Source organism: Panthera leo, chromosome D1 (genome assembly GCF_018350215.1).
Source record: "Panthera leo isolate Ple1 chromosome D1, P.leo_Ple1_pat1.1, whole genome shotgun sequence".
Lineage (NCBI taxonomy): Eukaryota > Metazoa > Chordata > Mammalia > Carnivora > Felidae > Panthera > Panthera leo.
The window spans coordinates 101,246,427-101,361,710 of NC_056688.1; the positions used below are offsets into that span (position 1 = coordinate 101,246,427).

The 115,284-nt window shown below is 36.6% G+C and overlaps 8 protein-coding genes and 3 pseudogenes across 9 annotated transcripts; 10 read left to right on the forward strand and 1 right to left on the reverse strand.

The window, feature by feature from the left end:
* Positions 1-13,940: 13,940 nt before the first annotated feature.
* On the forward strand, positions 13,941-14,888 carry LOC122200016 (olfactory receptor 8J2-like). Its single transcript, XM_042905424.1, has one exon. The coding sequence runs from the start codon at positions 13,941-13,943 to the stop codon at positions 14,886-14,888; it is 948 nt and encodes a 315-aa protein (XP_042761358.1).
* A 54-nt stretch (positions 14,889-14,942) lies between these two features.
* On the forward strand, positions 14,943-16,105 carry LOC122201322 (annotated as a pseudogene).
* A 5,265-nt stretch (positions 16,106-21,370) lies between these two features.
* On the forward strand, positions 21,371-22,532 carry LOC122201323 (annotated as a pseudogene).
* Positions 22,533-26,131: 3,599 nt separating this feature from the next.
* LOC122199983 (olfactory receptor 8J2) lies at positions 26,132-29,749 on the forward strand. 2 transcript variants are annotated; one of them, XM_042905383.1, is made up of 2 exons: positions 26,132-26,141; positions 28,812-29,749. In XM_042905383.1, exons 1-2 carry the CDS (start codon positions 26,132-26,134, stop codon positions 29,747-29,749), a joined length of 948 nt encoding a protein of 315 aa, XP_042761317.1. The 2 variants fall into 2 exon arrangements, with proteins under 2 accessions (XP_042761317.1, XP_042761316.1); XM_042905382.1 differs by lacking the exon at positions 26,132-26,141 and having other exon boundaries at positions 28,802-29,749.
* Positions 29,750-38,630: 8,881 nt separating this feature from the next.
* On the forward strand, positions 38,631-39,615 carry LOC122200060 (olfactory receptor 8K3-like). Its single transcript, XM_042905480.1, has one exon. The coding sequence runs from the start codon at positions 38,665-38,667 to the stop codon at positions 39,613-39,615; it is 951 nt and encodes a 316-aa protein (XP_042761414.1). The 5' UTR covers positions 38,631-38,664.
* A 6,472-nt stretch (positions 39,616-46,087) lies between these two features.
* Positions 46,088-46,963, forward strand: LOC122200629 (annotated as a pseudogene).
* Positions 46,964-50,047: 3,084 nt separating this feature from the next.
* Positions 50,048-50,989, forward strand: LOC122200260 (olfactory receptor 8K3-like). The gene has a single exon (XM_042905739.1). It carries the CDS (start codon positions 50,048-50,050, stop codon positions 50,987-50,989), a length of 942 nt encoding a protein of 313 aa, XP_042761673.1.
* A 10,214-nt stretch (positions 50,990-61,203) lies between these two features.
* Positions 61,204-62,130, forward strand: LOC122200182 (olfactory receptor 8K3-like). Its single transcript, XM_042905660.1, has one exon. The coding sequence runs from the start codon at positions 61,204-61,206 to the stop codon at positions 62,128-62,130; it is 927 nt and encodes a 308-aa protein (XP_042761594.1).
* A 7,229-nt stretch (positions 62,131-69,359) lies between these two features.
* Positions 69,360-70,301, forward strand: LOC122199990 (olfactory receptor 8K3-like). The gene has a single exon (XM_042905398.1). The coding sequence runs from the start codon at positions 69,360-69,362 to the stop codon at positions 70,299-70,301; it is 942 nt and encodes a 313-aa protein (XP_042761332.1).
* Positions 70,302-89,256: 18,955 nt separating this feature from the next.
* On the forward strand, positions 89,257-90,213 carry LOC122201325 (olfactory receptor 8K3-like). The gene has a single exon (XM_042907203.1). The coding sequence runs from the start codon at positions 89,257-89,259 to the stop codon at positions 90,211-90,213; it is 957 nt and encodes a 318-aa protein (XP_042763137.1).
* A 10,060-nt stretch (positions 90,214-100,273) lies between these two features.
* Positions 100,274-101,218, reverse strand: LOC122200769 (olfactory receptor 1052). Its single transcript, XM_042906498.1, has one exon. The coding sequence runs from the start codon at positions 101,210-101,212 to the stop codon at positions 100,274-100,276; it is 939 nt and encodes a 312-aa protein (XP_042762432.1). The 5' UTR covers positions 101,213-101,218.
* Positions 101,219-115,284: the final 14,066 nt, after the last annotated feature.

The following is a 115,284-nucleotide window of genomic DNA, read 5'->3' on the forward strand; positions in this document are numbered from 1 at the left end:
GTCTCTTATGCTTTGGCTCTCTCCCACTCTAACCTCTTTTTTTTTTTTTCCTTCCCCTCCCCCATGGGTTTCTGTTAAGTTTCTCAGGATCCACATAAGAGTGAAAACATATGGTACCTGTCTCTCAGTATGGCTTATTTCACTTAGCATAACACTCTCCAGTTGCATCCACGTTGCTACAAAGGGCCATATTTCATTCTTTCTCATTGCCACATAGTACTCCATTGTGTATATAAACCACCATTTCTTTATCCATTCATCAGTTGATGGACATTTAGGCTCTTTCCATAATTTGGCTATTGTTGAGAGTGCTGCTTAAAAATAAAATTTTAAACTATCAATTACACCTGAAAAAATTTGTCTCATAGTTAGGAGAAAATCTAATAAACAATTTACATGATTTTGTGGTTAGAAATTACAAAAGCCTTGCTCAGTTATTAAAGAAAACATAGATGTAGGAGTACATCATGTCCATTGTTTGGAAGAAGTAAATGCTGTGATGAGGTCAGTTCTCCTTAAGCTATCCTATAGATTTAACACAGTAACAGTACAATCCCAATAGTACTTTTAAATATTTCAGTTGATACCAAAATTTATATGGCAAGCCAAGAGATTTAAAATAGCCAGTCAATGTCCCACAAGATGAATCTAATGACAGGTACAACTTCCTTTAATAAAGCTAGATTATTTTTTAAATGTTTATTTACTTACTTTGAGAGAAAGAGATCATATGTGTGAAGGGGAGAGAGGCAGAGAGAGAGGGAGAAAGAATCCCAAGCAGGCTCCCGGCTGTCAGTGCAGAGATGGACACAGGGCTTCTTCTCACCAGCAGAACCATGAGATTATGACCTGAGCTGAAATAAGGAGTCAGCTGTTTAACAGACTGAGCCACCCAGGTGCCCCAAAACCACATTTCTTGAACAAAAGGGAAATATCTTCACGACTCGGAATAAGCGAAGAAGGCCAGGGAGGGGAAGAATGAATGGATATAATATTAAATGAAAGACACCAGGCTCTCGCGAAATCACACTGGCTTATGAAAATATAAATGAGATTCAGCTGTACTCACTTGGCACTTTATACAAGTGACCCATTTTGGTTTAGAATGTTTGATACAGTTGAGGAGTACTGCATGTAGCCAAGAATGCAAGGCTGATTTCACACACGAAAACCCATTACATAAATCACATAATTCAACATCCTTAACAGGTTTATGGTGAAATTCAACGCTGATTTGTAATAAACTGCCTTGCTAAGCAGGATAGTAGAAACTGATGTTATAAATAATATCTAAAAAAATCCTGCATGTGGGGGAATAAATCGATTGAACACAGAGGTATTGAAGGTAGTGAAAATACTTGTATGATATCATAATCATGGGTACATATTATTACATTTTAAAAATCTACAGAAAACTTGTAATATAATACTGAAACATTAAAGATTTTCCTCTGAACACTCCTAAGACGAGGAGATCCAGACCCATCACTTATATTCAGTATATATTGGACATTGTAGCTGGTTCACCACATTAGGAAATAAAAAGTATAAAGATAGATGGGAAAGCACACACTACCATTAAAAACATTTGTTTTGATGTCTTAACTACATAGAAAAAACTATAAATAATTTATTTAAAATAATACATGTATTTATAAAATTTGCTGGATATGAAACAAATTACAAAAAATCAACTTTATTTCTATATCCCACCCATAATAATTAGAAAAAAATTGAAAAAGAGATAATGTTTATGTATTTATTCATTTCGTATGACTTCCTTTATGTGAGGAAGCTAGAATTGTAAAATCCATAGAAGCAGAAACAGTAGTTGCAACATGATGGAAGAAAAGAGAATGGGTATAGACGTTTCGTGGGTATAGAGTTTCAGTTTGGAATGACGAGAATGTTCTGGAGGTAGATAACCATGATGTTTGCAAAACAGTAGGTATGTATCTAATGACACAAATATATACTTACAAGTTAAAAGCTAAAATCATTAAAATGGTACATTTTATGCTATATGTCTTTTATGACAATAAGAAGAAAGTTCAACAAAATGCTTCAATTGAGGGTTTTACTCTTTTCAAGTTCTATGAATTGGGAAACGCAGTTACTTCCCAAGTCCCTTCCCTTCAAGACCAGCATACTTTCGGTAAGCTCAGAAATTTTATAAGTGCTAAGCTCCATTGGAAATACACATGTAAGTGATTTTAAAAAAGAATTTGTGCAGCGTGAGAAAAAAATCTGTTATTGTACGTATGGCTCAGATTAGAAGGCAAACTCTCCGTAGGAATGAATAAAGGTTTTAAAGGCTGCCCCTTGTACATCATTGCAGACAACAACAAATAACTATTGTGCAGATGCACAGACATGATACAAAGAAAAAGGGAAGCATGCTTTTAGATATTCCTGGATTTTTTTTCAGCAGAAAAAATGAATAGAATTATTTAGAACTACTTACAGTTGACATAAAGACCTTCTACTTGGAAGCCTGATCTTGGAACAAATGCCAAATGAGAAAAATCGCTTGGCAGACTAACAGTCACTCTTATACGAAATATGTTCTGAGTACAAAGAAATATGTCATTGTTCTGTGATTTTGCCGAATGTCTATGCGATAATTTTCACAAAGAAAATATATTTGAATTATGCAGTCCTAGAAAGTAGTGGCCGAGTGTAGACTGAAACACGTTGTCACAAAAGATGTTGAAGATGGTTGAGAAGTTTCGCATTATGGAAATATATGAAAAGTATACGTTTGGATAAGTAATTTAATGTTAAGAATAGTTCAATTCGCAATGAGGTGAAATAAGAGTGAATGGTTGACTTCCTTCTTGCTGATTTGGATGATTTTCTTTCTTTTTGCTGTCTGATTGCTGAGGTTAGGACTTCCAACACTATGTTGAATAACAGTGGTGAGACTGGAAATCCCTTCCTGTTCCTGACCTTAAGGGGGAGGCTCTCAGTTTTTCCCCATTGAGGATGATTTTAGCTGTGGGGTCTTTCATATATGGCCTTTATGATCTTGAGGTATGTTTCTTCTATCCTTTACTTTCTTGAGGATTTTTATCAAGAACGAGTGCTGTATTTTGTCAAATGCTTTCTCTGCATCTATTGAGAGAATCATGTGGTTCTTATCTTTTCTTTTACTAATATAATGTATCACATTGATTAATTTGCAGATATTGGACCAGCCTTGCATCACAGGAAGAAATCCCACTTGATCTTCGTGAATAATTCTTTTAATGTATTGTTGGATCTGGTTTGCTAGTATCTTATTGAGAAATTTTGCATTCATGTTCATCGGGGAAGTTGGTTTGTAGTTCTCCTTTTCAGTGGGATATTTGTCTGCTTTAGGGATCAAGGTAATGCTGGCCTCATGAAATGAGTTTGGAAGTTTTCCTTCCATTTCTATTTTTTGGAACAGCTTCAAAAGAATAGCTGTTAACTGTTCTCTGAATGGTTGGTAGAATTCCCCTGGAAAGCAGTTCAGCCCTGGACTCTTGATTTTTGATTACTGATTCAATTTCTTTACTGGTTATGGATCTGTTAAAATATTCTTTTTTAAAAAAATTTTAATGTTTATTTTTGAGAGAGACAGAGACAGAGCATGAGTCGGGGAGGGGCAGAGAGAGGGAGACACAGAATCCGAAGCAGGTTCCAGGCTCTGGAGCTGTCAGCACAGAGCCCGGCACGGGGCTCGAACCCACGGACCGTGGGATCATGACCTGAGCTGAAGCCGGATGCTTAACCAACTGAGCCACCCAGGCCCCCCCATTTAAATTTTCTATTTCTTCCAGTTTCAGTTTTGGTAGTGTATATGTTTCTGTGAATATGTCCATTTCTTCCCGATTGCCCAATTCGTTGGCATATAATTGCTCATAATATTCTCTTATTATTGTTTGCATTTCTGTGGCATTGGTTGTGATCTCCTTTCATTCGTGATTTGATTTATTTGGATCCTTTGCTTTTCCTTTTTGATCAGTCTGGACAGGGGTTTTATCAATTCTGTTAATTCTTTCAAAGAACCAGCTTCTGCTTTCATTGATTGATCCTACTGTTTTTTTTTTTTTTTTTTCAAACATTAACTCCTACTCTAAGCTTTATTAATTTCCCTTCTTCTGCTACTTTTGGGCTTTATTTGCTGTTCTTTTTTCCAGCTCTTTCAGGTGTAAGTTTAGGTTACGTATTTGAGAACGTTCCTCCTTCTTTATGAAGGCTGTTTTGCTATACACTTCCTTCTTATGACCACCTTTGCTGCATCACAGAGGTTTTGGAATGCCGTGTTTTCATTTTCATTGGCTTCCATGTACTTTTCAATCTCCTCTTTAATTTCTTGGTTAATCCATTCATTCTTTAGTAAGATGTGCTTTAATCCAAGTATTCATGGTCTTTCCAATTTTTTTCTTGTGGTTGATTTGGAGTTTCATAGTGTTGTGGTCTGAATATGCAAGGCATGATCTTGATCTTTTTGTGCTTGTTGGGAGCTGAATTTTTGACCCAGTATTTGATGTATTCTGCAAATGTCCATGTGCATTTGAGAAGAATGTGTATTCTGCTGCTTTAGGCTGAAATGTTCTGAATATATCTGTTAAGTCCATCCGAACCAGTGTGTCATTCAAAGCCATTGCTTCCTTATTGATTTTCTGCTTAGATAATCTCTCCATTGCTGTGAGTGGGTGGTTGAAATCCCCAACTATTATGGTATTATTATCAATGAGTTTCTTTATGTTTGTGAATAATTGACTTGTATATTTGGATTCTACCACATTAGGGGCATAAATCTTTACAATTGTTAGATATTCTTTGTGGACAGACCTTAATTATGATATAATGTCCTTCTTCACCTCCTGTTACAGTCTTTATTTTAAATCTAATTTGTCTAATATAAGTAAGGTTAGGCCAGCTTTCTTTTGGTGACCATTAGTATGATAGATGGTTCTCCATCCCCTTACTTTCAATCTGGAGGTGTGTTTAAGTCTAAAATGAGTCTCTTGTGAGCAGTATATAGATGGGTCTTGTTTTCTTATCCATTCTGTTACCCTATGTCTTTTGATTGGAACATTTAGTCCATTTACATTTAGAGTGAGTACTGAAAGGTATAAATTTAGTGCTATTGTGTTGCCTGTAGAATTGGGTTTTTTGGTGAAGTTCTCTGGTTCTTTCCAGTCTTGGTTGCTTTTGGTCTTTTTTGTTTTGTATTGTCTTTTCTCCACTCAAAGAATCCCCCTTAAAATTTCTTGCAGAGCTGGTCTAGTGGTCATGAACTCCTTTAATTTTGGTTTGTCTGGGAAACTATCTCTCCTTCTATTTGGAATGACAGACTTGCTGGATAAGGAATTCTTGGCTACATATTTTTCCAATTCAGCATGTTGAATATATCCTGCCACTCCTTTCCCACCTGCCAAGTTTCTGTGGATAGGTCTGCTGGGAGCCTAATATGTCTTGCCTGTTTGGTTAAGGACTTTTTTTTTTCCCTTGATGCTTTTAACACTCTTTCCTTGTCTGTGTCTGTTGTGATATGCCTTGGTGATGGTTGGTTTTTGTTAAATCTAATGGGAATTCTCTGGGCTTCTTGAATTTTGATGTCTGTGTCCTTCCCCATATTAGGAAAGCTATCCACTATGATTTGCTCACAAAAACCTTCTACCTCTTTTGTTCTTTCTTCATCTTCTGGGGCTTCCATATTGGGATTTTATTCCCTTATAAGTCACAGAGTTCTCTAAGTCTGATGTTGTGATCTTTTGCCTTTGTTTCCCTTTTTTTTCTGCTTCATTGGTTTCCATATTTTTATCTTCTATATTGCTGATTGACTGCTCTGTTTGGCCCATCCTTGCCATCATGGCCTCCATTTGAGACTGCATCTTGGTAATAACATTTTTAATTTCTGCCTGACTAGTTTTGTTTCTTTTATCTCCATAGAAAGGGATTCTTTGGTGTCTTATACACTTTTTTAAGTCCCAGTTAGTATTCTTATTACTGTGGCTTTAAATTCTAGTTCAGACATCTTACTTATATCTGTGTTGATTAAGTCCCTGGCTGTCATTCCTTCCTGTTCTGCCCTTTGTGGTGAATTCCTTCATTTTGTTATTCTGGAGGAAGAAAAAAACTGCCAAATTCTGTGGCTAAAGTTATACAGATTGTTGTGTTAATTCTCAGATCAACTTCCTAAGTTTTCTAAATGGACTAGTGCTGATCTAGCTGCATTTCAGAGATGAGACAAGCTCAGGGTTTCCATGCTGCTGTGCCATCTAACTCCATCAAGAGAGATATTTTAGAAAACCACTAACCTCCCCCATTTTATGAATAAATCTAATAAAAATTACCTAAAATTTCAGTATTATGTATAAAAATTTAAAAGCTATTTAATCAATGAAAATGAATACCAAATATGTCCATGGAATAGATTTACTACTGCTATAACGAGTCCAGTGTCTTTGGATTGATCTATAATTTCAGTATAATTCCAACATAAGTTTTTTTCTTCTTCCTTCTTTCACTTCCTGCTTCCTTCCTTCCTTCTATAGAATTCTGCGTCAATACCATTTTTTAAACCATTCATTCTTTTACTTCACCCTGCCATCCTCCTTCTATTCTGATATATTTTTTTAATTAGTAGTTTATTAGGGACAATTGTATCTATTTTGATTTCATTATACTTATGCTTGTGTGTTTTATGTTATTCTCATAGTATGTAGGAGTTCTTTGTAGCCTTACTGTGCAGAAAAAATTAAAATAACATCCCAGAATCTATAAACCTATATCTCTATATACATCTATGTATTTATAAAGTTGTCTATGTGCTTTCACTTGCCATTATTCTGTTTCTTCTTTAAAGTAGACATAAAGTACATAAAGTAGACATAAAATACATAAAGTATACATATTTCTTCTTTAAAGTAGAGGTTTCTTGTATCTAAAGGGAATATTTATAAAATTTTGGTATGTAAAAATCAATTCCAGTGACCCCACTTTCTCCCAATTTTCTCAATTTCCTCATATTTTCCTAGATTCCTAAAATACAATATATGCCTAACCTGTTACAAACCACTTGGCATATGTCAGTTATAATAAAAATGCACCTGGGATGGAGGAAATATTTTGGTTTCTGGTAAATGCTTATTACATATTTTACAAAAGGTAGAAATAGGTTATCTTATCCTCTGCGCTGTGAGCACAGAGCCTGAAGCAGGGTTTAAGCCAATGAACCATGAGATGATGACCTGAGCTGAAATAAAGGTCAGAAACTAAACCAAATGAGCTACCCAGGAGCCCCGATTTTCTGTTTTTAATTTGATTTTATTCCTTTTGATAGTTTTTGTATCTTACTTGTTGATCATGCTAGCCACAGTCAGGATGAGGGCAGACACAAGGCTTTTTTTTTTTTTTTTTCCCAAAGGCAAGTCCAAACTGAGAATGGACACAGTGTTCTACGGGAGTCTGATATTTATGTATGTTCAACCTGAGTCCAGTCACTCCTTTGACGCTGATAAAGTGGTGTCCAAATTTTACACCACTGTTATCCCCCTGCTGAATCCCTCGATCCATAGCTTGAGGAAAAAGATGTAAAATATGCAGGACAAAGGATGTGGAAAAATCTATGCACACCTTCGCTTAATTTATTGTACTGTGGGGTTCCTATGAATTAGATTATCAACATTAAACATTGTTATGTATTCTCTCAGAAGGAAAAACAAGGATAAATGAGTCAACTTATATTTAGAGATTGACTTCTATGCACCAGCATACTTCTAAGTGAACTTGCAGAAAGAGACATTCAGTGTATAATACAAATTAATTGAAATACCTGCAAAATTCTAGTGTTTTGTTAATAAGTACCTAAATATATAGTTAACCAGTAACAATGAATGGCAAAATTAAGATAAAATTTACCTGTGGCAAAGCAGATGACATGATATGATCAGGGCCAGGATTAATAGAAAAATGGAAATAAAAGGAGATTCAATTTTATAAGAAAAGTCATTTATGTGGTAAAAGTAAATGAAAAATTGACTAATGTGACTATGTAAAGTCAATTGTACTCCTATTTAATATTTATTATGAAACAAAAATATGTTTTAATTTAGAAAACACATAGTTACCTTGTTAATATTTTCAGAGCACTTAAAATTAGTAGAATCCCCAAAGTTAATTAATTTTGTGAAAGTTAGGCAATTTGCAAATATATACTAATGTGACTGCACCAAATTTAAAATGTTATAAAACAAAAGATGTCATAAAGAAATTGAAGTTATTATTTTATTACATATAAAAGGCAAAATTTATTATCAATAATACATATAAATTAAATTACACATGTATGTACCAATCACAGGATGAAGTAAATGTAACCAATCCACTTATATAAATTTTAAAGCCACATACCTGTGATAATATTATAATTTATGAATCTAAAAATATAATAAGTTCTAGAGATTTGTTTTAAAACATTGTGCCCATGATCACCAGGACTGTGGTGTGTACTTAAATATTGGTCAAGAGTGTAGATCTTATATTAAGTTTTAAGTTTTTTGATCACAATAAAAAGTAAGTAAAAATACTTGGAAAGAGAGAAAGAGGTCGTATAGAGTTAAGAGCTGTTGCCTCCACACGGGGTGGAGAGAATGGAAAGGGAGACAATGGATTAGTGCATATTCAAGGTATATGTAATTAAAGTATTACTTTAAAATAATGAGTTATAGGGACGCCTGGTTGGCTCAGTCAGCTAAGCATCTGACTCTCTATTTTGGCTCAGGTCATGATCTCATGTTTGGTAGGTTTGAGCCCCTACTTGGGCTCTACAGAGACAGCACAGAGCCTGCTTGATATTCTCTCTCTTTTTCTCTCTCTCTCTGCCCCTCCCCTGCCCATGTTCTCCTTCTCAAAATAAATAAAATAAAATAAAATAAAATAAAATAAAATAAAATAAAATAAATTAAAATAAAATAATGAATCATATAAGAAAAAAACTATCATTTAAGGTGAAGAATGGAACTATGGTGTCTATAATATAATTTCTTGCACATATATAAGTTTGTGTATGTATATGTATGTAGATGTGTGTATTTATGTTTCTTACAAATACTTTGAAAGGAAATTTTATGATTCAGAATGGTCCTGTCTTAGAATTTTATATGTTTGACCAAAGTATGTTTATATATTGTACTCACAACTTAGGAAATGGACAATACCTCATGTGTAATAAATACTAAGTGTGATTGACAGATCAAACTATAATATAATGCATTAGTAACAATGCCACATGTAAAAGTAAACAATTTTTATATCTTACAACAATGTGGGGATGCTAAATAGATGGGGAGGTTGGCAGAGCTGATGAGGGAGTGAAAGCACCGTTAACTGAGCAGGGTACAGACTCTCTGTGGTCACATGACAGACAATTGACAAATGTCATTAGAGAGGAATCACACAGCCCTCTTGTGGGTACTTGGAGTCTGGAAAGACCCTCAAAGGTTGAAATTCATTATCATGAATAACTTCAGATGTATAAAAATCTTTGTTGTTTCCTCTTTATGGTCCAGAATTTGTCTGTTACTTCAATAACTGTAAGCCTAGAATATGCCAGGGTGAAGAAGGATCAGTGCGTCCTGCCCTAAAGCAGCGAATATTCTAGAGAATGATCTGCAATTTGCAACCGTTTCTTCACCAAAGTGAAAATCACATTAGAGTATGCCACTAAAAGAAACAAACAAACAAACAAAACAAACAAAAAACAAAAAAAAAAAAACCCATACACCCTCATATTTTATTTCAGAATTCTAAGATTGATCTTATATTCACTCATTCACCTATTCATGATTCACTCCATCAGGAAGTCAGCAGCACCTACTCTTTCCTGGGTATTATTTTAGAAGCTATTAATACAAAGGCAAACTATTTAGATATACCCTTTTCACTTAAAAGCTTACAGACTAGAAAATCCCACACAAACAGTAAAATAAAAATGTTACCAATATTTGACTACAATATCTTACATGCATGAGGAGAGATCACAAGATTACATGAAAAATGAAGTTTCCATCAGTTATTTTTAATCAAAAACCAGCAGTAGGATCAGGTATATGATGGGGTGCCTTATGAAGTTCAATGAAACAATTGATATTCAGTCCTTGCAATGATGCACGTTTTGAATGCATGCTGTTTATCATCTGGTTTTATGGCAAATACATCAGGGTTGTTCCTGACACCAGAATGGAGGCTTTGCACTCTGTTCTACTCTAAAATTCACAGTAAAATGCAACACTGGGGCCAGAATCCTGTGCTTTCTGTTGGATTTTCTCCACCCCACAGCCAACAGCCATACTTCCAACCAATACAGGGGATATTTCAAAACAAATAAACACACCAAGGGTGGAATCATTGCATGTGATTGCTAATCAGTATGATAACCCACCTGTGTTCCTAGGCTAACCCCACATTTTCGCTCTGAGGGTACAATTGTTATGTGGAGCCTTGGGTACTTGGTCTTTCTTTCCCTGAGGAGTCACTTCACTTGGGAATTCCTGTGTTCAAGCGTGGGGACTGGAGCCATAAACAAGCTTATTTACTGTGCGGGCCTTCAGGGACTTCAGACACTTGTAACACTCTTCAAAGCACCTCCTGCGGAACCTTAGAAGTGGGTCTCAGCAGATCTCTGCACACAGGTAGGTTCAGCCTAACAATTTACGTAGTGCTCACTCTGGATGTGAAGACCAAGTATCTTGGGAGCTTTACTGATTCCAATCAGACTTGGGACTGAAGTGATACCTGCTCTACTCTCTTTTCCTGAAGACTCTAATCTCTGCCCACTGATGGCCAAGTGGAAGGGACAGGGAAATGACTCAAACAATGGTATCCAGAATCTCTGTTGATAAATTGGACCGTGTGAGCATTTGTACAGAATAAACAGTAGTCATTATGAGGACTGTATTTCACCTTAGGTTACAGAGGAGTGCTTTCTGCCTTACAACTGGTAGAATTAATGTACTAGAAGGAACTCTACACCGCTTAGGAAACTTCTTAAGTGTCTTTGAAAGATAATTTTTTTCCCCTCTGAGAAAGACCTCCTACATTGCTTAGCATCAAGAAACACAAGTTTGTCCCCTTCATGATTTTCACATCTCCCAGGGTGACAAACCCCATGAAGGAAAGATTCCCTAATGTCAACAGGCGTTTCTGATGTTGTTACTGATGTTTTTACTGAGCCCTGAGAGCTCATAAGAAGACATGGTGTATCCCTAACATGGTCAATGTTTAAATAATTTTAAGACAAATTTCTATAGTGAGAAAACAACAGAATATATTCCGAAATCACTTCAGTAGCTATTTAAAAACTAATATGGAATAATGTTTCTCAGCCCAATTGTACCATAAAGTGATGAAAATCAAGTATATTTATTTTTTCCCTGAGAATTTATTGTTTGGATAAAACTATAAAATATCTCTTTTCAGAAACATACTTGAAAAGAATTGTATGTAAAAATCAAAATAACTTTTATTGTGGCATGTACTTACCAAAATAAAAAGCAACCCTAGCTTTGCCGTTAGTGAATATTTCAGTAGAAAATAAAATTAATAGGTAAAGGTATATGCAAATAAATCCTTTTCAAAAGCTGACTGCACAGGTTCATAGTACCCAATCTGTAATTCCTGTTGTTGATTTTTTTTTACTTTTGTAAAATAAGGATATATTTATTGAGTATATTATATCTGAGACTGAAACATTAACTGAAATGCTTTATTCAGAAAATGATTTTTTCTAAAGTGAGACTTGCTACAATGATTTTTTTAATCATAAACTTACCTGTGAATTTCTTTTTGGATTCAATGGTAGGAGAAAAGAGATATGGGATATCTAGTGCAACAGAGTTGGATAAGCTCATCAGACATATATTTGATATATGATAAAATTAACACCACAGTATTAAAAGAGAATTAGTTTGTGGGAGAACGCAACCTGATTTGTTTGTTAAATATATAGCAGATAACACATGCCCCAGTTGTTTGGATATGCAAGAGTATAATTCATTTGCTATTCCTAATCCTATTTCAACTATGAACTCCTCAGTGAGGCTGAATGAGTTACTGGGATGCAAACACGAATCCACATCAGAAACTTGCTCAAAACGGGGATTCCTGGGTGGCTCAGTTGGTTGGACATCTAACTCTTGATTTCGACTCAGGTCATGATCTCAAGGTTCATGATTTCAAATTTTGCATCAGGCAGTGTGCTGATGGCATACGGCCTGCTTGGGATTCTCTCTCTCCTTCTCAGTGTCCCTGTCCTGATCGTGCTCTCTAAAAAAGAAAAAAAAAAAAACAAGAAAGAAAGAAAGAGAGAAAGAGAGAAAGAAAGAAAGAAAAAAAGGAAAGGAAAGGAAAAGAAAAGAAAAGAAAAGAAAAGAAAAGAAAAGAAAAGAAAAGAAAGATAATTGTTCAAAACATGCTGTTCAAACAATAAATGTGGTACCAATTACTTTGCATTCTTTGTTATCAGGCTCTGTACTATCTCATGTTCGTGTATTATCCCGTAGTTTCACACAACACAGGCTTATAAACACTTGATAAAAATCACACAGCTAGTAATCGGTGGGCTAATATCCAACCAATGAAGTAACCAAAAAAGCAAACAAAACACATAAAGCAAAACTCTAAAACCACAGCATTAATCAACACTCTACACAGACTCTTTGCATGACTTAATCTCATTGAGCTTCAAGTATCTCATCAGACATAGAATTAATTACATCCATCTGGTAGGACACTCCTGCAGAATAATGAGATCGTCATTTTGAAATGGGGACCATAGCTCTGGGCTCAGAGCGTACTACATATTGAATAATGTTAACACACCTCTCCACACATTTCTCTGTACAGGTAAAACAAAGTGATAAACGTTGAGCAAATAAAATCTATAAGTAATATTTTAAGACGTCAAAACAGGTTTTAAAAAATTCAGAGGAAAGTGGTATAAGCTAGAAAAAAAGAAATGGCAGTCAGAACACAATATATTAGAGAAGTGTCTGAGCAGATAGTAGTCAGAGTGATAGAAAGGACTGGTTTATTTGGCAGAAGAAAGAAAATGTGATTAAGTTCAAAAATCAGTTTCTGAATGACACCAAGAAGGAACACTACTGAGGTGCAGTGTGTTGGTGAGGTGCAGCGTGGTGTGGTAGAAACTGATAAGGAAAATCCCAGCAGACTCAAAATTTTTCCCACAGAAATATTGACATTCCTAAGAATGATGACCAGGAAGGGGCTGAAAAGAAAGCCAGTGGCAGCTAAGGAAAACATAACTGAAAGTCACTGAAAGTGATCCTGGCTCATCAACTTTTTTTGTTTGTGTATTTATGTACTTTGAGACAGAGAGAAAGGGAGGCAGGTAGAGAGAGTGAGAGAATCCCAAGCAGGGTCTGGGCTATCAGCGCAAAGCTCCATGCAGGACTGGATCTCACACACGGTAAGGTCATGACTTGAGCCGAAATCAAGAATTGGACACTTAACCGACTGAGCCACCCAGATGCCTAACTTCTTCTACGTACCTATCTTTTATCATTGAAAACATACAAAAAGGCATGTGTGTGCATGTTTAAATATTTATATGCATGCAATATGATAATTAATGTTTAAATATGCATATAAATATTCATACTTATGATATAGTAGATTAATGTATACTTCGCTAAATTAAATTATATCCAACATGGAATGGAAAAAAATGAATAGCCTGGTACAACAGTTTTAACAATCAGAAATTGGTTACTGGAGAGTTTGTATTTCTGAATTTTGTTCAAACATTGCAAGAAATACAATGAAAATTTCACACTTTTGATTACTAACAAAAATGATCTAATTTAAATGAAATAGTTTACAATCAATTTTACCATCTATTAATTTCCTTCCATTTTCTCCATTAAAAAATGAAAGCCACCGAATACATGGCCCCAGGGAATCTCACCCCGGTGACTGAGTTCATTCTCATGGGAGTCTCAGACCGCCCAGAGCTCCAGATTCCACTCTTCTTTGTTTTCCTGGTGATCTATGGGTTGACCGTGGCAGGGAACCTGGGCATCATCACCCTCACCAGTGTTGACTCTCAGCTTCAAACCCCCATGTACTTCTTCCTCAGGCACTTGGCTATCATCAATCTTGGTGATTCTACTGTCATTGCCCCAAAAATGCTGGTTAACTTCTTGGCTTCAAAGAAGACCATATCCTACTATGGATGTGCAGCCCAACTGGGTGGGTTCTTAGTCTTTATTGTGGCTGAGACGTTCATGCTAGCTGTAATGGCCTATGACCGCTACGTGGCTATTTGCAACCCCCTGCTCTACGGGGTGGTGGTATCTCCACAGATCTGTCTGCTGCTGGTATCCCTCACATACCTCTACAGTCTGACCACAGCACTGACTGTCGCCTCCTGTGTGTTCTCTGTGTCATACTGCTCTTCTAACGTAATCAACCATTTTTACTGTGATAATGTCCCTTTGTTGGCATTGTCCTGTTCCAATACCTATATTCCAGAAACAGTAGTGTTTACCTCTGCAGGGATCAATTTGCTTTTCTCTATGATTATTGTTCTAATATCCTACTTCAACATCGTCCTTGCCATTTTGAGGATACGTTCCTCAGAGGGTCGACAAAAAGCCTTTTCCACCTGTGCCTCCCACATGATGGCTGTCACTGTGTTCTACGGGACCCTTCTCTTCATGTATTTGCAACCAAGGAGCAACCACTCATTGGATACTGATAAAATGGCCTCTGTCTTCTACACCCTGGTGATACCCATGCTGAATCCCCTCATTTACAGCCTAAGGAACAAGGATGTGAAGGATACATTGAAGAGATTCCTAAATAAACCATACCAGTCTTTCAAATTCATGTAAATAAGAATTACAATTGTCTCTATTTGAGGGTTTTCATTTTCTCCTGAAAAGCTAATGTCTGCTAAGTGCCAAGGAAGTAATAGTTTAAAACTCCATAAATTTCGATGGGAAAATCGTAACCAATTTCTATTCCAACCTCAAATAACCAACTTTTCCTAATACAAATATGTATTAGTTACCAAAAAAGTACACATATTTAAGTTGTAAACAGTGATTTCAATATAAACACATTTTATAGTGCAACATAAGTTGGCTACTGGGTTTTTTATAATTTCTTTTCAAGACAACTCAAAACTCTATGAGCTACAGACTCCATTATTTGGACTACTCCTCACTGCTCATGTGATCTCAGTAGTGAATAACCTGGGTTTGATCATCCCCACCAAGATAGACTCTAGGCTACAAACACCCATGTACTTCTTCCTCAGACACCTGGCTTTCACTGATCTTGGTTATTCAACAGCTGTGGGACCCAAAATGCTGGTAAATTTTGCTATAGATCAACATACAATCTCCTTTAATGGGTGTGCCACCCAACTCACTTTTTTCAGTATTTTTATCATTAGTGAAATTTTCATTCTGTCGGCAATGGCCTATGACTGCTATGTGGCCATCTGTAACCCTCTGCTCTACACAGCTGTTATGTCACAAAGATTCTGTCAGGTGCTGGTGGCAATACCTTACCTCTATAGTGTCTCTTTGTCTTTGGTGACCATCATGAAAATGTTCCTTTCATCGTTTGGTGACTGTAATGTCATCAGGCATTTCCACTGTGACAGTCTGCCATTGATAGCTTTGTTCTGCTCAGGCACCCATGAAAGTAGATTGATAATTCTGATCTTTTCTGCTTTTAATCTGGTGTCATCTCTTCTCATAGTCCTTGTGTCTTACATTCTAATCTCTGTTGCCATCTTCAGGATGAACTCTGCAGAAGGCAGGCACAAGGCTTTCTCCACTTGTGGATCCCATCTGCAGTGATTGCCTTATTCTGTGGCACTCTATTCTTTACATATGTGCAGCTGAAATCTACTCATTCCTTTGACACTGATAATATGGCCTCCTTATTTTACACATTGGTTGTACCCATGCTGAATCTGATGATCTATAGCTTGAGGAACAAAAAGGTGAAAAATGCCCTACAAAGTACTTGGAGAAAGTGTGCAAACATAGGCATACCTCAGAGATATTGCGGGTTTGGTTCCAGTCCACCACAATGAAGCAAATTTCACAATAAACCAAATTAAATGAATTTTTGGTTGTCCAATACATATAAGTTATGTTGACACTGTATTATAGTCTGTTAAGTATTTTTAGCATTAGAGGTAATCATACAATGTGTATATTTTAATTAAAAAAACACTGCATTGCTTAAAAATGCTGTCATCTGAGCAGTCAGAGTCATAATATTTAGCTCACAGAGGGTCTTGCCTCCATCTTGATGGCTGCTTAGTGGTCAGGGTGGTGGTTTCCGAAGGTTAGGGTGACTGTGGTATTTTCTGTTTTTTTTATTAAAAAAATGTTAAATGTTTATTTATTTTTGAAAGAGAGAGAGACAGAGCACAAGCAGGGAGAGGCAGACTGAGAGGGAAAGAGGGAGACACAGAATCCAAAACAGGCTCCAGGCTCTGAGCTGTCAGCACAGAGCCTGACGCAGGGCTCGAACTCTGAACAGAAAGATCATGACTTGAGCTGAGGTTGGATGCCCAACCAACTAAGCTACCTAGGTGCCCAACTGTGGTAATTTCTTAAAATGAATCAACGATGAAATTTGTTGCATTTATTAACTCTTCCTTTCATGAATAATTTCTCTATAGCATGTGATGCTGTTTGATAGAACTTACCCACAGTGGAACTTCTTTTCAAAATGGAGTCAATCTTCTCGAACCCCGCTGCTGCTCTATCACCCATGTATATGTATTATTCTAAATCCACTGTTGCCAGTTCAATAACCTCACAACATCTTCACCAGGAGTAGATTCCATGTGAAGAAGTCACTTTCTTGGATCATGCATAAGAAGCAATTCTTCATCCATTAAAGTTTTATCATGATATTTAAGCCATTCATTCACATCTTTAGGCTCCACTTCTGATTCTAGTTCTCTTGCTGTTTCTACCACATCTGAAATTACTTACTTCTTCCACTGAGGAATTGAGCTTCCAATTTGTTTAAAACATACACAGACCCATACACACACACACACATAACAAATATATGACGCTAAGTATAATGAGGTGAAGCAGAATAGAAGAAGTATGCCTGTGTTTTATTTAAAATTCACAGTAAAATATGCTAACAATAAATGATGTATTATCCTATGTATACTATAACTAACATTCTGTAACCTGTACTATCGCTTGAAGGGATGGGCAGTTTTCTGTTAAATTATGATTTGTGAACATGTGCATGCTTAACAGAGTATAAATAAAAGCACGGTTATTTTTAAATTGCGTAATTGTGTACAATACGAATTCAAAAGAACTTCAAGGTGAAACATTAAAAATAACAACTAAATTTTGCAAGGTTGGTATATATAAGGTCTCCATATAAGAGATCAGTTTTTTTGCTAGAAACTAGCAAAAGACTTGTAAAAATGAAATTTTATACTATTAATTACACCTGAAAAGAAAATCTGTATCCAAGGAAAAATCTATAAACAATTTGCGTGATTTGTTGTCAGAAACTACAAAGACATTACTGAGTTATTAAAGAAAACATAGATGTCGGAGTATGTCATGTCCTTTGGTTGGAAGAAGTAAATGCTGTGATGAGATCAGTTCTCCCTAAATTATCCTATAGATGTAACACAGTAACAATCCAATCCCAGTCGGTATTTAAATATTTAAGTTAATATCAAAATGTATATGGAAATGCAAAAACTTTAATAACCAGGGTAATACCCAAGAAGAAGAATTTAATGATGGGTATAAATTCCTTTAACAAAACTAGACTATTTTTTAGTGTTTATTTATTTGTTTTGAAAGAGAGAGATAGGGAGAGGGGCAGAGATAGAGAGGATCCCAAGCAGGCTCCCTGCTGTTAGTGCAGAGGTGGACACAGGGCTTCTTCTCACCAGCAGAACCATGAGATTATGACCTGAGCTGAAATAAGGAGTCAGCTGTTTAACAGATTGAGCCACCCAGGTGCCCCAAAACCACAACGTTTCTTGAACAAAAGGAAAATATCTCCATGAGTTGGAATAAGCAAAGAAAGCCAGGGAGGTGAACAATGAATGGACATAATATCAGGTGAAAGACACTAGGCTCTCCCAAGATCACACTGGCATATGCAAATATAAATGAGATTGAACTGTACTCATTTGGCACTTTATATAAGTGACCCATTTTGGTTTAGAATGTTTGATACAGTTGAGGAGTACTGCATGTAGGCAAGAATGCAAGGCTGATTTCACACATGAAAGCCCATTACTTAAATCCATAAATCAACATTCTTATTAGTTAAAAGAAAACAAATAGGTTTCTGATAAAATTCAACAGCAACTTGTAATAAACTGACAAGCTGAGTAGAATAGAAGAAATCAGTGTTATAAATGATATCTATAAAAATCTTACATACGGTGGAATAAATAGATTGAACACAGAGGTATTGAAGTTAGCGAAAATACTTGTACAGTATTATAATCATGGACACATATTACTGCATTTAAAAACATACAGAAAACTTGTAAAACGGAAACATTGAACACTTACCTTCTGAAATTAACCCTAAGACTAAGAGACCCAGACTCATCATGTATATTCAATATGTATTAGACATTGTAGCTGGTTCACCATAATAGGAAATAAAAAGTATAAAGATAGGAAACCACATACTGTCATTAAAAACATTTTTGGGTAAATGTTATGATTAACTACATAGAAAAAAATCTATAAATAATTTATTAAAAAATAATAAGTGAATTTAGTAAATTTGCTGGATACAAAACAAATTTAGAAAAATAAACTTTATTTCTACATCCCACCCATAACAGTTAGAAAATAAAATTTAAGGAGCAGTAACGTTTATAAAACAAATAAAATAAATCCCTAATTTATTAAAATCTAATACAAATATATGAGTCTTCATTAATAATATGTATAAAAATTTAACTTGGAAGAATCAATGAAAATTTAAACCAAATATGTCCATAGAATAGAAGATTTACTATTGTAACAATGTCCAATATCTTTAGATTGATCTATAGTTTCAATATAATTCCAGCATACCTTATTTTCCTCCTCCTTCTTTCCCTTCCTGATTTCTTCCTTCTTCTGTAGAATTCTGCAATGATACAATTTTTTAAAACATTTATTCTTTTACTTTAGCCTGCCATCCTCAGTTTATTCTGATATTTTTAATTAGTAGTTTATCAGGGATATTTATATATATTTTTATTTCATTATACTTATGCTTGTGCATGTTATAGGCTATTCTAGGAGTATGTAGTTCTTTGTGGCCTTAATGTGAAGAAAAACTTAAAATATCATTCCAGAATCTATAAACCTGTATCTATATATACATCTATCTATCTATAAGCTTGTCTGCGTCATTTACCTTGACAGTAGTCTGTTGAATAATATAGTAAGCATAAGACACATTTTTTTCTTTAAAAGAATTTATCCCTTTATCCAAAGGGAATTTTTATAAAATTTTATTATATAAAACCAATTCCAGTAACCTCACTTTCTCCCAGTTTGCTCAATTTCCTCATATTTTTCCTAGATTCCTACAATCAATATATGTCTGATGTGTTACAAACAACTTGGTGTATGTCAGTTGTAACGAAAATGCACGTGGGGGGGGAGGAAATGTTTTGGTTTTAGGTAAATTTTTATTACATATTGTATGTAAAGTAGAAGCAACTTATCCGAAAGAACAGCACAGTGATGGTCCAATCTTAGTCATGGAGTTGGGATGTGACAGGGTGAGGGGACTGGGGACAATTAGCTGGATAACATACTACTTGACTTGATAACAAACTATTCATCATCATAACCCTGAAAAGAAGCTGCACAAAAAGAATTTATATGTGCATATTTAGAGATAAGCTGTTTCAGACAACATACTATCGCCTCTGAAAAAAAACACGTGAAAAACCCCACTATGTATATGATATTTGAAAGCTATTTCCAGGTACCATAAACACATTGAACCAATTCTCACTTCATTTGTCTTTCCCAGCAGTCTTGTAAAAAAAAGTGATTTTGCTAATATGGAAACAGGGAGTAAGATAATTTATATCATTTGCTCAAAGTATTCCTTTCCATATACCACCATTTTAGGTATAGCAGAGACCCCATCTACTTATGTATATTTCTTGGGATAATTCTCTAAATAAAGTCAAATAATCTCTAATGTGATTTGTTAAAGTTTCCTGCTTACATACTTCTGTCATATGTCAGTCAAGTGTATTAATTGTTTCATCCTGTACCATGTGTAGGCATAAGGGGTCTAACAGAACTATGCTTTACAACAGCGGTTTTAGATGTTTCCACAGATCATTGGCACTGAGGTTTTAAATTTTTTGTACATAACTAATATATTATATCATGTGAATTTAATTTGGTAAATGTAATTATGTAATCACCATTGTACAAACAACAAACAGAAAAATTTGATAACCACCTATACATCTATGGTTTTTACCATTTTTTAAAATGTTTGATGCCTTTATCTATCTATCTATCTATATATCTATCTATCTTTCTATCCACTTAATCATCTATCTACCTATCATCTATCCAATTATCTATCTGTCTATGCAGTTTTTCAGCCTTGGCCCCATTGGCATTTTGAGTTGTTTAATTCTTTGTCAGGTAGGAGACAGCCCTAATATAGTAGGATTATTAGCAGCATCACTGGACGCTGCCCATAATATGCCAGTAGTATGCTTCCTCAAGTTATGACAACCAAAATACCTCAAAACAGTGTCAACTGTTCTTTGGAAGACAAATATCCCAGTGTAATACTGCTGAAACACTGATCTATCTCTATCTCTGGCCCAATCTTCCATTCTTCCTTACTTTCTTCCTCTCTCTCTCTCTCTCTCTGTCTCTTTATAACAATATAAATTATTATATATGTTTTGTTGTGGGTTGGGGGTTTATTTTAAAATATTGTGAATTTGAAATTTGGATTTATCTTATTTATATTAGTTTTCTATGCTACAACACTAACACACGGATGATATAACAAGGAAGCTGTTTATTATGCAGATTATTCGGAATAGGTTTTCCGATAAACCTAGATTAAAAAAACATTGGGGTGCCTGGGTGGCTCAGTCGGTTAAGCGTCTGACTCTCGATTTTGGCTCAGGTCACGATCTCCCCGTCTGCGAGTTTGAGCCCTAGGTCGGGTTCTGTGCTGACAGCTCAGAGCCTGGAACCTGCTTAGGATTCTGTGTCTCCCTCTCTCTCTGCATCTCCCCTACTCAAATTTTGTTTCTCTCTGTCTCTCAAAATTGATAAGTAATAAAAACATTAAAAAAAAAACACAAACAGTGCTGAACAAATTCATTCTCATGGGAATCACAAACCATCCTGAGCTGCAGCCTCCATTGTTTGGGCTCTTCCTCATCTACCCAGTCTCAGTGATGGGCAATCGGGTATGATCATCCTCACAAAGATGGACTCTAGGCTGTAAACACTCATGTACTTCTTCCTCAAACACTTGGCTCTCACTGATCTGAGTTATTCAACAATTTTAGGACCAAAAGTGTTAATAAGTTTTATCATGGAAGCAAACACAATCTCTGATTATTTGTGCACCACACCGGTAGCTTTCTACATTATCCTCATTGTTAGTGAAATTTTCATTCTATTGGCTACGCCCTATGGTAGCTACATGGCCATGTGGCCATCTGTAACCCTCTGCCCTATCCAGTCCTCATGTCACAAAGGGTGTGTCAGGTCCTGGTGGCCATCCCCTATCTCTACAGCACATTTGTTTCTCTTCTATTTACTATAAACATTTTTAGTTTATCCTTTTGCGACTATAGTATCATCAATCATTTCTACTGTGACAGTCCTTTCTTCTTATCTTTCCTCTGCTCAAATAGGCATGATTGAGTTGATAATTTTGATTTTGTCGGGTCTTATTTATTTTTATTTTTTTAAATGTTTACTCAATTATTTTCAGAGAAAGAGCAAGCAAGGGAGGGGCGGAGAGAGAATCCCAAGCAGGCTCTGTGTGAACAACCTGATGCAGGGCTTGATCCCATGAACTGTGAGATCATGACGGCGAGATACCTCGGACCGGGAAATCAAGAGTTGATGCCTAAGCGACTGAGCCACCCCGGCACCTTGATTTTCTCCGTTTTTAATTTGATTTTAGTCCTTTTGATAGTTCTCGCATCTTACCTGTTGAGTCTGCTAGACATGGTCAGGACAGACTCAGCAGAGGGCAGGCACAAGACTTTTTGCATCTGTGGGTCCCACCTGACAGTGGGTACAGAGTCTTATGAGACTTTAATATTTATGTATGTGGAACCTAAGCCCAGTCATTCCTTTGACACTGATAAAGTGGCTCATATATTTTACACCTTCATTATCCCCATGCTGAATCCCTTGATCTATAGCTTGAGGAACAAAGATGTAAACTATGCAGGACAAAGGATGTGGAAAAAAACTATGCATACCTTCCCTTAATTTATTGCACTGTGTGGTTCCTATGAATAAGATTATAAACATTAAACATTGTTTTGTGTTGCTTCAGAGGGAAAAGCAAGGATAAATGAGTCAACGTATATTTAGAGATTGACCTCTATGTATAAGTCATACTTCTAAGTGCATTTGCAGAAAAAGACATTCAGTATACAATATCAATTAAATACCTTCGAAATTCTAGTGTTTTGTTAATAAGTACATAAGTATATAGTTAAACAATAACAAGCTACGTATGAATGACAAAGTGCAGATAAAATTTACCTGTGGCAAAGCAGATAATGTGATATGATCAGGGCCAAGATTAATAGAAAAATGAAGGGGTATCAAAGAAGATTCAATTTTATAAGAAAAGGCATTTTTGTGATAAAAGTAAATAAAATGACTGTGACTATGTAAAGTCAATTGTATTCTTATTTAATATTTATTATGAACAGCAAATATGTTTTAATTTAGGAAAACACATAGTTACATTGCTAATATTTTCAGAGCATTTAAAATTACTCCCCAGAATTAATTAATTTTGTTCAAGTTAGGTAATTTGCAAACACAACTAATGTGATTGCACCAAATTTAAAATGGTATAAAAGATGTCATAAAGAAATTGAAAAGGTATTATTTTACTTCATGTAATAGACAAAATTTATTATCAGTAATACATACAAATTAAATTACACATGTATGTACCAATCACAACGAGGGAAACATCTTGAATTCACTTACGTAAATTGTAAAACCACATAATTGGCGATACTATGTATAATTTATGTATTCAAAACTATAACAGAAAATACATTCTTTATTTTGCAAAAGACAATATGGATGAATCTTGAAGACATTATACTAAGTGAAATAAGCTAGTCACAGTACTGCATGAGGCCATCTGTGAGGTATAGAAATAATTAAATACATAGAATCAGAGAGTGGAATGGTGGCCATCAGAGACTGGAGGAAGGGAGAAATAGTTGATAAGCAACAGGTATCAAGTTTCAGTTATGCAAGATGATTAAGTTCTAGAGATTTGTTATAAAACATTGCGTCTATGATCACCATGACTGTGTTGTGCACTTAAATATTGGTCAAGAGTGTAGAGCTCCTATGAAGTTTTAAGTTTTCTGATCACGATAAAATATAAATAAAAAGATTTGGAAAAAAGAGAAAAAGGTTGTGTATAGTTACTAACTTTGTCTGTAGATGGGGCAGAGGGAATGTGAATGGGGATAATGGATTAGTGCATATTCAGCTTATATGTAATTAAAGCATTACCTTAAAATAATGAATAATAGAAACACATGCGTGGCTCAGGGTTAAGCGTCTCTGACTTTTGATTTTGGCTCAGGTCACGATTTCCTGGTTTGTGGGATTAAGCCCGGTGCCAGGCTCTGCGCTGACTGTAGGAGTCTGCCTGGGATTCTCTCTCTCCCTCTTTCTCTGCCCCTCTCCTGCTTATGCTCTCTCTCTCTCAAAATAAATAAACTTAATAAAATAAATAATGAATCGTATATGAGAAAACTATTCTTTAAGGTGAGGGATAGAAGTATGGTGTCTGTACTATAATTTCCTGAACATATATAGGTATGTGTATGTATATGTAGATGTGTGCAATGTTTCTTATAAATATGTTGAAAGGTGAAATGTTGTGATTCAGAATGGTCCTGTCTTATCCTAGAACTTGATTTGCTTGACCAAAGTAAGTTTATATATGGTACTCACAACTTAGGAAAGGGACAACACCTCCTATGCAACATTTTAAATAAGAGATCAAAGTGTAATATAAAGCATCAATAACAGTGAAAAATGCAAAAGTAACTATTTTTTTTTAATTTTACAACTTTGTGGGAATGCTAATTAGATGGGGGGGTTGGCAGAGCTGATGAGGGAGTGAAAGTACGGTTAACTGAGCGGGGTACTGACTCTCTGTGGTCACATGACAGACAATCGGCAAATGTCATCAGAGAGGAAGCAACAACACAACCGTCTTGTGGGTACTTGGACTCTGGAAAGAACCTCAAGGGTTTAAATTCATTGTCATGAGTAACTTGAGATTTGTAAAAATCTTTATTTCCTCTTTATGGTCTGCAAGTTGTCTGTTACTTCAGTGGTTCTGGAGCCACCAAAGTGAAAATCATATTAAAGATAGAGTATAAGCACTTAAAAATCCTTCCTATTTTATTTCAGAATTCTAAGATGGTTATTATATTCACTCATTCACTTTTTATCATTTATCAGTCAGTAGTCAGTAAAAATCTTTTGAACACCTACTCTTTCCTGGGCACTATTTTAGAAGCTATTAATACAAAGGCATTTAGATGTACTATTTTCGTTTGTAAAGCATACAGACTAGAAAGCCCCATACAAACAGGAAACTAAAAATGTTATCAATATTTACTTATAACATTTTAAATGCTTGATAAGAGATCACAAGGTTTTCTGAAAAATGCAATTTCCATCGAATAATTTTAATAAAACACCGGCAACAGGATCAGGCATATGATGGGTGCTTTCTGAATTTCAATAGAACAATTCATATTTAGTCTTCTTAGAGTGATGCACATTTCGAACACATGCTGTATATCGTCTGATTTTTATGGCAAATATATCAGGCTTGTTCCTCGCCCCCGAATGGAAGCTTTGCATTCAGTTTTGTCCCCAATGTTCAGAGTAAAATGGAGCATTGGGGCCAGAATCCTGGGCTTTCCAACTGTTGGATTTGCTTCACCCCAGGACCAGCAGCCACACCGCCCAACCAATACGAGGGACGAATCAAAACAAACACACACACAAACGGTGGACTCAATGCACGTGATGGTTACTCAGTATGATCGCCTGCCTGTGTCCCTAGGCTAACCCCACATCTTCACCCTGGGGTGCAGTTGTTGTGTGGAGACTTGAGTAATTGGTCTTCCCGTCCCCGGGGAATCAGAACTTTCCCTGGGAATTCCTGGGTGCACGTGTGGGAACTGGAGCCATAAACCAGCTTAGTTCAGTGTGCGGGTCTACAGGGACTTCAGACACTTGTAACACTCTTCAAAAGACCTCCTGCGGAACCTTAGAAGTGGGTCTCAGCAGACCTCTGTGCACAGGTAGGTTCAACCCAACGATTTACGAAGCGCTCATTCTGGGTGTGACGACCGAAGTACTTGGGGAGGTTTACCAATTCAAATCAGACTCAGGACTGAAATGTCTGCTCTATTCTCTTCCTCTGAGGACTCAAATCTCTGCCCCCTGATGGCCAGGTGGAAGGGACAGGGAAACGACTCAAACAAAGGTGTCCAGGCCCCCTACTGATAAATTCAAAAGTGTGAGCACTTCTACAGAATAACCAATAGACATTGCAAGGAGTCCATTTCAACTTAGGATGAGGAGGCATTCTTTCTGCCTCAGAGCTGGCAGAAGAGATGTTTTAGAAGGCATTTACACCAGATAGGAAGCTTCCTAAGTGTCTTTGAAATGTAAGATTTCTTCTCCAAGAAAGACCTACTAGATTGCCTAACATAAAACAAAACAAAAACAAACAAACAAACAAAAAACCTAGTTTCTCCTCTCCCTGTGTTCCCACATTGCCCAGGGTAATAAACCATATGATGGAAAGACGTGGACCCAACAGTCTGTACGTTGCTAGTGGATGCTGAGAATTCAGCAGAAGATGCAGTTTGCCCTTAACATAGCCCATGTATAAGTCACTTTCAGACAAATTGGGGAAGAATGGATTGTGCTCTTGAAATCATTTCGGAAGCTATTTAAAAACTAATATGCAATGTTATTTCTCAGCCACATTGTACCATCAAATGATTAATATTAAGTATATTTTCAAAGGGTTTTTTTGTTTGTTTTTTTACTGAGAATTCAATATTTTGGTAGAGCTATAAAATATTTCTTTTCAGAAACACACTTGAGAAACACGGCATGTACAAGTCAAAATACCTTTTATTTTGAGATATACTTACCAAAATAAAAAAACAACTTGCCATTAGTAATACTTTAAGCCATTAGTAATTCATTAAACATGAATTCAAAAGAGCTAAGAGTATATGCAAATATGTTATTTTCAAAAGATAATCGCATGAATTCATTGTAACCAGTCCACAATTACTGTTGTTGGTGCTTTTTTTTTTTTTTTTGTTAAATTAAGGATACACTTATTGAATACATGATAACCCAGAGTGAAACATGCACTGAGTTGTTTTTGTTCAGGAAACGCTTTGCCTAAAGCGAGTGTTGCCACAGTGATTTTCATCATAAACTTACCTGTGCATTTCTTTTCAGATGCAGTGGTAGGACAAGAGACATGGGATGTTTAGTGCAACACAGTTGTATAAGCTCATCAAACATATGTTTGATTTATGGAATGAAGTATCTTTTTTTTGTTAAAGATCTTATTTTTATGTAATCTCTATACCCAGCATGAGGTAGAATTCACAACCCTGACATCAAGGGTCCCATGCTCTACTGACTGAGCAAGCCTGGTGTCCCTAAAGTATCTTTGACTAAACAAACACACACCACACTTTTAATAGAGAAGCAAGTTGTGAGAGAACACAAGTTGTGAAACAACACAACTGATTTGTTTGTTAAATGTGTAGCTAGATATCACGTGCCCCAGTTGCTTGGATATGCAAAATTGCAATTCACTTGCTATTCCTATTTCTTTTAAGTTTATTTGTATTTCTTTGGAGAGAGAAATGGAGAGTCAGCGGGGGAGGGGCAGAGAACGAGGGAGACAGAATCCCAAGCAGTCTCCCTGCTGTCAGCACCAAGCCCAAGTGGGTCTCGAACTCACTAAACATGAGATCTTGACCTGAGCCAAAACCAAGAGTTGGACGCTTAACTGACTGAGCTACTGAGGCATCCGTTGCTATTCCTATTTTAACTAAAAAACTCCTCAGTGAGGTAGAATGGATTACAGGGACACAAGCAGGAAATCACATTGGAAAATCATTCAAAATACGCTAATAACAGTAACTGCTGGTACTATTTTTTTTTTTGCCTTCATTGTTATCAGGCTCTGTACTAACTTGCATACGTGTATTACCTCATGACATTCACACAACACAGGTATGAATACTTGGCAAAAACCACACAGCTAGAAATTGGTGGACTAACATCCAACCAATCAACCAAACAAACACGTAAAACAAAACCACAAAACCAAAGCGTTAATCAGTACTCAACACAGTCTCTTTGCGTGACTTAAGCTCAATGAGCCTCAACCGTCTCATCGGACATGGAAATAATTTCATCCATCTCCTAGGACACTCCTGCCGAATAATGAGATTATTATTTTGAAATGGCTAGCATAGCTCTGGGCCCATAGTACACTACATACTGAATAATGTTAGCATGCTTCTCCAATCATTTCTCTGTACAAGTAAAACAAAGTTATCAAACTTGAGCAAACCAAGCCTACAAATGATACTTTTTCCAAACATCAAAACAGGCTTTGAACAATGTAAAGGAAAGAGGTATGAGCTAGAAAACAAGAAAGGGCTGCCAGAAGACAATAATACAGAAGTGTCATCGCAGGTAGAGGTCGGAGTGATACAAAGGACTAGTTTATTTGGCAGAAGAAAGGAAATGTGATTAAACTTAAAAAATTCAGTTTCTGAATGACACGAAGAAAGAACACTACTGAGGTGTAGTCTGTCGGGGGACAGATGAAGCAGTGTGGTTAGATAGAAACTGATAAGGAAAAACCAACACAGTCAAAATATTTCCTGCAGAAATATTGAAATCCCAAAGATGATGACACATTACGAGCTGAAGAGAAAGCCAGTGGCAGGTAAGGAAAAAATAACTGTAAATCACTCTGGGTCATCAACTTCTTATAGGCAGTTATCTTTTATCATTGGAAACATACACATATACAGAGGCATATGCGTGTATATGTAAATATATATTTATGCATTGTTATAATTAATATTTTTAAATATGCCTATGAATATTAAGACATGTAATATAGTAGATTAATGTACATTCATCTAATATAAATTATATACAACACAGAACTGAAAAATTAATAGCTTGGTACAACAGTTCTAACAACTTGAAATTGGTCTTTAGAGAGTTTAAATATCTGAATTTTGTTAAAACATTAGGAGAAATAAAATTGAACTCTGACACCTTTCACTGTAAACAAAAAAGAAATTCAACTTAAATGAAACAGTTTACAATCTAGCATCTACCAGAAAACCTGATTTTACCATCTATTAATCTCCTTCCATTTTCTCCTTTAGAAGATGAAAGCCACTGAATACATGGCCCCAGGGAATCTCACCCCGGTGACTGAGTTCATTCTCATGGGAGTCTCAGGCCGCCCAGAGCTCCAGATTCCACTCTTCTTTGTTTTCCTGGTGATCTATGGGTTGACCGTGGCAGGGAACCTGGGCATCATCACCCTCACCAGTGTTGACCCTCAACTTCAAACCCCCATGTACTTCTTCCTCAGGCACTTGGCTATCATCAATCTTGGTGATTCTACTGTCATTGCCCCGAAAATGCTGGTTAACTTCTTGGCTTCAAAGAAGACCATATCCTACTATGGATGTGCAGCCCAACTGGGTGGGTTCTTAGTCTTTATTGTGGCTGAGATTTTCATGTTAGCTGTAATGGCCTATGACCGTTATGTGGCTATTTGCAATCCTCTGCTCTACATGGTTGTGGTATCTCCACAGATCTGTCTGCTGCTGGTATCCCTCACATACCTCTACAGTCTGACCACAGCACTGACTGTCACCTCCTGTGTGTTCTCTGTGTCATACTGCTCTTCTAACGTAATCAACCATTTTTACTGTGATAATGTCCCTTTGTTGGCATTGTCCTGTTCCAATACCTATATTCCAGAAACAGTAGTGTTTACCTTTTCAGGGACCAATTTGCTTTTCTCTATGATTATTGTTCTAATATCCTACTTCAACATCATCTTTGCCATTTTGAGGATACGTTCCTCAGAGGGTCGACAAAAAGCCTTTTCCACCTGTGCCTCCCACATGATGGCTGTCACTGTGTTCTACGGGACCCTTCTCTTCATGTATTTGCAACCAAGGAGCAACCACTCATTGGATACTGATAAAATGGCCTCTGTCTTCTACACCCTGGTGATACCCATGCTGAATCCCCTCATTTACAGCCTAAGGAACAAGGATGTGAAGGATGCATTGAAGAGTTTCCTAAATAAGGCATGTCAGTCTTTCAAATTCATGTAAATTTAAAATTACAGGTGTCTTCTTTTAAGGGTTTTTATTTGCTCCTGAAAAGCTAATCTCTGCTAAGTGCAGAGGCAATAAATAGTTAAAAATCCCATGGTTTTCCATGGGACAATCTTAAGCTTTTCTATTCCCAACCTCAAATACTGAGCTTTCCCTAATACAAAGATGTGTTAGTTAACACAAAAAAGTACACGTATTTAAGTAGTAAACAGTGATTTCAATATAAACACATTTTACAGTGTAACATAAGTTGGCTACTGGGTTTTTGTAATTTCTAATCAAAGAAGAGAAATTCTGGGAGCTGGAGAAGATGTGTGAGAACCATTTCTTAGAATATGGTAAAGAGTCGGGTCCTCTTCGTTGCTATATGTATGCTTTGTTCAACAATTAAAGTTTTATTTTTACTTTTTGCAGTATTTTGTCTTTCCACTTCTGAAAATTTTTGAATCCATTTGTATCTTGCACTTATGTAAATTTATATCACAGGAAAAAAACCTTTAGGATAAAATAAAAACTAAACAAAAAAATGCTTAGATATATGTGGAAATAGGACATGTGGCAAAACAAAAGAAAATGTATGAAAGGTGATTCCATTTTTTTATCCCTCTCATTTGGTGCATGTACATGAAACAAAATGTTGGTATTTATCTTGGTATGATATAAAATTAATAAAATTAAGTTTCTGCATGTCATATTCTCTTAGCAAACACTTGTGTAGAATTACTCATCAGTGTTACAAAATCATAACAACAGATAGCATTTCTTTGAGTATTATTGTTTAGTGTTTGGGGGTAAAATATTAGTAGACCACCAAAAAAAAAAAAAAAAGAAAAAAAGAAAAAGTCACTGTCTTTTTTTTTTTATTTTATTTTATTTTTAAGGTTTATTTATTTTTGAGAGAGAGAGACAGAAAGACAGAGTGCGAGTTGGGGAGGGACAGAAAGAGAGAGGGGGGAAACACAAAATCTGAAGCAGCATACAGGCTCTGAGCTGTCAGCACAGAGCCCCATGAGGGGCTCAAACTCACAAACCGTGAGATCATGACCTGAGCTGAAGTCGGACACTTAACCAACTGAGCCATCCAGGCCCTCCCAAAAAATCATTGGCCTTAAGTGACACCAAGCCTCAAGGGCACCATGGCCAATAAAGAAAAATAATAATAAATAAATAAATAAATAAATAAATACACGTTAATAGTCATTCTGTGCCCTATCTCTGCCTTTGCATGCAAAATCTGCTAACAATGTCCTGAGGAAGCAGGGGCGTGGGTTGTGAGGTAAGGCAATGCCTGGAAATAAAGTAGATTGATGACATTTTCAAAGAAGTCAGAAATAAGCCAAATACAGGAACTGTGACACTCAGTTTCATAGGCTAATTCCTTACTTTTATTTTAAGTAAGAATAGCTAGCTGAAAACAGAAAAGTCACACCGGTTGGTAGATATTCCTAGTCTTTACAGACAAAATTGGCAAGAGCTTGATAGCATTAGGCTTTCAGACTTTAGGCTTTCTTCTTTATAAATATATAAAACTATATAATATACAGAATTGATTTTGTGTTTTTCTGTGCATGTGTGTATATGCATGTGTGTTTTCCTATGGCTGGATTCGCTGCACCAAGCTACGTACGTACAATGGAGCAGTACCTTTCCCAGCAGAAAGCCATTCTCTTTGAGTCTAGTTAAGTGAACAGAATTGGAACAGAAGGGCTAACCTCACACTTGCACTTCTACCAATCCTATGCATTTTATTGAGAAATCAAAGTCAAGAATGAAAACTGTAGCGTTTTCTACCCTTTGACTTGGTTTACATACATTTATTTTCTAAAAATAATTGTGCTGTCAGTGGTATTAGTTTCCCAGCGCTACAGTGACAAACCACCACTGACTCCCTGGCTTGAAACAACACATTCACGCATACACAGGCATTCACATATCACTTGGACGCATTTATCAGGAATGGTGAGTCAACATAATCAACCAACGAGGCAGGCACATCAGCCCAGCACCGGTTTTTCACGGAGTAAGATCGGGAAAATAATTTATGTCAGCTTTGATCTCTAGTCGATCAAGGCTCACTCTGTGAGATGTTAAGGCACCTGTGCTTCCAGCCTCTCCCTACCTAACTGCTCTGGAGTCTCCATGGCCCCTGTGTCCAGAGACAATAAAATCCCCCTAGCGGTGAGGGGGGAGAGAAGATGCAAGACAGTCATAAGACAAGGTCTGACCACCTGTAAAATTAGGACAGACTTCAAATGACACCACAGGGCCCCGCATTCTGCAGCTGCCGCAGAGGCAGTCGACTGACCTGACGCCATAGGTAGGGATGCTCTAGGCAGAGAGCATCTCAAGTGCATAAATCTTGGGTGGCCCACCCTGAATCTTCTCAAGACCATGAAAATAAGAAAAACCATCAAACTCTCCCAAATTCAGCAGAGCAGGTGCCATTTCAGAGATTCAAACCCAAAAACTTCCTGAAGGACGATTTTCACAGCAGGTCATTTTCTTTTGAAGTACGCATATCACACACTTTGATGTTTTACTTATGTCCTGAGACATAGGTCTAGTGATAAATATTTTCTACTGTATCAAAAATCTAAGATGATTCTGAATTTTTTTTTTAATTCAAAAGTTAAATTGAGGAATTCTAAGTCTTCTCGTGGGGAATTCTTGTCACTTACATCCTAGATAATTTTGGTTCGAGCTGCTAATACCATCTCCCCGGAAGTGCATAAACCTTCATCAAATGTCTACATAAATGTACTTTTGTAAACAACAGCCATTATCCAGGTTGGGGAAATTCTGTTGACAAAACATCTTGGAACACAAACTTATCTCGTCTCACAAAATGTACATGATTTGGGGTTACCTAAAATGTAAATATTATCAAAAACCTACTTCTTAAAAAATCGAGCCACATAACCAATGTGAGCTATAGTTGACAGAAGAGGTAAGTAATGATTTTAGAAAACACTAAAATTAATATTTTAAAGAACTGAAAGACTACTGAATGATAATGATTAGTTTTTATTTTTTATATTTTTTAATGCTTGTTTATTTTTGTGAGACAGAGAGAGAGAGAGAGAGAGAGCGAGCAGGGGGAGGGGCAGAGAGAGAGAAACACAGAATCTGAAGCAGGATCCAGGCTCTGAGCTGTCAGCACAGAGCCCAACGTGGGGCTCAAACTCACAAACCACAAGGTCATGACCTGAGCCAAAGCTGGACGCTTAACCAGCTGAGCTATCACCTAGGCACCCCTAATGATAATGATTATTAATGTCAACATCGTTAATTTAAGACATGGACTCAGAAGATTAATATCAATTTAAAACCCTTATGAAATCTATAAGTAAAAACTTCCATATTGGGAGAATTTCCAAGGAAGTTTTTTTTTACTTATATGGACGCTTAAAATATTGCCTTTAGATCAATGAATAGTCAATATGGATGCAAACACTTCCTTAATAGCTGCGGCATCTTCTCTTATATTGTAGTCCCTTTTCTCTTTGTTGGCTTCCTCTCTCACAATTTCCAGGATTTTATCCTCATTTCATGCTCCACCAGAAGGAACTACAATCTCTGAGACAGAAAGGGCTGTGGGAAGCATTCAGGACAAGTGCAATGAGGACAAGTGCACAGTGGTGGAGAGATTGGCTGCAGACGGGGAGATGCTCTGTTACCACAGGTGAGTCAGGCTACAACTCGGCCACTTCTCCACTCCTAACTGCCAGGAGGCTGAGATCCCGCCAGCCGGGTGCCCAGGAGGAAAAGCAAGATTGGGAGGTCATCCCCCAACCTCTGCTTCAAGATATGTGTCAGGGTTTTGTCACCTCAATAACTACATTATCGGCATTATCACTGTTGTAGACATTCAAATAGTAAGATTAAATTAAAATTAACTTGTCTCTCTCTTGGTGACCATTTCTGAATTTCGTTGTTGGTATGGATTATATTTAGTGCACTTTTCCGTCTCAAATCTAGACTACTATTTGGATTTCTTTAAAAAAATAAGGTGTTAAATCAAGGACAAATAGGTTTAGTTCTAGAAAGTTAAATCTGTTTTAATTGGTTGTTGCAATCTTCATCATTCATACTTCATACTCGTGGCCCATATTGATAAGACGGATGTCCACAGTCTGAAGTACAATGTATGACGGCGGAATGTATACGGTAAAAGAAATCTTGAAAAAGATCCATCCTGGTTTAAATAAATTAAACGTGTTCATGTACTCCCCAAAACAGGGCCCAGGAAGATATTTCAGAATTGTTCATTCTTGGGTCAGTGGGGACCACACACACAGCGTTGTTGATTATGGTGATCCATGTAGAAGTCAGAGGCTGGTAACTAACTAAAAGACTGTCACTATGGGAGCAAATTTCTGGTAAATGAGGGTAGAGGCAGATTATAGCCAATTTTATTCAACAGAAGCCAGCAAAACATCGGTGTGTATGTAGAAAATGAATGCAATTCAAAAACACACAGTTGAGTGAGAACCTTGAAGTATCAAAAGAAGTTTTATAACATTTTTGTACACTTTAAAACGTATGCTATCTTCACTTTATAGAGCTGCATTTCTTTTCCAGAACATACATCAACTTTTGTAGAGGGGGTACCTGTGTAGGAAAGGAAACTGAAAGAAGAGATGTGGAATTAGGGTATCATTTATTCAATTTAGTCCCTTAGATTAAAAACATATATATAATAACTTTACACACATATTCATAATTTTTATTCCTCCTGAACTTTTAACACACTTTGGTCATGTGTAAATAGTTTCGTCTTTATCTTCAGGTATCAAACATGGAAGAAGTCGTTGTGGAAAATGCTGAAAGTTTATGTAATCTGTAGATGATTAAAACATGTATCTAAAAAATAATCTACTTAAATCCAGATATTTGAGCGAACGCAATGAAAATAGCAACTGAATTAGGCGACTTCTCTATATAAAGAAAAACCCATTTCTTCAAGAGGGAAATCAAAGTAACTCTGGATAATTAGCAAAGACAGTGGCACCACTTCTCGTTTTCAGATGCTTTGGGAATAACCAAGAATGACATTCAAGCTCCCAGGGGATGTCTCAAAGGGAGGGGACACTCATAAATTCTTTTAACAGCAGTTAAATTAGTAATCACATGGGGGAGCAAGAAGTCAGTCCTCATTTAAGAGGAATAGGAGGCACTGATTATAATGATTATTCGAGTAGCTGCAGTGATGATTTTTGATGACCGTCTCCAATAAAAATTACCAGTAAGAGTCACAAATGCCAGACTCAGTACATTATATCATGTGTACTCATAATCTTTTTTCATAAATAGGTTCTCCAGAGTAATGGTGTATTTTTAGCACTATTATTATTTTCTTTGAACGTGGTAAGGAACCTCATTTATATGTGTCATTATTTCTACATTTATTTTGAGACTATAGATGATAAACATCATGAAGGGGGGGAGTCAGCGTTTTTGCAAGCTCAGTTAGAACTCCCCTCTCTCCTACCTTCCTTCTCTCTTTCCCTGCCCCCTTTACATGGGAGAGCGATGCTCTCAATTTGACCAACCCATTTATTTCAATTGGGAAATTGAAAATGGAAAATGTTATAGAATACTGAGTTGAGATGGGGCGCTTACATTTGCGTAAGAGGACATCCTGGGACTTCATGCCCGTCCCCCTGGTGCTGGTACAGCTCTGGAGTTTCTGCTTCCATCTGATAAGAGTCAGGTGTGATGCTCAATTTCCTTGTTTCTTTCCAGGCAGTGCTCGGGTAGGGCTGGTGGGAAGGCGGGTCACCTAAATATTCAGGTGATGGGATGAGGAGGTTTGCCAAACTGTACGAACTGCTATGAAATAGTCCTGTCTCTGGGTCCAATTTTTGCAGCTTAAGGCTTTAGACTTTGTCATCTGTCTGGTTGCCGCTAATGAGTGATTGTTATTGTTTTGTTGTAAATATTTTGTTAATTTGCATAGACCTTTTAATAGAGCAGATTTTGTAAAGAAATTTTATCTGCCAAATTAAACTTGAATTTCTAGTCTATATTTTTGAAATTTCTTTTTAAGGACAAGCAGAGGTTCTAGTTTTTAAGGTCAGAAAATTTTAATATTTTCTTACCACGTTAAGTCCTTGACCAGTCTAGGGTTGATTCTTATAGGATGAACTAAACATCCAGTTTCATCATCTTCTATAAAGATAATCATTTTCCCCAGATCTACGGAGTAGATCATTTATGCATGCTTGTCCTAACATCCTACTGCTATCACACACTTTAGTTCTATGCACTCTTGGGTCTTTTTCTGAGATCCCTATTCTATCCCATTGTTGTAAGCCATATTGTCTCCGTAACCCTGTTTTATAAGTTTTATTATCTGGTAGCACATGTCTTTTCAAAATGTCTTGATTATTCTTTATACTTTGCATTCTTAAAATATATTTTAAATCTGTGTCAAACGGTACAAATTCCCTTGGAGAGATTTTGGCTGTAAAGGCATTGTTCAAATAAGATTAATTTGTACAGAATTGACATTTCTATAACGCTAAGTTGCCCAATCCAGGAATATAGTATTTATCCGATTTATGTATGATTTCTATACTGTTTCCCAAAGAAGTTTTAACTTTTCACCTTTTAAGGGTAGGTTCAGTCTAGTTTTTATAAGATATTCCATCATCATGGAATTTCCCTTTTCTTCTTAATTTTTGTTGCCTTTGTCCATTCTAAATGGTATTAATTCTTCATTTCTTCAAATGCTCAATTTGTTTCTAATTCACTCTGATAATGTGATGAATTCTAATTACAGTTTCCAAAATTAAACCATCCAGCCAAACATGGGATCAGTGCAGCTTGGACAACTGTCCTGTAATTCTTACACATTTTTTAAATATATATCAATGACATGTATGTGTATATATATATATATATATATATATATATGTGTGTGTATATACACATATATATATGAAATTATAATCCTGAATATAATTTTAAATGCTTATTTATTTATTTATTTATTTTGAGAGAGAGAGAGAGAGAGACACCATGAACAGAGAGAGGCAGAGAAAGAGAGGAGTGAGAGAATCCCAGGCAGCCTCCATGCTGTCATCACCACAAGGCTCGGGACTTGATCCCACAAACCTTGAGATCATGACCTGAGCTGAGATCAAGAGTCATAAGCTAAACTGAGCCATTCAGGCATCCCATAAGCTTGAATATATTGTGGGTTCCTTTTATTATTATAACTTTCTTTATTATTTTTTAATTAAAAATTTTTATATCTTTCTTTTTTAAAATCACAATTTTGTGGGGCTCCTGGGTGGCTCAGTTGGCTAAGCGTTTGACTCCTGGGTTCGGCTCAGGTCGTGATCTCATGGTTTGTGGGTTCAAGCCCTCAATAGGCTCTGCACTGATGGAGCAGAGCTTTCTTGGAATTCTCTCTCTTTCCCTCTCTCTCTGCCCCTCCCCTACTTGTGCTCTTTATTCACTCTCTCAAAATAAATGGATGAACTTAAAAAAAAAAATAACAAAACATAATTTTGTGTCCTAGGATGAATTGCAATGGGGTTCTCATTTTTGCACCTTGGAACTGTAAGAAATATGGATGAGGTTTTTTTTTTTCAATAGTTTGGAAACACCTGCCTTAAAAAGAATCTGAAGGAGAAAGGAATTGGAGAAGTAGAGGAAGATGAAATGTAATCCTTAACTAAAAGGTGTTAACCAAAACCTCCTAGGTATTCTTGATGGAAGATGACATAAACGTGTAAGAATTGTGTTCAAATTAAAGTATAGTAAATGTACTCCAATTCTATCAATACCATGTCCACTTGGCTTTATGTGGATCAAAACACGATTCGTCCTGGTCCATGTACATTGAAACAGGTCTCTAAGACATTTGAGATAGCAGCCCCATTTTGAAGGGGCTTATCCTTTTTCGTGGATATTTATAGCAACTTACTGGATGATTTTAGGTCGTACATTAACAAATACGTTTTAATAGTTTTTACTTGTTTTAAGATGTGCTAGGAAATACAACTACACCATGAAACCCATCATTTCAGAGATGTTAATGCTAAAGTCAAAGCAAAAGTGGAAATGTTTGCTAATACTTCTTTTTTATATTGAATAACTTATAGATGCAGGCCTTACTTGGTGTGCAACATAGCAAAAATCAGAAACTTAAAAAACCACAGGAAAGTGCTGAATATTCAGACACACTATTCTAGAGAAAATAACATTTATTTATATGCACTACAGTGGGTGTGAGGGGGACTTCTGCAAGTTAAATGATTAACTATCATCATAAAAATCATTAAACAATATTTAAAACTCATGAAGTAAAGTGGAATAAGCATACAATTTAAAAAATCAAATGGGTAATGGAACAGGAATATCATTAAATACACAGAATTAAATCAAAGTCTACTAAATGAGTTAATCATGATTTCCCTTGAAAGTTGGGACTAAAGTTGCCAGGTCTGGAAGCAGAGAGCTGTTCCTTTTATTATAATTCCTTCTAAAGTATGATGTGTTTAACAAATTATAAGTATTTTAAGTAAAAAAAAAATAGATATTTATTGAAATAAAATTTAAATTAAAAAAAAATTGGATTTCAGGGTGCCTGGGAGGCTCAGTTAGTTAAGTGTCTGACTCTTGGTTTCTGCTCCGGTCATGATCTCACAATTCATGAGTTTGAGCCCTACATTGGGCTTCGCACTGACAGTGTGGAGCTTGCTTGGGCTTATCTATCCCTCTTTCTTTGCCCGCCCCTGCCCGCTCTGTCTCTCTCTCTCAAAATAAATAAACATGAAAAAACATTTAAAACTTGGATTTCTCTTAATCACAATGGCTTTGCATACTAAATAAGTTAACAGATGTCATCTTCTGAATGCCAGTGACTCACGTGATGGTTCTTCCCACAGCAATTTTTCCTAATGGCCTGGATGAACCAACCAAATCAAACAGTGCTAACAGAATTCATCCTAATGGGAATCACAGACCGGCCGGGGTTGCAGGCTCCCTTCTTTGGACTCTTCCTCATCATCTATGTGATCTCAGTGGTGGGCAACCTGGGCATGATCATCCTCACCAAGGTGGACTCCAGGCTACAAACACCCATGTACTTCTTCCTCAGACACCTGGCTTTCATTGATCTTGGTTATTCAACAGCTGTGGGGCCCAAAATGTTAGTCAATTTCATAGCTAATCAAAACACAATCCCCTATAACGGGTGCGCCACACAGCTGGCTTTCTTCATCTTGTTCATCATCAGCGAGCTTTTCATTCTGTCAGCAATGGCCTATGACCGCTATGTGGCCATCTGTCGTCCTCTGCTTTATATGGTTATTATGTCACAAAAGGTGTGCTGGGTGCTGGTGGCTGTCCCCTATGTCTACAGTGCCTTTCTTTCTCTGATAACCACCATAAAGATTTTTATGTCATCCTTTTGTGACCATAACATCATTAAACACTTTTACTGTGACAGTCTTCCCTTGTTAACTTTGCTGTGCTCAAGCACACGTGACATTGAGTTGATAATACTGATCTTTTCAGCATTTAATTTGGTGTCATCTCTTCTGATAGTGCTTGTCTCCTACATCCTGATCCTGATGGCCATCCTCAGGATGAATTCTGCACAAGGCAGGCACAAGGCTTTCTCCACCTGTGGATCCCACCTGACAGTGGTCGTTGTGTTATATGCCACTCTCTTCTTTATGTACGTGCAACCCAAATCCAGTCATTCCTTTGATACTGATAAAATTGCGTCTGCATTTTACACGTTGATAATACCTATGTTGAATCCCATGATCTACAGCTTGAGGAACAAAGAGGTAAAAAGTGCCTTGTGTAGGATATGGAAAAATCTGCACAAACTACCTGTGTAGATTATCGTGAGTACGCATTATTGCATATATAACATAATAATAAATATATAATAAATTAGGCTATAGACTAATGTCTTTATATGCCATAGGCCTTAGAAAGGAGTATTGTGTAAAAGCCATCGGAAACTAGAAATGTGTTTCCTGTTTTCAACTTGTAGGTGTTCAAGTAGTGATCATCCTTCTGTTATCAACTTTAATTTGTCCTTAAGTATTAGTGTAAAACATTGAGGTCTGATTTCTATTCTCACACTGCCAAGTACTCATGTTTCAACTTAAGAGAAGTCTGTTTTAATACATCTGCCATTAGATAATTTTTAAAAGGCTTTCTTATGTCTTTTATTAAATATTTTGTGTGTGTCCTAGAGCCCACAACATTGGCATATTGACATATAAAAGATGGCCTGTATTGGTTTTTGTTGCTAGGCATATAGATATATCAATGACTAATCAACAATATCTGCCTTAATGACACTTTAACTCTATTTTCCTGTGGTGGGTGGCATTTTAGATTTCTGTCACATTATGATATGTGAACACATATATGCATAGAGAAGCAGAAATAAATGTTTGACTATTTTCGAGTGACATAATTGTGTATTTTAAAAATCTATTAGAAATAGTAAGTGAATTTTACAAGATCGTTGGATATAGGATCAGCGTATTAAAGAACAATTACTTTGCTATTCACTAACAAAAAAAAAGGTAAAATTGAAATTTGAAACTATTGACTACACTAGAAAAAAAACCTGTCTAACGATTCAGAAAATCCTAATGAATAATTTGCATAATTTCATTGCTAGACACTCCGAAAAATGTTACAGAGTTATTAAAGGAGAGATAAATGTTAATATATACCACGTCCATTGGTTGGAAGATATAAATGTTTTGATGAAGGCAGTGCTATCTAAATTTTCCTATAGATTTAGAGTGGGAGAGAGCCAAAGCATAAGAGACTCTTAAAAACTGAGAACAAACTGAGGGTTGATTGGGGTGTGGGGTGGGAAGGAGGGAAGGGTAGGTGATGGGCATTGAAGAGGGCATCTTTTGGGATGAGCACTGGGTGTTGCCTGGAAACCAATTTGACAATAAATTCCATATATTAAAAAATAAATTAATTAATTAATTAAATAAATAATTTTCCTATAGATTTAACACAGCTACAATAAAAATTTCAGCTGTAGTTTTTAATGCTTAAGTTGATATAAAAATTACATGGAAATATGAAGGATCTAGAATAGCCAGGGCAATATCTTAGAAGAAGGAAGAGGTCAAAGGACTTCTAATAACAGATATCAATTCCTTTACTGAAGCTAGATTAGTTAGTGCACTTGTTTACAGAGAGATCAATAAAATAAGGTCCAAAAATACTCACATGTAGAGTAGTGTGTTTTCAAACACTTGTTTTAAAACAAAAGCCCTGCTGCAAAGTAATGGGGAAAATAGGGCTTCTCAGTAGATTAACCTATTCAATTAGGTTCCTATGTAAAACATGAATTTTGGTCATTTATACACTGCATGTAAAAATTAATTGAGTTGTGTTATGAATGTGAATAGGAAAACTGAAACCAAAAAAGGTTCTTAAATTAAAGTAAAATAATATCTTCATGATGAGATCAGCAAAGATTCCTTAAGCAGGGTGCAAAAAAAAATAGTAACACTGATAAATATACTCTATTTGGAATGAAAATTTGTATTAATAAAAATATACCATAAAAAGTGGAAAAAAATATCCACAGAGACCTCATTTGAAATATACACACCCTTTTGGGGTGCCTGGGTGGCTCAGTCGGTTAAGCATCTGACATGGCTCAGGTCATGATCTCACGGTTCGTGAGTTCAAGCCCCACATTGGGCTCTGTGCTGACAGCTCAGAGCCTGGATAGAGCCTGTTTTGGATTCTGTGTCTCCCTCTCTCTCTGCTCCTCCCCCACTCACGTTCTGTCTCTCAAAACTAAATAAACATTAAAAACATCTTTAAAAAAATATACACACCCTTTCAAAGTAACTTGTAAAAGAAAACAAAACAGAACAACAAATTGCCTAACTCCTAGAATGAGGATGATCAACACAGTCAATGTATTGAGAGTGAATAAGACAGGTGGGTTGGCAGGTGCAAGAAACCTGAAGAAACATTTTACAAAAGAGGATATCAAAACAGCCAAAAATATATAAGTGCATTAAAAAAATTCTTCATTAGATAAATGTAAATAAGGAATATACTCTGTCACTAATTTCAGCTGTGATAGCTAAAATTCAAAAGTTTGTTTGAACAATATATGTGATATATCACTAAATTCTAATTCATGAAACCATTATTACACTAAATAATGTAATAAAATAAATAAATAATTAAATAAAATTTTTAAAAAAGGAAAAAAATATTTCATTCTTTCCATTGCCAAGTAGTATTCCATTGTATATATAAACCACATCTTCTTTATCCATTCGTCAGTTGATGGACATTTAGCGTCTTTCCATAGTTTGGCTATTGTTGAAAGAGCTGCTATAAACATTGGGGTACATGTGACCCTATGCATCAGCACTCCTGTATCTTTTGTATCCTTTGGGTAGATTCCTAGCAGTGCTATTGCTGGGCCATAGGGTAGTTCTATTTTTAACTTTTTGAGGAACCTCCACACCGTTTTCCAGAGCGGCTGCACCAGTTTGCATTCCCACCAACAGTGCAAGAGGGTTCCCGTTTCTCCACATCCTCACCAGCATCTATAGTCTCCTGATTTGTTCATTTTAGCCGCTCTGACCGGTGTGAGGTGATATCTCAATGTAGTTTTGATTTGTATTTCTCTGATGAGGAGTGATATGGAGAATCTTTTCATGTTTCTGTTGGACATCTGGATATCTCCTTTGGAGAAGTGTTTATTCATGTCTTCTGCCCATTTCTTCACTGGATTCTTTGTTTTGGGGTGTTGAGTTTGATAAGTTCTCTGTAGATTTTGGATACTAACCCTTTATCTGATACATTATTTGCAAATATCTTCTCCTTTTCTGTCGGTTGCTTTTTAGTTTTGCTGCTTGTTTCCTTCACTGTGCAGAAGCTTTTCATCTTGATGAGATCTCAGTAGTTCATTTTGTATTTTGTTTTCCTTGTCTGGATCCAAAGACAAGTCAAGTCAGAAGTTGCTGCAGCCCAGGTCAAAGAGGTTGTTACCTGTTTTCTCCTCTAGGATTTTGATGGTTTTCTGACTTATGTTTAGGTCTTTAATCCATTTTATTTTGGTGAATGATGCAAGAAAGTGGTCCATGTTCATTCTTCTGCATGCCTCTCTCCAGTTTTCCCAATACCATTTGCTGAAGAGACTGATTCAAAAAGGCACATGCATCCAATGTTTACAGCTGCACTGTCAATAATAGCCAAATTACAGAAAAAACCCAAATCCCCATCGACTTATAAATGAATAAAGAAGGTGTAGTGTGTGTGTGTGTATATATACATATATATATATATTATATATGAATATTACTCAGCAATGAAAAGGAATGAAATCTTGCTATTTGCAACAACATGGATAGAACTAGAGTGTATTATGTTAAGTGAAATAATGGTCAGTTAGAGAAAGACAAACATCACATAATGTCACTCATATGTGGAATTTAAGAAACAAAACAGATGAATATAGGGAAAAGGAAGCAAAAATAAGATAAACACAGAGAGGGAGACAAACCATCAAAGACTCTTAAAAACACAACAAACTGACGGTTGCTGAAGGGGTGTTGGGTAGGGGGATGGGATAAATGGATGATGGGAGTTAAGGAGGGCACTTGCTGGGATGAGCACTGGGTGCTATATGGAAGTGATGAATCACTAAATTCTTTTCCTGGAATCATTATTACAGTGTAAGTTAACTAATCTGGATTTAAATAATAAGAAGGAAGGAAGGAAGGAAGGAAGGAAGGGAGGAAGGAAGGAAGGAAGGAAAAATAAGAACGAAAGAACAAAAGAAAGAACGAAAGAAAGAAAGAAAGAAAGAAAGAAAGAAAGAAAAGGGCACTTAACTAAAAACAAAAAAATAAATAAGTATAAATAAATACATACATACATACATAAAAATAAAGTGAATTTGCCACTCATTTATTTAGTAGCTCTTTCTAAAACTCCCTTTACTCCCCCTCAAAAGTTACTTCGGTTTTTAAATATATGTATTTAAATGCATATATTATTTATCTATAATCATAGTATACCTTTATGGTCGTTCTTTTTCTTTTTTTCTTTTTTTTTTTAATTTTTTTTAACGTTTATTTATTTTTGAGACAGAGACAGAGCATGAGCAGGGGAGGGTCAGAGAGAGAGGGAGACACAGAATACAAAGCAGGCTCCAGGCTCTGAGCTGTCAGCACAGAGCCCGACGCGGGGCTCAAACTCACGGACCGTGAGATCATGACCTGAGCCGAAGTCGGCCACTTAACCGACTGAGCCACCCAGGCGCCCCTATGGTTGTTCTTTTTAATATTGAATGCTCTACTTGGCAGGGGGATGAGGCAGGGATGGGGTTAGTTTAATTCTCATTTCTATTCTTACAGCAGTTTTATAGTGAAGATTCAATGCTAAATCTCTGCCCATTGTATTGTTTTCACATGTTTGTAGGGTCTTAAGCAGGAAAAAAAATAACAATTTCAATGGTCCAAAGTAGATTATTCCAATAATAATATAATATAAATATAAATATAAATAAACCACAGGGACAGAGAAGAGTTTAGTGCATTATATAGAAGTATAAAGACAGCGAGAAAAATATCTCATATCTGTCTTCACATATAGGAAGGCTGATATTTACTAGCACGGATTCAGAAAAAAAAGAACACTTTTTTAAAACTCTCATTTATGGGGCACCTGGGTGGCTCAGTTAAGCGTCCGACTTCGGCTCAGGACATGATCTCATGGTTCATGGGTTCGAGCCCCGCAACGCGCTCTGTGCTGACAGCTCAGAGCCTGGAGCCTGCTCCGGATTCTGTTGTCTCCCCTGTTCTCTGCCCCTCCCCTGCTCACACTGTGTGTGTGTCTCTCTCTCTCAAAAATAAATAAACATTGAAAAAAATATTTTCACCTGTTTAAAAAAAATAAAAATAAAACTCTCATTTATTCCAGGAGATGTAGAATGTTTTTTAATACCCACTAAAAATATGTCCCTAAAGGTACTGTGTCTTCAGAAGTAATTCAGTGTTCCTGAACAAACAATAATTAATCTGCTCTCTGTCTCCATGGATTTACCTATTCTGGATACTTCATGTAATGGAATTGTACAGTATCTACAATGTGTGACCTTTTATACTCTTTCACTTAGCATAATGTTTTAAAGGTTCATACATGTTCTAGCATATATTAATACTTCTTTCGTTGTATGGCTTACTAATATCCCATTGTATGGATATAGCACATCTGTTATCCATTCACCAGTTGATGGACCCGTTGATGGACATTTAATATGTTTCTACTTTTTAACTATTGTGAATAAAGCTGCTCTGAGCATTTACCTACACTTTTTGGTATGAGCACCTGTGGTTTTCAAAACCTTGGGATATATATCTAGAAATAGATTTGCTGGGTTATAATGGTAATCCTCTGTTTTACTTATTGAATAACCATCAAATTGTACCATTTCACGTTGCCAAAAACAATACACAAAGGTCCTAATGTCTCCACACCTTTGTCAGCGTTTGTATTTGTCTTTTTCTTTTTCAATAACCATTCTATGATATCTCATTGTGGTTTTTGTTTGCATTTCTTATGTGTTAAACATTTCTTCATGTGTTTATTGGCCATTTCTATATTTTCCGTGAGAAATGTGTCTTCAAGTCTTTGGCCTGTTTTCTAATTTGGATTATTTGTGGGTTTTTTTCTTGTTGAGTTGAAAAATCCTTTATATATTTTAGATAATAGAGCCTTAGGAGATACATGAATTAAAATTTCCTCCATCATGTAGGTCGTTTCATTCTTTGATAGTGTTCTTTGATGCACAAAAATTTGCTTTCTAACTTTTGATAAAGTCCATTTATCTGTTTTTACTTTTCTTGTTTGTGTCTTTGGTATCACATAATAAAAAGCTGTAAAAAGCTCAGCTGAACTGGGAGAGAAAGAATTGAGCTGTTGGGTGTCAGAACAGCCAATTAAGGCAACAGGCCCTAATGATTTAGGCCTTTAATCACTTATTACAACAGTCATCTCCATCATATCATGAAAGTTAATGATTATTTTTTTTTTAATTTTTTTTAACGTTTATTTATTTTTGAGACAGAGAGAGACAGAGCATGAACAGGGGAGGGGCAGAGAGAGAGGGAGACACAGAATCTGAGACAGGCTCCAGGCTCTGAACCATCAGCACAGAGCCCGATGTGGGGCTCGAGCTCACGGACTGTGAGATCATGACCTGAGCCGAAGTCGGATGCCCAACCGACCGAGCCACCCAGGCGCCCCAGTTAATGATTATTTTTATATTTACTCCCAGTATAGGTTTCCCGAATGACCTGCATGGACAAACACAATCTAACACTGTTGAAAGAATTCATTCTAATGGGAATCACAGGACTCCCTGAGCTGCAGGCTCCATTATTTGGACTGTTCCTCACTGTTTACCTGGTCTCAGTCGTGGGTAATCTGGGTTTGATCATCCTCACCAAGATAGACTCTAGGCTACAAACACCCATGTACTTCTTCCTCAGACACCAGGCTTTCACTGATCTTGATTATTCTACAGCTGCGGGACCCAAAATGTTAGTAAATTCTTCTGTAGCTCAGCCTACCATCTTGTATAACTAAGGTGCTACCCAATTCACTTGCTTCAGTATGTTTATTACTGGCGAAGTTTTATTTTGTTGGCAATGGCTTATGACTGCTATGTAGCCATCTGTAACCCTCTGTTCTACATAGTCGTCATGTCACAAAGATTGTCAGTTGCTTGAGACCCTATCTGTACAGCACCATTTTGTCTTTGCTAACTATTATAAGGATTTTCCTTTCATAATTTTGCAGCTATAATGTCATCAGGCATTTCTGCTATGATAGTCTCCATTGATAACTTTCTTCTGCTCAGGGACCTATGAAATTAGATTGATAACTCTGATCTTTTCAACTTTTAAATTAGTGTCATCTCTTCTGATAGTCCTTGTGTCCTACATTCTGATCCTTGTTGCCATCCTCAGAATGAACTCTGAAGAAGGCAGGCACAAGGCTTTCTCCGCCTGTGGATCCCATCTGACAGTGATAGTCATATATTACAGTACTCTATCTTTTATGTATGTGTGGCTCAAATCCAGCCATTCATTTGATACTGATAAAATAACTTCTTTATTTTACAGTTTACTTATACCCATGCTGAATCCAATGATCCACGCTTGAGGAACAAAGAGGTAAAAAAAAAATGCTCTTAATAGGACCTGCAGGATATTTGCAACTGTGGTATTTAAAATTCATTGTAAGATACACTAACAATAAAGTATGTATTAACCAATGTAAACTATAACTCTGCAGGAGTCTTGTACTGTTGTTTCCAGGAGATGGGCAACAATCAATATGTGATAAGCATGGAAATAAATAAAATTTTTCATTATTTTGAAATTTCAAGTGAGAACAATCCTCTAACAGATAGTTGATTTTTAAATGTTTTTTAAAATTTTTATTTATTTATTTTTGAGACAGAGAGAGCGCAAGAAGGAGAGGGGCAGAGAGAGAGAAAGAGAGAGGCATAGAATCCGAAGCAGGTTACAGGTTCTGAACTGTCAACACAGAGCCCAATGTGGGGCTCAAACCCACGAACTGTGAGATCATGACCTAAGCTGAAGTCAGACGCTCAACTGACTGATCTACCCAGGTGCCCCTCTGATTCTTGTTCATACTTCAGATATTAGCCTCAATTAGTTTCAATTCCAGATCAGGTGCCATTCCTACATATTCTTGCACATAGCTTATTTGCCTGTCTCTTCTACTAAACACTTATTTTTATAAACCAGAGGCTCTATATATTCCTTTCACAAAATTCAAAAAAAAATTTAAAACATGAAAAAAAAAAAAGGTTAAGGGCACACCTTATATACACAATATATTATTACTTGTAACTCATTTAATCATTTTAAACAATACAATAGGACGGTGTTTAAAAATGAGTCCGTGTGTCATCCACCTAAGGACACCATTATAGAACTGAAGGAATACTGGCAAGCTAGGGGTGTAGATAACATGTGTTAATCAATTTCCTTATATGTTTGTTTTGGTAAAGGTACTTCAGAGGAATGAAATCAAAAGAAGGTTTCATACACATACGTACATATACACACATATATGAACATGTCATATTTTATATGTGTAAAATATTTTTATATGACATACAAATATATATATAACTGTATACAATATATGATAATACAGCTTTGAGAGAGAGAGAGGAGATTTTGAGAAATTAACACATATGATTGTTGGGATTGGCAAGGCAAAATCTGTGGAGTAGCCCAGCATTGTAAGAGTTGATATTGCAGTCTTGAGTACAAAGAGGGGAAACTGAGGTAGATTTTCTATATTGCTGTCTGGAGCATAATTTCTTTGGGGGACCTCATTTTTTGTTCCTTAAGGCTTTCAACTGATTGGATGAGGTCCACCTACATTCTGGAGGGTACATGACTATATTCAAAGTCTATTAATTTAAATTTTAATCACATGTAAAAACTATCTTTACAATAACTTCGAGACTAATATTTGACTAATCAACTGGGCACCATAGCTTAGCCAAGTGGACACATAAAATTAACCATCAAAGCATGGGGGGGAAAGAGCTAATCAGGAGTAAAATGTATGAATGTAATACACAAACTAACAAAAAAACTAAGTCACTGGTGAATACAAAGTATTCTACACAATTAATAAACATCCCCCCTTGTATTCGGTAAAGTTTTCAAATGCTTCAGGGATGATCAAGAAATTGCTCGGCATATCCTCTGGGAGAGTCTCAGAGGGCGAAAAAGAATCCATAAAATGATCTCACGTGTTATGAAGTGCATGGGGAAGTCAAGACAGAAGTTAGATCACAGGTAAACAGAAGATTTCATGTAATGCTGTATTATACCAATATCCAAATAGTTTTGGTGACAGTTGCAAGGTAACAGTTTTATTCCATTGTCAAAGCATAGCAAAACATTAGGATTTCTGGTTCGCTTCTGTGTTCTACTATTGATAGTGCGTGACAAAATAAGAATGTTCTTCTTTCTCTTCAGATTATCGAGTATCTTCACAAAGGCTAATAAGCATTTTTGAAATGTAACTGCCATATTGCTTATGTAAATGTATGTTTCATGTAAATACTTGATCATACAAATAATACAGGTCAAAACTGAGCTACCATAAAGCCCAACTAAAGTGTCAAGAATAAAGAATAGGGGCACCTGGGTGACCCAGTTGGGTAAGCGTTGGACTCTTGGTGTCCATTCTGGTCATGATCTCACAGTTTGTGAGTTCTAGCTTTGCATCTGTCTCTGTGCTGACAGTGTGCATCCTGCTTGCGATTCCCTCTCTCTCTCCACCTCCCATTTGCTCTCTCTCTTTCTCTCTCTCAAAAATAAATAAATATTTAAAAAATTGTTAAAAAAATAAAGAATAAAATATATGGCAGAATTATGAAACTGTAGGTGTTCAGGTGTTCACTTGATATCTGAATTATCAGTCATTAGGGACTAGATTCTTCTTATCCACTTCTCAAAAATATTGTGATAGTTATTTAAATCAATTTATAAATGTGAATTTTTTTCTACTTTTTATTGAGCAATAAGAGAAACTCCACCTCATACTGAGGTGTGAAAACTAATATTTGGAGCCTAGGAGACTTTTAGTATCCAGTGTTTTGGTGATGGTAAATGTACAGCATGTTCAGTTACCAGAGGAATCTGACAGAAAGCAAACATAGTTTTCTCAAAGAGTATAACTTCAAAAAACAAGGATCTGATCATCTAAACAGATAGTAAACTGTGAAAAAAAATTGTGCTTTGCTGAACTCAAGAGAGAAAGCCTAGATGTCAAGCTCAAGGGCAAAAGCCCTTCTCCCTTATCTCACAGGAAATCAGCACCAGCAATGTCATTTTTTTCTTTCACCGTTCACCACTGCACCCAAACAACACTATATTGTTTCTCCTTCTGTTCACGTAACAGTTTTTCTTAAAGTAATTCAAATTCAGTATTTCTCACCGAAGAAGGTGTGTACTTGGTAACAAGCAGTTTATCAGAAGCTCACCATCTTATAAGCAATGTCTTATGTGCTGTAAGTGTGGATTTTCTATGAATGTGTTTATAATATAATATTACAATACTGCATATTTCTGTTGCTTTCTTAAACTCTTGACACTGTTATTTTACTTATATTCAGGATAAAACACAACCAGATGATATAACATGAAAGCTATTTACTGTGCTGATTCAGGATAGATTTTCCAGTAAACCTGGATGGAAAAACACAACCTGACAGTGGTGAATGAATTCATTCTCATGGGAATCACACACCGTCGTGAGCTGCAGGCTCCATTATTTGGGCTCTTCCTCACCATCTATGTGATCTCAGTGGTGGGCAACCTGGGCCTGATCATCCTCGCCAAGGTGGACTCCAGGCTACAAACACCCATGTACTTCTTCCTCAAACACCTGGCTCTCACTGATCTGGGTTATTCAACAACTGTAGGACCCAAAATGTTAGCCAGTTTTGTTGTGGAAGAAAACACAATTTCCTATCATTTGTGTGCCACACAGGGAGCATTCTACATTATGTTCATCATTAGCGAGCTTTTCATTCTGTCGGCTATGTCCTATGACCGCTACGTGGCCATCTGTAATCCTCTGCTCTATCCAGTCATCATGTCACAAAGGGTGTGTCAGGTGCTGATGACAATCCCCTATCTCTACAGCACATTTGTGTCTCTTCTGGTCACCATAAAGATTTTTAGTTCATCCTTCTGTGGCTACAATGTCATCAGCCATTTCTACTGTGACAGTCTTCCCTTGTTGTCCTTGCTCTGCTCAAATACGCATGAAATTGAATTGATAATTTTGATTTTCTCAGTTTTTAATTTGATGTCATCCCTTCTTGTAGTCGTTATGTCTTACCTGCTGATCCTGGCAGCCATCATCAGGATGAACTCAGCTGAGGGTAGGCACAGGGCCTTTTCCACCTGTGGGTCCCACCTGACAGTAGTCACAGTGTTCTATGGGACTCTGATATTTATGTATGTGCAACCCGAGTCCGGTCATTCCTTTGATGCCGATAAAGTGGCATCCATATTTTACACCCTCATTATCCCCATGTTGAATCCCTTGATTTATAGCTTGAGGAATGTAGATGTTAAATATGCTTTCCATAGGATATGGAAAAAGTTATGTAGTACCTTTTCTTAAGTTCGTTGTATACTATGTGGTTCCTGTGAATTAGATTGTCAACATTAAACATTTCTATTTGTTCTTTCGGAGGAAAGGTCAAGGATAAGTGAGTTCAACATATATCTAGAGATTGACTTCTATGCATCAGTCATAGGTTGAAGTGCTCTAAACACACTGTGAATAAATAACGAATATATTTCCATTCTTGAGGGAAAGACAAGAGTTATGAGCATCATAATTAGGCAATGTGTTAGTACAGTAGAATGGTTACTAGTCTGTAGACTCAACACCAAGCAAGGAGTGTGGGAATGCTTTGGGCGAGTGAAGAAGAATACCTGGGACAGAAAGGTACCTGTAGGTATGTTTTTCTGTAAGTACATTCTTTCTATTTAACCTACATAGGTTTCCATGGGGTGTCTAAAACACAGTTGATTGTAGTTTTAAGCAGGTTCAGTGTATTGCCTTAACTTAAGTCATCAGTCATCTGAATGTGCTCCAATCTCTCCATTCCATGAGGGGTCTTTGTGTCCTGGTCTTTCTTCACGAGTGCCATTATTTTCATTATTTTCATGATTGAAGCCCCAGAGAGTCTATCGACTACACACACTTGGCATTTCAACAATCCAGAAGATCACCACAGCATCTAATTTTGTCTAAATGTGTCCATTTGTCTATAATAGTGGACATAGCAATTGAATTAAATTTCATGGGGTCTGCCATACACATTTTCGGATTTTTAAATTTCTCTTGCCAGCTTGATCTTGATTCCTTTTTTAAAAGTTTTTTAAAGTCTATATTTAGAGAGAGAGAGCATGGGGGAGGGGCAGACAGAGAAAGGGAGAGAAGGAATCCCAAGCAGGCTCCATACTGTCAGCGCAGAGCCCAGTGGGGGGCTTGATCCCAGGACTTCTGAGATCTGAAATCAAGAATTGGACGCTTAACCCACGAAGCCATCTATGTGTCCTAATTTTGAATCTTAAATGCTTATTTTTGTCTAATGAAGTTACGCTTTATCTCTCTAAAGAACAAGGATAATTTTTGTGTAAAGTCATTTTCTAGGTTTTTTTTTTTTGTATGGTTGCATATGAGATCTATTCTATCATAAATAACAGTGTTGACTCGTTCCACAAATTTGTTTCAAATGAGTGTGTACTATATTTTGAACAGGGTAAATTGTTCGACTACATTGATTGGATGACCCTGCCCCTGCCTGGAGAAAACAAAAGAAGAAAATTCTATGGTTTGGACTGTGAATAAATGTGATGTCAAACATATATACTTGGTGTGCTTTTCGGACATACTTCCTACATAACACTTGCCAAATACCCTATTTTTTGTTTACTTTTATTTTTTTTAACATTCAAAAACTTATTTGCATCATGGAGAGACTGAACTCTTTTCTGAGTCCACCATCATGGAATAAAATTAACTGTGAAGCCAATAAAATTTGAATAAAAATAATTAATAAGAATACACACACAGAGAGAGAGAGAGAGGGAGAAAGAGTCATGTGCAAATAATTAATAGGGCCTTTATGGCTTATTTTTTAATTATTAAAAAAATTTTACACCTAAGTATGAGCTATGCCTGTACAAATATAAAGAAATACATGTTTCTTAGATGACGTAGTTTGGACAGCATTACGGTGAGATGTTAATAATACAGGGATTTGAAAAAACAAATGGTAAGTAAATATAACACAATATCCCACTCCTACAATAAATATTGGAGTTCTTTGATTAGCCCTCAGAGTACAATCCAAAAAGAGAAAAATAAAGTATTAAGACTTAAAAATTTCAATAATATGTTTCATTCGCTTAAAAAATTAGTCTCTATTTGGTGCCTGGGTGGCTCGGTTGGTTAAGAATCTGACTTTGGCTCAGGTCATGATATCACAGTTAGTGAGTCTGGGTCCCACATCAGGTGAGCTCGAGCCCCTTTGGGTGAACAGGAGCCACCTGTTCACGAGTAAAAACGTGAGCTCCACTTTGAGAGAGCCCCGTTTCTCCCTTTTTCTCCTTCTCTCTCTGCCCACCATGGAATTCTCTCTCCTCTCTCTGCCCCCTCACATACTTGCGCCCTCTCTCTCCCCCCCCAAAAAACCTTTATTTCATTACTAGGTATATATATTACACATATCAGAAAGTATTATATTCTTGGGGTGCTTGGGTGGCTCAGTTGGTTAAGTGTCCAACTTTGGGTCAGGTCATTATTTCACCTTCTTGAGTTCAAGCCATGCATCAGACTCCTAATTTTACATCGGGTACTGCTACCAACAGAAAAGGTTGCTCAGCATTACTTTCATTTATGCATTTTAATTTAAACTTCAATGAGACAACAACATAAATCAAGGATAATATCTAGTTGTTGGTGAGTATATGGAGGAATGAAAACTCATACGTTGTTGGTGGAAAATTAAAATGGTATAAATATTTTAAAAACATCTGGTTTAAGATTCACCATCTTAGAAAGTAAAAAAGCAGCTAATATATTTAAGATTTCCACTGCCATGTGAGAGAGAAAAGACATCACATTCCATTGCAAATATTCTATGTGAATGTCCACAGAAAGCTTATTTATAATAGTTAGACTGGAAATAATTCAAATGTTCTTCCACTTGAGAATGGATAAACAAATTATGGAATATCCAAGCAAATGAATACCTTTCAGCTATAAAAAGCAATAAATCATTGCTATGCACAAAAATATGGATGACTCTCAAGATTATTATGCAGAGTAAAGGAGATCAGACTTAAAAGTGTAAACAATATAACATTAAATTTTAAAAAAAATTAAAAATCTCAAGTGCAGATTCATCTAAAGTTGCACAAAACAGATAATATGACAAATTCCAAACAGTGCAAGGAAATGGCATAAGAGGCATAGAGCTTGGAAAGGAAGAAACGAGACCATCTGTAGTACAAATGGCATGTTGTCCAATAGAAAACCTCAAGGAATCCCCCCACCAAAATATGAGTTCAGCAAGATCACAGGATTCCATGAAAGCACAAAGATAAAAGATCAACATACACATATATTGTAGAAACCAAAATTTTAAAATACCATTTATAATCACACAAGTATAATGAAATATACTCACAGGGAAATTCAGAAAACATGTGCAGGATCTGTATGCTGAAAAGCATGCTGATTAAGGAAACCACAGAATATCTGAATAAATGGCAGGACGTAATGAGTTTATAGATTAGAAGACTCAACCAAAGATATCAATACTTCCCAGACAGATTTATAGGCAATACAATGCAAACAAAATCCCAGCAAGATATTTTATAGATATGGTTGAGTTTATACTAAAATGTAACGAACGGTCAGGGACTTGGCATAGCTAAAATACCTGAAAACATGTAGAATAACATGGAGGAAACTCTCTGCTCCATGTTAAGGCTTATCACATAATATTCAAAACTGTATACGATTGGTGTAAAGAAAGACATATAAAGCAATGGAACAGAACAGAGAACCCAGAATAGACTTTTATAAAAGGTGCAACAAATTTTTCATGGAAGTACAAAGTTAATTCCATAGAAGATGGGTAACACTTTTAAAAAAATCATTCTGGAATCATTAAATATCTGCAGACAAACACAAACAATGTTGACCTAAATCTTATACAAAGTATACTCCCAAATGGATAACAACTTTATTGTAAAACTATGATATGCTTAGACAAAAGCATAGGGATAAATCTCTACAGGACCTAAGAGCAGGCAAAGAATTTAGAGACAGGACATCAAGAGCATAATATGCACAGGTATACGTTGATAAAGTGGAAAATCGGCGATCTTGCTGAACTCATATTTTGGTGGGGGGATTCCTTGAGGTTTCCTATTGGACCACATGCCATTTGTACTACAGAGGGTCTCGTTTCTTCCTTTCCAAGCTCTATGCCTCTTATGCCATTTCCTTGCACTGTTTGGAATTTGTCATATTATCTGTTTTGTGCAACTTTAGATGAACCTGCATTTGATATGTTTCTTGATAAAGTCAAAATCAAACTTGAAGCAATCTACTCATCACGTTCTTAGAAATGATTCCTAAAGAATCAAAATGTATGTTCACACAATCAGCTTAAGAAAATGTTTACAGAATCTATATTCATAAGTGTTGAAAACTGGGAAGATCCCAAATGTCTTTCAATGACGAAAGAGTCGAACAAGTTGTACCAGAAATCCCATGGAATGCCATTCAGCCACCTTAAAGAATAGGGTATCCACACACAAAAATGAGGATGGACCTCAAGAGAGTGAAGCTATACCAAAAGATTACAAATTGTGGACTATTTATAAAACCTTGTTCAAGTGACAAAATTATGCTGATGCAAAAAATATTAGTGGTCACCAATGGTTAGGAACAGTTGCCCAAGAGGTGGGAAGACAGTGTAGCTTTAAAGGGATAGCAAAAGAAAAATTTGGGGGGCAGAATAGTTCTACAATTCGACTATGGTGGTGGTTGAAACAATGCAAAAATGGGATAAAACGCAGAGCAGTAAAGTATACCAATACATGAAAGAATAACCCCAAACTGGTGAAATCTGAACAATGTGTGTTGTACCAATGTCAATTTCCTAGTCATGAAATCATACTACAGTGTAGCAAGAGGAACTCTTCCGGGGGGGGAACTGGGTGTAGATTACACAAGACGTCTCTGCATGCTTTTTTTTTTTACAACTTCCTGTTAATTTATAATTATTTCAACATAAAAAGTTTTTGAAAATGGCAAATTGAAGTTGACTTGGTGGATTAAGAGGCAGGAAGAGTAGAACGGGTTTAACATGTGCGAACACTAAGACTTCTGAAGTGATGGACATGTTTGTTGTCTTGAAAGTTTTTACAGCTCCATCGGTATATACATATCAAATTTTGTGCTGTGTATATGTGCACATATATGTGTATATGTATATATACACACATATACACATGTATATGTATGTGTATGTGTATATAAGCTTATTCTATATCCAAAAACAAAGGAAAATTGACAATAGAAAATTGACAGTTGACAATAGAAAGTAGTAGACCAGTACTACTTAAATGAAATGTCTGCTATTGGGTAACTTGAAAATAAAAGGCAAGACACAGTCTAACAAATTACATGAAAGATACTTATAATACTATAAATGCACATTTAACAAGAAGGATATAATTAGGTAACATGAAAGGGAAGAGGATATGTCTTGCATTTACTGAAGAGTATATAGAGATAATATATCTGAAATACTTAGGAAAATTAATGAGTATATTCAACTCCCTCTTATCAAGAACACATTATATATATATAAATATTTTCAGGGGACAAATTCAGGGCTGTTCACTGAGGCTGGATACCGCAATGATGTAATGGTGATAGCTGAGGGTTGGACACACGACATCTGTCAATAAAACAATAAATGAAAATTGGGAAATTTGTATCATGGACTCTAATACAGAAAGAAGCACAAAGTGTCATATCACCTGTGCACAACAAGCAATTAAAGTGACAAATGCAGCAATGAAATTTATAGAAATATAACACATATACATAGTTACGCATATGTAACATATGAGAGTTTTGCAAGGATAACTTGATAATCTAGGTATATATTAAGTACAACAGAGCATGGTTCAAGGTAGGAAAGAAAAATTGAGATGATCTGGGCACAAAAGAATAAAATACCGCACTGTGAAATTAAAGAGAAAAACAAAATCAAAGCAGAAGTGGTAACCAGTCAGTGACGGCAACTCGCTATGCAATGAGAAGGACGCATAGCAAACTTCTGCCTTGGAAAGGGTAACAATAAAAACAAAACTAACTTCAAGGAAACAACACGCCACATTTGCTTAACGTATGAATTTTATTCCATGCACAATCTTTTTATTAAGTTTTTAATGTTTGTTTATTTTTGAGAGACTGAGAGAGGCAGAGCATGCAGCGGAGGGGCAGAGGGGGAGAGAGAGAGACACAGAATCCGAAGCAGGTTCCAGGCTCTGAGCTGTCAGCACAGAGGCCCATGTGGGACTCAGATGCAGAAGCTGTGAGATCATGACTTGAGCCGAAGTCAGACGCTTAACCGACTAGCCATCAGGTGCCCTATCCCATATACAATTTTAAAATAATTTAATAGAACTGAATTTATCAACTCTCCACTGTGTCACCAATTTGAGGAGACCTCTGTGGAAATGGAAGCCCTGATGAACCTGCCCTAAATATATGACATTTTTATCAAGAGTCCTATGTAGTGCTGGGGCGCCTGGGTGGCTCAGTCCGTTAAGTGTCCAAATTCGGCTCAGGTTGTGATCTTGTGGCTTGTGACTTCCAGCCCCTGTTGGCCTCTGTGCTGACAGCTCAGAGCCTGGAGACTGTTTCCAGTTCTGTGTCTCCCTGTCTCTCTGCCTCTCTCTCGCTTGCACTCTGTCTGTCTCTCGAAAATAAAAGAACATTTAAAAAATTTTTAAAAGGATCCTATGTGGTGTAAATGAAAAGTAAGGGCGAAAATAGGAAAGAAAGAAAGAGAAAGAAAGAAAGAAAGAAAGAAAGCTAAATAGATGATAGATGGATATATAAATAGGTGATTGAATATAGATGATGATGATGATAGATGATAGATAATGATAGAGATAATAGATGTTTGAATATAGATGTTGATGATAGAGAGATGGGCGATTGAATGTAGATGATGATGATGATAGATATATAGATAGATAGATAGATAATAGGTGATAGATCAATCGATAGATAATTTATTCTCTGGTGAATACAAATTGCCCTTGCCTGTTAATAGACAACTTCCAGACATTTTTTAATGCCCTCATATGCTTGAGCCATCATTAAACAAATTGCTCAGCATCTCCTGAGGGAGAGTCTCAAAAGGTGAAGAGAACCCATAAATTGTTCTCCATATGCCATGTTAAGAAACACATATGGGAGTCAAGACACAGGGTCCATTACAGGTAAAAATGACAGAAAATTTGTGTGGTATCTCATATTACCAAATATCCATGATGTTTCAGTGATGTTTGGTAAGTTCCACTTTAACTTCGTGGCAAAGCTCTAGCAAAATGTGACCATTTCTGATTTTGTTTGCTTTGCTTTCCCATAACCATAATGCCTGAGCAGGAGTAGGAATTACCTCGTTTTTTCCTTCTTATTAATTTTTTTGAATGATTTCACATGGTGGGGAGGCTAATGCTTCTGTGACTCTTTGAAACTTCATTTTTATATAGTTATGCAATACTTACATTTAATATGAATAGTTTTACCTCAAACGGAGACCAAAATAAAAGCAAATGGTACACAGCTGAAGAGACATGAAATTTTTTGAGTTAGCAAAATTAAGAAACTGCAGGTAGTGTCTGTCATTTTGATGTCTTTCCAAATGTTTATTTAGTGACTCTGGACACTTTTTGTGATTCTCTCAAAAGTAATTTAGTATTTAATGATTGTTTAAATAAACATATCAATACAATTATCCTCTGAGGTCTTGATAAGGAAAAAAAGGGGTTGTCACCTCACAATGAGGTGTGCAAAGCCTTATTTGGACATTTGGAGACCTTTAAGTAACAAGTTTTATGGAAATGGAATGATGTAGAGTATTCTTCATTTTCCAGTAGGATCTGACAGAAAGCGGGAAGAATTATCTCAAAGGATATAGCTTTAAACAATTACATATCAAACATCCAACAGAGACAGTAAACTATGAAAAAGCAATGTGATTCTTTTTATAGAACTCCAAAGCTAGTGAGAGGAAATGCTTTTATCTTTCTTCACCTCACAGAAAACTTGGTACTCAAAAAGTACTATTTATTTGTTTAACTTTCCATGATTGCAAAGGAAAACAAAACAAAGTGGAAAGAAACAAGCAAAACAAGCAAAACTCAAAATTTATACTGTTTGTGTTGCATTTACGGAATATTTCTCTAATATTGTCTCCTACTGATACACATTATCATATTTCTGTTATAAGAAAGGTGTGTGCATCAGAGCAGAGGAGCATATCAAGAGGTAACAAACCTAAGACTCAGGTAAGTTAAGGGGAAGTTACACATAATTAACTTTATATGGAATGTTGTGGAGTTGTATGTTTTTGTCTGCTTAGAGCTCACTCAGCGACTTCTGACTTGACCTGTAATTTCATTGCAGACAGTATTATTTCCCTTTTCCTTTTTTAAATAGAAGCATTGATGCCCACGACTTTTTAAACCAAAAATACTTCTCTTACCTTAACCTGCCATCCACCTCCCACTCTGGAATAAATTTTCATCTGTGAGTGTTTAGGATATTTAGATACATGTCATGTGATTATATACATGTTTGTCTGCATTATGTGCTACATCATAGTTTGAAGGGGTTTTGTGGGCTTAGTGTAGAGAAGGATTTCAAATCCCATCCAGGGACCCACATATATCTCGTCTTCAGTGTATTGTATTTTGTCTTTAAGCTATTGTGTATCACAGTGACTTTCAACTTTTATTTTTCCTTAAAGTGTGATTTCCGCTAATCCAAAGGGAATTCTTGTGAAACTTCATTATGTCAAACCTCTGCCAGTAACCTATTCTTCCTCCAAATTTACCATGTTCCCTTAGTTTGTTGCTCGAGAAAGTGCATCTGATTTGCTACATTTGAGTTAGTATATCTCTATTTTAGTAAAAATGCCACAAGGGGAAGAATAACGTTTTAAGCAAGTTTATATCAGAATAACTTATCTAAAATGATACTAAAACTGATAAGAAAATTAGAAGATAAGTAACCCAAGGAGTCACAACACGATTATTCAAATGTTGCCATGGAAGAGTGGTGAGGTATGTCTTGCTTAAACAGTTCCTCACCTCTTCCTATGATAGCCTTGACAAATAACTTCAGTCCCAGGCCAGAGAATGCACAGGTATATAAGTCAGGAAAGTAGAAACATTTCAGGTAAGTTCATATCACTCTTTCAAAAACACACAAACAAGCAAACAAACAAGCAAATAAAAATCCATAATGTACTTAATATTTGAGAACTATTTCCAGGTAACATAGACACATTAAAGTATCGAAACTTCATTTATCCTATCTAAAACTCATCAAGGAAACATCAGCTTTATATATGAGAATAAAGACTTTTAGATAACTCACATTTTTTTGCCCAAATCAAATCTTTGGATATACTATAAACTGAAATACAGCTGAAAGTATATCTCCATACATGTATCTCCTGGTATGTTTCACCATGTCCCCCAAAATAATTCCCATTCTGATGTGTTACACTTTTCTTATTCATACACCTGTCAAATATCTGTCAAGTATGCTAACTTTCCAGTCAGTTTCACATGTAGGCATACCTTTCATAGGACCATGCTTGAGTAGTGGGCTTTATGCAGTTGGGGAACTTCTGGCTTAACATTTTTATTATAGGGGCACCTATGCTTCAGTTGGCTAAGTGTCCAACTCCTGATTTCGACTCAGGTCACGATCTCATGGTTTGTGGCATCGAGCCCTGCAGTGAGCTCTGCACTGACAGGGCGGAGCCTGCTTGACGTTCTCTCTCTCCCGCTCTCTCTGACCCTCTCTCTGTCTCAAAATAAATAAGTAAACATTAAAAAACTTATAATATATAATAGACATATGTATTAGGTCATATGATTTACGTATCTTATAAATGTCATTTTGTGATTGTATCATATATGGTAGAAAGAATACTTTAAAGAATGGTAAAATAAACACCCATATATCTAATCCCTGAAGTTTTCTTTTTTTTGTTTCTGCTTTAGCATCCATATCTACTTACCTTTATGTATTTATTTTCTATCTATCAATAAATTAGTCTATTATCTATCCACCTAATTATATCACCAGGGTTTTTTAACATTGTTACTGCTGTTATTCCTGACTGAATATTGTCATGGCCTAGATATTAGATACATTAAGATATTTAGCAGCTTAACTTGTGTCTAACAATTGGAAATCAGTAGCATCCCGACTCTTGGATATGACATTCTAAATGTCTCTAGACATTGAAATATATTCTTTATGGAGTAAAATGCCTCCAGTTGAGAACCACCTATTTCGATTTCTTTATGCATTTATAGTGGTCTACGTGGGATTTGGGTTTGTTTTCAAATATCCTAAATTGGACAGTTTGGATGTATCTTATTTATACTAGTTGGCCATTCCAAGCCCTCTCTCAGGAGACAGTACATAATATATATTGACTATGATGATGTATCTATCCATAATAGATTTTCTAGTAAACTTGGATGGAAAAACACAATCTGACAGTGTTTAATGAATTTATTCTCATGGGAATCACACAACGTCCTGAGCTGCAGGCTCCATTATTTGGGCTCTTCCTCATCATCTATGTGATCTCAGTGGTGGGCAACTCAGGCCTGATCATCCTCACCAAGACGGACTCCAGACTGCAAACACCCATGTATTTCTTCCTCAAACACCTGGCTCTCACTGATCTGGGTTATTCAACAACTGTAGGACCCAAAATGTTAGCCAGTTTTGTTGTGGAAGAAAACACAATTTCCTATCATTTGTGTGCCACGCAGGGAGCATTCTACATTATGTTCATCGTTAGCGAGCTTTTCATTCTGTCGGCTATGTCCTATGACCGCTACGTGGCCATCTGTAATCCTCTGCTCTATCCAGTCATCATGTCACAAAGGGTGTGTCAGGTGCTGGTGGCAATCCTCTATCTCTACAGCACATTTATGGCTCTACTAGTCACCATCAAGATTTTTAGTTCATCCTTCTGTGGTTACAATGTCATCAGCCATTTCTACTGTGACTGTCTTCCCTTGGTATCCTTGCTCTGCTCAAACACGCATGAAATTGAATTGATGATTTTGGCTTTCTCAGTTTTTAATTTGATGTCCTCCCTTCTGATGGTTGTTGTGTCTTACCTGCTGATCCTACTAGCCATAGTCGGGATGAACTCAGCTGAGGGTAGGCACAAAGCCTTTTCTACATGTGGGTCCCACCTGACAGTGGCCACAGTGTTTTATGGGACTATGATATTTATGTATGCACAACCTGAGTCCAGTCATTCCTTTGACACAGATAAAATGGCATCCATATTTTACACCCTTGTTATCCCCATGTTGAATCCCATGATCTATAGCCTGAGGAACAAAGACGTAAAATGTGCTTTCCATAGGATATGGAAAAAGTTATGAGGTACCTTTTCTTAAGTTTATTGCATACTGCGTGGTTCCTATGAATTAGATTATCAACATTAAACATTTCTTTTCCTTCCTTCAGAGGGAAAATCAAGGATAAATGAGTGCAAGATACGTATCTAGACATTGACTTCTATGTACCAATCATACTCTGAAGTGTTCTAAATACACTGTGAAGAAATAATACATATACATTCCATTCTTGAGGTAAAGACAAGAGTTATAAGCATCATAATTAGGTAATATGTTAGTACAATAGAGTGGTTATGGGCCTATAATTCTAACGCCAAGCAAGGAGTGTGGGAATGCTGTGTGGGAATGAAGAAGAATACCTGGAACAGGAAGAGTTAAAATAACTCCTGTGTCATTCTCAACTATCAGAATAAACTTTCCCGTGTCTATGTATTGTGTATATAGGTGAGTTTCTCTGTAAGTATGTTCTTTCTATGTAGCCTACACAGGTTTCTATGGGGTGTCTAAAACACAGCTGATTATAGTTTTAGGCAGGTTCAGTGTATTGCCTTAACTTGAAGTCATCAGTCATCTGAATGTGCTCCAATCTCTCCATTCCGTGAGGGGGGGGTCTATGTCCTGGTCTTTCCTCATGAGTGCCATTACTTTCACTTAGGAGCCTCAAAAAGTCTCTTGACTACACACACTTGGCATTTCAACCATCCAGAAGATCAGCACAGCACCTAATTGTAATTATCATTTGCAATCACACAAGTATAAGGAAATATACCTAGAACAAAACCCAGGAAATATGTGCAGGATCTGAATGCTGAAAAAAAAATGCTGATTAAGGAAATCAAATAATATCTGAATAAATTTCAGGACACACTGAGTTCATAGATTAGAAAACTCAACCTACTAAATGTATCAATCCTTCCCAAACAGATCTATAGGTAACACAATCCAAACAAAATCCCACCAAGGTATTTTATAGATACAGTTGTCTTTATACTAAAATGTGTATAAAAGATGAAGGACTTAACCTAGCTAAAATACATGTAAACATGTAGAATAACATAGAAGAAAACATTCCATTTCATGTTAAGTTTTGTCATATAACTATACCAATCAAAACTGTGTAGCTTTGGGGGAAGAAAAGACATGTAAAGAAAAGGAACAGAATATAGAACTCAAAAATAGACTTACAAAAAGTGCAACTAATTTTTCATGAAGGTACAAAATGTAATTCAGTAGAAAAAGGATAACATTTTAAAAATATTCATTTTGGAAGATGGTGGAGTAGTAGGAAGACCTTAGGCTTTTTTTTGTCCCTTAAACACAACTAGATGACTATCAAATCTTTCTGAATATCCAAGAGATTGACCTGAGGACTGACAGTACGAATTGCACAGCTAGAGGAAAAAGGAGGCCATATCATGGGAGGTATGCGGTGCTGAGGCATGGTTTGGGGAAGAAACAGATCATAGGTGCTGCAGAAGGGAGGGATCCCTGGTCCCAGCGAGGTGAGCGAGAGCTGAGAACACTATGTATGCACACAAAGGGAATATTTTCCCAAAGTCATAGGCTGGGAAAAATGAGAGAGGCTGATTTCCATGAGTTTTTGTAACCAGAAGGGTTCAAAGACTGGAGATGTAGAGGTCCAATGGGGAAAAACTGAGATTTCCCTCTAAGGTCAGGAAAAAGACAGGGATGTCCACTCTCACCACTAATATTTAACATAGTACTGAGAGTCTTAGCCTCAGCTATCAGACATCAAAAAAGAAATAAAAGACGTCCAAATCAGTGAGGATGAAGTCAAACTTGTAAAGAAAAGGGAAGAAGCAGTATAATAAATTATATAAAAGATGCTTATAATGCTATGTATGTACAATTAAGAAGAAGGTATAATTTATGCATCTGACATGAGAGGGAAAATCCAAGATATATCTTACATTTATTAATAAAATAATATGTTGGGATAATATATCTGAAATATTTGGGAAAAGCAATGAGTCTATTCTATATAGACATGTATGTATACACATATATGTATGTATACACACACACACACACACACACACAAGGGGAGAAAAGGGGCAGAGGGAGAGAGAGAATCCCAAGCAGGCTCTGCACTGTTAGCGCATGTCGTGAACGGTGAGATCATGACCTGAGCTGAGATCGAGTCAGAGGCTTAACCTCCTGAGCCACCTAGGCTTTCCATATATATAACTTTTAAGGGAACAAACTCAGGGCTGTTCATTGAGGCTGGATACTGTAATGATGTTGTTAGTGATAGCTGAGGGTTAGACACACATATATCAATAAAAAAATAAGTGAAAAATGTTTAATTTGTATCATGGATTATAATACAGGAAGAAGAAAAAAGTGTGATATCATCTATGCATAGCAAGTAATTAAAGTGACAAATGCAACAATGACATTTATAGAAATATAACACATACACATAGTGGTGCATATGTAAAATGTTATATTTTTTCAAGGATAACTTGATAAATTAGGCATATATCAAGTACAAAAGAGCATGTTTCAAGGTGGGAAAGAAACATTGAAATGATTTGGACACAAGGAATAAATAAAATACGGCACTGTGAAATTAACGAGAAAAACAAAATCAAAACAGAAGTGGTTACTGGTCAGTGACAGCAACTGACTATGCAATGAGAAGGATAGATACATAGCAAATTTCTGCCTTGAAAAGAAGGATAACTGAAAACAAAAATGAAAATCAAGGAAATAGCATGTCACAGTTGCTTAATGCAGGATACTTATCCATGTACAATTTTAAAATAATGTAATACAACAGAAGTTATCAATTATCACCATGTCACCAATCTGAGGAGACCTCTGTGGAAATGGGAACTCCTGGTGAGCCTGCCTTAAATATATGACATTTTAATCAAGAGTCCTATGCAGTGAAATGAAAAGTTAAGTATTAGTGAAAAATAAGAGTGAAGTAATAAATAAATAAGTAAATAGGTGATAGATGGATAAATAAATAGATGATATATTTTAGGTAGATGATAGATAGAAGATAGATGATAGATAGATAGATAGATAGATAGATGATAGTTACATAGACAAATAATGGATAGATAGATAATGGATGCATAGATAGATTAGATAGATGATAAATAGATAGATAGATAGATAGATAGATAGATAGATAAATGATAATTTTACTCAGTGGTGAGTATGAATTGTCCCTGCCTATTAATGGACAAGCTCCAGGAAGTTTTTAATGCCTTCATATGCTTTAGCCATCATAAACAAACTGCTCATCATCTCCTGAGGGAGAGTCTCGAAAGGTGAAGAGAACCCATAAATTGTTCTCAATATGCTATGGTAAGAAATACACATGAGAGTCAAGACAGAGGCTTCTCTACAGGTAAAAATGACAGAAAACTGTGTGCCATCTCATACTGCCAAATATCCACAATGTTTCAGTGACGTTTGGTAAGTTCCGTTTTAACTCCTTGGCAAAGCCCTAGCAAAATGTAACCGTGTCTGATTTTGTTTGCTTTGCTTTCCAGTAACCATAGTGCCTGAGCAGAAGTAGGAATTACCTCCTTTTTCCTTCCTATTACTTTTTTGAATGATTTCACATGGTGGAGAGGCTAATGCTTCTGTGACTCTTTGAAACTTCGTACTATTATACAATACTTATGTTTAATATGAATAATTTAGCTCAAATGGAGGCCAAAACTGACAGTGAACTATGCATAGCTGAAGAGACATGAAATTTCTTAAACTGGCAGAATTAAGAAAGTCAGGATTGTCTCTCCTTTTGATCTTTCCAAGTACTTATTTAGTGATTCTAGATACCAAATGTGATTCTCTCAAAAATGATTTCAGGAAGAGTATTTAAATAAATGTATAAATAGAATTATCACCTGATATCTTGAAAGCAAAAAGGGGTGTCACCGCACCTGAGGCATGCAAAGCCTTATTTGGACATTAGGAGACCTTTAAGTAACAAGTTTTATGGTAACGGAATGATGTTCAGAATGTTCTTTATTTTCCAGTAGGATCTGACAAAAAATGGGTATAATTATCTCAAATAATATAACGGTAAAAAATAAATATCAGGCACCCGGATGGTTCAGTTGGTTGGGCATCTAATGCTTGATTTCAGCTCAGGTCAAGATCCTGGGATCATGGGATCCAGCCCCATATCATGCTCCCTGCGGAGCCTGTTTAGGATTCTGTCTGTCTCTCTCCTCTCTCCCCAGCTCACGCTCTCTCTCCTTCTATCTAAAATAAAAATGATAAATAAATAAATAATAAATATTTAGCAGAGATCATAAAGTATGAAAGAGCAATTTGATTCTTTTTTGAAAATGTTTATTTTGAGAGAGAGTGTGTATGTGAATGATAGATGGAGAGAGAGAGAGAGAGAGAGGAGAGAGAATCCCAAGCAGGCTCCCTGCTCATCACAGAACCCAACTCAGAGCTTGATCCTCCACCTGTAGGTCATGACCTGAGGTGATATCGAGAGTGGGGTACTTAACTGAGCCACACTGCTACTCTTATTTGATTCTTTTTACAGAATTCTAAAGCTGGTGAGAGGAAATGCTTTTAACTTCCGCCACCTCATAGAAAAATTGGTACTTAAAAAGTGCTAATTTTTTTTTTTTAGGCTTCCATGATTGTAAAGGAAACAAAAGAAAGCAGAAAAAACTAACAAGCAAAGCCCAAGATGTATACTGCATTTGGACTGCATTTACTGAATGTATCTCTAATATGGTCATCTACTGATACCCATTATCATATTCCCGTCAGAAAAAAGGTGTGTGAATCGGTGTAGCGGAGAGAGTCACGAGGTCACAAAGGTATAAGGAAGACTCAGGTAAGTTAAGGGGAAATTACATATAATTACCTTTGTATTTTATGTTGTGAAATTGAATGTTTTTGTCTGCTTCTAGGTCACTCAGGGACTTCAGCCTTGCAATTTTATTGCAAACAATATAGTTTCCTTTTTTTTCCCTTCAAACAGGAGCACTGATGCCCACAATTTTTTTAGCCAAAACTGATTCTCTTACCTTAACGTGCCATCTGCTTCCCACTCTGGCATAACTTCTTATCTGTGGGTGTTTAGGATATTTAGATATATTTTATGTGATTATATACCGGTGTATCTGCATTGTGTGCTCTATGATAGTTCGAAGCGTTTTCTGTGGACTTAATGTAGAGAAGGATTTCAAATCACATCCAGGGATCCACGTATATCTCACCTTTAGTGTATTGTATTTTGTTTCTACGGTATTGTGTATCAGTGACTTTAAACATTTTTTCTTTAAAGCATTCTACCCTTTAATTCAAAGGGATTTTTCATAAAACTTCTTTATGCAAATCTTCTGCCATGAATTTTTTTTCTCCTCCCAATTCCACCATGTTCCCTAACTTTCTTGCTTGGTAAAGTATATATGATTTATTACATACAAGTTAGTATATCTATATTTTAATGGGAATGCCATAAAGAAAATAGTTGTTTGGTTTTTAGACAGAGAGTGAGAGAGAGACAGCATGAGCTGGGGGTTGGAGGGGGAGAAAGAGGGAGAGAGAAAGACTCCAAACAGGCTCCACACCTAGTGGGGAGCTGGACATGGGGCTTCATTCCAAGACCCTGGGATCGTGACCTGAACTGAGATCAAGAGTTGAACACTCAACCGACTGAGCTATCCCGGTGCCCCAGAGGAAGAATAATATTTTAAGCAAATTCATACCCAAATAACTTATATTAAGACACTACTAAAATTGATACAGAAATTAAAAGATAAGTAACCCAAGGAGTCACAACACGATTATTCAAATGTTGTCATGGAAGATAGGTGCGGTATGTCTTGCTTAAACAGTTCCTCACCTCTTCCTACGATAGCCTTGACAAAGAACTTTAGTCCCAGGCCAGAGAATGCACAGGTATATAAGTCAGGAAAGTAGAAACATTTCAGGTAAGTTGCTATCACTCTTAAAAACACCAGCTGGGGTACCTGGGTAGCTCAATCGATTAAGTGTCCAACTCTCAGCTTGGCTCATGTCATGATATCCTGGTTTTGAGAGTTCAAGCCCCATCTGGGGCTCTGTGCTGTGACTGCAGAGCTTCCTTGGGATTCTCTGTCTCCCTCTCTTTCTGCCCCTTCCCTGACATGCTGTGTCTCTCAAAATAAATAAAAATAAACTTAAAAAATTTTTTAAAAACACAAGCAAACAAACAGAAACCCACAGTGTACTTGATATTTGAGAATTATTTCCAACTATTTCCATTGTCTACACAAAAGCTCTTCAAGGAAATGTCAATTTTATATATGAGAGTTTTATTGTCATATAGACTTTTATTCTCATATATCTCCTGGCATGTTTCAACACATAAAAAATAATTCCCACTGTGATCTGTCATACTTTTCTTATTCATACGCTTGTCAAATATCTGTCAAGTGTGTTAACGTTCCAGCCAGTTTCATAATAATACCTTTCATAAAACCATGTTTTGAGTAGTGGGTTTTATGCATTTGGGAAACTTGTGGTTTAAAAATTTTATTATATAATTGACATATGTATTAGGCCATATCATTGATGTATTTTATAAATGTCATCTTGTGATTGTATTCTATAAATCATAGAAATAATGATACTTTAAAGAATAGTAAAATAATCACCCATATCTTTGATCCCTAAATTTTTAACTTGATTTTTATTTTTGCCTTAGTATTCATATCTATGTACTTCTATCTATCTATCTATCTATCTATCTATCCATCTATCTATTATCTATCATCTATCATCTACCTATTTATCATTTCTCTCTCTCGTTCTCTCTCTCATCTATCTATTTAATTATATCATCAGAGTTTCTTAATTTTGTTACTGTTGTTATTCCTGGCTGAATATTTTTATGGCCTAGGTATTGGATATATTAAGATATTTAGCAGCTTAACTTGTGTCTAGCCATTAGAAGCTGGTAGAATCCTAATTCCCAGATGTGACAACCAAAATGTCTCTAGACAATAGAAAGTATTCATTGTGGAATAAAATGTGAATGGAATGAGAACCATTTATCTATTTCCCTTTCTTTCTCTAAGTATGCATAGTAGTCTTTGTGACAGATGAGTTTATTTTCAAATATCCTGAATTGGATAGTTTGGATGTATCTTATTTATACTAATTTGGCGTACTAAAACCTCTCCAAGGAGATAATACATGAAATCTATTGACTCTTATGATGTATCTATCCAGAATAGATTTTCTACTAAACCTGCATGGAAAAACATAATCTAACAGAGCTGAATGAATTCATTCTCATGGGAATCACAGACCGTCCTGAGCTGCAGGCTCCATTATTTGGGCTCTTCCTCATCATCTATATGATCTCAGTGGTGGGCAACCTGGGCATGATCATCCTCACCAAGGTGGACTCCAGGCTACAAACACCCATGTACTTCTTCCTCAAACACCTGGCTCTCACTGATCTGGGTTATTCAACAACTGTAGGACCCAAAATGCTAGTCAATTTTGTTGTGGATCAAAATACAATCTCCTATTATTTTTGTGCTATACAGCTTTCTTTCTTTCTTGTGTTCATCATTAGTGAACTTTTCATTCTGTCAGCGATGTCTTATGATCGCTATGTGGCCATCTGTAATCCTCTGCTCTACCCAGTCGTCATGTCACAAAGTGTGTGTCAGGTGCTGGTGGCAATCCCCTATCTCTACAGCACATTTGTGTCTCTTCTAGTCACCATGAAGATTTTTAGTTCATCCTTCTGTGGCTACAATGTCATTAGTCATTTCTACTGTGACAGTCTCCCCTTGATATCTTTGCTTTGCTCAAATACGCATGAAATTGAACTGATTATTCTCATCTTAGCAGGCTTTAATTTGATTTTTTCCCTTTTGATAGTTATTGTGTCTTACCTCCTGATCCTTACAGCCATCGTCAGGATGAACTCAGCTGAGGGTAGGCACAAGGCCTTCTCCACCTGTGGGTCTCACCTGACAGTGGCCACCGTGTTCTATGGGACTCTGATATTTATGTATGTGCAACCTGAGTCCAGTCATTCCTTTGACACCGATAAAGTGGCATCCATATTTTACACCCTTGTTATCCCCATGTTAAATCCCTTGATCTATAGCTTGAGGAACAAAGATGTAAAATATGCAATACATACAATGTGGAAAAAGCTATGTAATCTTTTTTCTTAAAGTTTAGATACAATATTATCCCCGTAAGTTAGGTTATGGGCTTCAAACTTTGTTCTGTATGTCACTAGAAGGAATAATAGGAAGCACAAATGTGTTCAACATACATTTGGAAGTTGTGTTCTAAGTGCCAATCACACTTCTATGTGTTGTAAATACGTTAGCATACAAATAGAAAAAATAGTTGCCTTCCTTGAGAGAGAGATGCATTATAAATATAATAATTAGGTACAATTTATAGTATAGTGGAATTTGTCAAGACTCCATATACCATAGGACATGGTATTCCATGCAGGTAAGATAGTGGGTATGCCATGCAGGAGTGAGGAAGAAGAGAAGGCACAAAAAGAGAGTTCAAATGATTCTTGTGTTGTTCTCAACCATTACAATAAATCTCCCAGTGTGTGTGTTTGTGTTTGTGCTTGTGTGTTTGTGTAAGCATATTCTTCTCCTTTAGCCTTTATACTCTTCTTATGGCATGTGTTGAAATCAAACTTCAAGGCTTCAAGGAGGCTCAAAGTAGCACTATGATTGGAAGTCATCGGTCATGTGAATTTGCTCAAACGCCCCAGTACCACGTGGGGGATTTCGAGGTCCTGCTCTTTTCATCAGTTGCAGTCGTTTCTATAGATAAGCCCTAGAAAGTCTATTGACTCAACATACTTAGATATGTAGTAACTCACAACATCAGTGCCGCATTTCATCTGTCTTAATCAGTCCATTTCTCTATACCAGTAGATATACAAATTAAGATCAATTTTCTTCATTATAGTTAAAAATACTCCATTATATACTTTAAAGATGCTAAGAGAGTAAATCTTAAATATTATCCATGCAAAAAACAAATGGTACTCATGTGACATGTTGGAGACTTGAGCCAATGTTAAATTTTAGTCATATTTCAGTACATAAGTGTATCAAATCAACACATTGTACATCTTAAACTTACACAATGTTATATGTCCTTTATACCTCAATAAAGCTGGAGAAAAGAAAGATAAATTTCTTGAGGTCTCCCATAGAAGCTTCCAATTTTTTATTTTATGGTTTATTGGAGTCTGGATCTCTAATTGCTGTCTTTGTCTACTGAGGTTGTTACACTTTCTTATCTCTGAAAAATAAAAATACTTATGGCTTAAAATTCATTTTCTAACTGGTTTTGTGTCTTTGCATAAGAAGTCTATTCTATGTTGAATTAGGTTCGTTGCCTTTTTCATGGGATAACTTTCTTTGGTATTGGTTCTTATAAGCTTGTAATATATTTTTATTGGGATCCATTGTTTCACTGCATTGATTTGATGATCCCTAGCTAAGAAGCACAAAGAGATAATCCCATAATTTGGCCTATACTATATTTCTAGTGAAAGTTTAGTAAGGTATGAAACAATTTATATAGTATAGGTTACATCTTCTGGAAAACTTCCTCCTAACCATTCAGAATTTCCACCTTTTTGTTTACTTCTAGCATTTTTATCACTCATGGAAATTTACTTACATCACAGAGAGATTGGGCTGTTTTCTCTGTCCTCCATCATGGAATAAAATGTTCTATACAGTCAGCCAAATTTGAATCAAAATAACTCTTTGGAACAAAAAACTCCACTATATGTATATCTTTATCTGAGGATACACTGAAGAGTTTATGTCTTTATTTTTTTTAATTTATTAAGAAGAAATATGCACTGATCATGAATTTTGGAATATAAATACATGGAAATATTTTGTTTCCTAGAGGCAAAAACTCGTTATTGAGGGCTGCCAAGATTATGAAAATGCGTACACTGATATTTTTGGTTATATATTTCCCCATATTATCCTTAGTAAATTATTATGACTTTTGAAATAGAAGAAGGTAAAAGTCTCCAATACCTGAATTTGAACTCTACATAACCTGCTATCCCACATCTAAAACAAATCTTGTGCCTTTTATATTCCCTCAAATGATAAACCAGAAACAGAACAAAATACATTGAAATTTACAAATTTTAATAATATATTTTATTTTAGAAGTTAGTCTATATTTTACTATTAAGTACACCTATAAATTATTTCAGGAAGTTTAATATTTTCCATAAAATGGAAAAATTAAAAAATCAATGCTTGGTACATAACTGAAATTTGCATATGATATTATGAAGAATGTTAGAAATTTACATATTAATCAAAGATGATTCAGAAAGATTGACAAAATTTAGAATATAAAAGGTACAAAAAATTTAGAGACACTAAGGGTGTCTTTAAAAAATCTGTGTTTTGGGTTAGATTTAAGAATAGGAGTGTTATATATTTTCATATTTATGGACCCTAAGAAATACTGTATTAAAAAATTCAGGATGAGAGAGGACCAAGGGAAGATGGCGGCGTAGGAGGACGCTGGGCTCACCGCACGTCCTGCTGATCACTTAGATTCCACCTACACCTGCCTAAATAACCCAGAAAACCACCAGAAGACTAGCAGAACTGAGTCTCCGGAGCCAAGCGCAGATGAGAGGACCATGGAAGAGGGTAGGAAGGGCGGCGAGGCAGTGCAAGCTGCACGGACTGGCGGGAGGGAGCCGGGGCAGAGGGGCAGCCTGCTGGCCAAGCAGAGCCCCCGAGTCTGGCTTGCAAAAGCGGAAGGGCCGGACTGAGTGTGTTCCAACAGCAAGCGGGACCTGACATCTGGAAGGTTATAAGCTAACAGCTCTGCTCCGAAAGCGGGAAGGCTGGAGGACAAAGGGAGGGAGAGTTGCTGAGCCCCTGGACGACAGAGCTCAGCTTGGCAGGGAACAAAGGCACTAGCCAGCGCCATCTCCCTCGCCCATCCCCCAGCCAATATCCCAAAGGGAACCAGTTCCTGCCAGGGAACTTGCTTGCTCCCCGCAAACACCCAACGCTGTGCTTCTGCGGAGCCAACCCTAGGCAGCGGGTCTGACTCCCTCCCGCTGCCACAGGGCCCCTCTTGAAGTGGATCACCTAAGGAGAAGCGAGCTAAGCCTGCCCCTCCTGCCCCCGTGCACCTTGCCTACCCACCCCAGCTAATACACCAGATCCCCAGCTCCACAAGCCTGGCAGTGTGCAAGTAGCCCAGACAGTCCAAGCCAACCCACAGTGAATCCCGCCCCTAGGAGAGGGGAAGAGAAGGCACACACCAGTCTGACTGTGGCCCCAGCGGTGGGCCGGGGGCAGACGTCAGGTCTGACTGCGACCGCCCACCAGCTCCAGTTATACACCACAGCACAGGGGAAGTGCCCTGCAGGTCCTCACCACTCCAGGGACTATCCAAAATGACCAAACTGAAGAATTCCCCTCATAAGAATCTCCAGGAAATAACAACAGCCAATGAACTGATCAAAAAGGATTTAAATAATATAACAGAAAGTGAATTTAGAATAATAGTCATAAAATTAATCGCTGGGCTTGAAAAGAGTATACAGGACAGCAGAGAATCTCTTGCTACAGAGATCAAGGGACCCAAGAACAGCCAGGAGGAGCTGAAAAACGCTTTAAACGAAATGCAAAATAAAATGGAAACGACGATGGCTCGGATTGAAGAGGCAGAGGAGAGAATAGGTGAACTAGAAGATAAAGTTATGGAAAAAGAGGAAGCTGAGAAAAAGAGAAATAAAAAAATCCAGGAGTATGAGGGGAAAATTAGAGAACTAAATGATACACTAAAAAGAAATAATATATGCATAATTGGTATCCCAGAGGAGGAAGAGAGAGGGAAAGGTGCTGAAGGTGTACTTGAAGAAATAATAGCTGAGAACTTCCCTGAACTGGGGAAGGAAAAAGGCATTGAAATCCAAGAGGCACAGAGAACTCCCTTCAGATGTAACTTGAATCGATCTTCTGCACGACATATCATAGTGAAATTGGCAAAATACAAGGATAAAGAGAAAATTCTGAAAGCAGCAAGGGATAAACATGCCCTAACATATAAAGGGAGACCTCTAAGACTCGTGACTGATCTCTCTTTTGAAACTTGGCAGGCCAAAAAGGATTGGCACGAGATCTTCAATGTGCTGAACGGAAAAAATATGCAGCCGAGAATCCTTTATCCAGAAAGTCTGTCATTTAGAATAGAAGGAGAGATAAAGGTCTTCCCAAACAAACAAAAACTGAAGGAAAAACTGAGAGCTTTTTCCCTGAGATCAGGAACACGACAGGGATGCCCACTCTCACCACTGTTGTTTAACATAGTGTTGGAAGTTCTAGCATCAGCAATCAGACAAAAAAAGGGAATCAAAGGGATCAAAATTGGCAAAGATGAAGTCAGGCTCTCACTTTTTGCAGATGACATGATATTATACATGGAAAATCCAATAGACTCCACCAGAAGTCTGCTAGAACTGATACATGAATTCAGCAAAGTTGCAGGATACAAAATCAATGTACAGAAATCAGTTGCATTCTTATACACTAACAATGAAGCAACAGAAAGACAAATAAAGAAACTGATCCCATTCACAATTGCACCAAGCAGCATAAAATACCTAGGAATAAATCTAACCAAAGATGTAAAAGATCTGTATGCTGAAAACTATAGAAAGCTTATGAAGGAAATTGAAGAAGATATAAAGAAATGGAAAGACATTCCCTGCTCATGGATTGGAAGAATAAATATTGTCAAAATGTCAATACTACCCAAAGCTATCTACACATTCAATGCAATCCCAATCAAAATTGCACCAGCATTCTTCTCGAAACTAGAACAAGCAATCCTAAAATTCATATGGAACCACAAAAGGCCCCGAATAGCCAAAGTAATTTTGAAGAAGACCAAAGCAGGAGGCATCAGAATCCCAGACTTTAGCCTCTACTACAAAGCTGTAATCATCAAGACAGCATGGTATTGGCATAAAAACAGGCACATAGACCAATGGAATAGAATAGAAACCCCAGAACTAGACCCACAAACATATGGCCAACTAATCTTTGACAAAACAGGAAAGAGCATCCAATGGAAAAAAAAACAGTCTCTTTAACAAATGGTGCTGGGAGAACTGGACGGCAACACGCAGAAGATTGAAACTAGACCACTTTCTCACACCATTCACAAAAATAAACTCAAAATGGATAAAGGACATGAATGTGAGACAGGAAACCATCAAAACCCTAGAGGAGAAAGTGGGAAAAGACCTCTCTGACCTCAGCCGTAGCAATCTCTTACTCGACACATCCCCAAAGCAAGGGAATTAAAAGCAAAAATGAACTACTGGGACCTTATGAAGATAAAAAGCTTCTGCACAGCAAAGGAAACAACCAACAAAACTAAAAGGCAACCAACAAAATGGGAAAAGATATTTGCAAATGACATATCGGACAAAGGGCTAGTATCCAAAATCTATAAAGAGCTCACCAAACTGCACACCCAAAAAACAAATAACCCAGTGAAGAAATGGGCAGAAAACATGAATAGACACTTCTCTAAAGAAGACATCTGGATGGCCAACAGGCACGTGAAAAGATACTCAACGTCGCTTATCAGGGAAATACAAATCAAAACCACACTCAGATATCACCTCACGCCAGTCAGAGTGGCCAAAATGAACAAATCAGGAGACTATAGATGCTGGAGAGGATGTGGAGAAACGGGAACCCGCTTGCACTGTTGGTGGGAATGCAAATTGGTGCAGCCACTCTGGAAAACAGTGTGGAGGTTCCTCAGAAAATTAAAAATAGACCTACCCTATGACCCAGCAATAGCACTGCTAGGAATTTACCCAAGGGATACAGGAGTACTGATGCATAGGGGCACTTGTACCCCAATGTTTATAGCAGCACTCTCAACAATAGCCAAATTATGGAAAGAGCCTAAATGTCCATCAACTGACGAATGGATAAAGAAATTGTGGTTTATATACACAATAGAGTACTACATGGCAATGAGAAAGAATGAAATATGGCCCTTTGTAGCAACGTGGATGGAACTGGAGAGTGTGATGCTAAGTGAAATAAGCCATACAGAGAAAGACAGATACCATATGTTTTCACTTTTATGTGGATCCTGAGAAACTTAACAGAAACCCATGGGGGAGGGGAAGAAAAAAAAAAAAAAAGAGGTTAGAGTGGGAGAGAGCCAAAGCATAAGAGACTCTAAAAACTGAGAACAAACTGAGGGTTGATGGGGGGTGGGAGGGAGGGGAGGGTGGGGGATGGGTATTGAGGAGGGCACCTTTTGGGATGAGCACTGGGTGTTGTATGGAAACCAATTTGACAATAAATTTCATATATTGAAAAAAAAATTCAGGATGAAAGGAATCTCAATATGGAAATATTTATGAAAAATAACTGTCACCATTCCAAAATCAAGCCCAGGAGTCGACTGGGAAACTCTACTAAATATTAGGTAAAACAAATAAACAATTACCATACATTTTCTTCTAGAAAACTGAAGTGAAAAGTCAATTATCTTTGAGGAGTGCTTTCCCTTAATATTAAAAGCAAAAAACATCATAAGGAAAGAAAACAACAGAACAATATAAGTTATGATTGCTTATGCAATGGTTCCAAGAGTTCCAGCAAATGGAATCTAGCAGTAGGTAAAAACAATCATGCGCAGAATTAGGCTTACCCCAGAAATGTACAGATGATTTGACAGTCAAAAATAAAATCACCATATTAAAAATGAGAAGGGGAAAAAAAAGTTGGCATCTCAATAAATGCAGCAAAACATTTTAAAGTTTCAATATCCATTAAAAATACAAACTTTGACCATACTAGTATTAAATGGGGTTTTAATGTCTGTTAAAAATAAAAACTTTGGCCATGCTAGTGTTAAATGGGACTTCATAAAACTGATAAGGAGCACTGATGAAAAACCTACATAGACCTACATATACATAAACCAGTATATCCCATATTAAAAGAATGAAACACATTTCCATAAGAACACAAACAATACAAGGAGGACTCTTCTTTCTGATTCTGTTCAACCTTGTGTCGGACTTCATGTTCAACACGACATGGCAAGGAAAAAATAAATACATAATAGAGAGCCCACAGATTGGAAAGGAGGAAGCAAAACTGCCTTTGTTTATTAGCAAATGACAGGATTGTGCAGGTAGAAATCTAATGGAGCCTACAGAAAAAAAGTAATGGAACTGAAAAGTGAATTTATTGTGGTTTCAAAAAAGAGGATCAGTATGCAAAATAATGGTTAATTTCTATAGACTACCCAGGAAAAAGTAGAAATGGAATTTCAAATACCTGCTATGAACATATCAAAACTATAAAATACTTAAAGATAAACATGAAAAAAAATATTTGCACACATAATTAAGAATCATCCTTATAAGCCACTAAAGAATATGTAAGTAAGTGAGAGAGAAGCTATGTTTATTTTCTGGAATATTCAATGCTGTTGAAAAAATTTCTTAAATGTATCTATAGATTCAAGGCAACTCCAACAAAAACCCAAGCAGGCATTATTTTTTGGTAAGCACTGGGAAGCTGAAACTAAAATACAGAAAGAAATGCAAAGACCTAGAATAGCTGAATTGACTTAAAAAAAGAAACAGAGTTGTAATATAAACATTATGGAAAACACTAACTGATTGCAAGCCTCATTCCAAAGCTACAGTTGTCAAAAGGGTTTGGCACTGGTATAAAAATTGATGATTAGATCAATGAAACAAAACTGATAGACCAGAAAAGGACCCTTGCATATGTGAACAACAAATTTTCCACAAGGTCAAAGAAAAAGGCCATTTGTTGAAGAAAGAACAGATCTTTCAACAAATGATGATGGACTAATTTTATATATACATATATATACATGTGTATACTTGTATATGTACATATCTACAATATATATATACATATATAAAATATATTTTAAATATATATATAAAATATATGTATATATATACATCATATATATACATGCATATGTATATAAACTATATATACACAAAATATTGAATGTTGACCCGTAATTCATATAAAGATTCACCTAACATGGATCACAGATATAAATATAATACCTAAAATCTAAAAATTTCAAGAGAAAACATAGTAGAAAATATTCATGATTTTGGGTTGCGTGAAGTCTTCTTAGATACAACACCCAAAGTAAAACCAACAAAATAGAATTTTGATACATTGTACAACATGAAAATGAAATCTACTCTTCAAAAGATACTCTTAAGAGGGTGTAAAACCAATTTATGTTCTGGAAGATGAGAGTTTCAAGTAACGTATTTCATAAAAGACTCATTCCACAACATACGCAGAGATGTCAAAACTCAATAGTAATAATAATAGACCTCCTGAATGGGCAAAACATTTGGAAAATACTTCACCAAATAGCACCTGGGTGGCTCAGTTGGTTAAGCATCGGCTCAGGTCGTGATCTTGCAGTTTGTGAGTTCGAGCCATGCAACAGGCTGTGTGCTGACAGCTCAGAGACTGGAACCTACTTCAGATTCTGTCTCCCTCTCTCTCTGCCCCTACCCCTCTCAGTCTCTTCTCCCTCTCTCTCAAAAATAAATAAACATCAACAAAAAATTTAAAACCTCAATGAGATAACAGTCTAGATCTATTAGAATACCAAGATGTTGGTGAGTATACAGAAAACTAGACTCTTTCATGCATTTTTGATGGAAAAGTAAAATAGTATCAATATTTGAAAATAGTTTGTTATAAGCATCAGTGTCTTAAAACTTAAACATAACTTTAACACATTATTGAGACTTTCCACTCTCACGCTTTTTCTACAAGAGAAATGGCAACACATCTTATAAGACTTGTATCCAAATGTCCATAGCAACTGGAAGATTCAGAACATGTCACTTCCAAATCTGTTGCTTTGGCGTATTGATTACTTTGAGCTAAAGATGCAGAAAACACAGGTAGTGCAAGAAGGGCACTCTGAACTTCCTTTTTCCCTCTGAAAGCAGAAAATGAAATTCCCATGTCAACGATGACATTTTAATTTTAATTTTTAATTTATTTACTTTTGAGAGGGCAAGACACACAGAGAGAGACATGAGCAGGGAGAGGCAGAGAGAGGTGGAGACACAGAATCTGAAGCAGGCTCCAGGCTCTGAGCTGTCAGCAAAGAGCCTGATGCGGGGCTCGAACTCACAGGGCGTGAGATCATGACCTGAGCTGAAGTCAGACACTCAGCCAACTGAGCCACCCAGGCTCTTTGCCACTATGTTTTTTTAATGTTTATTTATTTTGAGAGAGAGAGAAAGAGAGAGAGAGAAGATCCCAAGCAAACTCCGCACTGTCAGTGTGCAGCCTCATGCTGGGCTCAAATCCACAAAACATTGATCATGACCGACCTGAAACCAAGAGTCAGACGAACTGAGCCACCCAGGCACCCGCCCCTACAAATGCCACTCTTTGTTCAACTTAGTAGGTAAATACTTGATCCTGCCAGTTCACTGGGTTTTCATACTTCTTGTGAAGACTCCCACATACATGTAAAAATTTACTAAATAAAATCTGTATGCTTTTGTCCCATTATCTCTTGTGTCAGTTAGATCTCAGGCCAAGGTGGAAACGTTAAGGTGGTAAAGGGGTAATTTTTCTGCCCCTTCAGTTTTATTAACTTTTATTTGTAATGGTCTCAAACTAGAAACAAGCCAAATGTTCCTACACTTGAGAATGGACTGTAGGATATCCAAGCAAGTGAATGCCACTCTCAGTGAAGAGAAGGAGGGAAACAAACCACAAGAGACTCTTAAAAATAGAGAACAAACTGAGAGTTGATGGGGGCGGGGGGGGGGGGAGATGGGCTAGATGGGGGATGGGAATTAAGGAGAGCACTTGTTGTGATGAGTACTGGGTGTTGTGTGTAAGTGATGAATCACTGAATTCTACTCCTGAAGCTAATATTGCACTGTATGCTAACTAACATTTAAATTTAAAAAATAATAATAATTAAATAAATAAATATTTTTTTAAAAAGTAATAAATTATTGGTACATCCAAAAATGTGGATGATCTCAGAATACTTCTGCTGAGTAAAAGATGGCAAAACAAAAAGGCTAAATAATTTACAATTACATTTACAAAAAAAATCTAAAAATGCAAAATCACCTATATTTACATGAAGCAGATCAGACAATTCCCAGAAGGTGCAAGAAAAACACATAGAATATTTACAACTTGGAAATCAAAACAAAAAAAAAAATGAAATGATCCTTACATGCAAATGATATGTTATCTAATGAAAAAAATCTCCATGAATCTGAAAAACAAAAGTTTAAAACAAAATTGTGAGTTCAGTAAGGTGACATGATATATGATTAATGAACAAATATTATATATATTATATATATTATATATTATATAATACTATATATTATATACAGTATTATAATCTACATATATTGCAAACTAAATAAAAAATAAAACATTCAAAATCCATCACGTATACTGAAATATGTAATTAGAAACAAGCAAATCATGTACAAGATCTATATGCAGAAAAGTACAAAGTAGTAATTAAAGGAATCAAAAAAAGATCTGAATAAATTAGAAGGCACATTGAGTTCAGAGATTAGAAGACTCAATACAGTAAAAATATCAATTGTTTACAAACCTATCTATAGATTTAATGTAAACTTAGCAAGATTTTTGTAGTACCAACTTTATACTGAAATTTACATGACAGTTCAAGGACCTAGCGGAGATGAAACACATTTTAAAATGGAGCATAATGAGGGTCTTCTGGGTGGCTTAGTCAGTTAAGAAACTAACCCTTGATTTTGGCTCAGGTCATGATCTCATGGTTGGTGAGATAGAGCCCTGCGATGAGCTTTGCCTTGGCAGCATGGAGCCTGCTTAGGATTCTCTCTCCCTCCCTTTCCCCCCTCTCATTTTTCTGAAAATAAGTAAACATTTAAAAAATAACAATAAAATAAAATAAAATGTAGCATAATGAGAAACAAAACAATCCACTCCATGTCGAGATTTACTACGTAGCCACAATAATCAAGTCTGTGTGACTTTGGTGGAGATACCACCACATAAATGAATCTCACATAAATGGACAGAACTAGACCTCTATTCTGTCAACTAAACAGTTCAACTAAAATTTTATGAAGAGGCAAAAGTTCAGCTAAAATTTTATAAAGATGCAAAGGTAGCTCAAAAGAAGTGAATAGCCTTAAAAAAATAGTGGTGCTGTATTTGGGAATACAGAGGCAAAAAATAAACAAATACTGTTAACTTAAACCTTATACAAAAATTTAACAACAAAATGAATAGCAAGTTAAATGGAAAATGGCAAACTATAAAACGTCTAGATAAAAACGTAGGGGAAAACCTGTATTCGGGACCTCAGGCCAGTGAAGAGCTTACAGACATGACATCAAAAGCATAAACTATAAAGACAGTAAAACCTTGGTTTGCAAGCATAATTCTTTCTGGAAACATGCTTGTATTCCAAAGCACTTGTATATCAAAGTGAATTTCCCCATAAGAAATAATGGAAACTCAGATGATTCATTCCAGAACCCAAAAATATTCATATAAAAATGATTACCATACTGTAACATAATACAAAATAATAAATAAAATACCAAATGTAAAGAAAAATAAACAAATTAACCTGTACTTACTTTTGAAAACCTTCGTGGCTGGTGTGAGGGAGACAAGGGAGGGGAAGGTTATTGTACAGGATGACATTTCCTATCACTGATGGAATCCCTGCTGTCTATTGGCTCAATGGAATCTTTTTCTTTTTGTGCAACTTTAACAATGAACCTATGCAATGACACTTGCTTTTGCCTCCTTTTGAGGATTTCACAGAAATATGGCATTGCCCTGTCATTAAACAGATCCATCGCTTGCACTGCCACAGCCTTATTCAGGTGGTGCTTTTCTATAAGATTTTGAAGCCTTTCCCACATTTTACACGTCTCCCTAATCTCATTAGAAGCAAGGGATTCCTCTGCCTTTTTCTCTTCCTCTTCTGCAGACGAGATCTCCTCCGTAACCTCTTCTGGTTGCTCTCAATGCAGATCCATCAGTTCGTCGGTGGTCAGCTCCTGACCATGTTCCTCCACCAGCTCCTGATTATCGTCCTCATTCACCTCCAGTCCCCTGGTCTTCTCCAAGGACACAATTTCACTGACAACAGGTGGCTCTTATTCATGAGCAAGGCCCCTCTAAGACATGTCCGAGAACACAATCAGGCCAGTTTTCTCCAAGTAGAACTGAGGGTTCTTGGTGGCCTCATCCCAGGCTTTTTCAATGATCTTGAGGCAGTTTGCAATGTGGAAATGATCTTTCCAAAACTCTCAGAGGGTGAGGTTTGTTCCCTGGGTCGCCTCAAAGCACTGCTGAAATAGTGCTTTGGTATAAAGCTTTTTAAAGTTCAAAATGACCTGCTGATCCATGGGCTGGAGGATTGGAGTGAGGTTGGGAGGAAGGAACTTGACATTAATGAATCGAATTCCTCCAGTAAGACATCATCCAAGTCTGGAGAATGAGCAGGAGCATTATCCATAACCAACAAGGCTTTGAGTAGCAGATTCTTTTCTAAAAGGTATTTCTTCCCTGAAGGACTGAAGACTTCATTGATCCACTCAGCAAACAAGATGGCAATGACCCAAGCCTTGCTGTTGGACCTCCACATCACGTTTAACTGGCTCTTCTGCACCTTGCATTTCTTGAAGCTTCATGGATTCATGATACATAAGTCAGGGGTTGACTTTGAAATCCCTGCTTGCCTTAGCACAGAACAAGAGGGTGAGATGGTCTTCCATGGGCTTGTGACCAGGCACTGTATTTTCTTCTTTTGTAAGGTCGGTCCTCTTTGGCATCTTTTTCCAAAAAAGCCCCATCTCACTGCAGTTAAAAACTTGCCCTGGAAGATAACACTCAGAAACTATGAACTTGTGGAATTCAGTAGCAAACACCTCAGCTGCCTTTACATCTGAACTGACAGCCTGTCAATGCTTCACAACAATATGGATGCCACCTCTCTAAAATTACCAAACCATCCCCTGCTTGCCTTCAAGTCTTCTTTGTTTTCTGTTGATGTGCGTGGCAGTTTACTCATGAGGTTGGTGTACAAGGCCTTTGCCTTCTTGCAGATAAAGTTCTCAGTCATAGTATCACTTGCCAGTTGCTTCTTGTTCATCCAAACCAGAAGCGACTTTTCTACATCTTCCAGAACACATCGACATTGCTTTAATATTCTCATGACTCCTTTTGTGGCATCTAGCCCCCTTGTTTCTTCTTTCTTCTTTAATATTGTGCAAGTGGTCAACATAGACTTCTTATAAAATCTTGTAATTTCGGCCACTCACATACCTCATTTGTACTTCTCCATGATTTTCTTCTTAACTTCCACCTTGATCTTCTCCTTCTTCTCACCACCTTTCTTTCCAACTTTTTCTGCATGGGGACTATTGTATACTCTTGCACCATTATTGACCACAGTACAGTATTAATAAACTCTTGTCATATACTGTATCTAATATAACTGTCAGTAAGGCAGCAGAGGAAAGGGTCTGCAGTCAGCCTGACCTAGAAGGAAGCAAAGCATTCCTAAGCTTACGCTTGTATGGAAAAGCAAAGAACTTCCCATAGGTTTTTGAAGTGAGAATAAATGCACTAGAGCCAGTTGTGGGCACCTTCCAATGTTCTGAAAAATCACCAATGTTCTGCCAAACACCACGGCCTGAGATTGAACATACAAGCATGGAAGACGATCACCCGCAATCCTACAGCAAGAGAGAGAGAGGGAGAGAGGGAGAGAGAGAGAGAGAGAGAGAGAGAGAGAGAGAGAGACAGGAACCAATGTCTCAATTGTGATCATGTGATGTTTGGCATCACGTACTACTTGTTATGCAAGACATCACTCATTTATCAAGTTAAAATTTATTTAAAATGTTTGCTCTTCTTGGAGAACACTCGCAGAACTGGTTACTTGAAATCCAAGGTTTTACTGTACTGGTAAACTGGACTTGATCCAAATTAAAACAACCTATAAATCTCACTCTTGGATACCCATCCCAAGGGAATGAAAATCTGTGTTCACATAATCATGTTTAAGTGAACATTTACAGATGTTTTACTCTTAATAGTTGAAAACTGGAAAGAACTCAAATGCCTTTCAGTGAATGAATGATTAAATTAATCAATACTGTGCAATACTGCTCAGTAACAAGAAAGGAACAAATGGTTTATATACACAAAATACAAGTGAATCTCAAGAGAATTCTGGTGAGTTAAAAAATTCAATCTAAAAAGATTAAAAATTGTAGGGGCACCTGGGGGTCTCAGTTTGTTGAGCATCCAACTTTGGCTCAGGTCATGATCTCACGGTTGGTGGGTTCGAGCACTGCCTCCAGCTTGCTGCTGTCAGCTCAGAGCCTGCCTTGGATCCTCTGCACCCTCTTTTTCTGCCCCCCTCACATATGCTCTCTCTCTCTCTCTCTCTCTAGAAAATGAGTGAACATTTTTTTTTCAAAATTACAAATGGATTTTTTTTTTTTTATTTTAGAGAAGGAGCATGAGAGTGTGCATGAGTGGGAGAGGGGCAGAGAGAGAGAGAGAATCTTAAAGCAGACTTCACGCCCAGGGCAGAGCCCCATGCAGGGCTCCTTCCCATGACCCAAAGATCATGACCTGAGCCAGAATCAAGAATGGAACCCTTAACAGATTGAGACACTCAGGCACCCCACAAATGGTATATTATTTATAAAACATTTTTATAAAAGATAAAAATATAATGATGGAAAAGAGATCATTGATTACCAGGAATTAGTAACAGTGGCAGAAGTGGAGGTGGGAGGTGTCACTATAAGGGGACAGCTGAATGGAATTTTGTGGCAAGGGAATAAATCTATTTAAGGTTGAGGGTTAACAGAATGGAATCACTGAAATGGTGCAATATGCAGTAAAAGGAAAAAAGCAAAAATACAAGAGAACAATGAACAGACAGTTGGAAATTTGCAATAAAGTGAGGAATAACAGTAACTAATTTCTGTCCCTTCGGGAAAAGTAAAAACAATAAGAGCCACCAATCAAAGAAGCAGCATCTCATATTTGCATAACGTATTCTTTTGATTCCCTAAAAACTTAAAAATAAGGTCATAGGACAGTGTTTAAACACTTCTCCGCTGTGCTATTCATTTCAAGAGACCATTGTGAAAATGCAGATTCCTGTTGGGATGCCCTATAGATATAATATTTTAATCAAGAGTCCCATGTATACAAAAGGAAAGGTAACCAAGAGTAAAAAAATGGAAGGAAGGAAGGAAGGAAGGAAAGAAGGGAGGGAGGGAGGGAGGGAGGGAGGAAGGAAGGAAGGAAGAAAGGAAGGAAGGAAGGAAGCAGGGAGGGAGAGAGGAAGGAAGGAATTCAGAAAGGAAGTCAAAAAGAAAGAAAAGAAAGAGAGAGAGAAAAGACAATAAATACAAATTTTCTCTGATAATTAAAGGACAACCTCCAGACATTTTGTTATGCTCACAAATACTTTTGGGATAATCTCCTCAGGGAGAGTCTCAAAAGCTGAAAAAAAAAGCCATAAATTGCTCTCAATATGCCATGTAAGAAACACAGGAGGGAGTCAAGACAGAGGCTTCATTCCAGGTAAAATGATAGAAGATTTCATGGGGTATCTTATGTTACCAACACCAACAATGATCAAGTGACATAGGAAAAGTTCGGCTTTAATTCAATAGCAAAGCTGTAGCACAAATTTGCCATTTATGTTTTAGTATTTTTTGTTTGGTTGGGGGGATTTTGTTTTGTTCTGTTTTCGTTTTTGCTTTTATTACTCCATAATGCCTAAGCAGGAGTAGGATGCCTACCCTTTTCTTTTCCTACTGTGCGAGTATTTTTACCTGGATCGACAAACTATTCATGGAAACATCATGCTATTGCTTACAAAATATTCACTTTACAGAATTAATTATATCTCCAATGCAGACCGAAACAGAGATCAAGTGAAGCGTAACTAAAGAGATACTCGTTTTTAAAACTTGGCAAAATTAAGAGGCTGCAGGTGCTCAGTCTTTCATTTTGAGGTCCTTCCAAACTCTTAGTTATTTAGTGACCCCAGGCTCTTTTTTGTGACCCTTTCCATATAACTTAAGATTTAGTGATTATTTAAATAAAAATATAAATATGATTCTTTCCAGATCTCTTGATGAGACAAGAAAGGGAGAGAGGGTATTCTACCTCACGCTGACATGTGAAAAGCATTATTTGGAGACTTGCAGACTTTTAGGTACCCCGTTTTATGGCAATGATACGGTGATCAGCATGTGCTTCAATTTGAGTGGAATTTAATGGGAAGCAGATATAATTATCTCAAAGAATACAGTTTTTAAAAAAATAACAATTGGTATTCAACAAAAATGTTACACTGTGAACAATTTGGTCCTTTCCCTAGAACTCTAAAACTTAGAGAAAAACAAAACAAAATAAAACAAAACGTGTTGATCTTTCCTTACCTTAGAGAAAACTTGGAACATACCAAGTATGCTTTTTCTTAGTCTTTCATATTTTTAAAACGAAACAAAACAAACAAAAGTTAAGATTGATACCACTCCTTATTGAATTTGCAGAAGATATTTTTCTAAAATTACTATCGACTGATACATGCTTCCGTCTTTATGATGGAAGACAGATGTGTGCATCAAGGCAAGGCAGTTTATCAGGATGTCACAATATTAGCAGGAATATTTTAAATGAGTTAAGTGCAAATTTTATGTACCCATTTTTTATTTAATGTTTTACTTACACTTGTATGTTTTTATTTTCTTATAGATCAGTCAGAGACTGCTGTAAGTATGTAATGTAACTACATTATAATGTATCGATTATGTCACAATGTATGTTCCATTATATCTAGTATCATTTCTATTTTTTTTCTTAAGGAAGTATTTATACTGGCAATATTTTAAATTTAATACTTCTCTTGCCTTAATCTGCCATCCCCTTCTTACTGTTATATTCCTAATCTGTATATTGTTAGGGATATTTAGTTACATTTTTATTTGGTTACAACGTATATCTGTGTTTTGTGTTATATTATAGTTTGGAGAAGTTCCTGTGGCCTTAAGGTCTAGAAGAACTTAAAGGAATATCATAGAATCCATGTATATCTCATCTTTAGTGCATTTAATTCACCTCCATGGGAACTTTAAACAGTTTTTTGAAGTACAGTGTCTCTTTATCCAAAGGGAGTTTTTTTTATGAGTCTTTATTATATGAAAACAATGCCCACGGCTGCTCATTCTCCCAATGGGCCCAGATTTCCTCATTCTCTTTGGGTTCTCGCATGATGAAGTGTATTTGATTTGTCACATGCATGTTAGTACACGACTATAATTGACATGAAAATGTTCCTTGGGGAAGATTACTTTTTTTAAGAAAATTTATATCAAAAGAAACTTATTTTTATATTTTGTCAAAGCAGTTAAGGAAATTAGAAGACAAGTAATTTAAAGAATAGCACCTTGACTGTCCAATACAGTTATGGAGAAAGGGCTCAGTGTAGGGCCTGCATTAAGCTGCATTTGATCGTACTTGACCTATTCTGCACCTGTTCATCCTCATAGCATGGACAAAGAAGATATTTCATAGTCCAGAAGAGTTTACATACAAATATGTGATGAGACCTGCTTTGAGCTAAGTTAGTGCTACCATTAAAAAAAAAAAAAAAAAAAAAAGAAAAGAAAAAAACTGGGGCATCTGGGTGGCTCAGTCGGTTAAGTGTCCAACTGTTGATCTTGGCTCAGGTCACGATCTCATAGTTCATGAGTTCGAGCCCCACACAGAGCTCTAGTCCGATGGCATGAAGCTTCCTTGGCATTCTGTCTCTTCTTCTCCCTGTCCCTCCTCTATCTCTTCCTGTCTCAAAATAAATAAATAAACTTAAAAAAATAATACAAGCAAACACTACGTACATGATTTTCAAGTAGCATCGGCACATTGAATCATTCAATTTTCATTTTTCCCTCTCAAGAGCCCGACGCAAGGAAGTATTGTTTTGTATATGAGAATAAAGAGTTTTAGCTGAGTTAGATTACTGGCCCAGAGTAACCCTCATATATGCCATAAGTGGAGGTATAACAGACCGTATCTATATAAATCTACCTCATATATTTATGCCACAAAGACAAATAATTCTCAGCTGTAATCCATTATAGTTTTTTTTTTTTTAATTTATACACGTGCCCACGCACACAGTGCCAATTGTGACAACCTGTAGGTGTAAAGGATTTATTTTATGGGAATATGTATCGAAGTAGTGGGTTCTGTATATTTTTGAGAATTGGGTATTTTAAATTTTTATTGCATTTATTATATAATTGTATAATATAATTGATTATATATTGACGTATATATTAAGTTATAGTATTAACTACAATTTATAAATGCCGCTATGTAATTGCAATTATATCAACGATTAATTGAAAACTTTAAAACATTGTACCGTATGGTTTCTATGTGTTACAGTCAAATTTTTAACATAGTTTTGATTTAAAAAAATTTTCCTGTGTGTACCTATGTCTATATCTATATCTATATTTATATACGTATATGTTTTTGTATCTACCTATGTATCTATTTCTCTCTCTCTTATTCATCTACTTATCTATCTATACCATCCTGGTCTCTCAAACTTGGCATTATTGCTATTTCTAACTGAACATTGGGTATTGCAGGATGTTTAGAAACAAAACTGACCTCTAATCATCACAAGCCCGTAGAGCCCCACCTTCCAGTTGTGACAACCAAAATGTCTTCTAGATATCGATAAAATGACATTTGGTTACAATAAAATTGCCTCCAGTTGAGGACCACTGACTGTCTATGTTTATGTTATACTAGCCTCGGGGGAGATGGCTGCATTTTCAAATATCTGAAATTGGAAAGTTTGGATGTATTTTGTTTATACGAGTTTTGCATACTAAAATTCACCCAGGTGATAGTACATGAAATCTACTGACCATGCTGATATCTCTATCCAGAATAGGTTTCCTGATAAGTCTGCATGGAAACACATAATCTAACAATGCTCAATGAATTCATTCTCATGGGAATCACAGACCGTCCTGAGCTGCAGCCTCCATTATTTGGGCTCTTCCTCATCATCTATATGATCTCAGTGGTGGGCAACCTGGGCATGATCATCCTCACCCAGATGGACTCCAGGCTACAAACACCCATGTACTTCTTCCTCAGACACCTGGCTCTCACTGATCTGGGTTATTCAACAACTGTAGGACCCAAAATGCTAGTCAATTTTGTTGTGGATCAAAATACAATCTCCTATTATTTTTGTGCTATACAGCTCGCTTTCTTTCTTGTGTTCATTGTTAGTGAACTTTTTATTCTAACAGCAATGTCCTACGACCGCTATGTGGCCATCTGTCACCCTCTGCGCTACCCAGTCATCATGTCACAAAGGGTGTGTCAGGTGCTGGTGGCAATCCTCTATCTCTACAGCACATTTGTGTCTCTTATAGTCACCATAAAGATTTTTAGTTCGTCCTTCTGTGGCTACAATGTCATTAGTCATTTCTACTGTGACAGTCTCCCCTTGATATCTTTGCTTTGCTCAAATACACATGAAACTGAAATGATTATTCTGATTTTAGCAGGTTTTGATTTGATTTCATCCCTTTTGATAGTTATTGTGTCTTACCTCCTGATCCTTGTAGCCATCGTCAGGATGAACTCAGCTGAGGGTAGGCACAAGGCCTTCTCCACCTGTGGGTCCCACCTGACAGTGGCCACAGTGTTCTATGGGACTCTGATATTTATGTATGTGCAACCTGAGTCCAGTCATTCCTTTGACACTGATAAAGTGGCGTCCATATTTTACACCCTTGTTATCCCCATGTTGAATCCCTTGATCTATAGCTTGAGGAACAAGGATGTAAAATATGCAGGACAAACGATGTGGAAAAAAATATGTAATTCTTTTTTCTTAAAATGCACTGTCTAACATGATTCCTATAAACTAGGTTATGGACTTTAAATTTTTCTCTCTGTGCCGCCAAAGAAAAGAGGAAACACAAATGCGTTCAACATATTTGAAGACAGTTTATAGATTGTCTTATGTATGCTAGGCACGTCTAACTGTTGTAAACTGATTTGTGAACAAAATAGTAAAAAATATTGCCTTCTTTCCAAGAGAAAGGTGGATTGTGTATGTAAATCAAGTAAATATTATAGTACAGTAGAATGTGTTAGATGGATATACACACAGAGAGACACATAAACACAAAACTGTCAAGTATTTCTGCGTTTTTCTCACCTATATATTGTAAAACTGCGGTGCCTATGTATATGTGTGTGCATGTGTGCGTGTGTGCGTGTGTGTGTGTGTAAGTCCTTTCCTTCTGTTTTAGCCTTCAAACTCTTCCCTGGTATGTTTTGGAATTATTTTAATACTGGTTGTTTCTGTGATATCTGATGATTTGAAGCATTGGGTCACAGTAGTGTGTTCAAACACCTTTATTACAAGCGTTGAGATTCCCCTTTCTTCTCCTCAATTTATGAGTCTATTGGCTGAACATACTTGGTAATCCAGCAATCTGAGTGGCCCATGGTTTGTCTCACAAAGTCCCTTCAGTTGATATCTGAGGATATTCAAATTAAGATAAAGTTTTGAGGGCTCCCTGGTTTGTGCTTTTTCCCTCAACTGGTTGTTCTTAGTAATCTGGCTTGTTGGTTTAGTATATTATAATATTTCCTTATCTTTTTTAAGAAAAGTAATTATCCGTGTTTTAAAAATATGTTCCACTTGTTTTTGTATCCTTGAGTAAAAGGACTATTCTACAATGAATTAATTGTATTGCTTCTCTTTTCTTGGATTGATGTTTCCCAAAATTTATCAATACTTTTTATGCACCATATGTTAATGGACTATCACCATTTACCTGCATTGATTGATTCTCTTACATGTGGGAAGCAAAGGGAAATGAACAATCCTGTTTTTGCATTCAGTCATACTTCTTTTTTTTAATGTTTATTTATTTTTGATAGAGAGAGAGAGACAGAGCATGAGCAGGGGAGGGTCAGAGACAGAGGGAGACACAGAATCTGAAGCAGGCTCCAGGCTCTGAGCTGTCAGCACAGCCCGACGCAGGGCTCGAACTCACAGACTGTGAGATCATGACCTGAGCCGAAGTCGGCTGCTTAACTGACTGAGCCACCCAGGCGCCCCAAACTCCGTCATACTTCTAAGGTGAATGAGGATGGATACATAGCAAGGACACACTGATCTTGCCTCTCATGCATAGGTAATCTATGTCGCTCCACACTTTCCCATGTGCTTATTTTTAATTTCCCCTTTGCTTACCTTTATTCTTCTTAATACTTCTGGGATTTTACTGAAGTTAGGAGTTAATGATAGTTGCTTTGGTCACCATGATGCAATAAAGTCTCTGTTTAGCCAATGGACATTGAATAAAATAATTCACTGGAATAAAATTTAAGAAGTGCGTAATGATGGCACTTGCTGTGATGAGCGTTGGGTGTTATATGTAAGTGATGAATCACTAAATTCTACTCCTGAAACCAATATTACCCTATATATTAAGTAGCTAGGATTTTAATAAAAACTTGAACCAAAATTTTTAAAAAGTAAAAAAAAAAAAGGAAAAGTACATAATGCAAAGCAATCAAGATGCCCTTCCATAAGAATATGGGTAAGTAAACCATGACACATGCAGACAATGGAATATTATTCAGCACTAAAAAGAAATGATCTATCAAGTCACAGAAAGATATGGTGCAACCATAAATGACTGTTGCTAAGTAAAAGAAGCCAATCTGAAAACACTACTTACAGTATGATTCCAGCTCTACGACACTCTGAAAAAAGGCATAACTATGGAGACAGTACAAAGATCAGTGGTTGCCAGGAGTTAGGGAAGAAGAAGGGATGAATAGAGGAAGAGATAAAAAATTTAGGGCAGTAAAACTATTTTGTATGAAAGTATAATGGTGGATACGAGATGTTATATATTTGTCCGAAGCAATAGAAAAGTACAACCCCAAGGGTGATTTGTAATATAAATGATAGAGTTTCAGTGAAAATGACGTATCAGTGTAGGTTCATCAAATGTAACAACTGTACCTCTCTACTGGGGAATGTGGATAATGGGACATGGGGAGGCTATGCATTTGTTGGGACAGGGAATATATGAGAAATCTCGGTACCCTCTTAAGTTTACACTAAACCTAAAACTTCTCTTAAAAAATAAAGTCTCAAAATAGAAAAAAAAAACTATATTGCATAATTCAGTATCATGTGAGGATCAATTTTATCAAACTGTTGATGTCCTTAAAAGGAATCTTTGTGATGGTCATAAAGACTAGTAGGTATTATCTCCTCTTTGGGTACTGTATGACAGGCATTCTTCACGTCTTGAATTTTGTCCTCACAACAGCTCTGTGAGATAGATTGTACTAGAATTTTTATTTTTTAACTTATAAAATGGTGATTCAGAGGGGTTAAGTAAGCTGTCAGAGTACACAACTCATTAGGTATTAGAACCAGGCTTCAAAGCTGGGTGGTCTAGTTCATTACTAAGGCTTCATGCCCTTAAGACTTACCCTTTATTGTCTCTTAATGTCATTTTTATGCTTCACTGATGTCATCCCAGAGATGACAGAGAGTAAAATTTCCCATAAGCTGATGTCAGATTAGAAAAGGAGAAATAGCAGAGCGATTCATAAAATAATGGAAGCCACGTCTGCACAGAAAAAGAATTCAAGAACGATAAAATCAGTTAATTACAAATAAATGAACTGACTCACAGTAATTAATCAGGCATTTGGGGTTTTTTTAATGTTTATTCATTTTGAGAGAGAGAGAGTGAGAGAGAGAGAGAGAGAGAGAAAGAGGGGGAGGGGCAGAGAGAGGGGAAGTAAAAGAATCCCAAGCAGGCTCCACTGTCAGGCCCAGACCCCAATGCAGGAGTCAATGTCACAAAACCGTGAGATTATGACCTGAGCCAAAATCAAGAGTTGGATGTTTAACTGATTGAGCCAACCAGTCGCTCCTAATCAGGCATCTCGTAAGGGTGATTTTGCTCAGACAGCCATAACAAAGTGCAGGACAAAGCCTGAACAAATCTCTAATAAATTGGAGGAGGGCAAGAATTAGCATTAAGTTATCAGAAACATCCTGAAAAGAAATAAACAAGGAGGTTTATATTTTTATATTTATGTTCAAAGTTTGAGTCCTTTTGAGAAATAAAAGGTAAGGAGAAGCAGAATTACAAAAAAAAAAAAAAAAAAAAAAAAGCCAAATGTCATTGTTAGTGATTTGTAGTAGGAATTCTGCCAAGGACACTATAAGAGATAGATACTCTTTCCAAAAAAAAAAAAAAGTTGGGGGGGGGGGTGGGAGAGGCCTGTAAGGGGACTATTTATTCTCAATCATCTTCTACTCCTTAGGCTTTGCTGAAATTTTATCCAAGCTTCACCCATTTGGAAAATTAACATAAGGACAAGAGAATATATTGACTCTGATGTTGTGCAACAGAGCTAGTGAAAAGCCATGAAGTTCAACAGTCCCTCACTTTTTTTTTTTTTTAATGAAAAACATAGCCCTCTTTCTTGAGCCATGATCTGTTGAGTGACCCATTAAATGCATGGGAAAAGCATTCCTAAATGATATAATGGAGAAAGGTAGAGCATTACCTGCAGTTGTGAAGGTTGGGCACCATGTTATTTTAGGGTGTGCCATTCATATAGACTAAGATGTGAAAAACACCTCCCCAATGAAGTAGAATGCATTGAATATTGCCCTGATTCATGTTAACGCCCAAAGGCCGTTCAGCACAGTGGTGATGCAGATAAAAAGAACAAGCTAAAACTTTATCCACCTCATGAAAAAAAAAAAAAAACTTTATCAGTCAACCTACACAGTTTGTCATCAAAAGAGCTCCTGAAAATATGAGGAAGAGAGAGAGGGAGAGAGAGAGAGATAACTGAGAATCTTGCGTATGAAAGTTAAATGATGTTATATTTGGAATAAGGAACGATCTATGATTCATTAAATATCTAATGACCTACAATAATCATAATATTCCCAGATGTCAAATTGTATCTGCAGATGATTTCTTAATTAGAGAAAGGCACCACTGGGAAAGAAGAAGGATGTGGGAATTGACAACTGGTGCCATGCGTATCTCAGAATTCCCTGGAGAAAGAGGAACCACTTGGAGAGCTGAACAGGAATGCTTTGAGGTAGAGAAATCTCAGAAGTCATATTACAGGAGAAACTCTATTCTAATTTCTAGTATGTGTGAGTGACTCCCTGGAAGGCACGAAGGGTGTGCCTTCCTATTCCTTACTGTGTCATATTTCAGCAGAAATTCATATTATATTTACACTCAGTCTTACCTTGATTGTTTCCTTCATGATAAGGATTAAAATACTTTGGATGATATTCTTTAAATCTCAACAAACTTTCATCAAATAGCACACGAAATGAAATGATAGCAAAATATATGGTCAGAGGTATCTGCCTATTTATATGATGCACAGCTCAAAATAATAGAAATCAGTCAACCATAGAGTAGACAAAGTAAAAATTCAGATTTTATTCTGTCATATAAAATTTTGGCATTATTATTATTGTTGTTATTAATTATTATTAAAGTTTTTTTATTTATTTTGAGAGCTTATTATTATTATTATTATTATTTAAAGTTTATTTATTTATTTTGAGATAGAGAGAGAGAGAGACCATGAGCAGGGGAGAGACAGAGAGAGAGGGAGAGAGATAATCCCCAGCAAGCTCCACACTGTCAGTGCAGAGCACAACGTGAGACACAAAACCATGAACCATGAGATCATGACCTGATCCAAAATCAAGATTCAGATGTTTAACCAACAGAGCCACCCAAGCACCCCTGAAAATGTTGGCGTTTTTAAAACTTACCTCTTCATAAAATTTTTCCTTGGTCATCACAGTGCACCTTGATTCCATAGAAATTAGAGACTTATTTTCAAAAAATTGATTTAGAAATAGAACATTATAAAGATTTCTTTCAAGTTTTAATTTTTTACAAAATCATTAAACTTTCACATGTTTTGTCTACCATAAAGAATTTAATACCTGTTAGATAAATGTGATTTCTGTCTCTTGCAAGGTGGATTATACATAGATTAACCTCCTGATTTCAGATCTAGTAATAGTCACGTAAATGGACTTTCTTCCCCTTGTCGCTATTTTTATTTTTATAGCAGTCTCATTGAGATATAATTTACAAGCCATACAATTCACCCATTCTAAGTGTACAATTCAATGATTATAGGATATTCACAGAGTTGTACAACCAACACCACAATCAATTTTAGGACATTTTCATTACCCCAGAAAGAGACCTCGTGCCTATTAGTACTTAGTGGTTACTCCTCATTCTTCATCAACACCTCCAAACCCCAGCCTCAAGCAACCAACAATCTCTTTCCTGCCTCCATGATTTCATCCATTGGGGCATTTCCTGTAGTGTACTTATACAATATGTGTACCCTTGGGTCTGATGTCTTTCACAGATCTTAAACTTGAACAGTTTTATATTATAAGTCAACGAATCATCTTTTATCTTGTCTGTTTAATAACCTTTCTCTGACAGTGCTTAGCAGAGGAAGGAGGAACTGCCTCATGACTGCCAGAGGGAAAAAAGAAGCCCAGATTCCCCACTCGGTCTCTGTTGACGTCTCTGGTTTTCAGCAGCTCTTTCAATGACAAACTGTATAGGTTGATCCGTGAAGGTTCTTTTCATGGGGTTGATAGATATTCCTGAGTTGTACCTTGTTCCTTTTATTTGTCTAATCACTGTGGTCAGCAGCCTTTGGATGTTTACATGAATCGGGACAACACTCAATATATTGTATGGGCATACCTTGGAGATAGTGCAGATTACTGCCACATTAAAGCCAGTGTCACAATAAAGCTGTATCACACTAAATCAAGAGAAACAAATGTTTTGATTCCCCAGTGCCTATATAAGTTGTGTTTACACTATAGTATTGTCTATTAAGTATGCAAAAGCATTATGTCTAAAAAACAATGTACATATCTCAATTTCAAAAAATGTACTAACCATCATCATCTGAGCTTCCAGAAAGTCATAATCTTTTTGGTAATGGAGAGTGTTGCCTCCATGTTGGTCCCTGCTGACAGATGGGGTGGTGTTGCTGAAGGCTGGGGTGGCTGAGGCAATTTTTTTAAAGCAAGATGACAATGAAATTCACTGCCTCAATTGATTCTTTCTCAGATGAATTTCTCTGTAGCATGCGATTCTTTTTGGTAGCATTTTACCCACAGTAGAACTACTTTAAAATTGGAGTAGATCCTCTCAAACCCTGACCCGACTTTATCAACTACATTTATCTAATATTCTAAATCCATTGTTGTCCTTTCAATAATCTTCCCAACATCTTTACCAGGAATAGATGCCATCTCAAGAAACCACTTTCTTTGTTCATCCAGAAGAAGCAACTCTTCATCCAACACTGAGGACGGGAGGAGTTGTAGTAGGATGAGGCAATCCAAAAGGAAATGCTGACCGGATACAGTTCCTTGTCCTTCTTCCTTCTGCAGTTAGCCAACATTTCTCTATTCGACCCACCTCACTTCCATTAACTTTTTTTTATGAGATTGCAGCCGTTCAAATATAATGATAATGAAAAAGTCTGAAATATTGTGAGATTACCAAAATGCAACACAGACACAAAATGAGCTGAGGCTGATGGAAACATAGTGCCAATACACTGCTCGATGCAGAGTTGCCACAAACCTTTGAGCTGTAAAAAAAAAAAAGTAGTATTTGCAAAGTGCAATAAAGTGAAATGCAATAAAATGAGTTATGCATGTTCTGTATAGGCATTGACATTATGCATTATTAATAATATTACAACTATGATAATTATTATTACATTGTTGGAAATAACTTTATACCATTGGCTTCTTATCCCTCTGAATGATTGTAGTATATATTTTAAATTCATATCCATATCATATACATTCCAAAATCTGTTTATAAATATGATCATTTTACAGTTGTATTTTTTACAACAGGAATGTCTGGGGTTTTTCCCTGTTTATGTAGAGAGACTTTTGTTAACTAGTTGAATATGCCTGGCTTGTCAGTTATGAACTAGCAAAAATAAAATCATTGGAATATATTTTCAACTGACTCATGGGCTTTGAGAATCCCAGATTGCATCTACTGACCTTCACAGTAGTAGAACTCAAAAATACATTGAAGAACCTGGGTGGCTTAGTTGGTTAAGCATCCAGCGTTGGCTTAGATCATGATCTCAAAATTCATGAGTTTGAACATGGCATTCGGCTCTCTGCTGTCAGCACAGAACATGCCTTGGATCCCCTGTCCCTCTTTCTCCCTGTCCCTCCATCACTTGCACTTTCTTTCTCAAAAAAAATAAATAAACATTGGGGTGCCTGGGTGGCTCAGTCGGTTAAGCGTCCAACTTTGGCTCAGGTCATGATCTCATGGTTTGTGAGTTCAAGCCTTGCGTTGGGTTTTATGCTGACAGCTCAGAGCCTGGAGCCTGCTTCAGATTCTGTGTCTCCTTCTCTCTCTGCCCCTCCCCAACTTGTACTCTGTCTCTCTATGTCTCTCAAAAAATAAATAAATGTAAAAAAAATTAAATAAAAAAATTAACATTAAAAAGAAATGTTTAAAGAACTCAAAAATACACAAAATTGTACTTAATTTAATGTGAATGCAAATATATTTCCCTCAGATTTATTTTTGTTTATTAATGGTAAAGGTTGGTATTATTAAATGAAGGAAAACTATCGAATCACTGAGTACTTACCGAACTAAGCCAGTAAGTGCGTGTCAAATTACAGAACCTGATTTTTAAATGTATTCAATGGAATTTTTCGAAATTGTGAGATTCCAGCATGTGAAGTATTTTCTTGGCATTTTCGTTTTGTTTTAAATCTTGAATGAAGAAAAAGAGGATACTTAAAAAGAGAGAAGGTTTTGAATTTACTAAATTACTCTCGTTTAAATTTTTTAATGTTTTATTTATTTTTGAGAGAGATAGAGCATGAGTGGGGGAAGGGCGGAGACAGAGAGAGAGAGAGAGAGAGAGAGAGAATCTGAAACAGGCTCCAGGCTCGGAGCTGTCAGTACAGAGCCCGACGAGGAGCTTGAACTCGGGAACAACAAGATCATGACCTAGGCTGAAGTCAAACGCTTAGCCACCTGAGCCACCCAGGCACCCCTACTAAATTAGTCTTTAAATGATCCTACACTGGGGACTAGAACTGAAACACCTGAAGCAGAAATCTTGAGGCTCCTGTTATAATCTCAAAAGTAGTCATTGGGCGGCCAGCTTCCCTCTTCAGAGATTAAGACATAGAAAAGAAAGAAACATGGACCAACTAACAAGCTTTGGAGTGGAAAGTTCTCATTACATTTGTATGGAGGTACCACTAATGATTTTGTACCTAAATTCCAGTGTGTGTATCTGTGTGTGTGCACATGTGCACGTGTGTGTGTGTGTGTGCGCGTGTGGTTTTCCCACATTTTTTTTCTCAGTTAAATCTTTATGTTATTTCCAGCCAGAACACCACATAGTGTTGGTGAGAACTAACAGCCCCTGGCATTGCACAAACAAGTCTTGGCCGCCTGTTTTCCTCTCTTTTCCTTTTAGCCCTCCTACTGTTCTCTTTATGCTGCAATCCACGCAGCAGCAATGGCCAGCCTAACTCTGTTGATGTTAGTGGCAAGAAATTTCTAACAGCAGAGAGGAGTCCTGCAATTCAACTCAATATTGACTCCCTCTACCCAGAGATAGTGTCAGATCCTCCGGGTTAAGGGTTCAGTCCCACAGACTGCCCGCCCCCCTCCCGTCCCCCACTTCAGATGCCAACTCCATGACCAAGTTGTTTATTGTGACTCTGACCAACTGAGTCCAAATCAGAGGTTCCAATGACCCCATTCCTCAGGGTTAATACATTTGTTAGGGCAGCTCAGGGAACTCAGGAAACCGGTTTATTCACTCCAGAGAAAGTTAAGGCATAGAAGCAAGCCTTCATGAGTATAAAGAAAGAAAACATATAATATATATGGATTTAGGTCAATAACAGTTTCAGATATTTGAATAAGCATATATACATAGGACAGAATATACCTGAATAAATGCAAAAACTAAAATTAATTTATTAATTATTTAGGGAAAGCTCATTATTGCATGTTGACGATTGTAACTATCATTTTCTCAAAATGAGGTCACTCATATCTAAGAAGAACAGTAGACAAGTAGCTGCTGTTTGGAAAATATCACTTGAAATAACACCTGTCTTTTTAGTCACCAGGGAGATTTTCCCATATTTAAAATTTAATGCAAGTTTTGGGGTACCTGGGTGGCTCAGTCGGCTGAACCTCTTGGCTTCCACCCAGGTTATGATGTTATGGTTTGTGAGTTCAAGCCTAGCATTGGGCTCACTGCTGTCAACAGAGAACCCACTTCAGATCCTCTGCCCCCCTCTTTCTCTGTTCCTCCCCTACTCATGCTGTCTCGCTCTAAATGAAAAAATAAATAAATAAATAAATAAATACATACATTTAATGCAAGTTTTACAAATAAAAGAAAAAATGTATGCAGTTAAATTTGTGGGCAAATAATTTTTAAGTATCTTAGAAGAACCCCTAATTCTTTATATCTCCAACAGTATATGTATATTTTTTTCTTTCCATTTTCCAAACATCAGAAAATACACAATTCTAGGAAGTGATGAAATAATTTTGTTGAATTAATTTTATTAAAATTGATGCAGATACATATCTCACATGAGCTAAGCTTTGTTATCTGTTCTAAAATGCAATTATGAATTAAATCACTTTCTACAAAAGTAGAAATACTTTTGTTTTCTCGTGTGAAAATGAGTATGTAGAATATATGGTTTGTACTAAGAAACTACAGTTAATTAAATTCATGCGAACGTTAGTTAAGTAAAGAAGGGACCGGTGGACTGTTGTACAATTCACAGGGACTTGAAATTAACAGGGGAAATGTTTCGTCCCTATGGCCCTTTTCACAGCATCCTTTACCTCTTTGTTTCTCAGACTGTAAATAAGTGGGTTTAACATGGGAATCACTAGTGTATAGAACACAGAAACCACCTTCTCCTGCTCCACAGAATACTGGGAACTTGGCTGAATGTAACTAAAGCTTAAGGTACCATAGAATATGGTCACAGAAGTCAGGTGAGAGGCACAGGTGGAGAAGGCTTTCTGTCTACCTGCTGCTGAACTGATCCTCAGGATAGTGATAAAAATGAAAATGTAGGAAATGACCACAATCAAAAAAGTAGCCATGGCAATGACTCCAGAAAAAGTTAAGAGCAGCAACTCATTCTTGGATGTATCAGAACACGACAGCTTTAGCAGTGGGGGAACATCACAGAAGAAGTGGCTGACAACATTGGACCCACAAAAGGACAGTCTTCCCAAGCTTATTGTGTGTATCAATGAGTTGAGCATTCCACCTACGAATGACCCAGTGACCAGCCCTACACACTTCCTTTTAGACATGACTACACTGTAAAGCAAAGGGTTGGCAATGGCCACATAGTGGTCATAGGCCATCAATGACAGCAAGAAGCCTTCTGTGGTGATAAACACCCCAAAAAGCAAATGCTGCACTATGCAGGCAGAGAATGAGATTGTTTCCCTCACAACCAAGAAGTTGATCAGCATTTTCGGTGCAATAACAGATGAATAGCAGGCATCTATAAATGAAAGGCAGCTTAGGAAAAAGTACATGGGTGTGTGGAGCTTGGGAGTGATTTGGATTAAGAAAATCATGCCCAGATTCCCTGCCAAGGTAATTGCATAAATCACCAAGAACAACACAAAAAGCATGATTTTCAGGTCAGCATTATCTGTCAATCCCAAAAGAATAAATTCAGTAACAGCTGTGAAATTTTCTTCGGCCATTTGTTAATTCCTTATCTTGAAGTCTGATATGAAAAAAAATAAAGGAATTAGAATGAACGGGACAGTCTGGCATTTAGTAAAAACAAACAGAAACATGTTTAGAGTTGTGTCTTTAAATAAATCATTTTGCTGAATCTAAGTCTACTCATTTATAATAGCTGGAGCTTTATTAAATTGCTTCTTAATTTTTTTCAGGGTTACTTATGATTCTATCCCATAAGGAAATATTGAAAAAGCATTTAGACTCTCAAAAATTTTAGTCTGTTTCTATGGTGCCCACCTCAATAGAAAGAAAGCTAATACCAGAATGAGGGACACTGATGGCAAGTGAAAAGAATTTGCAAAGTTAAATTTAAGCTATGGTCTCAACTCTTCTTATTTAGACATGAAAGAAATAAATTACAAGAAGATCTAAGGCAGGGCTTGACCTTCAAGCTGGTGCCATGATACTCTTCAAAGTGCATGGATCCCTGGTTTCTTGTGATGGCTTCTGATGAGCCCTTGGAAGGACACCCCCAGTGAAATCACCTACTCTGAGACCCAGGAAATCACTTTCACTACTGACTTACTGACTTTGGCAAACTCATTTATCTTTCCTCAGACTGCATATAATTACAACTACGTCACATGATTATTGAAGAGAAAATAGGAGATATTGCAAGCAAGATGCTAAATATTGTTTTGAGTGTATAATAAATACCCAAATTATAGAAAAGATAGTTAAGATATATATAACAGAAAAATGATAGATGTAGATTAGATAAAAGATAGATAGATAGATAGATAGATAGATAGATGATAGGTAATAGATGACAGATATGGAGGTAGATAAGCAATATATTGATAGGCAATTGCTGTGTGAGTTTCTTTAAGGGAAGATGTGGACAAATATAGATCATGAAAAAAAATATTTTAGTCAACCAATTTACCTTTCCCCAATTTTAAATATCTGGCTCATTTTATTTAAAATGGCATTTAGGGGCGCCTGAGTGGTTCAGTCGGTTGGGCAACCGACTTTGGCTCAGGTCATGATCTCACGGTGGTGAGTTCGAGCCCCACATCGGGCTCTGTGCTGACAGCTCAGAGCCTGGAGCCTGTTTCAGATTCTGTGTCTCCCTCTCTCTCTGACCCTCCTCTGTTCATGCTCTGTCTCTCTCCGTCTCAAAAATAAACATAAAAAATTAAAAAAAAATTTAAATGGAATTTAAATGTAAATGTAAATGTAAATGGATGGTTTAACATTTCCTTTGATAAATTACTGGCCCATAAATATTCACAATTTCTCATATGCTGCTCAGAAACTATCAATATATTTGCCACAATGCATGAGTGCTTTCAACAAATGATGTTAAGCCCAGACTTTTCATTACTGAATATAACATTAGTCTATCACGTCCCAAGTATCCTATGCAGTGTGATTTCATGAAAATATTTACACATAAAGTGAAACTGAATTAAATTTAAATTATGTGAACTAGTCCCCATTCAAGTGCTCAAGACCCATATGTGACTGGTAGTCAATATGCTGAACAACAGAAATTATAGACATTTCCATCACTGCAGAAAGTTGCATTGGTTAGAATTCTCATGGAACTGTCTGCTTCTTCTTTTCAGAACACCAACTAAAAAACATTTTCTCAAGGAAAGATTGTCTATTGTAAACAGTTTTCATCGTGAGTATAATTAAAAACACGGCACTTCCAAATGGAATTTAGAAACTCAATTATAGTGCTTATTCAGAGATACCCATCCTCTGCAAAATTTAAGATGATATTGAAGCAGAATTGAATGATAAGGTGTTGAGTTAGATGACATAATCTCTAATATTCTTAGCACTCATATGATTCTACCAGACTTAAAACAAATTTTCTAACTAATCTACTAATTATGAGGAAATTCAAAGAAAAAGGAAAAAAAAGCTTACAAAACTAATTGAACTTACCAAAAAAATTTTAATCTTTCAGCTTTAGAAACTCTGTGTACTTTTCCATGTTTTTTATTGGTGAAAAACAGTTTCCGTTAATAATTATGTGATATACAGAGTTATTATATTAATAGTATGTATATAAAGATAACTCCAGGTAAAATAATTGAAGGCAAATTTTATCTATTAATGTACAAGGAGCAGAATAACAAACTAATGAACAGTTTTAACATATTTAATACTTTTCCTCTAAGAGGACAAGTTTGTACAGAAGGGACGTCTATATATATACACACACTTGACATTGGCCTGTAAGGAGATCTATGACAGCTTCAATGTTATACAGTAACTTAGGACACTGTCTCTCAAGGGAATTTACACTTTCCCATGATTTCTGTATCTCCCTAAAGTGTATAATTAACTAAAATGCTATTAATAATTTAAGAAAACATCAAACAAAAGATGGGGAGATTTTTGAAATTCAGTAGCATATAATAGGAACAATAACTGAAGATAAATCTGTTCAAAAGAAAAGTGAATTAACTAAGTGATAAATATTTAAAGGTTTCTAGGCGTGTTACAAACTTTGTCTTTTTTTTTTTTTTTTTTTTTGAAGTTTAGTTATTTATTGTGAGGGGGGAGAGGAAGAGAAAGAGAGAGAGAGAGAAAATCCCAAGCAGGTTCTCCACTGTCAGGGCAGAGCCCAGGGCTCTCCATCCCATGACCTATGAGATCATGACCTGGACAGAAATCAAGACTTGGTTGCTCAACCAACTGAGCCACCCAGGTTCCCCCAAACTTTGTCTTTATGCAGATGTTCAAGGTAAGGACACTGACAAATGTTACTACTTTAAAAGCAATGTACGCACACACAGTAAACAAGCAAATTTCTGATGGTTAGGACACCTATCTCTATTCTTGGTTTAACATGCAGAATGATTTGGAAGAAATCCTGCTTGAAATCTGGCTTAGAGTCAGTGCTTACACTCACCAAACTAATGTTTACTGATGGATGATATACTCTAGGCATTATGGTACACACTAGAGATGAGGGGTTATCAAAAATAATGGAATATTCGTTTTAAGAAAGATTGGAGAATAAACATCCTCCCAAAGACACTTACATCAGAATATCTAGATATCTGTTCAAAAAAAGTAGATAATCATGGAGGGAAATAGGAGGATGCTAAAAATCAGACTGATAAGGGAAAATTGGTAGCATGTCTTTTCTGAGGGCTTTTGTCAATCTCTGTAACTGGAATCTGGCTTTTAATAAGCCTGCTGCGGAAAACCACTGAAAATTGGAGAACACACATGTGACAGATGTTTTCAGATATTTGATGATTGGCGGCACATTACTGTGATCTGTAAGGGGGCACGTTTACTGGATCCTGACACGGGGTGGTGGTTGGGAACACAAGGAGAACACAATAGTCACACTGAAAGGAAAAGACAAAATCAGATCAGGAAGGGCTGGGGTGCCTGAAATGTGGGAGCTTAGTCCTGGAGTAGAAAGACCTAAGCAAAGTGATCAAGATGTTGACATGACGTTTGAGACTTTGGATGACTTCCGAAGTGCACATATTAAGAGAAGACCCCATAAGTCCAGATCAGGAACAACTACCAGGGAGAAAGAAATCATCAGGAATCTGTATGATGAAAACTACTGATTCACACAAGATATATCAGATATATTTAAATTCTGTTAACACTTAGTGAGGAAATTTATTGACTATATAGGGCTTCCAGTGGAGATAGCAAAAGAGAAAAGAACTCACCCCAGAGGAAAAGATTCACTAGACTCCATTTTAACACAGCTCAATATTAACTTTCAACAGGATTAAGTAGAATGTCAAGTAAATAAAAGTAAACAAACTCCTTGCCAAAAGAAAACTCAACACTGTTTAAAGAAAGATGTAAAAATTCTCTACTCAACTGCAGAATGTTTGAAAGGTTTAGCATCTAAAGTTATATTTCTCTGCAGGTTGAAAAAACAGGAAAATGTTATCCATAATCCCAGGAAAAGTAAATCATCGGTATTAGACCTAGAAATAACAGAGATAATAGAAATAGCAGATTAGGACTTTAAAACAATTGCAAATATTTGCAAGAATTTAAAGGAAAACATGGATATTAAAAAGAGAAACAGGAATTATGATAGAGAACCTAAATGAGTTACTAGGGGCAGGAGGTAATATCAGTCATAAGCATTTTATTGTTCTTTTTTTTTAAGTTTATTTATTTATTTTGAGAGAGAGAGAGAGAGAGAGAGAGAGACCACAAGCAGGGGAGGGGCAGAGAGAGGGAGAGAGAGAATCTCAAGCAGGAGAGAAAGAACCCCAACCAGGCTCTCAGTACAGAGCCAGACATAGGGCTCAAGCTCATAAACTTTGAGATCATGACCTGAGCTGAAATCAAGCTTCAGGCGCTTAACTGACTGAGCCACTCAGGCATCTCTCATTCATTATTTTTTTTACAGCAAACTAGATACTGCATAAAAAAACAATTAGTGAATTTGAGAACAAGACAATAGATTTTACTCTTAATGAGTACAGTTCATGGGAATCAAAGATTGGTAGGATCTCAGCTCAGGAAACATACTTGAGGCAATCATTATGGCAATACATTGCATTACAATCATGGTTACAGGTTTGCCATATGAAAGGTCAAGGCATGTATATCAGTCATGTAAAGATGAGGCTTTAATTTCAAATCTTCTACTTGTCAGCCATGTGACTTTTGGCAAGTCATCTGAGTTTGGTGTCCTTTGAATATGGAAATAGTAATATCTATCTTACTGAGGTTAAATGATGTATTTTAACCCAGTGCCTACTGATATGCTTGTATTCTAATAATAAAGTCCAAGAAAAATTCTTGTCCAATTATGATGTTATTGTCAAATGTATCCATGATTTTGGGAGCTATTCCAGTTTTACTGGGATAAAGCTGATGTCAAACTATTTTCCATTGTTACTTTCATCACTGACTCTGAATGAGTGTATTTATATCATGTAGGTCTCCATGGAGCTGTACATTATCATTTACATTGTTTTGTTCCTTTCCTTGAAATGTCCCTTACATTTTTTCACTAGGGAATATGTAGGATATCCTCGATAATTAGTAGGTAACACAAAGCAACTTAAAAATATCTCTCAGATGATTTGGGCACTTTCATCTGAATGAATTACATGTAACTTCCTCAGGGAGCATTGCAAAGAAGAGGAGAAACATAAATTCTCCCTGCCCAAAGGAAAAGTAAGAGTAATTTAGGAGAAGAAAATCCAGTCTATTAAAGGTGAGTAGATAGGATTTGTTAATTTTGATTATCACTTGGATGCTGGTCATTTCCCATGATTCCTGGCTTCTGGTCATGGACACTCCCATGGTCACTGACAGCAGATTCTTTCCAACACACCACAAAAATTCATTATACTTTTTGTTAACCGGGGTTCCGGGGAGGAGAATTGTCTTTTTCGGGCACTAAATCCTATGAATTGACTATGTGTCATAGATCCATTTGATCTGTGAGAGTTGATAGTGGAATTTGGATATTACAAGTGAAGAGGAAGCCAAAAGTATCTGAAAAAATCAATATTGGTCTCATCAACTAGAAACTGTTAAGGTTAGGATTTCTACATAAACTACAGAATGCCCAGTTACATATGGATTTCATATTAACAACAAATAATTTGTAATATGTGTCCTATGTAATATTTAATAATATTCTTTAGTATGAATATATCCAATGAAATATTTGAAAAAGAATATTTTAAGATATATTATTACCCATGCAATATTTTATAAACTACAAATAATTTTAATATAAGGACTCCAAGGCATGAGCTTGTAAATATTTTAGTTGTTTGTTTTTTGTTTTTTTTTCCTTGACTGATTTGCTTCCTACTTGATTTCTTTATTCAGAATGGGATTTATAAACTGATTGAATAGCCTGGAAAATAAATAGAATGACTTTTAAGAATTATGGAGAAAGCCCTGAACCCCAAATAATTCCTACCTAATATTACCATGTCTGAAGATTGAAAAGTCATTTTCAATATGTTGTTTTTTTATATCCTGTTTTAATGGTTAGCCCTAAATGGAAGTATTTAAAATATATGCATCAAGAAGTTCAAAACTGGGGCACCTGGGTGGCTCAGTTGGCTAAGCATCTGACTTGGGCTCAGGTCACCATCTCGCGGTTTGTGGGTTCGAGCCCCGCATTGGACTCTGTGCTGACAGCTCAGAGCCTGGAGCCTGCTTCAGATTCTGTGTGTCTCCATCTCTCGGCCCTTCCCCTGCTCATGCTCCGTGTCTCTCTGTCTCTCAATAATAAATAAACGTTAAAAAAAATTTTAAAAAAAGATGTTCAAAACTGATCAGATATCCTTTTCAAAATAAGAATGGACAGGGTGTTAATATCTCTTTAAGACCATAATAGCCATTCTTTTTGATAAATACTCAGAAGCAGGGTTCCTAGATCATATGGGGAATTGCTAATCAACAGGTATAAAGTTTCAGTTATGTGAGATGAGTAAGATCTAGAGATGTGTCATACAACATCATGCCTAGTTAACAATGCTGTGTTGTAGAGTTAAAAATCTTTTAACAATGTAGATCTCATGTCAATTATTTTTATAATAAAATAAAAATTAAAAGAGAAAAAAAAACAGGGCGAAAGAATCCAGATATCTTCATAGAGAGGTAAAAACTGACACTGAAAGTGGAGAGAAACTCAATAAACATTAGACTAGTTCTTAGCAATACATTGACGACTTCAAAGTGGTGGGATTGGTACCAGAATTCTGAATCCTTTTGTTAAGCCGGTGCATTTTCCGTTCTGCGGGAAAACCCATGACAGCAGGTCCGGCGACCCTTGGAGCTTATTCGTGCAAAAGAGGAAGGGCCCTGAAAGCAGGGAGGAACTCAATGGAGAAACAATAGACAATATCATCCAGGAAAATGGGCTGGTATCTCCAGTACTGCCTCTCTTGTCCATGCCCACTCCGGGGATCAAACTGGCTGACTCAACACTAAAAATTATCAGATTCTTAGAAATCTGCCAGCTGCCCCCAGGTAGCTTCAGACTCCAGCTGGCCTGTGGTAGGCTCCCGGGAGTTTCATCTGATAGGTCGAAGTGTCTACCTTAACCCCCTTGGACTGCTAGTTGTACTGACTAAAGCTACACATCTCGTTACGTGAAAGTAATTCTATTCTGTATTTTATCTGACTGAATATGTTCAATTCCAATTCCTTCTCCACTTGAAAATCATGCTAACAGAGTTCCCACTGAAAAACAGTGGGAAAGGAAGGGAATCCAGGTGGGTTGAGCTAAAGCAGTTTCACTGTCTTCAATCACTTTGTTTCACTGACTTCCAATGTAAATTTTATGAAACGAAGGCGACACTTATCAGAAAAATATTTGCAAATCACAGTGTTGTGCCCTACGTATATCCCTTTGTGGAATTTGAGAAATAAATTGACATAATAAACACTCAAATAAACATGTTAAATGTTTTATAGACCTTATCATATCCACAGTGGAAGAATCAATCTATGCATATAAATAAGCAAAGCAGAGGCAATATAGCATGTAAAATTCAATATTCAAAATCCCTGAATATTGATATAAACTGTATATTTTAGCAGGAGTGGATCCAAACCTTGTGCATTTTGAGGCTTATCCTAATTTGAGATCGTTCTTTAAAAAAAAAAAAAAAGAAATAGGGGAGCTTGGGTCGCTCAGTCAGTTACGCGGCAGACTCTTGATTTCAGCTCAGGTCATGACGTCATGATTTGTGAGTTCAAATCCCACAATGGGCTCTGTGCTGACAGCTTGGAGCCTGCTCCCAATCCTCTGTCTCCCTTTCTCTGACCCTTCCCTGCTTGTACTCTCTCTCTCTCTCTCTCTCTCTCGAAAATAAATGAATGTTAAAAAAAAATTAAAAGAGAAGAAATAAAACTATGCATGTAAGTTGCAATGTAAATGTGAATATTTATTTACAATGGAAACATAATCTTAAAGTTCAGCTCTAAAACTAATAATCAAAAGCATCATAAAATCTTGGGGTGCCTGGGTGGCTCAATCAGGTAAGCCTGATTTTGGCTCAGGTCATGATCTCAGGGTTTGTGAGTTTGAGTCCCACGTGGGGGTCTGTACTGACAATGCAGAGCCTGCTTAGGATTCTCTCTCTCCCTCTCTCTCTCTGCCCCTCTCCCTCCCTCACTCATGCTGTCCCTGTCTCTGTCTCTATCTCTCTCTGTTTTACAAAAAAAAGCATTATAATATCCATAAATATGTTCTTATTAATGACATACATCTCAGCATATTGGGTGGTAGGAGTGTTCTTAACAGCTGTTCTTACACCAAATGGATGGCACTTTTCAGTGATAAATATCATTGATTTTGAACCATATAGATATATTCAGTAACCATCAAATAAAGTATTGTTTACTCAACCTCTCTTTAACTGGATCCCACAAATGTCCTCAGACATGACAAACTATCTTGACATTAGCTGAAGGATGATGGAGAAGTTGGAAGGGAGAGAGAAAATGAGCTTAATTGATCAAGGTTAAAATATTTTACATCTGCAACATTTACAAAGATATATTACTTTGTTAGTTCATGCCTAAAACCTCATTCATGGCCTTGAAAATGCAAATGAGGAATCTAAATCTTAAACTGCATTACCTCCAGATTATTTCTGCTTCTTTCATTAAGAATATCAAAATTTCACTGGAATTATCATACAAAAATGGAAGTGTACAAAAGGAAAATTGATACCATTGTGTAGATGAAATAAAGTCTAATAAATCTGTATTAATGCTTATATGGCTTTTTACTCTTTTTATGAATAGACTTTTATTTTATTTCATTTTTTAAATATAAAATTTATTGTCAAATTGGTTTCCATACAACACCCAGTGCTCATCCCAACAGGAGCCCTCCTCAATGCCCATCACCCACTTTCCCCTCCCTCCCACCCCCCCCCCCCCCATCAACCCTCAGTTTGTTCTCAGTTTTTAAGAGTCTCTTATGCTTTGGCTCTCTCCCACTCTAACCTCTTTTTTTTTTTCCTTCCCCTCCCCCATGGGTTTCTATTAATTTTCTCAGGATCCACCTAAGGGTGAAACCATATGGTATCTGTCTTTCTCTGTATGGCTTATTTCACTTAGCATCACACTCTCCAGTTCCATTCACGTTGCTACAAAAGGCCAGATTTCATTCTTTCTCATTGCCAAGTAGTATTCCCTTGTATATATAAACCACATCTTCTTTATCCATTCGTCAGTTGATGGACATTTAGGCTCTTTCCATAATTTGGCTATTGTTGAGAGTGCTGCTATAAACATTGGGGAACAAGTGCCCCTATGCATCAGCCCTCCTGTATCCCTTGGGTAGATTCCTAGCAGTGCTATTGCTGGGTCATAGGGTAGGTAGGTCTATTTTTAATTTTTTGAGGAACCTCCACACTGTTTTCCAGAGCAACTGCACCAGTTTGCATTCCCACCAACAGTGCTGGAGGGTTCCCGTTTCTCCACATCCTCGCCAGCACCTATAGTCTCCTGATTTGTTCATTTTAGCCACTCTGACTGGTGTGAGGTGATATCTGAGTGTGGTTTTAATTTGTATTTCCCTGATGAGGAGTGACGTTGAGCATCTTTTCATGTGCCTGTTGGCCATCTGGATGTCTTCTTTAGAGAAGTGTCTATTCATGTTTTCTGCCCATTTATTCACTGGATTAATTGGTTTTTGGGTGTGGAGTTTGCTGAGTTCTTTATAGGTTTTGGATACTAGCCCTCTGTCTGATATGTTATTTGCAAATATCTTTTCCCATTCCGTTGGTTGCCTTTTTGTTTTGTTGATTGTTTCCTTTGCTGTGCAGAAACTTTTTATCTTCATGAGGTCCCAATAGTTCATTTTTGCTTTTAATTCCCTTGCCTTTGAAGACGTGTCAAGTAAGAAATTGCTGCAGCTAAGGTCAGAGAGGATTTTTCCCACTTTCTCCTCTAGGGTTTTGATGGTTTCCTGTCTCACATTCAGGTCCTTCATCCATTTTGAGTTTATTTTTGTGAATGGTGCAAGAAAGTGGTCTAGTTTCATTCTTCTGCATGTTGCTGTCCAGTTCTCCTAGCACCATTTGTTAAAGAGACTGTCTTTTTTCCATTGGATGTTCTTTCCTGCTTCATCAAAGATTAGTTGGCCATACTTTTGTGGGTCCAATTCTGGAGTCTCTATTCTATTCCATTGGTCTATGTGTCTGTTTTTGTGCCAATACCATGCTGTCTTGATGATTACAGCTTTGTAGTAGAGGCTAAAGTCTGGGATTGTGATGCCTCCTGCTTTGGTCTTCTTCAATATTACTTTGGCTATTCAGGGACTTTTGTGGTTCCATACAAATTTTAGGATTGCTTGTTCTGGGTTCGAGAAGAATGCTGGTGCAATTTTGACTAGGATTGCATTGAATGTGTAGATAGCTTTGGGTAGTATTGACATTTTAACAATATTTATTCTTCCAATCCATGAGCACAGATTGTTTTTCCGTTTCTTTATATCTTCTTCAATTTCCTTCATAAGCTTTCTATAGTTTTCAGCATACAGATCTTTTACATCTTTGGTTAGGTTTATTCCTAGGTATTTTATGATTCTTGGTGCAACTGTGAATGGGATCAGTTTCTTTATTTGTCTTTCTGTTTGTTCATTATTAGTGTATAAGAATGCAACTGATTTCTGTACATTGATTTTGTATCCTGCAACTTTGCTGAATTTATGTATCAGTTCTAGGAGACTGTTGGTGGAGTCTATTTGGTTTTCCATGTATAATATCATGTTATCTGCAAAAAGTGAAAGCCTGATTTCATCTTTGCCAACTTTAATGCCTTTGATTTCCTTTTGTTGTCTGATTGCTGATGCTAGAACCTCCAACACTATGGTAAACAACAGCGGTGAGAGTGGACACCCCTGTCGTGTTCTGGATCTCAGGAGGAAAGCTCTCAGTTTTTCCCCATTGAGGATGATATTAGCTATGGGCTTCTCATAAATGGCTTTTATGATGTTTAAGTATGTTCCTTCTATCCCAACTTTTTTGAGAGTTTTTATTAAGAAGTGCTGCTGAATTTTGTCAAATGCTTTTTCTGCATCGATTGACAGGATCATATGGTTCTTATCTTTTCTTTTGTTAAGGTGATATATCACATTGATTGATTTGCAAATATTGAACCAGCTCTGTAGCCCAGGGATGAATCCCACTTGATCATGGTGAATAATTCTTTTTATATGCTGTTGAATTTGATTTGTTAGTATCTTGTTGAGAATTTTTGCATCCATGTTCATCAGAGATATTGGCCTTTAGTTCTCTCTTTTTGCTGGGTCTCTGTCTGGTTTGGGAATCAAAGTATGCTTGCATCATAGAATGAGTCTGGAAGTTTTCCTTCCCTTTCTGTTTTTTGGAAAAGCTTGAGAAGGATAGGTATTATCTCTGCTTTAAATGTCTGCTAGAATTCTGCAGGGAAGCCATCTGGTCCTGGACTCTTATTTGTTGGGAGATTTTTGGTAACTGATTCAATTTCTTCACTGGTTATGGGTCTGTTCAAATTTTCTATTTCTTTCTATTTGAGTTTTGGAAGTGTGTGGGTGCTTAGGAATTTGTCTATTTCTTCCAGGTTGTCCAGTTTGTTGGCATATAATCTTTCATAGTATTCTCTGATGATTGCTTGTATTTCTGAGAGGTTGGTTGTAATAATTCCATTTTCATTCATGATTTTATCTATTTGGGTCATCCCCCTTTTCTTTTTGAGAAGCCTGGCTAGAGGTTTATCTGTTTTGTCTATTTTTTCAAAAAACCAACTCTTGGTTTCGTTGATCTGCTCTACAGTTTTTTTAGATTCTATATTGTTTATTTCTGCTCTGATCTTTATTATTTCTCTTCTTCTGATGGGTTTGGGGTGTCTTTGCTGTTCTGCTTCTATTTCCTTTAGGTGTGCTGTTAGATTTTGTATTTGGGATTTTTCTTGTTTCTTGAGAAAGGCCCTGGATTACAATGTATTTTCCTTCAAGACTGCCTTTGCTGCATACCAAAGCATTTGGATTGTTGTATTTTCATTTTCATGTTTTCCATATATTGTTTAATTTCTTCTCTAATTACCTGGTTGACCCATTCATTTTTTAGTAGGGTATTCCTTAATCTCCATGTTTTTGGAGGTTTTCCAGACTTTTTCCTGTGGTTGATTTCAAGTTTCATAGCATTGTGGTCTGAAAGTGTGCATGGTATGATCTCAATTCTTGTATACTTATGAAGGGCTGTTTTGTGACCCAGTATGTGATCTATCTTGGAGGATGTTCCATGTGCACTCGAGAAGAAAGTATAGTCTGTTGCTTTGGGATGCACAGTTCTAAATATATCTGTCAAGTCCATCTGATCCAATGTATCATTCAGGGCCCTGGTTTCTTTATTGACCATGTGTCTAGATGATCTATCCATTGTTGTAAGTGGGGTATTAAAGTCCCCTGCAGTTACCACATTCTTATCAACGAGGTTGCTTATGTTTGTGAGTAATTGTTTTATATATTTGGGGACTCCCGTATTCGGTGCATAGACATTTATAATTGTTAGCTCTTCCTGATGGATAGACCCTGTAATTATTATATAATGCCCTTCTTCATCGCTTGTTACAGCCTTTAATTTAAAGTCTAGTTTGTCTGATATAAGTATGTCTACTCCAGCTTTCTTTTGACTTCCAGTGGCATGGTAGATAGTTCTCCATCCCCTCACTTTCAATCTGAAGGTGTCCTCAGGCCTAAAATGAGACTCTTGTAGACAGCAAATAGATTGGTCTTTTTTTTTTTTAATCCATTCTGATACCCTATGTCTTCTGGTTGGAGCATTTAGTCCATTTACATTCAGTGCTATTATTGAAAGATGTGGGTTTAGAGTCATTGTGATGTCTGTATGTTTCATGCTTGTAGTGATGTCTCTGGTACTTTGTAGTCCTTACAACATTTCACTCACAGAGTCCCCTTTAGGATCTCTTGTAGGGCTGGTTTACTGGTGATGAATTCCTTCAGTTTTTGCTTGTTTGGGAGAAGCTTTATCTCTCCTTCTATTCTGAATGACAGACTTGCTGGGTAAAAGATTCTTGGCTGCATATTTTTCCTGTTCATCACATTGAAGATTTCCTGCCATTCCTTTCTGGCCTGCCAAGTTTCAGTAGATAGGTCTGCCACTCGTCTTATGTGTCTACCTTTGTATGTTAGGGCCTGTTTATCCCTAGCTGCTTTCAGAATTCTCTCTATCATTGTATTTTGCCAGTTTCACCCTGATATGTCGTGCAGAAGATCAATTCAAGTTATGTCTGAAGGGAGTTCTCTGTTCCTTCTTGGATATCAATGCCTGTTTCCTTCCCCAGATCAGGAACTTCTCAGCTATGATTTGTTCAAGTACACCTTCAGCCCCTTTCCCTCTCTTCTTCTTCTTCTGGAATTCCTATGATACAGATATTATTCCGTTTGATTGCATCACTTAGTTCTCTAATTCTCCCCTCATACTCCTGGATTTTTTATCTCTCTTTTTCTCAGCTTCCCCTTTTTCCATAATTTTATCTTGTAATTCACCTATTCTCTCCTCTACCTCTTCAATCCGTGCTATGGCCACCTCCATTTTATTTTGCACCTCATTTATAGCATTTTTTAATTCCTCATGACTATTTTTTAGTCCCTTGATCTCTGTAGCAATAGATACTCTGCTGTTCTCTATACTTTTTTTCAAGCCCAGCGATTAATTTTATGACTATTATTCTAAGTTCTTGTTCTGTTATATTTCTTAAATCAGTTTTGATCAATTTTTTAGCTGTTGCTACTTCCTGGAGTTTCTTTTGAGGATAATTCTTCCATTTTGTCCTTTGTGTAGTCCCTATGGTAGCTCCAACTTGAAGGGCACTTCCCCTGTGCTGTCTGGAGTAACTTGAGTTGGTGAGTGGGGCCGTAGTCAGACCTTATGTCTGCCCCTAGCCCATCACTGGGGCCACAGTCAGACTGGTGTGTACCTTATTTTCTCCTCTCCCAGGGGCAGGACTCACTGTGGAGTGGTGTGGCCCTTGTCTGGGCTGCTTGCACACTGCCAGTGCTGCTTAGATGGGATTTGGCCAAGGG

What these genes read in the sequence shown, in the direction of transcription:
- LOC122200016 (XM_042905424.1), top strand. Translation starts at nt 13,941, where the DNA reads ATGGCCCCAGGGAATCTCACCCCGGTGACTGAGTTCATTCTCATGGGA.
- LOC122200060 (XM_042905480.1), top strand. Translation starts at nt 38,665, where the DNA reads ATGGCCTGGATGAACCAACCAAATCAAACAGTGCTAACAGAATTCATC.
- LOC122200260 (XM_042905739.1), top strand. Translation starts at nt 50,048, where the DNA reads ATGGAAAAACACAACCTGACAGTGGTGAATGAATTCATTCTCATGGGA.
- LOC122200182 (XM_042905660.1), top strand. Translation starts at nt 61,204, where the DNA reads ATGGAAAAACACAATCTGACAGTGTTTAATGAATTTATTCTCATGGGA.
- LOC122199990 (XM_042905398.1), top strand. Translation starts at nt 69,360, where the DNA reads ATGGAAAAACATAATCTAACAGAGCTGAATGAATTCATTCTCATGGGA.
- LOC122201325 (XM_042907203.1), top strand. Translation starts at nt 89,257, where the DNA reads ATGGAAACACATAATCTAACAATGCTCAATGAATTCATTCTCATGGGA.
- LOC122200769 (XM_042906498.1), bottom strand. Translation starts at nt 101,212, where the DNA reads ATGGCCGAAGAAAATTTCACAGCTGTTACTGAATTTATTCTTTTGGGA.